Source organism: Paroedura picta, chromosome 1 (genome assembly GCF_049243985.1).
Source record: "Paroedura picta isolate Pp20150507F chromosome 1, Ppicta_v3.0, whole genome shotgun sequence".
Classification (NCBI taxonomy): Eukaryota; Metazoa; Chordata; class Lepidosauria; order Squamata; family Gekkonidae; genus Paroedura; species Paroedura picta.
The window spans coordinates 195434435-195577062 of record NC_135369.1 but is presented as its reverse complement, the minus strand read 5'-3'; the positions used below and the strand labels follow the sequence as shown (position 1 = coordinate 195577062).

Below are 142628 nucleotides of genomic sequence, written 5' to 3'. Positions count from 1 at the left end.
CCTTGATATTGCCTCCTGGATCTGGGATTCAGAGGATGAGTGCCTCTGAATGTGGAGTTTCCTCTCAGTTATCATGGCTAGCAGCTATTGATAGACATCCTCCATGTATCTATCTAACCCCATTCTCAAACTGTTTATTTCTGGGTCTTCCATTGTGAGGGAAGCATCAGGGATCACACCCAGGTTCCTGGCGCAGTGAGCCGTAGAGAGCTGCACACCATCCCGGGGAGGTAGGCACGCTTCCTCACATGGGCCCTTCCCACCCAGACACAGGAGGAAGGACTCTGTTTCAGACCACTCAGCTTGAGCCATCTTGCTGTGGCTTCCAGGCATCTGGCTAATGCTTCCGGGGGAGAGTCAGGGCAGTCATGGATTAGTTTTGAAAGAAATCTTTATTCGAAAGAAATGATCCATTTTCACTGCAACTCTTGCCAAAACTGAAGGACACTGGCTAACTTGCCCCTATATCTCTGTCTCCCCAGCAGGAGTGCCTAGAGTCTCTCTCCCACCTTCACATTCCCGTGTAGTTCCCACATTATCAGCTACATTATACACGCAGGGGGTAGTCAAGCATTCGCTGGCAGGGGCTCATGGGAATTGTAGTCCATTGTCATCTGGAGGGCCGCAGTTTGACTACCTCTGTTATACAGACAGCTCTAATTCTACCAAGACAATGAGAAGACCAGAGGCTGCAGTGTCTGCCTCTCACCTAAGGACAGAGTAATAAATCACAGGAAGGCATGGACAATTTGGTTCAGGTAAGCTGAGAAGTATTACTACTGATTCAGGTACTTTTTTGGCCACATCCAAGCTGAATCAAAAATCCCATCAGTTTAAATCAGCCGAATCATCATCATCAGCTTTATTTAGTCATGAACCATCCAATAAAAAAACATAAAAGTACAGATTAAAACCAATCAGTTATAAAATAGATTAAAAGTTAGATAAATAGAACAAATGTATATAAATATAATACAGAGGATCCAATATGTAGGATCACAGTTAATATGTAGGGTTGGACCAGTTCCTCCTTATTTTTTGTAGCTATCCAAGCTTAGCCCTTGTTTTTGATAGCTCCTTATTTGGGTCTGACAGGATTAATTTAAGGTTGTTTCCTCAGACCTCTTGGACATCCTGTAAGCATTGATGTCAGTAACTCAGTACGGATATGATGATAAAGGTTTACACTCAAAAAGACCTGCTCCATAATCTCTATTTGTCCTTCACAAATACACAATAGCCCTGAGGCCTAATCAGGGTCCTTTTGCCCAGCCAACACTCCCAATTACCACACTGAGAGGAAAATCTTTTTAAAGTTTTATTTTTTACTACTGCAGCAAGAGAAAATAGACACAGGGACTTCTTCCAAATCTTCATGCTTCACACAGGGTTACACAGTATTTTATACATCTACATCATGCCTATGTCATGGGGCCGCAAAGAAACTTAAGCCACTCTTTGAGACTCATTTCCAGGATCCCATCCCACAGCCCTGCCTAAAATACTTTGTTTACAGAAGGCTCATTGTTTACAGAACAAAAAGAGCATTCCTTTATCTGGGACCTCGATGCTGACCCAATCTTTAATATAAACAATCTTCCTAAACTCTCTAAATTATCTGAGTAATTTTCAAGGTAGGCAGTGGGGAGGGACAGACTGCCTACCTTTAGAAGATTCAACTTTCATTAGTTCATTAGTTCATTGGTTCGTTCGTTCGTTCGTTCGTTCGTTCGTTCGTTCATTCATTCATATTTAAATACCACCCTCCCTTGCAGCTCAGGTTGGTTTACAGAAAACGTTAGGTGGGTAACAGAGTACAGGTAAGTTTGGTAAATGTCAACCATTTAAACCAGGGGTAGTCAACCTGTGGTCCTCCAGATGTTCATGGGCTACAATTCCCATGAGCTCCTGCCAGCAAACGCTGAATGCTGATATTTAAACAACAATCACAATATAACAAAGCATGTTCAGTAACTATATCAACAACCTTAGCATCAACAAGAGTCATAGTATGACATAACATGCTTCAGGCAATATTCTTCTGCAATCCCATAGAGGGGTGCTCATCTGGTTGGGAGTGGGGTGGGCCCAATAGATGTCATCATTGGCCTTGATCAAATGCCTGGTGGAAGAGCTCTATCTTGCATGCCCTGCAGAACTATGACAGCTCAGACAGGGCTCCGATCTCCTCTGGGAGCTTGTTCCACCAAGTGGGGGGCAGGACAGAAGGCGATCTGGCCCTGGTTGAAGCCACCCGTGCTTCCTTGGGGCCAGGGATTACTTGCTGGTTGGGATTGGCTGTAGTACACTTTGGGGTGTATAGGCAAAGAGACGGTCTCTCAGGTACCCTGGACCCAAACAGCATATGGCCTTAAAGGTAATTACCAAAACCTTAAGCTTGATCTGGTATTCAACTGGTAATAATTGCAATTATTGGAGTATGAACCAGATGTGGACCCTCCAAGGTGTTCTTGTGAGAACCCTGGTTGCTGTATTCTGGACCAGTTCTAGTTTGCTTGAGGATGCTTTGGGCTGATCCTGCGTTGAGCAGGGGGTTGGACTAGATGGCCTGTAAGACCCCTTCCAACTCTATGATTCTATGATTCTATTATTCTAGTTTCTGGATCAGGGATAAGAGTAGATCTGCATAGAGCAAGTTGCAGAAATCTAGTCTAGAGATGACTGTCACATGGATCACTGTGGCTAGGTGTTCCAGGGCCAAGTAGGGCACCAGTAGTTTGGCTTGGTACAGGTGGAAGAATGCCAGCTGTACTATTTTTGTGACCTGTGGCTCCATAGTGATGGAGGCATCCAGGATCACACCCAGATTTCTGGTGGAGTAAACCACTGACAGCTACACCCCATCCAGGTTGGGCAATCACACTTCTTCACTTGGACCTTTCCTGCCCAGCCACAGGACTTCTGTCTTCGAAGGTTTGAGCTTCAGATCACTTTACTTGAGTCATCCCATCACTGCTTCCAGACATATGGTTAAAAACTTTGGGGGTGAATCCAGATGTCTATCCATCAGGATGAAGAGCTGGGTGTCACCTGCATATTATAGCACCCAAGCCCAAACCTCCACACCAGCTGGGCAAGAAGATGCATAAAGATGTTGAATAAGATTGGAGAGAGGACCACTTCTTGCGGAACTCCTCAAGTGAGTTGGCAGCAACCTGATTGTCTCCCTCTGCTCACAACCCCAGAGAAAATAGATCAGCCATTGAAGGGCTGTCCCTCGTATCCCGTTGTTGTCAAGGTGGCAAGTGAGGAACTCATGTCTGACTAGATCAAATGCTTCTGTAACATCAAGTAGTATGAGCAACGTTGACCTGCTAGTGACAGAGGTCAGGGCAACCAGCGCTGTTTCTACCTCATGGCCAGACCGGGATGAATCTAGGACTGAAGCTTCATTCAGGAATGCTGATATTTGGTCCATGGCAGCCTTTTCTACCATTTTCCCCAGAAATTCTAGATGCAAGATGGGTCAGTAGTTGGCAGTTCCTGTTTAATAAAATCAGAGTCCTGTGGCACCTTTAAGACCAACAAAGATTTATTCAAGGCATGAGCTTTTGAGTGCAAGCTCTTCCTCAGATTAAGAACTCCCTTCATGAGGGTTTGTTTATTTATACTAGGGGCAAAGAATACAACAGGCGCTAGAGCTTGGCAGTAGGAAGAGGAAGGGGAGGAGTTGTCCAGTCTGTAAGGGCATGGGATTGAATGTGTGTGTTGTGTGGGAGGTTGTGGTGGCATGGTGGCAAATGAGGGCATGGGTGTGGAGATATGGGTGTCAAGAACCTGTGGTGTGGAATGTTTGTTGAGTGTGGGAGAGGACTGACCTTTGGGAATTTTGGCATAGTGGTTACAGATGAGCTTTCCAGAGCCATGTCTTCAGATAAATGAAAGGAAAAATCAGACTGGAGACTCTTCTTAGGGGAAGATTACATGGCAACCAATTCCTCCCAGTTCTGCGTCATTTCCCTTCTTGTGTGAATTAGGCCACATTCACCGAAATGCCCCTCTGCCCTAATACACATGGGGTAGTCACAGTACTCAGGTGTCCACCCTGTTCCTTCTGTCTCCCATATTTTCACTGTTCACATGCTTCTTTCATGGTTGCTCCTTAGAAGAACGGATTTTTGTACCCCATTGCTTACTACCCAAAGGAGTCTCAAAGCGGTTTACAAACACCTTTTCCATTAGTCTCTCCACAATAGTCAACCTGTGAGGTATGTGGGGTTGTGAGAGATCTGAGAGAACTGGGAATGGGCTGCAGTGACCCAGCAGGCCTCAGGTGTCTCAAAGCATTTTCCAATCATCTTCCCTTTCTCTCCCCATAGCAGACTCCACATGAGGGAGGTGGGGTAGGGAGGTAGGGAAGCTGGCAACCCTAAGAGGAAGACTCTCTGTGCACAGCAGTGTTGACCTTAGTAAGGTTTTTTAGACTGTTTTTTTTTTTTGCCAGGCCAAGGTTATTTGCCAGGCCAATAAGTCATTCAGTCGCTATGTGTCTCCAGACATTTACTTGTTCTCTATTTACAGTTTCAGGCTGTAAATATTTATTTAGATCTTCCTGCACTTTCCAGACTCACAGGACTGATGCTGGTCTGCCTGTCTGCGCCCCAGAATACAAACAGTTGCTGGTAAGGGCTGGCCATAACCCATAGGCCAGGAGGGACACTCCTGCACCACTCCCTACCAACTGCAGGCAAAAATGGCTCATTTGAAGACTGGACTCTGAGGCATTGTATGATTTTGAAGTCCCACCTCCAAACCTCCAGGAATATTTCCAACCCAGGGGTAGCCAACCTACAGGTGTGGCCTGGAGAGCTCCTGGAATTACAGCTCACCTGCATAGTATAAAGATCAGCTCCCCAGGCAGAAAGGGCTACTTTGGACAGGGTTGTGGTAGAGAAGAAACATTTAAGGCTTCCCACACAGGTTGTTGTTGAATTGAAAGACTTGAGGCCTACTGCACAGGGTTGTTGTGCAGATGAAACAGGAGAAAAAAGAGCCAGTTTCCTCTGCAGAATAACGCTGTGCAGTGGCCTCAAATATGCAGAGAGTTGCAAAGAAGAAAGACACATGGCTTGGCTGTGTCTAACCTCCGGGCAGAGCAGTATTTTAAGTGAGAAGGGGCTTTTCTCTGGCCTCCCTGCCAGGCAACTGTTTGGCAGAAGGGGAAAGTCCCCCCCCCAAAAAGGAAGGCCCTCAGGCTCCCCTGCGTTGCTCTTGGAAAGGCCTCCTCCCCTCAGTCAGGGCCTGTCAGAGGCTCCTTCGCAGCAGGCCTGAAGGGAGGGGGGAGGGAGGGGGAGCACTCTGCAGCCTCCTGCCAGCTCTGTCAGGGTTCTGCGGCAATTTGCAGTTGGACGTGACAGTTAGGACAGCCTTGGGGTGAAAAGGGCTGGCGCAGCCTCTGTTCTCATCCCCCTTGGTAGCCCTACTGATCTCTTCTCCCTGCGGTGGTCAGGAGCAGACTGGCAGCCAGACTGGGCTGGGTGAATGGAATGTTGGTCTGTCCTGGTGAGGGGCCAATAGGAAGGCGTTTTGGCCCTGGATGGGCCCTCTGAGTTTTTATCCTGGGCAGGGCCTGCCCTAACTCCTCCCCAGGTGGCCTTACCCTTTTATTTAATAGGAGCGGTTAAAGATATCACCCTCCCCTGAGAGTCAGGTCACTATACATAGAACTTAGAGGAACAGGGAATAATCTAGATAACTCAGTAGTTATAAATGGTAACAGTACAGTAATAGCAATAGAACAATATGACAGAACAGTAGAACAATGGATCCAGTGATGGCTTCTTCAGCAATAGATGTTCTTATCCTCTTGTCAAATGTTCTGAGTAACTATGAGAGGCAGGGGTCTAGTGGGCATGTGGTTGGCCTGTCCACTTCAGTCAGCATGGGTCATCTGAAGTCATTCAATATTCTCTCCAAGGACAGTCAAGGAGCCTCTAGTTTATGTTCGGTGTTCAAGGTTGTTGGGAGATCATGTTGGAGTGTTAATATTTTATCTGTGAAGTAGCTTGCCAATGCCCCACAGCTGATTTCCAATTGTCTATTCTTTTGGTGCCCGTCCTCCAGAGCAGTGAGTGACCAGACTACCCTAAACAATTGTGCTGGGCACAAGTTCACTTTCGCAATGGTAATCGAGTAAAAGATGTGCTTCACTGAACATTCTATATTCAGAATTTTGATTCTGGCTTGATTCGGCTGATTCAATCCAGCATTGGCAAGGACCCCCCCCCCCCAAAAAAAAATGATCGGCTGTTTGTCAAGGCCTTTAAATGCCTCTTCGGAAGGGGGGCAAAGAGCCACTAAACAACTGATCTTCACACATCAGCTGCTTGAGAGCTCTTTAAATGCCTCCATTCCCACAGCCTCCCCATGAAGTGGAGAGTTGGTTTTCCGGTGGCTGGGGAGTCTCTGGGGGTGAGAGCATGCCAAAGAGCTGATCACCAGAGATCACCAGAGATCAGCCCTTTGGCCTGCCCTTTAAATGCCTCCCCTCTTCTGAGACCTTTCCCTTTGTGGGAAGGCTTAGGGGGGGAGAGCATGCCAAGTGTTTGATCAAGTGTTTGGCATGCGACATAAATGCCTCCCCCCAAGCTTTCTCAGGCAGTGGAGAGTCAGCTTTTCACTGCCTGGGAAGGGCGGGGGGAGAGCCACCAAACAGCAGATCTTCAGAGATCAGTTTTCTGGCCGCAGTTTGGGCACCAAATCGGCTTAATCCTAATAATCAAAATCCCTATACTGAAGCAGTGATTCGGATGATTCAGATTCAGCCAAAAAGATTCTGTAAAGTACTGAATTTTTTTTCTGTAAATATCACAGGGCAACAACATCTGGCTTAGAATTTACAACTCCTTCACACCCTACCTTGTGGAGGGAAGAAACAGACAAAATACCAGTCAAATGTCTGATGGAGGCATAACATATCACAACTAATTATTGAGTTCGATGATACATTTGGTTCAGGCTCATGGCAATGGGTGACAGCCCTTTGACAGCCGCACCATAAATCTATACAAAACCAACCATTTTCTTCTCCCTCCCTTTCCTAACAATCTCTAACACAGAGTCTGCCTTTTTCATTGCTATAGGATGCACGGCTGTAACTTCCACTGACCTCAAGATCTTTTCCCTTTCGGAGAGTTCAGACCCCATTCGCCCCCACTTGAAGTTGGGATTTTTTTCTCCCAATGCGCATCTCCTTACATGAAATCCATGCAATGCCGTTCAAAAGGACCAAACAACTTCAAATTCACCAGAACTCTGTCAGGTTGGATATTGTAAAAAGAAGGGCAGAGAGCAAATTAAAAACAACAACAAAGGCCTGCCATACTGTTCACTTTCATATATTGTCCTACTCAAATCAGAATAAACGTTTACTTTTCCTTGCAGTTAAGTCTAAAGCAACTCAAATGGCAGGAAAGGACTGCTAAAAAACCTGTTGTTGAAAGAGAGACAAAAGAGAGTCTGTAGAGAAGATAAATATTAAAAAGTCTTCGAAAGGCTCTGTGAATCGTGGCTTGGATCCAGCAGAACACTTCCACAAACTGAACCATTTCCACCCCTGGAACTTAACTTTCTTGCCCATCAGCCCATGCGACAGTCCAGACTGCCCCCTCCCCAAAGCGCTAGGGAAAGGGGACCCCCAGGAACAGCCTTCGAGGGGCACTGGCCACTGCGGGGGGGGGGAGGGGGAGGAGAGACAGTCCTGCTGGCCTGCTGGAAATGGTTCCTTCTATGGAAATGGCTGATGGCCAACCAGCAGACATTACAGTCTTTCCCTAGCCCCATTCTGAAAGGAAGCATTGCACGGGAAGCAATCCCACAGTGCTCTCCTGTTTCTTCCCTCCCTCTGAAGACAGAATTGGAATTGGAGTTTACAAAGGAACTCAAGCATAACTAAGGGGCTTGTGCAACTCCTGTGGCATATTTGAGACCAAGCGCCTGACCCCCCTGGAGGAAACAGCCCTGCCGCCATCAGCTGACCTTTTCCATGGCAAAAAGGGTTTCTCCTCTGAGTCAGAATCCAAACCATGACCCAAGCAAGGGGGAGGGGAAGCTGTCGAAGTGCAGTGACAAGGCTGAAAATGCTTTTTGCCGAGTCACAGTACACTGTTCATGATGACAGTGAAAGCGCATGTGATGCGGCCAAAAGTCCAGGGTTGATAGAGAAGTGAAGCTATCGCCACATCCTCTCCACCTACCTCATTGCGTAAGGAGGCTGCAAGCGCCTGTTTCTTCCTTTGGTTATTAACTAGTATAAATCATCACAATTTAACTGAGACATTAACCTGGAATCGGGAATCACAAAGGCCAATTGATCTCCATGATCAATTCATGCTTTGCTTCAGCCACAAATTGTTTCTGAATAGCCTTTACTCATCGGCATGGCTGCCCTAAAACACTGGAGCCCCACATGTGTGCATTGATAATTTGTGATATGCAATGGAGACGCTCTTTATGTAAGATGTGAACATTGCAGAATGTAGACTGAGACAGAAGTGCGGCTAGGCCTGGCCACACAGTATTGAGCATCAGGCCGTATTAGAGAGTTTGGCTTAAAACCAAACCTACTGGCTGATTCGCCATCAGACATAACTACATTATTACCTCCATCTTACAGGCCCTTCGAAACTGAGCCAGCTCTTGGAGGGTTCACAGCTCTTCTGGGAGCTCGTTCCAGCAGGTCAGGGCCAGGACTGAAAAGGCCCTGGCCCTGGTTGTGGCCACACTTACTTCTTTAGGACCAGAGATCTGTTGGAATTGGATGATCATAATGCCCTTTGGAAGAGCCTCTTGTGGCGCAGGGTGGTAAGGCAGCAGAAATGCTGTCTGAAAGCTCTGCCCATGAGGCTGGGAGTTCAATCCCAGCAGCCGGCTCAAGGTTGACTCAGCCTTCCATCCTTCTGAGGTTGGTAAAATGAGTACCCAGCTTGCTGGGGGGTAAATGGTAATGACTGGGGAAGGCACTGGCAAACCACCCCATATTGAGTCTGTCATGAAAACGCTAGAGGGCATCACCCCAAGGGTCAGACATGACTCGGTGCTTGCACAGGGGATACCTTTACCTTTAATACCCTTTGGGGGTATAGTTAGCTAAGTGGTCCCTCAGATATGCTGGGCCCAGATTGCATATGAGAATTTTGTTTCTGTAGTGAAAGGTTAGAGGAAGTATAAATAAAGTGAAGTGAGGGGAAAGAATGGTTTAATGTCTAAGCACTAATTTTATTGGAGGTGCCAATACAATTTAAAGTGTTTAATTTTATTGATAATTTATGCTTTCATTCCTGTGAGGGGTAGTGTAGGTAGGCCCCGTCACTGCCTTGCCCAGGGGCCCATAATGCTGTCAAGGTGGCCCTGCTTATAAGGGGCAATGACCTACATTCTATCAAGAAGTAGACAATGTTAATCCCCTTTCACAACACACACACGATTTGAAAGCAACGTTGGAGACCAGGGGCACCTTTGAGACCAACAAAGTTTAATCCTGAGTAAAAGCTTTCATGTGAACGTAGCTTTTACCCAGAATTAAATTTTCTTAGTCTGAAAGGGGCCCCTAGATTCAAAATCTGTTCTGTTGCTTCAGACCAACACAGTGACCACCTGAATCTAGCCTAGAGCATCATTCTTCCCTAAGGCTATGGGGCAGCTTTGGCTGAACGAGAGAAGCAGGAATTGGCCTTTGAACATGCACTGATTTTATGGTCACACATTAGAATTTTTTGGCAGTCTGAAAGAAGGGGACCATTATCTGATAAATGGGTATTTTCCAGCTGATCCATTTCAACTGATTTTGATACCCTAAAAAATAAGTTTGCATTATTTATTTTACTGGCTGCTTCATGTATTTTGTATTTTATCAATGTATGTGTATCCAAATAAGATTTCTAAGGACCCCCCAGTGAGGGTCGAAACGCATCAGGTCTAAGACCTAAGGTTGTACGGTGCATAGGATAATTATTCAGTCATGGCCTCTGGGCTTGGTGTGTTTTTTTCACCTTATAGAATTTTTAAAAAGCTGCACACAATAATTGCTTCCATATTTTTGCAACCTGTTGTCTAACATGCACAGGTATCCAACCCTTCAGTTCCCAGCTAATTCCAGTGAGGTGTTTTGTTTTCTCCAACCCCACATAATGCCGACTCTCATGCAGGGCGGCATCCTCAGCCACAGTTCGTCTGACAACGCAAGGCAAGTTTGGAAGAAGCGCTGAAATCTTGGAGATGGTGAAATCACAAGAGAGCTTTATGGAGGAGCATAATTAGAACACTCAAGAAGGCCTGATAGGATCAACACACACAATAATAACTAGAAGGCTTTTCCCAGACATAAACATCTAAGGCTTTGATCACTTCCTTGGATGCTGTGGTTACGATGCATTGTAGGTCCTTGGCCGCATTTTCATTGGACTGACGACTGAGTAGTGAGGTAGCAGAAGCCAATGACTATGCAGATGGTTGGAACAGCCTTAGATGATGAAGAGGAGGAGGATGCCTTGCTGCACGTTCCATGAATCGCATCAAAACTAACCAAACGTAGTCCAGGCTCTGGTTTCAAGTCAGGTTTACACGGGGCTCTTTCTGAAGTGAAAAACAGCCATGCTTTCAAATCCATACCAGGAGGCGAAGTCCACAATGGCAGCCTGCCTGGGGATCAGAACGGAGCCCATTGCCAATGCCTTTATCACACCATGGGGCCCATTTGTTAAAACACATTGCAGGTACCGCATTAGGGACATTGGTCTGCAGAGAGACAGCTCACAAACAGCCCTGCTGCAAGACCATGACTTGCAGGAGGGCATTTTGGGCTGGAATAAGACACGCCATGCCAGTGTTGGGTATAAACAAGGCCACGGCTTTATTCCCTCCCCACAGGAGGGCTGGCCCAGCATGGGAGAGGGAGCCTGACCTAGCAGTCAGTGGACTGCACCACAACCCACAGAGTCCAGAGGCGCCCTGGCGTCCTGCACCATTCCCAGCCGGGAGAGCAGATCCCCTTGCCTACTGGAGTCCACCACTAAGGGAAGCGACCTATGCAGAGGAACCAAGACACCCACCTCGTTTGGCTGCCCCCCAGGCCACCTGGCAATAAGCCCCTGGCCTCCCAGCTGGGTCAGCCTCACTCGTTTACATGCCACCTCTTATGGAGGACCTGCACCCCAGGGAATGCGAACGCACACTGTACTCCCTGCCAACAGGCAGTATTGAGATGTTGCCCAAGTGCTGCAATCAAACTGCTAGCGGATTGGATAATCATGTCACTGTCTTAGCCCTTTATGGTGCACCAATTCTGTTCTGTTTTTATGGATAAGAGCTCGTTTGGAAGAGTGGGATTTAGGTTTTTGTTTTCTGACACATTTCGGCTGTTACTGCAAATATCTGTTAAAGTGTCTTTATAGTAATTTGTTTTGTTTTAGGTGACTGGAGGACACCGCCTGGAATTTCACACTTGTTGAAGCTTTTGGGGGCAGGGAGCGGTGGGGACTGGCTTGACAACAGAGGCCGGAAGCCTGGAGTCTCAGTGTCAGCAAACACATGGAGCTGTTAGCATTGGTATCTTTTCAATATAGCGATTTCCTTCAAGAGGCCTCAGTTTATTGACGGCAACCAGGCCCATGAAGAGGCAGTTTCCCTTTCAGTTCCTCCAACATAGGAAAGGCTCAAGACTGGCCTAAGGAGAAACAACTGGGCTTGTTTTCCTAGCAGTTGCCAGCAGCTGGTTGTGCCATTTTAGGTGATCCGGCAGTGGAGCCTGGGGAGGGCAGGGGTCTCAGCAGAGTATCACACCATAGAGACCACCCCTACTCACCAGAGTTCTCATTTTCTCCAGGGGAACCAATCTTGGCCATCTGAAGATCCATTGTAATTCATTAGCTCCCCAGATTCTGCCTGGAGGTTGGCAACCCTGTCCCTGAGCCACCTTTGCAACTAATACTAAAGATCAGAGAAATCCTAAACCATTCCACCCTACTAAACCATGCTTAGTTGAAGATTTCTCTGGAATACATAAACAGGTTTCGCTTTGAAAAGGAAAAAAAATTGTATATATTTCCATTTTCCACATACGTTTGTTGTTTATCTTGTCTTTCCCCATTGTTCCAATGACAGTCCCCAGTTAACACCAAAAATAAAACAGCAAATTCCACTCCTCCCCCCACCCTGTCTCCCCACAAACAGTCAGAAATTATTACATAGAAACACACACTCCAAAAATGTTATCACACACCCTTTGAAATTTCACAGCTCTGTACCTGATTCGAACCACTGGAAGAGGATGTCCAGAAGCAGGGCTATCAAGGAGGCCTACAAGGGAAAATGCCGTTCAGAAACAAGCCCCAGGTTCCCAGCCACAGGCCTTGGGCTCCAAAGGAGCCAAACCCAGGCCTGGACAGATCTCCTTGCACATAACTTTGCACACATCTAGACCAATTATCTGGTCAAAAATGTACAGCAGCAATGCAGCTCCAAGCAGGAGAAGCACTTGACTCCTGGCAGGGGAACAATTTCTCAGGGGAACCGGGAGGGAAGTGGGGGAATGAGCAGATAATCCCAGTTTTATTAGAGTCTAGTTTAAAGCCTGCCCTCGGGAAGTGTGAAGAACCCAAACTTGTTTTGTGGGAGAGCAATTTCACATTTCATATTTTAATCATCGTTATCATTTTCATCAGAGATTGCAGGAGCACATTCATTTGTTAAGCAAGACTTTGTTTGTTTACAGAAGGGGGGGGTGGAACGTTCTCTCAGCTTATAAAGCCACAACAAGTCAAAACGGGAAGAAGAATGGGACCCACAAGGAAAAGGGAGAGCTGTGAGCAGAGTTGCTGAGAGACAAGGAGCATGTCATTTTGAGCATCCAGCAACATTGGGGAACTCAGGCGGCCATAGGGATACCAGCCGCCCCCCTGGAAACACAACTCATCTCTCAATGATGGAGACCAGTTCCCCTGGAGAAAATGGCTGCTTTGGAGGGTGGGCTCAAAATGGCATTGTACCACACAGAGGTCCCTGACCCCCTCCCCAGGCTGTGACCCCAAATCTCCCTGCCTGAATCTGGCACCCATATGTTGACATTCTCCAGGTGGCTCACGGCCCCAGAGAGGCACGCCTGGCCTCGACCAGGGCCAGGGCCTTTTTGGTCCTTGCCCCAACCTAGTGGAATGAGCTCCTGGGTGAGCGGCAGGCCCTGTGGGACCTTTCCGCTTTCTGCAGGTCCTGCAAAATGGAGCTCTTCCACTGAGGCTGGGTTAGTGCAGGAAGAGCAATTGGGGTCCCCCTGATGCCAACAACGAATACCATTCTGACCTGTCTCTCCTCTCTTCTCCCTCTTGTAGATGAGTGGGGGGGGGGGGTTAAGGATTTCCGCCATCTTTGTTTTCACTGTTTGATTTTTGTTCTTATGGATTTTGTGATAGTCCATTTTAATGGGGGTTTTAATGGGTTTTTTAGCTGGACTTTGTAAACCACTACGAGTCTCTGGGAGTGGCGGTTAATAATTCGAAGAAACAACAACAACAATCATAATAATAATAGGAAAACTGACAACTCCATGAAGTTTTAAAACTCCATGTTGTATTGTGAACCGCCGCGGGCCAGCTTGCTGGGATTGGCAGCATAGAGACCTAACTAATAAATAAATCAATAAAGGACTGACTGAAGAGAAGAGACGACTGCATAGCAGTAAAATAAAGTTCTATTATTACAAGTTCCAAAAAAGTCTTCTATGTGTGTTTTATTTCAATTCAGATTAAGTCAAACTGTAGGGATAAGAAGCAGAAGCCTCCCCCTCCCTCCCGAAAAAAATGGAGTTTTGCTGAATGGTATAGAATCATAGAATCATAGAGTTGGAAGGGGCCACACAGGCCATCTAGTCCAACCCCCTGCTCAACGCAGGATCAGCCCTAAGCATCCTAAAGCATCCAAGAAAAGTGTGTATCCAACCTTTGCTTGAAGACTGCCAGTGAAGGGGGGCTCACCACCTCCTTAGGCAGCCTATTCCACTGCTGAACTACTCTGACTGTGAAAAACTTTTTCCTGATATCTAGCCTATATCGTTGTACTTGAAGTTTAAACCCATTACTGCGTGTCCTTTCCTCTGCAGCCAATGGGAACAGCATCCTGCCTACCTCCAAATGACAACCTTTCAAATACTTAAAGAGATGTTTTGCTCCTGCCGAAAAGATGTCGTCCTGAGAGGGTGGCAGGGCATCTGCTCTGCTATCTCTGAAGCCTGACAGGGGTCAATTGTGCAAGCAATTGGCAGAAAAGAGGAGGGGTACGCAAACCCCACCTCACCTTTCTACCCAGGAAGTTCTTGGGGCCGTCTCCAATCCTTTAGGGAGTATATCTCCCTGGATTATAGGCTGTCAGCGTTCCAGGTCCAGAGGACGACTGCCATTTTCTACCTCGGACTTTCTTTTCTTTCTTTAATCTTAAAGTATCTGCTTCAACCCTACATGATGATTTACCACAAATGAACGCTTTGAACTGAGGGGAGGACATCGGCTGAGTTCCAAAACATCATTTACTGCAAGTATCTCTCGTTTTTTTTTTCTTCGTCTTTCTTCCTGCATCAAAGCCCTTTGTTTCCCCCCTCCTCTTACTCTGCTCTGCCTGAAGCCACCTCGTTAAGAGGCAGGCTAATTCTCCTAACTAAGCAGAAGAAGGACTCAAATCAACTCGAATTAATTGGCAAAAGCTCTTATTGTAATTGTTTTGGTTTTCGAAGATAAGAAGATAAGAGCTGTGAATGGGAAAATCTCACGAGAACTCTGTGCCTTAACTGACTTTAATACGTCACATGCCTGTGCCGGAACATTAGAGGATAAAACAGAGGACCTCTACTGGCCACTTGTAAAATTGTTTGAGGCCGGGTTTTTTTAAAGTCAAAATCATGTCTATGTTAAAAAGATTGGCTCATCTAATAGAGATACAAACCCAAGATTACAAAGTATTCTTAGATGGATTGATCAAAAATATCTCCAAGGAGATTCAAGATGGCAAGGAAGAAGTCTTCAATAGGAATGATGGATTAATAACAGTGACTGATGACAGCTTTAAACAAGGTGGAAAACCAACAGCAGAAGAGAAATCTGAAATTCATATCTTCAAGGAGATCCAAGATGCCAAGGAAGATGTCTTTAACAGGAATAATGGATCAATAACAGTGGCTGATGACAGCTCTAAACAAGGTGGAAAACCAACAGTAGAAGAGAAATCTGAAATTCTGGAGACGGAAAATGGGATGCCGGAGTTCTGCAGCCCAGATAAGGACACCCTTTTTAAAAAGACATACAGCCATCTCAAAGCAACAGTGTACAAAAATCAATCAAAAGAAATATGGATCTGCAGTGAAAGTAACCGATTTAAAGGATCTCTCTGGGGAAAAAATTGTATTGATACTGGAGTCCAGGAGGTGCAACGGCCTCAAGATTTATCGATGCATACTCTGCGGGAAAGAGTACAACTGCACTTTCTACGCCAAAGGCCTATGGGACAGAATATAATTTTACGGGAACGACAAGATGTAGCAAGCCTCGAGATGAGACCCCCTTAAGAAGACCGAAAGCTCATATTGTTTTATGTTTAATGTTATACTGTATTCTATATTTCCATTTTTATGAAAAAGGGGAAGCAGTGTCTCTTTCTCTCTTGTTTTTTTTGTCTCTTTTCTTTTGTAGGCATATAGGTAATATAATCATTAGTGCTGAAAATGTAAAATGGGGTTCTCCCCCCTTATTTTTTCTTTCTTCTATTAGTGTATTGTCCTAGGACTAAAGCCTACACTGACTTGTAGAAAATGTTTAATGTTAAGCTTTCAACTTAAATCTGAAAATATATCTGTTAGGATGGTTCTTAGAATGGGTCAAGCATAAATTGTTTTGTAGATGTATCAGAACCAAGGATAAGGAGAAGCTATAGAAGACTGAAAGCTTATATTGTTTTATGTTTAATGTTAAGCATTTAATCTAAACCTGGAAATCTTATTATTCTCTGTATTAACAACACATACTGTATTCTACATTGCTACTTTTATGAAAAAGGGGAAGCAGTGCCTTTTTTCTCTCTTGTTTCTTTTTCTTAGTAGGCATATAGGTAATATAATCGTTAGCGTTGGAAATATAAAATGGGGCTTTCCCCCCTTATTATTTTTTTTTATTATTGGTGTATTGTTATAGGGCCAAAGCCCATATTGATCTGTAGAAAATGCAAAGCTCTCAACTTATACCTGTCAGGATGGCTCTTAGAATGGGTCAAGTATAAATGGTTTGTAGATGTATCTGTATTAAGGATAAGGAGAAATTATGAAATCCTTTTGTAATTTTTTTTCTTTGTACATCTTTAAGGCAAAGCCCTACTTTCCTCTCCCTTCATCAGGGTATTGATACAGGGCCAAAACTCATACTGTGCTATAAGAAATGTTTAATGTTAAGCATCTAACTCAAACCTAGAAATATCTGCTAGGATAGCTCTTAGATTGTATCAAGCAGTTAATGTGAGGTCTACGATCTCTCAAGTAAGTTGACTAATAATAACTTTTCTTTTGTATATCTAAACAGGCCTTTTTTTTTTTTTTAATGTAGTGGAAATGTGGACGGCTCTTAGACTCATGGCTCTTAGAGTTTTGGGCAAAAGTTTATATCACTGTGGAGTCAATGTGGGGTCGTATATTCTCAAATGATGATTATATTTCTATCTTTATGAAAATAAAAAAAAATCATTATAAAAAAAAAAAAAAGAGATGGTTTGCCCAAACAAAGTCCTAGGTTTCTACTCTCCTTTCCAGAAAGCTGGTGCCTTCATCAGTGGCTAAGCAGTGGCTGACTCCCAATATCCTGCTTCTTATCTCTCTGTACCTGCTGAGGTATCCTGCTTTAATCTTAAGTGGAGTTGGTCATTTCCACGCCGGTGATCATCTCCCTTAGGTTCAACACTGTTTTTTTCCGTGGTTCCCCACAGAACCATTCGCACACCCCGCTTTGCTCTAAAGTTTTGGAAAATATGACAGTAAACCCTGAATGATTGCTGGGAGTTGGGGTTAGATTTTCCCACCCACGTGGCAGCCAGTTTCTCCCCTGAGCATTAGTTTTTATAGTTAAATTAAGCATTAGAACTAGGACATCATTGTATTGATATAGCACTGTGACAATATGTTTAACAGGCTCTCTGAATTCCAAGATTTGTGTTTTGTTTAAGCAAGTCTCCACAAGGGAATGAGTGGCCTGTAGACTTAAAAAAAAATGAAAGCTGGGAATTCAGAAAATACCAATATAATGATATCCTAGTACCAAATTTTGCCACCGACTCTGACCCAGAGGAAGGTTGAGGGCCTCAGTTTGGGGCCCTGGAGCAGTGAAACTGTGGGGACCTGCTGTGCCACACGGACCAATTATGCATGGGCCGGTAAAGGTGGGCTGCATGCCAGTGGGCTAATCCCCACTTATGCATGATGCCAGCACTGTCCAGACCCCCTCTCAGCCCTGGGCCTGATGGCCCGCAGTAAAGGAACACAGATTCTTCTGTGTTCCCTGTCTTCCACAGCAACCAGCAAAGGCCCGGCCTGGGCAGGCCTCCCCCCCTACCTACGGTATCCCTGCAGGAACATGAAATGGCCCATTGAATTTGCGGTGCTGCAGAGCTGAAAGAGGCATTTGTATACCCCCACAATTGTGGGATAGCGGCATGCCACTATTCCACCATTGTGCGGTCGGGCCCCCATGCCGCCCACCCACCTCCTGCAGCTGCCACCACAGCAAAACATGGTAGACTTATGTCACTCTGGAGTTGTGCTTGTGTGAGCACAACTCCAGGGCAGACCATGTGTGCTGGTGGATTTCTTCTCCCGTGCATGCACAGGAGGCAGCGGGGCATGCTGCTCCCATCACTAGGAATCAACAGGGCCCAGCACAGCCCTTTGGCAGTCTGCTTTCTCCGTAGCCACACGTGCCCATCCCCACATTACCAGCTTAAATCTGTTCAGATGGCACCACCATTGCCAGGTTTGACTCTGCACTCCCTGCAACCAGCTGGGTGACCTTGGGCTCCCCACAGCAGTGATAAGGCTGTTCTGACCCATCTCAGGCCTCCCTCCCCTCCCTCCCAGGGCGTCTGTTGTAGGGAGAGGAATGAAGGGGGTTGAAAGCTGCTTTGAGGCTCCTTCAGGGAGAGAAAGTGGCATGTTAGAACCAGCCCTTCTTCTTCCTTTACTTCTTCCATTAAAATGACCTAAAATGGATTTAAGGACTGGGGACATTCTGTCCTTGGCATGGGTGGGTTTGTATGTGGATCAGAAAGTTTCTCTTTGGCCTAAGATGAGTCAAATGTTAAAAAGATCCAGTTGTCGTTGGTATTATAAAGTATATTTAAAGATTCATTTTAACACCCTAAAGTTCTTGCGATGTCAGACTTTTTTCTCTCTTTTTGAATTGCTCCAGTTTTTAATTACACGTGTATTTGAATGACCGTAAAATAAAGATGGCTTCATCGGTATGGGTGGGTTCAGCCTGTCTCATTCCCATGTTGTTGTTTTTCCTAGTAATTTTTATTAATGCATAAGAAATACAGTGGTCTTGGGAGACTATGCGATTCCTTTTTCCTTTAAGCAGGACACTTTTTAAAAATAACACGATGGCTACAGCTGTCAGGAATAGACTGCAGTACCAAGAACACAGAGGCCACCTTTGAGTTGACATGCAATTCTGATTTTCAAATCAGCGGGGCTCACCAACAGCTTGAGAAAATTTCAGTACCGGTGGGCTCTGCTCATCTACTCACTGGAAAATATTAACCAGCACATTATGCACTGTGTTTGAGCAACAACTGAACGTCATATATTTAGAACAGGGGTGGGCAAACTGTAGCCCTCCAGATGTCCATGGACTACAATTCCCATGAGCCCCTGCCAGCATTTACCCACCTCTGATTTAGAACCTATCGTAAGACGGAATAAAAGAATTCTGATTTCAATTAAAGCTCCAACCCGTAGAGTTCAAATCTGAACTGACAACTCCCTCTACAGAAAGCATTTTGTTATTACATAGCCGGGAAAGGATTCTGAGCCCCTTTGGGAGTGCTCTAATACAGGGCTAGTCAAACTGCGGCCCTCCAGATGTCCATGGACTACAATTCCCTTGAGCCCCTGCCAGTGAATGCTGGCAGGGGCTCCTAGGAATTGTAGTCCATGGACATCTGGAGGGCCGCAGTTTGATTACCCCTGCTCTAATAAGAGACACATGTCCCAGAGAAGCAAAGCTATTAAGACTGTAGGTGTTCTACAATTCCTAAATTGCATTTGAAACCACCAAGACGTCAACAGATGAGCAGATGAATTTTCCAGTGTCTTCCTAGCAGCCCAGCAAAAATAGTTCTGAATTATCACAGGGTAGATAAAAGCAGTAGTGCACAAGAAGCTGAATGAATGAATGAATGAATGAATGAATGAATGAATGAGTCTATATTTCAGTTCGACACCAAACACATTTTCCATGCAAGCTGTGGAAGAAGGTAGCAGTTTTGAATGCTCCAATCCAGCAACAAATTAATAAAACCACCAGCAAAATCTACCTCAGTGAGTGAGGGAGACAGCTAGATATCAAACAATGAGGTGAATTCCGCAGAAAGGTGAGGATCAGAACCCGCCATTCTGCTAAATGACCCTATTGTCACTGGTACAACCCAGAGAGTGTCCACAAGACTGCTGGTTGGTGACCATCAACAGGAACAGCTGGGAGGGCCCATGTCCAGCCTGTGCTGAGGCCGCTGCATTGGTTGCTGGTTGCAGCCCAAATCAGGTTCAAGGTTTTGGTTGTGTCATTTAAGTCCCTTTGTGGTCTGGGACCCACATATCTGAGGGACCATCTACCTCTCCTTATGCCCCCCACAGGGCACTTTGCTCTGCAGCTGCTAATCTACCGTAGATCCCTGGCCTGAGGGACCCACACCGAGCCTTGATCAGGGCTACGGCCTTTGTGGTCCTGGACCCAACTTGTTGGAATGAGCTCCCAGGAGAGCTGAGGGCCCTGACAGGACTTTCCCAGTTCCACAGGGTCTGTAAGATGGAGCTCTCCCATCAGGTCTTCATTTGAGGCAAGGGTGAGTCAGATCTGGGCCTCTGCCTAAGCCAGCTAGGTCATGAGGGTGCCCCTGTGGCTCCCCCCTTAAGGCAGCTTTAGAAGTCTGTAGACCTGGGGGGGGGGAAGAGTTGGTCGCTGCCACGGGTGGGGATTTTCAATTGGGCTTTATGATTGTTTGGGGGGATTTTATTGTGGGGAATTGGTGTGACCCGCCACAAGCCACTGTGTGGGAGTGGTGGGATATATAAATAATAAATACCTTAATAACCGGTTTGTGAAAGGCCATAGCAATCACTTCCATTTTAGATGGAACTGTTGAAGTAGCCGAAAGAAGAGTTACTTTTGGAAACAGAAATTGTATTTTGATCCTGAGGTCCTCCTAACAGAAAGGTCTCAAGTCCCTCTGGGACATCCTGTGCTTTCTCATCATTTGGGTCCAAAGGGAGTCCAGCTCTGGCCTGAGAAATGCCTGGGGGATTGGGGGGAGGGGTGTAGAGCCTGAGGAAAGTGAGAGGAACCAAAAAGTCCACCAACCAAAGCCTCATTTTCTCAATCATTTTAGTCATCTGGAGATCTGCTGTGGTAGTGTGAAACCCACAAATACTACATGGAAGTGGACAAGCCTAACAGTGGTGTATCTTAAAGGTAAAGGTATCCCCTGTGCAAGCACCGAGCCATGTCTGACCCTTGGGGTGACGCCCTCTAGCATTTTCTTGGCAGACTCAATACGGGGTGGTTTGCCAGTGCCTTCCCCAGTCATTACCGTTTATAGAATCATAGAATCATAGAGTTGGAAGGGGCCATTCAGGCCATCTAGTCCAACCCCCTGCTCAACGCAGGATCAGCCCAAAGCATCCTAAAGCATCCAAGAAAAGTGTGTCTCCAACCTTTGCTTGAAGACTGCCAGTAAGGGGGAGCTCACCACCTCCTTAGGCAGCCTATTCCACTGCTGAACTACTCTGACTGTGAAAAAACTTTTCCTGATATCTAGCCTATATCGTTGTATTTGTAGTTTAAACCCATTACTACGCGTCCTCTCCTCTGCAGCCAACAGAAACAGCATCCTGCCCCAGCAAGGATTTTCCCCAGTTTACCCCCCAGCAAGCTGGGTGCTCGTTTTACCAACCTCAGAAGGATGGAAGGCTGAGTCAACCTTGAGCCGGCTGCTGGGATCGAACTCCCAGCCTCACGGACAGAGCTTCAGACAGCATGTCAATTGCTTTACCACCCTGCGCCACAAGAGGCTCTTGGTGTATCTTAAAGACACTTTATGAAATCCCCAGACGATTATGAGCATTTTGCCAATGTGATACTAAGACTGTGACAGTATAATGGAAGAGCAACCACTGATGAAGATAGAACAGAAAGCGGGTCACTTAACCTAGGATCCCGTTTTGGTTGACTCTTTATGTTTGACCATATGCTTGACCATTTAGACTTTATGTTATAACCTTTTCACCTATAAACATAGAGAAGACTACTACCTTATTGTGCCTCATGATTTCCTTTTTTCTTCTGAGTTCACATTGAGGAATCCACGGTTCTATATTTGATTGGTATCTTAAAGACCAGCAAAGTTTTATTCATGTATAAAGTTTTATGTGCATGCAGATTTCTTCTCCAGATGCATTAAAATGCAAATTTTACATAGAGCAGCAAATTATCACACAAACTAATGGAAATGCTTAACAGATGCAAGGACCAAACTGGAATATCCAACTTAGTTTTTATGGTTTGTATGGAGGATTCAAACTGTTCTACTGCTTCAGACCAACTCTGCTTCTACCCAATCTGAATCAACCAAAATTTATTCCAGCATAAGATTTCACAAGTGCAGCCTACTCCAGCAGAGACATTGACAGGGAAGATTAAAGCCGCACTGGCAATAATACGTAGATGAAACACTCTGCCTGGGGCAGTGGTGACTTGTGTTCTTGTTACTTGGGGGGCAAGAGTGGGAGGGCTTCTGGGGCAGTGATGCTTTGTCCTTGTGGGGCTTGAAGGACCTCAGTGGGAGAGGGGGGCTGCTGGAGTTCTGGCCCTGCTGGGGGCGGCACCTGGTGTGACACAGAATGTTACTTTTAGGCCACTGCCCTCACCAAAGCCTTTTTCTTCATTTTCAAAATATTGTTTCTAAATGCCCGATGTAGTTTCCATCCACTAAGCAAAGAACAGGAGGATAAAAATTGCCTTGGCAGAGGAGCAGCAGGAGAGACCCCGGAATCCTTCTTCAGCTGACATGCCTGTAGGATGGGGAAGCCAAGCCTGAGCTGTGCAGAGACAACCCCTCCCCCACATAAACAGCAGGTCTCAATTTGTACATCTGCCCATTTGCACTCTGGCATATGAATATGGTAAGCAGCCAGTGTGTGGGGGGGGGTTTGGGGGGAGGGGGGTGACCTCCAGTAAAGCAACCTATTGGAAATAAGGCTGTTCCAATCCCCCATGCTTCATATTATGCCACACAAGGGACTGAGCCTCCCATTGGGCTCCCTAAATGCTGCCCTGAAACATGCTGGGGGGGGGGGGGGGAGACACAGGGCATTCATGGGACAGACCCAAATGCTTTCAGCATTCCTCAAGCCCTGGGGGGGAAATGGAGCAGTTTCTTTTATTACTTCTCTTTGCACTTTAGGACTTAATAGTCTGACAGAAGAGCGAATACTGGGTAATTAAAAGCAAATGTTTTCTGAATTCAAAATAACTCTGGCTGGGATAGGAGCTTGTGGAGTAAAAACTAACCTTGGGAGCAAAGGAGGGGTTGGGGAGGCTCTTCGGTGGGCAGAGAACAAAGCAGGGCCTCAAGTGGAACGGCTAGGCAGGCAGAATGAGAGGGGGGCAAAATAGAACCATCTCCCCACAATAGAACAAGCTGCCCCAGTTTGTCTCAGACCCACCCAACCGCTTGCTGCTAAATTAGCAAATGGCCTGAGTTCAAATGCTTGGAACACAACAGCCCTCCTGATCAGGGCTGCCAACCTCAGGGTTGGAAAATACCTGGAGATTTGACCGTGGGACCTGGGAGAGGGAGCAGGCCCTAGACCTCAGCACGGTATCCTGCCCTGCGACCGCCCTTCCAAAGCAGCCTTTCTCTCCAGGAGAGGGGAACAAACAGTTCAAATAAACAAGCAACACATGTAGTGTGGAACACAGCTGTCTTTTGGAGAGATCTCCAGCCCCCACCTGGGAATTGGCAACCCAACTCCTGACACTGCCCTTTGCACCCTTACTAACTGTTCAAGAAACCCCTGGAGCTGCTGAATCAGACCTCCCGGTCCATCGAGGCCAGCGTGGCCGACTGGAAGGCACTCTCCAGGGTCTCAGGTCTTCTGCCTGGTACTTTCAATTGGAGAAGCTGCCGGGGATTGAACCTCGGACCTCCTGAATGCCAAGCAGAAGTTCAACCACTGAGCCACAGGGCTCTTTCCTGGATTCAACGGCAGCTGTGTCCTAGAGCCTGAGAGGACTTGGGAGGGGTGTCCATATACACTTTGGGGATTCTGTTGCTGGCTGATGCCCACCCAGGAACTGCCTCTTTCAGAAAGTTTGTATTTGAGCCTCTTGTCTGGTTCCTCAGTTTTGGCTTCGGCAGGAGATTTTCCGGTGGTCTTCTCTATCCCTGGAGCTTCTAAGTCGGCCGTGGGTCTGGCCTGGTGGAGTGCTCTGCCCACTGAGGGTTCAGACCGTTCTGCTCGGCCAGTGGCTGAGGACCAAAGCCCACAACAGGAGAGCAGGCAAGTGGTGAATATGTTTTAATAATATAATTTAATGTAGTTATTATATTTGTATTAATGTTATATGTATTACCTCTTACTCTAAATTGCTCCGAGTCTCATGGGAAGTCTGTTAATAAATATAATTAGTATAAATAAATAAATAAAACCTGTGAATAGCAGCAACTTAGCATTCAGGTCATAAAAGTTAAACAGATGCAAGAACGGAGTGACTGAGCATGTGCAGTGAGATAAGAACCCAATTTCCCTGTTAAGTCCCGCTCCTGGGATCCCACTGGCCTGAACATTGCAGGTCCTTTTAATTCAGCCACCTGCCATCCCGTTCTCTTTCTGAAATTCCTTTGCAGTAATACAGCTACTTGGAGGTCTCTCACTGAGTGTTCCGGGAGGTTGAAATGTTCTCCTAAATATAAGCAGACATTGTGATACGGCAGGAAAGAAGATGAATGCAGTCTTGGTCTGTGTCAAGAGAGGCCTCTCACCAAGATGCCTTAGTCCTGATGGGTGAGTATGGGTGAGACCCCACCCGGAGTCCTGGGTGCAGTTCTGGGGGCCTCACTTCAAAAAGGAAATTGGCAAAATGGAGAGGGGGCAGAGGAGAGCCAGGGGGAGGATCCGGGGCCTGGGGACCAAGCCCTAGGACAGGGGTAGTCAAACTGCGGCCCTCCAGATGTCCATGGACTACAATTCCCAGGAGCCCCTGCCAGCATTTGCTGGCAGGGGGCTCCTGGGAATTGTAGTCCATGGACATCTGGAGGGCCGCAGTTTGACTACCCCTGCCCTAGGAGGAGAGGCTGAGGGACTTGGGAATGTTCAGCCTGGAGAAGAGGAGGTAGAGACAGGGCAGGATTGCTCGCTTTAAGATTAAGAAAGGCTGGAACTCCAAGCAGGGAGTGCATCCTGTTTGCAGCAGAGGACAGAAGCTGCAGGAATGGGTTTAAACTATGTGTAAAACAGTACCAGCTAGATAGGGGGGGAGGGGGCTGCCTAAGGAGGTAATGGGCTCCCCTTACTGGCAGTCTTTAGTGGCACTTCTTAAAGTGTCTGGATAGATCTTTATCAGGGAATCTTTAGAGACGGATCCCGCTGATCAAGGGGTTGGACTAAGAAGTCTAAATGGCCCTTTCAACTTTATGATTCTATGATGATGATGATGATTCCTACAGGTTTCTCAGTTTTGCGATTCTGGGTATTTTTGCTCCTGAGCTGTCATCATGATGCAAGAGTGACCTCTAGTGTTTTGCAGCAAGACTCCGGCTGTGAGAAGAATCCGTGGGTAGCAGCAGGCAAAGACCACACGGCTGGAGCCTCAGAGTTTCTGTTTCGGGGGCGTCCTCCTCTGCTGCCAGCCCTGGAGACTCCTTCTGCAAAGCTCCTTCCTTTCAGAGGAGGGTCCTCCTTGGTTTTCCACCCCCAATTTCCTCTTGGGGGGAGGGGGCATCCGGAGTTTCCTCCAACTCTTCCCCAACCCCAACACTCCCTCTAAGGCCAACCACTCCCCGACCCAGACTAACCCTAAAATTAACCCCTGCACGAATGCCAAGGGATTGGGGGAAATCTCACTGGCTAGAGGTGCTAAACCAGGCGTGGCCAAACTCGGTCACTCCGTGGACTACAATTCCCATGAGCACTACAGCTGGGTTACTCCATGCTAGCAGGTGCTCATGGGAATTGTAGTCCATGGCCATCTGGAGTGAGCCATTTTGGCGACCCCTGTGCTAAAGACGTGCCCCAAGAGTGTAATTGCAGGTGTAATTGCAAAGAATTGACTTTGGGGGACGAATACTTACGTACAGTTATGATTTTTTTTTTCTTGTTTGGAGTAGTTTAGACCCACTAAAAAGGATTTTGCACCTTCCAATTGCGAGACATGTTGTGAGAACCTAGTGGCCAACCCAATTTAACTCCAGGTTGCAATGCGACAAAAACTAGGGTGTGTGTGTGGGGGGGGGGAATGCTTTTCCAACCCGCTGTGTTCATTTCTTCTCCACGTGGAACAAATGCGGCTGGCCTCTTAAAAGGGCGACTGGGCTGTCCCTTTGTCCTTGCGGGAACCCCAGTATTGCCACGCTCTCCATCAGCTTCACAAGCGACCGCGAAATCCGGGGAGCAAACAAAAGACCCGCTCCTCTCGCTACCGTCAGGCTGAGACTCTCTGCCCGACCCAACTATGTCGATCACAGCTACTTGCCCTGCTTGCGTTACCCAATCGAAGTTTTTCTTTATCGCCCACGTGAGTTGCAATAGCCAATCGCCACACCTGTCCCGGTCGCCTGATCCTTATGGCGCGGCCGTGAGCTGGCTCTCCCTGGAGGCGGGGAGAGAAACGCCCCCTCGGGACCGCCTCCCGGCATGCCTTGCGCCCGCGGGGAGGGCCGCATTGCCTTCTGGGGCCTGTAGTCTCGGCGCTTGCCCTCGTTCCCGGAAGGGTCAGCGGAAGGGCTCTGCGGCGACCAGCAGAGGTAAGCGGGGGATAAGTCTTTCGTCCTGGGAGGAGGGGGGGCTGGTGGAAGTCTTAGGCCAACGCCGGGGGGGGGGGCTTGTGGCGGGCAGAGCCTCCCTGGGGCAGCCGCTGGACCCCCGCCCCCGCCTGAAGGTTGGCACCCTCCTTTTAGAGGGGAGGGGCTGGTGCCCCCCCTCCTCCCCCTCCATTCCGCCCTCGGCGGGTGCCCGCTTGCCTCCCGGGCCCTCCTCTCGCGTCTCCCTGCTCCCGGGCTGGTCCTCCCGGCCAGGGCGGGAGAGGCTCAGCCAGGGGAACATCCGCAGCTTGGCCCCAACCCAGAGGTGGGCCCTCAGCAGCCCCTCGAGGCGGACGGCCCACTCTGCCGGGGTGGGGGGCGTGGGGTCTTTCCCACCCGGCCGGGAGTCGCCCTTGCCCTGGCTGGTCCTCCCGTCGGGAGAAGAGCTGCTGGTGGCAAGCGGGGAAGGTCCCGCAGCCAGGCTGAGCCGATCGAGGGCGAGTCCAGGGCCCAGAACGAGCCTGGGGGGGGGGGGGGCTGACCGACTCCAGCGTCGCCCACTGCGCTGCTGGGAGCACTTCGGACTGAATGGCGATCGGGGGTTTCCTGGGCCGCCTCCGGCGTTTCTCCGGTTGCGGGGCTGGAGCCTCGTGGGCAGGAGCCGAAAGGAAGGGTGGGGTGGGGGTGGGGGGTATATATTGCTTTATATTTGTAACCCGCGGCAAGACTTTCCAAGAGCGGCAATATAAAAATATAAATCTAAATATATATTTACATACCAAGAAGCCAGTGTCTGTCTATCTGTATAGGCAGACAGACCTTGGTTTTCCTGGCTTGACTGAATGATAGGGTTTTCCACACTCATTGGTCCTAAGAGGAGTTGCATGGGCCCACTTTGACATGTCACATGGCATCTTGCATGGTGGCCATCGCATGGTCTGAACTGGGCAGGATTGTAAATAATTGTTTTGCAGAGAGGCCCCCAGCTCAGTGGTAGAGCATCTGTTTGGCAAGCAGAAAGTCCCTGGTTCAATCCCAAGTATCTCCAATTTGATTAGTTGATTTTACTTAAATAAACTAAAACTGAAAGAAGCAGTCAAAGACAGGGGCGCATGGCGGATGACATCGTCATCACTTAAATACAGCTTAATGCCAGGTACTATAAATTAATACCAACAAATACAGGCTAAAAGGGGATCTCCAGTTTAAAATTTCTTATGGTGCGCAATGTGAAAGACCTGGACCTGGGACCATGGAAAGTTGCCACCCGTCAGAGAAGTCTATGTTGACCTTGGCAGGCTGATGGCCTGATTCAGTCCAAAGCGCCTTCCAAGTAGTCTGGTGTTCTTGTGGGCCATCAGCTAGCTGCAGTTCCTGCCATGCGGAGTAATATCTACCTAATAGTAGCATAAACCTTCAAAGCAGGAGTCCCTTCGCAATTTGCAGATGAATTGGACCTGATCTGCTGAATTCCTTGTAACTTTGAGGAAAAGTAATTAATTAAGGCTGATGTTGGTTGTCCAGTTGGGAGAAGCAGAATTCCATATCCTCAGTTCTTTGCACGTGACAAATCAGGAATGTCCGTGGATGTAAGTCCCTCTCCAGTGGCTGGGGCATGCCTCCCGAAAACCTGTGGGTGAGATCAGGATGTACAAATGCAGACATCCCAATTAGACTAAAGTCTGCTATTATGGGAAGGGGGTTATTCAGTGACATCTAACAGAACATATTTAAAATTCTCCACTGTCTTTTATGTAGGTAGGTTTCCAGAAAATTATGGGCCTCAAAACCATTTGGAGGAATAACCGAGTTCTGATTGTTATGGGAACTGGTCTTGTGCTCATACACTGGGGATGGTATAAAATCCAGTCCAATCCTATTTTTCACCCCAAGAGAGATGAGCTTCCAGAGCCTGGTGTTGTGACATACACGCCGGAACACAAGAACCGGGCTAAGGGAAAATGACTGTGCCCTGCTGGGGTATAACAGAAAGGTAAGTGGTTTGTAAGAGCCTCTTGTGGCACAGAGTGGTAAGGCAGCAGACATGCAGTCTGAAAGCTCTGCCCATGAGGCTGGGAGTTCAATCCCAGCAGCCGGCTCAAGGTTGACTCAGCCTTCCATCCTTCCGAGGTCGGTAAAATGAGTACCCAGCTTGCTTTCTGGGGGGTAACCGGTAATGACTGGGGAAGGCACTGGCAAACCACCCCGTATTGAGTCTGCCAAGAAAACGCTAGAGGGCGTCACCCCAAGGGTCAGACATGACTTGGTGCTTGCACAGGGGATACCTTTACCCTTAAGTGGTTTGTGCAGCAAGAACCAGAAGCCTTGATGATGCCATAGAATCTTGACATACTTAAGAATCTGCCATCCCCCTCCACCTTGAAAATGATGTCCTTTTACCTTGCATTTTCATGCATATGGCAAAACCAAGTTCAGGTACCGATGCACCTCTGTAGCGAATGCAGTTTGCTCATGATCTTTGTAAGAGCTGTAAATGCAGTCTTGGCACATAGTGTGCCCTTGGAGACTTCTTGCACATATAAACATAGATCATAACTCTTCGTTCCTTGTAGTAACTTGTTTTTAAACTGCCCATCTGTAAACTCTGTTTTTGTTATTTCTTCGTATCCCACCTTTCTCCCAGTGGGAGACCCAGAATGGCTTATCTCACTCTTGTTTTATCCTCCACCATTGCCACCCATCAAAGGTTTCCAAAATCCATTTCATGAGAGTAAAAAAAAAGTGAGTTGTCAACATTTTTCTAAATAAAAATAAAAGTAGCAGCCTCTTGAGCCAATTTACAGGAGCGGACCTGGAATCTTCCCTCCTGGACTTAGAGGAGAGACAATAAGTCTTGTGATCACATGCTTGGAACCCTCCGGCCTCACTTCTTGAGACTAAATAGGTGCTGCAGGCGCTGGCAGCAAATGCTGGCAGGGGCTCATGGGAATCGTAGTCCATGGACATGTGGAGGGCCGCAGTTTGACTACCCCTGAATAGACAGTGTGATACAACTCAGGCTTTTGATGAAAGCTCAGAGGCTAAAGCAGGTTCAGTTCTCAGTACTTTATTTCTAGTTCTCCAGATTCTGACAGGTTATCCGGATTGTAGTCCTTGTTTCAAATTACAGTGTTCTTCAGATTCTAACAATAATTATCCAATCTAACAAAAGTATCCAATGAGTACAAACACCAACCTTCATACAGACATCATTTGCAAACGCCATTGCCCATCAGCCAATCAGAAGCGTTGCTGGGCAAAATCCCTACCTGACCCCACTTCTAAAAATTAGCTGTAAGCTGTTCAAATGCAAGTGGTGACTTACTGTTAGGTGTAGCCCCAACAATCACTGGTATAATATTTCTTACACAGAAAATATATTAGACTTTTCCTTTTTAATATTTGCTCATTCTAACATGTTCCTACAGTTAGTGACCACTGAGGAAGACCCAGTAGGGTCGAAACGTGCTTGGTCTCTTCATGTGCAGTTAGATCTGTATAGTTTTTTAATATGGTTTTTACTTTGTTTTTAACCTAATATCGGTGCGCTTTAGTAAAGAATTGTTTAAGTTTTATATTGTTTTATACTCAACATTTGAGTTCCTGCATTTAAGAGTAAGCTATTGATGAAAGTAGCACATGTTGAAAACGGGTGAAACGTTTTAGCTGAGCTCCGAGATTTTGAAGAATTTGACTGGTTCAACATTCATTTATTAAAGAGGATTTATTGCACAGCCAGTTCTTTGTTCTTTTTCTTTGGCTTGCATTTGCGAAAAGGCTTATCAGAAGCCATGAATCTTGCACAAACAGAAGCACACGTAGCAGGGGAAGCACGACCTGCTGTCACCGATGCAAACTGTCTGCAGAGCGTAGTCGTGGGCTCCGGTCCTTTGCGGCCTGAGTTCTGCAGTAACGTTGTCTCTGTGTTTGAGGGGTGGGGAGGAGAAAGGCAGAAGGCACTTGAAAGTTTCCACATCATGTTTTGTTCTACGCCTGCTGTTGTTCATCAACCACTTATATAGCTTTATGCAATGTTCTTTTTCTTGTTGTTGTTGTTGTTGCTGCAGGTATATTTGTTGTAGGCTTTTTAAAGCAACTCTGTGAACAAAGAGATGAAGAAAATCAGCTGGATTAGAAAGAACTGGCTCTTGGTGGCCGGAGTGGCCTTTGTCAGTGTCCATATTGGGACCTATCTCCTCCAAAGGGTCGCCAAGAACTCTGCAAAATCAGGCCTGGAAATTAAACCAAGGGATCTCGACAAGTGAAGTGCATTTCACACTCACTCCCCAAGGGGGGCTGCTCCGTGGGCGTCAGCGACTGCAAAATACACGGACTCTGCTTGCACAGTACTTTGCTGCCCTTCATTAAATGTTTGTTCTTTTGAAAGTGGAGTAGAATTAACACAGGACTGGAGTCTTTCTGGGGAAGATGTCTCGTGTGGACGTCAAAAAGCTGTCCTTGTGTACTAGCGACCCCTTAAGTCAGGAGGCGGTTGGCCACGCTCTGCTGGTGTTCAGTGAAATAATGAAGTCTTGTTACGGCCCTGCCGGGAGGCTGAAGCAGCTTCACAACGGTCTGGGTGGCTCTGTCCGGACAACCTCCCATTCTTCGGCCTTGCTGGGTTCCCTTTGTGTTGCCCACCCTGTATTGAAGCTCCTGGCGGCCTCCGTGCAAAATCACATCTCCCGCTTTGGAGACGGGGGCCTGTTCACGGCCGTTCTGTGCTGCAGCCTGCTGGGGAGGCTGCGAGATCTAAGCGTTCCCTCTCACGCATGCGTCCAGATTTGCCAGCACCTTTTGAGCCAGTGTCTCGCTTATCTCACTTCCGAAGCGTGCAGCTGTAAAATACCCGTGGATTTTAGCAGTTCCAAGATTCTCCTTGACTTGGTCTGTAGCATATTAACCAGCAAGCGCGCATGCCTGCTGAGCAGAAAGGAAGTGGATCACCTCGGGATGCTGATCCTGAAGGCCTTTTTACTCACAGTTCCGCAGCATGCTGGAACCGGTGTCGCTGGCTTTGGGAAATGCCTTTATGTCCCTATAAAGGAGAAGCAAGTCATGGACTCCAGGGTCTGTCCTGGGCTCCTGATTGAAACGCCAGGATCCCCCCTGGCAAGAATGCTTCCTGGTAGAAGAACAATCAGAACAGCCCTTTTCTCCACGTCTCTCTCTGGAGACCTTTGTAAAACTGGGGAAGGAGCCATCACCATCCACCAAGGAGTTTCTGTAGAAGCAGCAGTCTTGGATCAGCTGCTTAATTTGGGCCAGCGGATAGTCAAGGATGGGGTGGGCCTGGTGATTTGCCAAAAGGTCATCCACCCAGCCTTGAAACAGTATCTGAGGGAGAACCAAGTGGTTGCTTTAGAAAGGGTTGGAGGAGCCATGATGGAGCCCCTGAAGGAGATGACAGGTAATGGACATGTTTGTAGCTCTGGGGGCCTCAAGACCCATTTCTCAAAGAAGGGCGGTGTTGCTTGGCTCCTTACTTGGCAGCTAGATTAGCGTCCAGGAGCACTTTGAAGTCCAGCAATGCCTTTTGGTCATCAGTTACAAAACGCACTTTCCCCTGATAATCTGGCAGTACAACTGACGAGCTTGGCTGGATCTCTGGCATTGGCACCATATTGGCAGGAAATCCGGCTTTCCACAAAGAGTGATTAAAAGATGGGATTCACTGCCAGAGGATGCGGTGATGGCCATTGTGATAGCTTGGGAAGGCAATTCGATAGATCGATAAGTCTCCTAGTGTCTAATAACCGTGGTGCCTGAGGGGAACCTCCATATTACAAGGCACTAAACCTCTGAATCTCCATGCCAGGAGGCAACATCAGGGGAAGGCCTCAGCCTCTCTGCCCTGCTGTTGGCCATCCAGAGGAACTGGCTGGCCCCTGTGCCACAGTGAATGAGAGCAACAGCAATAATATCCAGAGCTACAACCCAAGCCGAGAAAGAACAAATCATAAAAGTTTTTAAAGTCCAGGGTTGTCCATTATGTGAATCTTGACTTGTAGTCAAACTTTCCACAGGAGATTATTCTGTTAGCAGACCTCCGGTCCAGTCAGTTTCGTAAAAGACTTCATCAGCTGTCCATACTATGTAGCCTTGGGCCTACTGAGGACAGCAATTAAAACAGCATACATACACCAAAACAAAACGTCACTTTGAGCTCTCACAGCTTAGGAGCTACCATCGTTTCTGGTTCATTTTTCTGTCTATTAGGTGCTTTAAGTAAAATTGAATTAAAAGTAGAACCTAAATTTATGGGTTTACCACTGTGACCTAATTGGGAATTAGAGAAGGCAAAAGCAGTATAGAGTCTCCTTTCATATTGAGCTGACTTTGGCCGTGAAAGCTTCACTGCTGCAGTATCAAATGCAGAATCCACCACTGGCCATGAATGTCATAATATTCAGTCCAATGCAATATATCTTGATATCAGATTTACAAAACAGAATTAAATTCCAGGGGCGTGTCCCGTCCAGCTGGCATCACTGTATTAAGTCTATATGACTTTCTTCTTGTGCCCGTAGTCATCCGTCTGCCTTTTTCCGGTTTGTACTTCCATGGCTTGGGCAGGAGCCCTGGATACTATTGTTGGTCACTGTGTGAGGCAGGATGACGGACTAGATGACCTGGTCCGAGCCAGCAGGGCTCTTCTCGTCAGGGGAAGACCTCGGCCTCCATGCCCTGCTGCTGGCCCTCCAGAGGAGCTGGCTGGCCACTAAGGTTTTATGCAGGCTTTCCAGTCAGCGTCCACTGACTGTATCAGCTGAATGGAGAATGTGCGGGAAAAATTACCACAGTCCTAAAATGATGTTAAGATGAGGATGTATTAGAAGGGTTGCACTGACCAATCAGCAAGTATAAGTGATCCACCAGCGAATGTGTATTTCCTAACAGGTTGAAAAATACACTGCTTGGACAGGGTGTGAAATAATCTGTTGGATTGTCTGCCTATTCCCCCCCCCCCCCAAAAAAATATCATTGGTAGATTTTGCCTGTTGTTCAGTCCTTCTGCTGTGCCTATTTTATGCAACATCCAACGAGTGCCCAGTTATTGCACACTCTGCATTCAACTCCTAAACCTACATGTGACAATTTATTCATTCCAATCCTGTACCATGGTTTTATAATGTTTATAGCCGCAAAAGGAACATAAATCTCCGATACTCTTGTTTGCACTTCACAGTTCTTGAAAGCCAGGAGCCCCTTGACCATCCAGGAACTACTGCCCATCTATACCCATCCCTAGAATAGATGTATGTTCTGTATCTGCTTAGCATTCAGGCATGACTAAATACTAGAGGAAGGGTGTCACTTCCCCCTTCGATGTCTTGTCAAGGGTGTTTTTGTCCTTCGTGCACAGAAAAATTATCTCCCGAATGCTGAGGGCAAGACAAGCTGGGCATTTTTCAGGCACCTCTGCTCTGCTGAAGCCCAGAACTTGTACCCTCAGCCCTCTGCGCCCACCTCTTCTGTGGCTGGAGAGCCCGGCAGCACCCCCCGTAGAGGGGATCAGCCTTCCACATGCTCTGCAATCCATGGCCTTCCAAGGGCTGACCTCTGCAGCGGGAGAGCACCTTGAGATCGGCAGTAAAATTCAACCCCCCCCCCAAAAAAAAAACCCTTTCTCAACTTGTAACTCTTTATGGTGTTTTTAGATGCCCACCCAAAAAGAAAATATTTAATTTAAAAAATATTCATAAGCCCTCCTGTCTCCACAGCCCCTGTCTCCTCTGCTCATCTTAACATTTGTGTGTGTGTACAAGACACTGATCTGAAGCACATTTCAGCGAGTCATGCTTCTAATGCTCCTTTTCACGCTGCAGTTCAACAGAGCATGGCTGTCTGGGAGGTCCCCAGGTTTGAGTCCTCCCTCTGCCCTGGAAGCTCACTGGGTGAAGAAGGACTTCCTTTGACCGCTCCTAAGCTTAACGTTCATTCATTTCATTGAGTGCCCACAAGTTCTTGTATGGCAAGAAAGGGAGAAAAGGCCTTCTTTCTCGACCTCCTCTATCCCATGCATAATTTTGTCAGCCTCTACCATGTCTACCATGTCACCCCTCGTCGTCATTCCAAGAGCTTCTCCAGTCTTCTTTGCAACCAGATGCCTCCTGGAATCCAGGACCAGCCTGTGGTTTGCAGGAAGCAGGATGCTGGCGGGCAAATTGTGCTGCAGCACCCGAAAGGGTAGACAGTGAGGATCACCTTGTTCTGGTCCCCTGCAGAGAAGCTCCAGCAAATCCAATGTTGACATGCCAGGGAAACATGCTCCAAAGGAGGCCCTTCACGTGTTGTCCCGGTTTCCTTCTTACAAAGAGTATCTAATGCAGGGAAACATCGAAAGCTGTAACCCCTTACCTGCAGAGCCAGCCTGGTGTTGTGGTTAAAGAGCAACAGCCTCAAGTCTGAAGAACTGAGTTTGATTTCCCCACCTTCCACATTCATCCAGCTGGATGGCTCTGAGCCAGTCCCAGTTCTTTCAGAGCTCTTTCAACCCCACCTCCCTCACAGGGTGTCTGTTGTGGGGAGAGGAAGGCGATTGTAATCACACAGAGCTGGAGGAGACCACCAGGGGCCATCCAATCCAGCCCCCACCTTCTCAGGGACTTAAAAAGAACAGACTCCTGCCAGGGGCTCATCCAATCTCCTCCTAAAGCCTTCCAACGAAGGAGACTCCACAACCCTCCAAGGCAGCACATTCCACCTATGAGCAGCCCTCCCCTTCAGAAAATGCTCTCTCATATTTAAGTGGGACCTCCTTCCCTGTCCTTTGAGCTCATTGCTTGTAGCCACTGTCTCTAAAGCTGCAGTAAAGACATTAGCCCCCTCTTCCACATGCCTGCCTTTTACATAGATAAACACAGTTATCATACCCCCCCCCCACACACACACCACCACATGTGTCACTCAGTGTCAAGATGCCGCCTGGTTCTTGAGAACTGTCCAAAATCACCCATGGAAGCAAACCAAGATAGGCATTCTGAGGAGAAATGCTTTCTTCCATGGAATTGTTATCCCGATGAATTAAGCCCGTAGCCGGCCTTGATTATCATCATCATCATCTTATTTATATCCCGCCTCCCCCAGAGACTCGAGGCAGGTCACATAAAACCAATCCCCTAAAACCAATAAAGTTAAAAACACGGTGCCCTACAGAACACCTATCCTTAAACAGAGTTAATTATAACAAGAATGGTGGCAGGATTCATCGTAGACTAACCCAATCTCCACAAAAGGGAGGTGGAGGGGAGCTGATGACCCACGCTACCACCATTTTGTGAGGGGGGCCCTGATCTCCCTTGCTGCCTGGCCTCAACCAAAAGCCTGGCGGAAGAGCTCTGCCTTGCAGGCCCTGCAGAATTGTGGAAGCTCCTGCAGGGCCCGCAGCTGTTCCGGGAGCTCATTCCACCAGGTCGGGACCAGGACCAAGAAGACCCTGGCCCTGGTCGAGGTCAGGCGAGCTTCCTTGGGACCGGGAATGACCAATAGATTAGCCCCCGCAGAGTGTAAAGCCCTGTGGGGGGGCGGTATAGGGCGATAGGTGGTCCCTCATATATGCTGGGCCCAGACCATGGATGGCCTTAAAGGTCAGAACCAAAACCTTGAACCTGATCTGGAATATAACCCGTAGCCAATGCAGCTGCTTCAGCACTGGCTGGATGTGGGCCCTCCAAGGTGTAGCTGTAAGGACCCTAGCAGCCGCATTTTGGACCAGTTGCAGTTTCCGGATCAAGCCCAGAGGCAGGCCAGTGTAGAGCAAGTTACAGAAATCTATTCTGGAGGTGACCGTCGCATGGATCACTGTGTTGTGGATTTGCCTGTGTTGTGTGGAGTGCTAGTCTAAGTCAATAAAGCAAATTAAAACATATTTTGGGTCCCTGTAGCATGTCCATTTTAATAGTTTCAATGTGCCATGAGGTCTTTCCCATCTGTAACTGCTCCGTGGGAGCGGTATAAATAAAACGCTAAAGGGCATAGAGGGGGGCTCTGGCCATGATAGGCAAAGGGGCACATTGGCCCCTTGCCCACGGACTGACAAGCGGAGGTACCGATCGCCAGGTGCTTCACGCCTGGTGATTGGCACCTCTGCTTGTCAGTCGGGGCAAGGCGCCAATCGCCAGCTGCTCACAGCGCAGCTGGAGATTGGCACCTTGCCCTCGGACAGATGAGGGCAAAGCGCCTCCCAAGACACCCACCCCACTTACCTTTGCCCCACTCACCTTCGCCATTATGGCGCTGCCTGCCTGACAGGTCGGTCCCTGCCCTCCCCGCCGCCGCCCTGGAGGAACCCTCCCGTTCCGATGATCCCCCGCCCTACCTCCGCCCCAGGGAGCACGCCATGCACATTGCTGCTGCAGCACCCGGTGTTTCCCGGCCTGCCAAAACACTTTCCCGGGCCTCCCCCTCCCCCACGAGCCTGTGCCTGCCCTCTGCCCCCCCACCAGACACCCACCCAACCACCTATCTCTACTCCGACCCAGTCCCCTGCAGCCCACGCAAAACTTGCCCCACTCACCATCCCTTCCCCCATCCTTTTACTCCTTCCTTCCTTCCTTCCTTCCTTCCTTCCTTCCTTCCTTCCTTCCTTCCTTCCTTCCTTCCTTCCTTCCTTCCTTCCTGAATTCAAATGCTCCTTCCTTCCTTCCTTCCTTCCTTCCTTCCTTCCTTCCTTCCTTCCTTCCTTCCTTCCTTCCTTCCTTCCTTCCTTCCTGAATTCAAATGCTCCTTCCTTCCTTCCTTCCTTCCTTCCTTCCTTCCTTCCTTCCTTCCTTCCTTCCTTCCTTCCTTCCTTCCTTCCTTCCTTCCTTCCTTCCTTCCTTCCTTCCTTCCTCTTTCACCTTTCTGCCTCTTTCTCCCCCACTCTCACTTCCTCTCTTCCTGCCTTTCTTCCTTTTCCCCTTCTCTCCATCCATCCACCCACCCCTTAATCTCCTTTCTCCCTTCCATCCATCCGTTTCTCTTCTGCCTCTCTCCCCTCCTATCTCACATTGCTTGGTCTCCTTTCTCTCACTTTCCCTCTCTCTCTCCTTCTAACTTTCTTTATGCCTGCCAGCCTTCCTCCCCTGCCGCGAGGTGCCCTCCCACACCCACCCACTGCCCGCTAGCGCCCGCTGTACCTCTTATACAGCGGGCTTGATTTCTAGTTAGGATTATAATGTATCTAATGGTTTTCTCTTTCTGAACAGGGTCCCAGCCCATCCCATCTCTGCAGCTTCTCTCTCCAGCTTGCTACGGCAGTCTGAAGGACTTGCAGATTCAGCATATTGCTCCCAAGTGGTTCTTTCATCTCATTCCTGAAGACTCATCTGTCTGCAGTCTGGTCCTTTGTAACAGGAATGAAACTGCGTGGGATGAAACGAAGGTAAGAAGAATCGCTGGGCCTTAGCTGGAACACGCACTTGGTGCATGAGGAGAGCAGCTCTCTCTGCTAGGCCAGCAGAAAAGACACCGTAGAGGCCTTCCGTGTGAAGTCAGAGTGCTGCTGGAAGCCACGACATTTGCAGAACTGGGGGCGGAGTGGAGATAACCGTTTCCCCATCAAGGCCTCACTTCAAAAAGGACAAAGTGGAGAGGGGGCAGAGGGGAGCAATGAGAATGATCCGGGGCCTCCTGGGGACCAAGCCCGGAGAGGAAGGGCTGAGGGATGTGGGAATGTTCAGCCTGGAGAAGAGGAGGTTGAGGGGGGACGTGATTGTTTTCTTTAAGTATTTGAAAGGTTGTCACTTGGAGGAGGGCAGGATGCTGTTCCCATTGGCTGCAGAGGAAAGGACGCGCAGTAATGAGTTTAAGCTATGAGAAGAATGATTCCGGCTAGATACCAGGAGTGGAAATTCACAGTATGAGGTAGTTCAGCCACGGAATGGGCTGCTTAAGGAGGTGGGAGCTCCCCCTCACTGGCGGTCTTCAAGCAGCGGCTGGACAGATGCTTCTCCTGGATGCTTCAGACTGGTCCTGCCTTGAGCAGGGGGTGGGGACTACGTGGCCTGTGAACTGAAAAACATGATTTCCTTCCTTGCTTTATACTACATATATCTAGATCTACATATATTGTGTCTTTTTTAGCTTGCTTGTCAAACAGCAGAACGCGTTTTGCAACTAACAGTCCAGGATCCCTGGGTCTTATTGGGAGGCGGCTGCGTGGAAACTCACCTGTCCTCGTACCTCCGGCACAAGGTATGAAGAGACTCGGAGGAAGAGCCTCCTCGGGAGGTGGTGGGTTCTCCTTCTTTGGAAGTGTTTAAGCAAAGGCCAGAGAGCCATCAGACAGTGGCCGATTCCGTGACCTCAGGCAGCCTGCAAGTGGCCGGGCAGAAGGGATTGTGTCCGTGCTTGGCTCTTGTGGCCCTTCCTTGCCTGCCCAGGGAAAGGCTGATTGCCAGTTTGGGGTTGGGAGGCGGATTTCTTCCAGGACAGACTGGCCAGGGATCCTGTTTTCTGGAGGGAGCATCACTGTGGGTGGGCAGGTAGTGGTGTGGTTTTCTGCATTATTTAGGGGGTGGGACTCGATGACCCTGGAAGGCCCACCCAATTCTATGAAACCCTGAAGATTGAATGCATCTGTTGATTCAATGCATATCTCACTTCCTCCTTCTTCCTCTCCTCACAACAGACACCCTGTGGGGGAGGTGGGGCTGAGGGAGCTCTGACAAGACTGCTCTGTACAAAGAGCTCTATCAGGGCTGTGACGAGCCCAAGGTCACTGAGCTGGTGGCATGTGGAGGAGGAGCGGGGAATTAAACCTGGCTCAACAGATTAGAAGCCACCACTCTTAACTAGTACACCAAAATGTCAGAGGTGGTGGACCGGTTTTTGACATTCTGGGTTCCCCTCTCTGGAGCCCTCCCCTGAGGCCTCTGGGAAAGGTAGTGTATACCTTGGAAGACAAAGTCTTCTTTGGGTGACCATTGCAGAACTACTCTGCAGCCCTGGGGTGAATCTCTAGCTGGAGGGGTAGGTATTTGCCATTTCTCAACTCCCCCCCCCCCCCAAAAAAAAAAGAACAAATTCCAGGTGTCATGGGTTTAGAGTCTCAAATATTTTAGTTTGATTGTGGTTTAAAGAAACACATTAAAGAAGAAGAAAAAGTTGGTCACATAAAATAATAACATCTCCCCTTCCCCATCAATCATCGAATGCATCAAAACACTACGTATTTAAATACTTTAGATAAGTGGCCATAACATTCTTCTGGAGGTCTTTGGTTCGCCAAACTTGTCACTTTAGCCATTGTGGTGAGTTCTCCCATCTTAGTCAGGCCTAGACTCTCACCACGCAGATCTGGGTCCAGTTTGGGAGCTGCAGTGGGCAGGGGAAAGAGGGCAAACCTCTGCTGACAGAAGAGAGCGAAGAGGGCCTGTTTGCCCTGTTTTTCCTCCCCACTGCAGCCCCCAGCCCCACACAGGTATTAATCCATGCACAGGCCCTCCCTCCGGCCTTTCTGTATCTAGTTTCGGATGTCTGGAAAAGAACCTCTGGGACTTCAGCCCAGGGGCAGAGGTCAGGCTCTGGTGTCCATTCCACTCCCAGTGATTTGAAAGGGCGGGTTAGAAATTAAATTATTACCATTAATTTGCTCTCCATTCCCAGAGTAAACAGCAGGCAAAGGGTAGTCCTTTCTAGTGGAGGGAAGCAAACACTCCCCCCCCCCCCCACTTGTGAGGCTCAAGGACAATTAATTTCACCATTTGCCTAAGCCATGGAGTGTCTCTGATGGCTATTCTAGGCCTTTCCTACTGGTGGCTTTTGTAGAGATTATTCAAGTGTCAGCTTGGAGGGAAAATTTGAACCCACACTCCAAATTCTGACTAGCTCAAGAAAAGATCCTTGGAAAATAATCCTTTGAAACTGAGAGAGCCAGCCCCGTGAGACTGCGTCTCAACTCCGAAGGCAAGGCAGTGCTAAGGTGCTCTGTCGTGGACCTGTTCACGGGAATACAGCAAGGGGAATACAGGAGGGGATGGTACCGCTTTGCTCTGCTCTGGTTCTCCTCACTTGGGAGTCCTGTGTTCAGTTTTGGGCACCCCAGTTGAAGAGGGATGTTGACAAACTGGAGTGTGTCCAGAGGAGGGCAACAAAGATGGGGAGGGGTTTGGAGACCAAGACGTATGAAGAAAGGTTGGGGGAGCTTGGTCTGTTTAGCCCTAGAGAGGAGACGACTGAGAGGGGATCTGGTAATCATCTTCAAGTATTTAAAAGGCTGCCATATGGAGGATGGAGCAGAGTGGTTCTCTCTTGTCCCAGAGGGACAGACTGGAACCAATGGGATCAAATTAATTCAGAAGAAATTCCATCTAAACATCCGGAAGCAGTTCCTGACAGAGCAGTTTCTCAGTGGAACAGGCTCCCTCAGGAGGTGGTGGGTTCTCCATCTTTGGAATTTTTTTAACAGAGGCTGGAGAGCCATCTGACCAAGAGGCTGATACAGTGAAGGTTCAAGGGGGTGGCAGGTGACAGTGGATGAGTGAGAGGGATGTGAGTGTCTTGCATAGTGCAGGGAGTTGGTCTAGATCACCCAGGAAGTCTGTTCCAACTCTATTGTTCTTTGATTCTAGGTGCTTTTCATTTTTGCTTTGCTTCCTTTCTAGCCCCCTTTTCGTGGTGAGCTGTCCCTCCACCTTCCCTCCCTTCTCCTCGGATTCTGCTTACCTTCAGGGGGCTCCCAAGTGTCTGTGCTTTCCAGGATTTTTGTGCTGTTAATGAAGTTCTCTTGAACCCAGGATCCCGGAGTATTCAGTGACAGTTGCCCACAATGCTTGTAACCCTGGGAAATACAGAGAGAACTGCCGGAGGTGGTGGTGGAGAATGCCATCAAGCCATACTGAACCTGTGGCCACCTCCCTCGGGCCTTCAGGGCAGGAGATGCCCTGAACTTCCTTGGTGATCCCCCCTCCAAGGGCTGACCTGGCCAGCCCTTCTCAGCTTCCGAGATTTGAGGATGAGCTTTGTGGGTCATCCAGGCCAGGACAAGGCCAAGGGTGAGGAGGCTAAAAGATGCCAGCGTCATTTTCATGCTTACACGCCTCAGTCTGTAGGCAACTCAGTGCTCCTCTGTAGCATATTTTGTCTCCTTTCTTAATGCTTTATTTATATTATTTCAGATTTCTTCAACATTTAAATGATTATAGAAATTTCTTTACCATGCTATAAATTTCATTACCATGCTGAGTGCTAGCTTGCTATCATGGTTCTCAGTTCTTTCAGAGCTCCCCTAGCCCTACCCACCTCACAAGGTACTTGTTGAGGGGGGGAGGAAATAGGTGATAGTAAGCCACCCTGAGACCCTTCTGCCTAATAAAAAGCAGTGTCCGAAAACCCAGTTCTTCATCTAAATTGAAATTTTACAGATTCATTTTCTCTATGGGAGACTACATGTCTTTTTTCCGTCTTTAAATTTTACTTCTGATAGTCTTATTGCCCCCTGTTAGTTTCTTGAGCAATAAAATACAATATTTTTAAAGCAGCATAAGACCTCTGAATACAGTGCTTTAATATGAATTTATTTCCGAGTAAGGATGATTAGAATTGCAGTTTAAATTGCTTTCTAGCTGTAGGCTTCAGTTGTTGCAGTCCATTTATTTTCTAGGTTTCACCTGTTCATTTTGCACCTTCTGTCATAATGTGCAAGATTTCTGACGGCTATGATGTATTTTTTCCCCTTCTGTTTTAGAATGCTGATGTGCCTCATCACACCTTGGAAGATCTAGGCTGTTCTCGGTCTGAGTTCCACCTGGTAGCGGACTCCTTCTGCCACTCTCTGGAGTCTGTGGCTCGCTGTCTAGAGCACGACAACGGCGGCTTCCTCGTGGACCTGACTTGGGGCCACCTGTGGTCTCTGCCACCAGATGTTCCTCACGACTCTCCTTGGTCAGACTTTGCTTCAAAGTGTGGCTGTGGCCTTTGTGGCACCCGAGAAGGCCTCCAGTGGAGGGTGCTTCAAAGTCAGTCTTGTCCTTTTCCTCCTGAAAGTTGTGTTAGTGAATCTTCCGTAGCCTCCACTGTCAGTCCTGTTCTAGATTGCTTTGCTGCCAAATGCAACGCTCTGCAAGTGGCAGTGGAGACAGCCTGCCTGCTTTTTGGCCTCTCGTTCGTAGTTGAAGATCAAAATTAGTTTTGTTTGTATAATCCACCAGAGTTCTGCATTCACACAGTGGCATTTGGACCTTTGTTTTTGCACTGCAACCCTTCAAAAACACCTACCTACCTACCGCTACGCACACAAATGATTTATGCACAAACTTCTTTGGATTCCACCCCAGCAAACAAGATAAGTATTTTATGGGGAGACCAAATTTTGAGTCCAGGGGTATCTTCCAGACCAACAAATTTAATTCTGGGTATAAGTTTCACGTGCATGCGCACAAAAGCCCAGAATTAAACTTTATTGGTCTGAAAAGGGCCCCTGCACTCAAACTGTGTCCTGTTGCTTCAGACCACCATGGTGACCCACCTGAATCTATTTTATCAGGGCTTGCTTAGATCTGACCTTCTCTCCCGGTGCATTTTTGCCTGAGATAAGGACGTGATAAATACCTTGAGTAAAGCCTCTCCACCACCCTTTTTCAACTTTTTTACTCTTGAGAAACTCCTGAAAACATTCTTCAAGCTTCAAGAAACCCCAGAAGTGGAAGGATCATGCAGAAGATGGTTGGAAAGCAAAGCTGTGCTCATGGCCCCCCGGGGGCCCTCCCCTCCCCACACCCTCCAGGCCCATCATTGGCCATTTCGGGAGGGGGTGGGTGGGGTCGGCATGACCATATATGGCCATATTTCCCAATAAATGTTTAACCAATTTTTAAAATATCTAAAAAATGAATTAACTCACACCCATTCAGGAAACCCTTCCAGGGCCACCAAGAAGCTGCTATACACACATGCACAAAAACCTGGACTGGGCAATATTCTAAGCTAGTAGTCCCCGGCTGCATTGAGACATGAGGATAATCAGTGGAAGCTGTTTGGCAATCACAAAAGTGACAGAGAATAACTGGGGAAGAGAGCAGTGCCCGTCATCTCCCCTTTCTTCCATGTCCTCCTCAGCCTCCCGCAGGACTGGTGCTCCCTAGTCCTCGCGGCTGGGTCACCCGTGTCTGGCAGGGGCCCTTCCCTCACAGCCGCGGAAGGCACTTTAGGGCAGGCCTTGTTTTACTCTAGCTCTGTTTTTTGTTTTCAGGCAGGGATTCAACAGATACGGGGTGAGGTGGGCAGAGCTCAAACGGGCACTGCAACCCTGTGCAGAGTTCCAGGGGCAAGACTTTGTGTGGGATTCCCATGAGAAGTTCCCGTAATTCCCCCTGTAGGCTGCCTTGCCACTGTTGAAGTCATAGGAGATTGTCGGAAGTCTGGAAAGACATTAGGAGGGCAACTCTGTGCCTGCTGTGCCCAGGGGCTTCCGATGACTTCTTGATGCAGCAAAACAAGAGAAAAATGAACTGCAGGTCAAAAACAACATGGGTCACTTCCCATTCGGTGGAAGGTATAGGAGGACGTCATTGCAACAATAAAATCAAATGTCAAATATTGATTTATTTTAATGCTGCTAAAATGGCTGAAAGAAATGTCTAGAATCTTTGCTAGGCAAAATTCACAATGTAGATTCACCTCCCGAAATAATTTATTAGGTGATTCTGCTGTGTCAGAGCAAACATGTCCATTGTGGTATGCTCTGCTCCTTTCCCTAATTTCTTTAGTGCTTGTGTGTGTGTGTTTGTGTGTGGGGGAGGAATTCGTGTTCATTTTTGGTACTGAAAAGGGTCTTACAGAAGCAAAAGAAGGGATCTCAAATAGGTTTTTGAAATAAGAAGAGTAGTTTTTTATCCCCTGCTTCACCTTAAGAAGAGCGGCTTCCAATCACCTTTCTCTCCCTTTCCCCACAACAGACACCTTCCACGGTGGGTGTGGCTGAGATGGCTCTGAGCGAACTGGGACTGGCCCAAGGTCACCCAGCAGGCTTGGTGGGGAATCAAGCCCCGTTCTCCTGATTAAAAAGTCTGCCACTCTTAACCCATGCTGACCCTTGTTAGGATTTCATTATGGTTATGTGGATGAGGGTAGGTCTCCCAAGGCAGTAATCCTATAAATTTCCTTGCATGATTGGAGACCAAAACATATGAAGAAAGGTTGGGGAAGCTTGGTCTGTTTAGCCTAGAGAGGAGACGACTGAGAGGGGATCTGATAATTATCTTCAAGTATTGAAAAGGCTGCCATATGGAGGATGGAGCAGAATTGTTCTCTCTTGTCCCGGAGGGACAGACCAGAATTAATGGGATGAAATTGATTCAAAAGAAATTCCATCTAAAACATCCGGAAGAAGTTCCTAACAGTTCGAGCGGTTTCTCAGTGGAACAGGCTTCCTCGGGAGGTGGTGGGTTCTCCACCTTTGGAGATTTCTAAAAGAGGCTGGAGAGCCATCTGACGGAGAGGCTGATTCTGTGAAGGCAAAAGGGTGGCAGGTTACAGTAGATGAGCGATTGGGATGTGAGTGTCCTGCACAGTGCAGGGGGTTGGACTAGATGACCCTTCCAACTCCATTATTCTATGATTCTATACACATAATATCAATCCATAATTTTCGTGTGCTCGCTTCTGGATTACTTGACAGGAACAATCAGAATTGTTTCCAGCCACTAAGTCGACATGCATGGCTTGAATCAAATACACCTCCTCCTCTGCTTAATAATGAAGTGTTTTTCCCTGGCAAGGTACTCAAATAGTTTCTCATTGCCAAACACACATTTCATTACTTGGGTGGAGTTCTCTCTTTATTCGTCATCCACAAAAAACCCTCCATTCTAATGGTTGGATTCAGACACTGTGTCTGGTGCCCCTGTGTTTATGGACCTCTTGAAGCAATTCCATAAAGGAAAAACTTACACCAGAGCAGGTGAGCCAAAGAGCTTCCAGAACTAGGAACATGGTATGACATAGGCATGGCTTGAGAAATTCTTCCTGGGTCCTAGTCCTGGATACATCAGGACTAGTTAAAGAACACTTTAAGTCTGAAAACCTCAACCTGCGGGTTCTCTGGGAAGTAATCAACTCCTGCTGTGGGGTCTCCGCCCTTAAGGCTGGGGCTCTCAGGAAAGAAGACCATGACGGAGGGTACCACAGGGTGCATGTAGAAGAAGAAGAATTTGTTCTTATATGCCGCTTTTCTCTACCAGAAGGAGGCTCAAAGCAGCTTACAGTCGCCTTCCCTTTCCTCTCCCCACAACAGACACCCTGTGAGGGAGGGGAGGCTGAGAAAGCCCTGAGATTACTGAAGAAGAAGAGTTGGTTCTTATATGCCGCTTTTCTCTACCCGAAGGAGACTCAAAGCGGCTTACAATCACCTTTCCTCTCCCCACAACAGACCCTGTGGGGTGGGTGAGGCTGAGAGAGCCCTGATATCACTGCTTGGTCAGAACAGTTTTATCAGTGCCCCCAGCTGGCTGCATGTGGGGGAGCACAGAATTGAACCTGGCTTGCCAGATTAGAAGTCCGCACTCCTAACCACTACACCAAGGTCAATTTGTCAGCTCCCAGATGCCCACCGCTGGACTTGGAGGCTGAGTGAGGTGGGCACAGCGTTGCTGTGTCTGTCTGTGGTGGCTAGTTGGGGCTTCTTCAGATCCGTTAACTGAAGCTTGGTGCATTAGACTTGGCTCATCTCCTCCTGTTCAACTGCAGGACCTTCCCAAAAGAATCCAGAAGAATCTATAAATAACGTCACTGTGCCGCACTTATCTTTCCTTTGGTCAAACTGGTGAGCCATTGCAGTACTGGGCTAGGAAAGAGGCAGCCAGGCTGGAAGCAGACCTGAGTCCCACAAGATAGTTCAGATAGCTAAGTGAGGTTTCTGTAGTTGGGATCACAGAGACAGTAAGACAGTGAGCTGCTTAGGGTGAATGTGTGTGGCTGGATTTTCTGCCTCCCCTCCTCCCCCCCCCAGTTTAAATGAGGCGCATGCCAGAAGGTGTGCATGCCGTGTTCTGCACATGCTTATGCATCAGGTCGTTTTTGGTGCTGGCTCCAAAATGTTGGAATGAGTTATGTGTTGAAATCCAGGTCCTGATAGTCCTCCAAGTTCTGCAGGGCACTTCGGCCAGGCTTAGGGTTGAAGCCAGGGCTACCTGGAATTTTATGGGCCTCCTTCCTTCGCCTTGGCTCCCCTCTTATTTTAGACCATCTCCAGTCTGGTTAGCCAAGTGGAGGGAGAGAGAACGGAGGGAGGGGATCTGGTTTAAATTGTGTCATTATTACTGTAAACCACTCCAAGTCCACTGGCAGGGAGGGGTGATGCAGAAATTAAATATTGGTTCATTATTTCATAGTTCAGCCACCAACCAGGAACTGAAGAAAATAAATGCAGCTCGTTAGACTTTCTCACTGAGGTGCTGCTTGGGCAGGTAGAGAGAGGATGGGGGCAGTTCTGTGTGCATCAGGACTCGTGTCCTGTGGGCAGGAGTTCTTCCAGCTGTGGAAACGCTCTAAGGTCTCCTGTTGTTGTTCCAATCAAATCTGGAGCTCCTATCAACGACAGGCCTATTTAGAACTCTTCTTGCCTCTGGCAAGCTTGTCATTCTAGAGAAATAACCAAGTGCAAGTGACCAAACAGAATGGGTTAAAAGAAAGCCATCAAAAGCCTGAGGTGTATACTTTTTAATATTTTTAAACTAGCTACAAAATGTCAATCACGTCACAAACTGACAGGAGACAGAAGGAATTCCATATTACATGCGGCAACTACACTTAATCTCACAATTTAATCTAGATTTCATTCATGTAAGGTTATTTTTTCTTTGTTTTTTGTTTAAATTAATAACTCAGCTACTAAACATCGCAGTGATTTTGGTGTGCATAACTCTAGGTAAGCAACAGATAATTCTATCAATAACAAACCACATAGGGAGAAAGAGAGAGAGAGAGAGAGAGAGAAGCTAGAAAGATAAGAGAACCTTATAAAAATTACATTTCTCTGCAACATTTCATATGATAGCCATTCCCCCCCGAAAAAAGACCGCCTTTGAAAGCAGCAGACAAACTCTATATATATATTACACCTATTTCTTATTTGTTGTTGCTTTTAAATTTTGTGTGTGTGTGTGTGTGCATGTGTTGTTGTGGTTGTCCTTTCAGCCAAACGTTTAATTTGCTGGCAATGATTAAATAATAAGAGCCAAATCCATATCTGAATCCAAAATTAGGAAAAGGGGGAAAAGGAGGGAAGAAATAAGAAATGAACATGGCTGATAATAACCATATGTCACTGGAGAAGAAGAACTAGAGTGGCAGAACTGGAAACTTGCTGGTATAAGGTAGTCTGACAGTGTCCCAAGAGGAAGCATGCGCATTCGAAGTACATTTCCTTTATCATCAAGGATGTCGGTACTGCCATGGAAAGGTCTCGCTTAAGTTAGAGCCTAAAAAGTCTATTTTCTCATGCAATAACTGCATAAATCACATCACTTGTAAAAAAAAAAGTTGTTGTTTTAGTGCAATGCTTGTTATAAGTTATATAATTCCACATTGTCTAATCATGAACTCATAAGAACAGATGGCAGCAATGGAAAGGAACGGAGGGAACACCAAACTCTTAAAAGTGCTTTTTAAACAAGGTGATGCCCAAGAAAGGGCTTCTGGGAGTAGCTCTGTGGAATGTTAACAGTTTTACAAGAACAATACTGTAGAGTTCAAAGTTTAACAGCACGTTAAGCATTCCTACATTTTTTGTCATTCAGCAAAACATCATGAATTTTTATTTTTTTAAAAAATAACTCATCAACCAATAAACAGAAGAGGGAAGGGAAAACCTGGACAGACAGAAAGGAAGAAAGAAAACAGAACACATAAATCCCAACAAACAAACATCTTCATGAGTGATAAGCCATCCAATCAGTTACTATATACAACCTTTGGAAAGAAAAGAGATCTGGAAAAATAAAAATAATTTACAAGTATCATTTTTGGAAAGCTGACAACCGACACCGGACAACATTGACGACATGGGGGCAGAAGAAGGGCTGGTATGTGCCAGTGTGCAAACCTAGTTGGTAAATACCATGATGAAAGCAGGCGGGAGCTGCCCAGCGGGGCGCGGGTCCGGAGAAGCGGTCCCTGGGAGGGTTTAACCGCTGCCCAGCATCTTTGTGGCACGTTGGTTGGCCTCATCAATCCTGTTTTTGTTGGAAACAGCCTGAAGAGAAAGAAAAGGGAGGGCAGAGAATCCTTTTCAGCCTCAGTAGAGCCAGAGCTCTCCGAAAGTCCATTCTCGGGCCCCTGGTATTTGTCAGGTTGTTTCAGTTGCCCAGAAACCATAGGTCCATTTCGCACGACTTCAATGTTGCAAAAGGCTTGCAAATTGTAAACGCTACTAATTTGCAGTTATGCACGACATCGCACACAATCTGCCACACTCCTGAAACAGTCCCGCAAAAAGCGATTAGTTGTAGCGCTTAAAGGGAAATCGGGAAAAGTGGATTCACCCTCCGAAAAGCGCAACACTCTGGCAAACAATCTGCAACACTAGCGAAAAAGACCTGTGCGTTCCCATTGTTGCGGTTCCAGCCAATTCCCTCCCCCTGGCTCTCTCCTCCGAACTTCCGGCGAAGCGATCACCATTTTTCTTTTCTCGGAGCGAGTAGAAAGCAATGAACCGGCGAGCCTTCATTCACCCAGTGAGGCTTCTCCGGCTACAGTCCCTCCACAGAAGTGCTTTACAACTCCCCTAAGTCCCCAAGCTCAACACAGCCCCATTTGCAAGTTCCCTTTATTTTCAGCCGAAAAGCGCGCCTGTTCGGAGGGGGGATTTTTTTTTACTCGGGGGAGCGTGGCAACGATGACTCACCAGCTCACACGCCAGGTAGATGGATCTCTACGTTAGGAGGAATCAAGGCATATTTTCTTTTTTTTTAAACCCTGTTCTTAAGGGAAAGGGGCTTTTCGGGAGCATGATAACAGCCGCCCATTGGCTGTTCGTTTGATTGACGGCCAGGGGCGGGACAAAGCACAGAAAAAATCACTTCCTTTCTAGCAATTTTCGCGAGACCGGAAACCTGTGGGGAACGATTGAAGCGCTACTGGATTCCACTACAAAGGCAGGTATGCGTAACGCCGAGATAGCACTATTAAAAATAGCGTTTCTGCTTCAGGGACCAATTGGCAACATTGGTCCTTGTGCGGAAAGGGCCACAGTCTTTGACTTGGCGCTAAAGCAAGAAAGCGAACTCAACATATACTTTGTGGGAACTGGGGTTCAGAAAATTAAACACAGCCTATATCCCTTTTTTAAGAGCCTCTTATGGCTCAGAGTGGTAAGCGGCAGAAATGCTGTCTGTCCATGAAGTTGGGAGTTCAATCCCAGCAGCCGGTTCAAGGTTGACTCAGCCTTCCATCCTTCCAAGGTCGGTAAAATGAGGTCGGTAAAATGAGTACCCAGGTTGCTGCTGAGGGGGTAAACAGTAATGACTGGGGAAGGGAATGGCAAACCACCCCGTATTGAGTCTGCCATGAAAACGCTAGAGGGCGTCACCCCAAGGATCAGACATGACTCGGTGCTTGCACAGGGGATACTTTTACCTTTATATCCCTTTTTACTCCCAGCCCACCCATGAGAACCCAAATAATGTGGGAAAATAAAGCAGGCAGCTGGGAGGTAACAGGGGAGCCCAAGGACAGGGAGGGCAGGGAAGAGTGAGTCGGCGGGGGGGGGGTACGAATAAAGGAGGAAGGGAAAGAGCAATACATTTCCTAGAGTCAATCTACACATCTAACAATAATCTGAAAAGCATAGGCTTTCTGAGGAAAAAGAACAAACATTCCAAAGAGTTTGTGACAGTGCCCAGACTCGAGAATCTCCAGGCAAGAACTGGAGATTTCAAAGCTCTTAGAGTCCAATGCATGAATGAATCCCAACAAGATTTACAACACAAAAGCAGTTCTCCACAGAAAGGCAATGCAATTAGCACATCAGTTGGTTACTCTTTAAAGTCATATAGTAGTAACTATCTGCAGAATAAGGTAGTGTGGGGTGGAATGATACACTTTGGGGCCACAACCATTGGACAGAACCCAACTGGTTCTGACAGTATTCCAGCTGAGATTTTCCACCAAGCATCAGAAGCCCAGTGTTGGATTAGGAATGGGAGGTGCTTTTGTTTTCCTCCCCAGACATCTATCTGGTTGTATTTCCTTCTGTTCTCTGTCTGTCTCTTGCGCCCTCCTATCTTGATGCTCAGCAGCAGTAGAGGCCATTAAGACAGAAGTTAAACACAGTCTCTACTCTGCCTCTCTGCACACGTAATAGCCACAGTTAGGATCATTTGCTCATTTATTGATTGACTCCATTTATACCCTGGCTTTCTCTCTAAAGGGGAGCCAAACTAGCTGGCCATTCCTCCATTATATCTTTACAACATCCCTGTGAGGTAAGCCAGTCACCCAGTAAGCTTCCATGGCAGAGCAGGGATTGGAACGTGGGTCTTCCTATAACTGCTTTGCCACTTTGGCTCTCAGGTATGCCCTTCATCATCTGCAGCACAGGATGAACGAGAAAAGATAGAAAACAACGTGATGAAAATGCAGACCAAAGCCAATGATGCAGGTCCTGACAGCGGTTAAGACTGTCAGAGTAGCACTGGAGAGACCCAGCTTCAAAACCCCACTTGTGTCATGGGAGCTTTCTGGTTAACCTGGAGCCAGTCGCCTTCCCTAGCCTACCCTGCAGAGTCATTGTGAGGGTAAAATGGAGAATGATATAAGCCACTTTTGGGGACAAGGGCCGGGTATCAAGGAATTAAATCAATCAGGAGGAAGGCAGCATGAAACAAGTCACAGGACTGACTGGGCCAGCCCCAGCCGGCCCCCTCTCACCCCAGGAAAGCAACGGGCAGAAGTTGACCCCCCCCCAGCTTCCAATGTGACCAGAACCCCAGTCTGTAGCTTCGGCCGCCCTGTGGAAGGGATCCCTAGAACCCTCCCCTCCTCCCTAGCAACAGCAGCCCATGGACAGAGAACCCTCCCCTCCTCCTTAGCAACAGCAGCCCATGGACAGAGAACCCTCCCCTCCTCCCTAGCAACAGCAGCCCATGGACAGAGAACCCTCCCCTCCTCCCTAGCAACAGCAGCCCATGGACAGAGAACCCTCCCCTCCTCCCTAGCAACAGCAGCCCATGGACAGAGAACCCTCCCCTCCTCCCTAGCAACAGCAGCCCATGGACAGAGAACCCTCCCCTCCTCCCTAGCAACAGCAGCCCATGGACAGAGAACCCTCCCCTCCTCCCTAGCAACAGCAGCCCATGAACAGAGAACCCTCCCCTCCTCCCTAGCAACAGCAGCCCATGGACAGAGAACCCTCCCCTCCTCCCTAGCAACAGCAGCCCATGGACAGAGAACCTTCCCCTCCTCCCTAGCAACAGCAGCCCATGGACAGAGAACCCTCCCCTCCTCCCTAGCAACAGCAGCCCATGGACAGAGAACCCTCCCCTCCTCCCTAGCAACAGCAGCCCATGGACAGAGAACCCTCCCCTCCTCCCTAGCAACAGCAGCCCATGGACAGAGAACCTTCCCCTCCTCCCTAGCAACAGCAGCCCAAGGACAGAGAACCCTCCCCTCCTCCCTAGCAACAGCAGCCCATGGACAGAGAACCCTCCCCTCCTCCCTAGCAACAGCAGCCCATGGACAGAGAACCCTCCCCTCCTCCCTAGCAACAGCAGCCCATGGACAGAGAACCCTCCCCTCCTCCCTAGCAACAGCAGCCCATGGACAGAGAACCCTCCCCTCCTCCCTAGCAACAGCAGCCCATGGACAGAGAACCCTCCCCTCCTCCCTAGCAACAGCAGCCCATGAACAGAGAACCCTCCCCTCCTCCCTAGCAACAGCAGCCCATGAACAGAGAACCCTCCCCTCCTCCCTAGCAACAGCAGCCCATGGACAGAGAACCCTCCCCTCCTCCCTAGCAACAGCAGCCCATGGACAGAGAACCCTCCCCTCCTCCCTAGCAACAGCAGCCCATGAACAGAGAGCCCTCCCCTCCTCCCTAGCAACAGCAGCCCATGGACAGAGAACCCTCCCCTCCTCCCTAGCAACAGCAGCCCATGGACAGAGAACCCTCCCCTTCTCCCTAGCAACAGCAGCCCATGGACAGAGAATGAGACAGTCTTGGTGACAACCGGGCAACCTCCCTTTCCCCTGGTGCGTGAGCATCAGATATGGCAAGTAGGAATTCTCACCCACAACCTGAACTGGGACAGCCCAGACATCAGCTGACCACTTCATTCACGGCCGACATTATGGCTGCCGGCCTACGGGAAAGGTGCTGGGGGTCATCTTGGCACCCACAGGCCCCACGTGGAGGACCCCAGTATATAAGTAAGAGATCAAGACAATGCAGATTTCAGAGTCTGAACTGTAGTAACCAAGCATGGGGAGCCGAGAGTCAACTGCAAAGATTTCTTCAAGCTCAGAGCTGAGTCAAGCACATGAGTGTCTGAGGAAAGGGGGCATTCTGGTATACCGATATATCATAAACCTGAACAAAATCTTTTCTCCCCAACCCCCTTTTATTTGCTGACACAACTTAGAAGTTTCATTTCCAGTGGAGTCAAGGGCCATTGTCAAGCAGTGAGGGGCCGCCTCAAAGACTATGCCCCCCGAAGAGTGCTTCACTCACCCAGTTTGAACGGGCTGGTTATCCCTGGCCCTGGAGAGGTTGTCTGGCCTCAGCTTCTCAGTCCTCGTCGCTACCTGGTGGAACGAGCTCCCACAAGAGCTCTCAGTGCCAAGGGGCTGGCTGCAAAACGGAGCTCTTCCCGCAGGCTTTTGTAAATGGCTTCTTATACCCTCCAATGGGCCTCCCCAAGACTAACCCACCCCTGCTTTTGCTTTTTAAATTCTTAAATGTGTCATGTATGACGTAAACTGCCATGAGCAGGTACATACCAGGAGGGGTGGTAATAATAATAATAATAATACTAATAATAATAATAATAATAATAATAATAAATTAAATTAAAGTCCTTACCTTCTCCATAATCCTATCAATTTGGCGGTTCTGTGTGTCGATCTCATTGCCCATATCCAGGGCCATGTGACGGAGATTTCCAATCATACCACTGACTTGTTCCAGGTTTTCATCCATCTCACCTTCCCGGGCATCATTTGTTACCCTGTAGGTGAATAAAGAGCGAAGGTAAGACCATCCTTGTCACTTCTTGCGGATCCTATGAGCAGAATGATGGGACCAGGCAGTGGGCCATAACAGAGCGGCTGCCTCAGGGGCTGGGTCCAGTCACAAATCACTGGGTGCCTGAACAAGGCGTTAGGAAATTGCAAGCCGGGTGGGGGCTCCCTGAAGACTCAAAGGACCCCAGTGCTCACAGCCGCCAGGCTGGGTTTCAGTCTGCAACAGTAAGTCCTGAGCCAATACTTCTCTCCCCCCCTCCCTTTACATGGGGAGAGCAGATTTCTGCTTGCCCAAGGAGACTTATGGATCTCATAGGTCACCAGAATGCTCTGTGGGATCCAGTGTGCCCTGGCCACCCTGTGGATGTGTTGGTGGCACAGCCATCTAGCCAAAACCCAATGCCCTCTCTTCCCATCCTCAGCCAGTCCTTGAAGCTGGGAACTGGGATGGTGAGGGTGAGTTTGGTGGGAAATTTGTGGCGAAACCTCAAGAACATCTTGCAAGATGCTCTCGAGGGTTTATGAGACGGCAGTAAAGGTGATAGAGAATACTTTGCAGCCTCTGTTACTTCCACTTGCTCACACCCTGCTCAGTTATCTGTTCGATCCTTGATGTCCTTAGTTACAGGACCATCTGAAGAGAAACAATTGGACATTGCTGGGACATTTCCTGTCGTCCTGCCGTGATCTGTTGACTTTGCTATCTCATCCCATTTTGGGCTGCTTCCGTCAGCTCCCCTTAGCCAATGTGAACAGGATCCTGGCAGCTATTGGATCTGCCACATGCCCTCCCGCTCCCTGTGCAGGAGATTGTTAATCTGTCCCCAACTTCAGGGACCTTCCTGGAGAGATTGAAGGAGGCCATGCTTTGACTGCCTTTGAGAAAAGAAAAGAAAAAAAAAACAGACTAGTTCCATCTGATCCAGCCAACAAGCACCCAGTTTCACAGCTGCCTTGGACTGGTACCTCACAGAACAGCTACAAGGTTTCCTGGGGTAGAGGGACAAACATTGGCCTTTGCTCTCTTCCAATCTAGCTTCCAGCCTGGCTATGAGGTACAGGTGGCTCTGGGCATCTTCACAGATGAGCCCCATAGGCCGCTGGATCATCAGGATCGGCTGTTACCCCACAGAATCTGGAGGGAGGCCTTTAAAGGCCCCACCAAACAGCTGATCCTCGCCCCCCCCCCCCAAGGCCCCAGGCTGCAGGCCATGATTGGCCCCGAGTGGAGATAATTCACCAATTGGGGAAAAAGCAGTCCAGTTTTGCTATCAGCTGCTGGGCAGACCCCTCAGACTGCCTTTTTCCTATCCCGAAGCCCTATGGCCTCCTTCTTTAAGAAGTGAGTCGTCAGCCCCACAGCTTGTATCCTATATATACGGAACAATGATGTTTTAGGATCTCGGGGTTCTCATTAAAATGTGATGCTGAGGCTGATGCAGGTAGAAACTACCAAATACCCAAATCTTGTTAACTTCATGCAGGGAAGCTACTAGAGATATGCGGATAAGCTACTAGCCGTTTGTTAACTTCATGTGGATAAGCTACTAGCTGTTTGGCAGCAGCAGCAAAACCTCATCCCTGAGGTCAGGTCTTGGCTATGTCTCCACCACCAACATCCTGGAGTTCCTCTTGTTCCATAAAATAAATGCTCTGCTAGGAATTCCTGCAAATGCTTTGCTTGCACTGTGCTTCCAAGGGGGCACCTCACAAATATGGAGAAATGTGCCCTGAGCATCAGGTCAGGATAGAATAGTCTCCTGCGCTGCCACCGAGGGGGCAGGAGGGGCTCTGTTTTCCCACATGCAAGCAGCACGTCTTGGGCCTGCAATGTGACTTCTTGCTCCAAGGAGCCCCAAGGAACTAGAGGTGGGGAGAAAGCAGAAACGGAAGGAGGAAAGGGGTTGGAGCTGGAGTCAGGAAAATAGGTACCTGGCCTCCCTCCAGTTTCCTTCGTTTTGTCCGGAGGAATGGATTAACAGCAGATCTTTTCACAAGTGCTCAACTAGGCATGGAGCAGGGATTACTTGGGGGAGTGGGGGGGCCTATGAATTTCCGGCATTGGGCAGGGGGTTGGACTAGATGACCCTTGAGGTACCTTCCAGCTCTGCATTTCTCCACTGCAGCCCTGAAGGTCCATGCCCACGTTGGCGTGGAACATCCCTGGACATTTTTACAACAGTTGGACCCTGGCCACCAAGCAACAGACATGCACAGCGGGGACCATATGGGAATCTTCTAAATATGTCAGCGACAGGAAAGAAGGAGGGAGCCCTCACCTGCGGATAAATCCACCGCTGATGGCCATCTGTTCTCGCTCGTCCACCACGCGGGCAGGCTGGCTGGCTACCACGCCATCTTGGTTATTGCCCCAGGCTTTTTTATAAGCATCACTTGACTTAAGCCTATACAAGAACAGAAGGTGAGTAACCAAGCATGGGGAGCCAAGAGTCAACTGCAAAGATTTCTTCAAGCTCAGAGCTGAGTCAAGCACATGAGTGTCTGAGGAAAGGGGGCATTCTGGTATACCGATATATCATAAACCTGAACAAAATATTTTCTCCCCTACCCCCTTTTATTTGCTGCCACAACTTAGAAGTTTCATTTCCAGTGGAGTCAAGGGCCATTGTCAAGTTAGCAAAATAATTTTTTCCATGGCTGGCTTTTAGGAAAAAATAAAAAGAATGGGAAACACAACTAGCCAGGACAGTCACCTGCATCTCATGACACAGAACAGAGAGGACAGACTGCCAAGACAGACACGAAAATGAAGTTGCCAAGGGTAGTACGTACATCACGTCACAGCCACACACTCGCCTTAGATTCCAAGAACAAAAGGCACAGAAAGATCTGGACCCATTTCCACTCCCGGGCCATGCCCTGGGCTCTTGGCATGGCACAAGGCAACATTCAACTCCTGGCTGGTTAGAAGTCAGAGCAATTGGGCAGGAAACGGGATTAATATATCGGTACCTCACAACAGTTAGCCATACATCCAGAGTTGATGTACAAACCTCTGTCCACAGAGACAAAAAGTAAAACTGGGCCATAGTGGGATGAGCGCAGGAAAAAGAACAGGGAAACCAAAAGGAAACACAAGCTTGTGTAGCAGATTAGCATCAGAAAGGGAAATCCCTCTAAATGTTCTTCATGCGCCAGCTACAGGCATGAAAAAGAAGTTAAGCATTCTCAGGAAGCATAGCTGCTCTAGTGCTGTGGCATTCTTTTAATGCGCTAGCGGAAACAGCCTCTACGGGTGAGCAAGGCGCAGGCAAAAATGGATCATCGGAAACCTTGACCACCTCCAGCATTAGGCTGGGGGAAGAGCCTCAAAGAGAGGCTGTCTCAACGGCGGGGGGCGGGGGGCGGGGGGCGGGGGGGGAGCCACCTTTGACGGAGCCACCACAGAGAAATTAAAACCCAGGCATACCAGCAGTGACCGGCCGTGTTGTGCAGCAGACGAGAGGGTTGTTTGAGAACGGCAACTATCTGAGATTACAAAAGGGACAGAAGCTCATTTAGGGATGCCAACCTCCAGGTGGGGCCTGGGGACCTCATGGAATTACAGGGAAATCGGTTCTGCTGGAGAAAATGGCTGCTTTGGAGGGGGGACCCTGTACTATCCCACACTGAGGTCCCTGCCTCCCCCAGCTCCACCCCCCCAAAAAAAAATCTCCAGGGGTTTCCCAGTCTTGATCGGCCAACCTACCCCCCCCCCCATCCTCTACCCTACCCTACCCATGGACTTGTTTTTGGAAAGGCTCTTGTGATAGACTACTGTCGACCAGGTTTCTTTGGTTTGCACAGACTTGTAAATAAAAACCACCTTGCTAGACTGAGGCAGATGTGAATTCTTCAGGAGAACGAGAGAACTCTGAAATGTTACCATTTCTCTCCTTTCCTAAAGGCTCTGGAACTGGACAGGGCCTGTCTTGACTGTTATCAAAGGCCACTTGACCAAAGATATTAAACAGACGTCGTTGAGAACATGGTTTTAGACATGCTGTTACCTCCCCTGAACTCGGCAACACGAAGCAATAATGGCTCATTTGTTGCTGTTTGAAGTTGGCAGTGAGCTCAATTAAGCAGAATGGGGATTATTTTTGAGTCATAGGCTTGGGATTTACATTCTGTAGCTGCCATTTTGAGCCTGCTGGTTTGGAAGGGAGGCCCCAAAAACCAAACATGGCATCCAGGAGGGTTTATTATGCAGTAAACAAACAAGTGTCAAGTTGAACGTGGGATTAATCAGATAAGTAACTCTGGATTTTATTGCTAGCTGGACTTTTGCACAAAGTGTGGAAGCAGCTGGCATGTTTTAACTTGTTCTGTCTGCACAGCAGTCAGATATTTGAAGCTTTCTTTAGACATTGGGTTGGGTACTGTGGAAGAATTGTTGACTTTAACTGAAGAGATCTGAGTTCAAATCCACCATGGAGCTCTTCCGCCAGGCATTTGGCTGAGGCCGGGGGGAGGGGAGTAACCAGAGTTATCAACCGTGGGTCCCACCCTAGTTATGTGTTGAGATTAACCCCTGGGTTTACACCATGTAGGGACACTGTATTGATCCCTAGGCCAGAATAGCAGAGCTGGGACTCAGAGATTTATTGTTATTTTAATCTTTATTGGTGGATTCATAGGGTTTTATTGTGATTGTATTGGTTTTATATTGTAAACCGCCACGAGATGGCAATTGCCATGAGTGGCAGCATATACATTGAAGTATATATATATATATATATATATATATATATATATATATATATATATACAGAGAGAGAGAGAGAGAGAGAGAGAGAGAGAGAGAGAGAGAGAGAGTGGTAAGAGTGGTAAGGCAGCAGACATGCAGTCTGAAAGCTCTGCCCATGAGGCTGGGAGTTTAATCCCAGCAGCCAGCTCAAGGTCAACTCAGCCTTCCATCCTTCCGAGGTCGGTAAAATGAGTACCCAGCTTGCTGGGGGGTAAACGGTAATGACTGGGGAAGGCACTGGCAAACCACCCTGTATTGAGTCTGCCATGAAAACGCTAGAGGGCGTCACCCCAAGGGCCAGACATGACTCGGTGCTTGCACAGGGGATACCTTTACCTTTGTTGTTGTTACGTGCAAAGTGGTGTCCGACCCATCACGACCCCATGGACAATGATCCTCCAGGCCTTCCTGTCCTACATTTACCCTTACCATATGTATGTATGTATGTATGTATGTATGTATGTATGTATGTATGTATATGAATGAATGAATGAATGAATGAATGAATGAATGAATCTTTAACCAAGATTAAATTGTGTGAGAATGACTCACACCCTACCTGACTGGCTTCCTGGGGTCATAGGACCCTAATAGGAAGTGGCCACTCTCTCATGGAGGGCCAATGGGAGGCCCGCCCTGCCCCCAGCCTCTGGAAGAAGAGCTGGTCTGTTCTGTTGGCCCATTTCCCAAGGAAAGCCTGGCCAGACAGCAGGGTGGCTGTGAGGGAGGGAGGCTAGCCTTTGGGAGGTCCTCCACACAACCTTCTTGGGGGGTGGGGGGACATGGGAGATCCAGCAAAGGCTGTCTGCCATCCCCGTAGGAACCAGGGTGGCCTTTGGGCACTCCTTTGTGCACCTGGTTGAGTGGGTATGTGTGCAAGAGATGGGAGGGGGAGTCTTTTTCCTTCCTTCCTTCCTTCCTTCCTCCCTCCCTCCCTCCCTCCCTCCCTCCCTCCCTCCCTCCCTCCCTTCTGTCTGTCATCCTGCCTCCCTCTTTTCCTTCCTTCCTTCCTTCCTTCCTTCCTTCCTTCCTTCCTTCCTTCCTTCCTCCCTCCCTCCCTCCCTCCCTCCCTCCCTCCCTCTCTCCCTCCCTTCTGTCTGCCATCCTGTCTCCCTCCCTCTTTTCCTTCCTTCCTCCCTCCCTCCCTCCCTCCCTCCCTCCCTTCTGTCATCCTGCCTCCTTCTCTCTTTTCCTTCCTTCCTTCCTTCCTTCCTTCCTTCCTTCCTTCCTTCCTTCCTTCCTTCCTTCCTTCCTTCCTTCCTTCCTTCCTTCCTTTTCTTTCCCTCTGTGGTTGGGAATTAGTTCTTTCCTTCCTTTTTTCTTTTGTTCTCCCTCCCTGCATCTTTCTTTTTTTCTTCTTTCCTTCCTCTTCCTTTCTTTCTTGTTTCTTTTCGTCTCCCTCCCAGCTCCTTTATCCAAGAGAACTGATGCCTGGAGATCAATTGTTACTCCTGAAGATCTCCAGGCCCCCACCTGCAGGTTGGCAACCCAGCTTCCTGCTCATGGAGAAGGAGAGGGGATCAGACCTGGCCCTTGAGATTAGAGTCTGCTACTCTTTAACCATTTTCCTGTGCTGGGTCCCAAGTTTGTGCAGGGAGCAAGGGGAGGAGGACCAGCCCCCAGGAAGGACACGGTGCAGGCAGAATAGGACCCACGTATGTCTCGGTGCAACGGGCTTTACTCCTGGTTCAGCCCCACAATACTCTGGCTAACTTTCAGCTACTAACTGTCTTTCAACCTACTTAACCAGAATGTTCTAGTGGGGGAGGGAACTGAACAATTCTATATGATGTGCTGAGCTTCAGGGAAAGTATGAGACTGAAAATATGGGAGAATACAATTTTTCTTTCTTTATGCTGCTAAAGAGTGTAATCTCATTTTTAATTTCATTGGTTGGATTGAGTGACTCAGCAGGCCTGGACAAGGGTACTACATCACAGAGTGTGTCCAGGTGGCATTGAATGGGATCCTTCTACCATTTTCCTACTGCAGGCTTCATGCCAGGCTGCAGGCTAGAGTTTGAGCCAGGGCAGGCTGCCCTGCCTCTTCCTGCTCCCGCATGGGGGAGCATTTGGCCCGGCGCACCTCGTCCGCCCTGAATTCGTGCTCCCACACAGGAGCCGGACCAACGAAGTTCCCAGTGTGGAAATGGTCTCTGTGCCCTCTGTGTTGCCTTTCTTCAGATGAATTTCCATAGAGATGTGTGCCTCTGCCAGTCTATATTGTAGGTATGATAACCTCATTCCCCCCCCCCCCAATATGCTGGATGAGCTGGCCACCTGTGACATGGTAGATCAGGCTTTCCTTTTGACTGCAACCTGAACATGAACTGGATCTACTTCAATAAATATAAATGTACATGTTTTGCAATATCCTTCTTGGAGGATTTATTTACTGCACTCAGGATCACCCTTCCATGACCGCACCTAACTCTGCTTTCTTAATAGTTTCCCGGTGCATTTATCTCTGTTCAACTGCAACAGAGAGCCCCAGTTTCAAGTGTTATGATGATGAATGCCAGTGAAAACAGGAATAGCCGGAGCCAGACTGGAGCAGCCTCCCTCTTCCTCAGCTGCTGGGCACTCAGCAAACTCCCGGCTGCTCGTTTTGGAAAGAGGGATTTTTTAAAGCTTCTTTCTGAAACTATCTGGCTAGATTGATGTTAGGGGTCTCCACAATGAATCCATGGGAAAAGTCTCAGGGGGGTGCATTTCCCATCAGGAGGTGTCAGGCCAGTACTCTGTGACGGGTGCCTCTGGAAAGGCAGATTGTGGCACCAGGACACGCGGAAGCCACGTCACAATCATACGGACTGTCTTGTCCGCACAGAGAAATTCCGGAAGGTGAATGTGACGTGAGGAAATGGCAACATCCACTTGTCAACAATCTTTATTGACCAGAGATCACCTAGAATTGCAGGAAATCTCCTGCACTAGCTGCAGGTCAGCAGCCCTAATTTAGCAGCTTTCCAAATAGCTTACACTGTAAGAAAATTTATTTTAAAGCTTGTTCCCCCCCCCTTTTTATTTGATTGTGGGAAGTTGGAGATTATAAAAAATCGAGAGCCTAGGGATTCCCAGCCAGGGGTCCACAGATTCCCAGGGGTCCGCAGCAGTTCCGGGGGGGGGGGCACAGCCTTTCCCCTCCTGCCTTAATCAACTTGGCCCCAAGCTAAGGAACTGGCTGCCTATGTTCAGAGGGCTTGGTGGGCCGGCTGTGGCTATGAACATCAAAGGGGGGGGGAGTCGTGCCATAGTATGGGGTCTCTGGACTGTCTGATCAGCTTCTCCCTTTCTTTCCGGTCTACGTGAGGTGGAGCTGCCATAGTGGCAGTAAACATGGGGAGAGGGAGCAAAAGGAAGGTCACTTCTGGTGACATGTCATGTTGAAGGTGTGGCCAGTGAAAATCACTTCTGGGGGTCCTCAAAGCCTGAGCATTTATTTCAGGGTCTCCTTCCCAGTCAAAAGGTTAAGAAAGGTTGGCCTCGAGGGAGGGGTCTAGTAGTTGCCTCAAAGCCGCCATTAGGGTTGTGTGCTTTGGTGTGGTTCGGCCGCCAGCACCGTGGCGTGCCAGCTGGGGGCCACAGAGCTCTGCGCCTGCATGCAGCTGCTGCTGCCGCCACCCCTCCCCTTCCCTCCCCGCCGCAGTGCTGGCCTCCTCCGAGGTGGCCGAACCGTGCCAAAGCGCAGAACCCTAGCCGCCGTAGCTTCCTCCAATTTCAGAGCTTCTTCCACTTTGTGAGATGAAGGGGTTCTTTGGCCAGGGTTCTGTGTGGGCCACCATTCAGAAGTATTCTTTTAAGGAATGGCTTCCCCATTATGGACCATGAAGCCAAGGCCGAATTGCCTCCCCCCAGGACGGGTTTCAGTGTGAGTGGAAGTCAGAGTGCCCTCAGCCCGACACCCTTTGGCACTTCGTCCCCAGCACAGATTGCACTTGGTCCTGGGCAAATGCCCTTTGGCCTTGGCTTCACGGTGTTGCGTGGAGGGCGTTACAACCAGGGATGCTGCCCAGATTCAGAACCACCTCCCGGTTTGGTGATGGGGTTCCTTTAGAGGACCCTTTCAGGGTGAGAGTAATTCAACCATCCAAGATCTGTGTGAAAGGGCAGCCTGGGAGTTTGACACGCGAGCTACTCCGCCAGAGGGCCCGGCTGACTCAATGAAACCTGAATGGGAAGGCTGTAATAAACCAACTGTAACATATGCTGTGGATTTGTACACATACATATATATAGATGCCATTTTGGGTTGCGTCCTTTCAAGTGCATTTCAAGTCATTCTTCCATGCAGTTACTTAATGCATGCTGAAAGCTGCTGTCCGTCAAAAAGCCTCTTCCTTCAAGGGCACATTCTCACTTTGAAGTCTGCACATCACATTATGCTGCATTTTCGTTTTAAGGCAATTGCATGCAACCAAAGCCGGCACATTTCAACATTTCTACGTGGTGTACGCTCTGTCTGTCTGGGACACGGCTAGCGACATGTGTCCAGTTTTTTGCACCGTTTTATACAAATTTCCTAGAGCAAAATTTCGGTTTCCTCAACCAAGAAGCCACAGCCTCTCTCCACGTCTTTGGAAGAACCATGTCTATGGAGAGAGGCAGTGGCGCTTCTCCCCAATCAATTTCTGCTCCAAATGATCTCTTGGTGAAATTTTAAGCCATTAAGTTATGGCTAACAAAGTCGCTCCCTTTAAGGCTCTCCAGGAACATGTTTTCTGATAGCACTGTGATTTTTAAAGGTCAAGCGATCATGTAGTACACGCTCTGTAAAATGTTGAAATTCTCATCATTCCAGTGCTCACTGTGGTATGCCTGATTTTAATGCATCTACGGGAATCCCGCTGAGTTGTCTACACCAGCAGTTCCCAAACAATTAACCCACAAGCCACTGTTGATCTTGGGGGCGACAGCAAGTGCTTCACAACGTCTCCGTGGAACCACCTCGGCCCAGCCGAACGTGGTTCACAAGAGGGCCACTTTCCCCTTCGCCGCTGAACTGAGGCCCCACCCGTTCCGCTGTCAGCGTTCACATTTCCAAGCGACATCAGTTCTGGCCGAGACGCCAATCACGAGATGGGTGGCGGTCACCAAAGCGGGTCCTCTGTGGTTGAGAATCTGAAAGCTGACAGTTGGGAGCGGAGGAATTTGAGAGGCCAGACACGAGTGGTTTGTTGGTCCTTGGGAACCGCTGGTCTACACTTATGAGATGAAGGCATCGGAACCGGAGCTGTTCTCTCTGCATGCCACATGCTCATCCTGCCCAGGTGCCTGGAGCAAGGATGAGCGTCACAAGGCTCTGAGCTTCCGGTCAGCCTTGGGTGCTCCAGAGATCAGGCAGGCAGGCAAGCACCTACTTGTTACAAGGACAGGCACAAAGGCCACAGAATTTTCCTAGGTCCGTCAAATTCTTTTCTGCTTCCTTCATGTCCTTATTGATTTGGTCCATTCCCTCTTCGATGCGCTCCAGTTGTTCTGATTAAACACCAAGTATAATATCCCCACAGTATGAAGCAGATGGAAAGGGACAAAGGAAAAAAAAGACAAAAAAAATAAAACTTGAGACATTCACTCATGACAAAGAACTGGACATCATAGAGCACAGGGCGGTACCCAGTACCTACTTGTTACAAGGACATATGAAGAGGCCGCAGCATTTCCCTAAATCTTTTAAATTTTTCTCGGCCTCCTTCATGTCTTGGTTGATATGGTTCATGCCTTCTTCAACACGGTCGAGTTGTTCTGGTCAGGACAAAGGGATGACAGGATGGAATGAATTGCATTTTTGTTCGTAGCTGTTGGCTTGTCTTTGATAGGATGCGAAAGGAGAAGATGGATGAAGAAACAGAATTATGACAGCATTTCAATGCAATAATCGAAGCCAAAGCATTGAAGCAAGAGTGGAAGCAAACCTAGAGGAGGTTCTTGATCAGTGTGATAAAACATAGACATGTTCACAGAGGAGCCGTGGAATGAGCTGGACTCTATGAATTAGAAAGAAAAGGTGACGGAAGAGTTGCCACCAACCCCTCCAAGCTGAGAAAATATAATTCAACATCTCCAGCTACTAAAACATCAAAGAAAAGATATATTACATTATGTTTATGTACATTGCTAAAAAAATTTCAATGGATTCTTTCCATGGGAAAATCTTGACAGAACTACCACAAATGCCTTTGATGGTGATGAAAAATGGAATTGGATAGATCTGAGAGTTGGTGGAAAAGTTTATTGTTAACAATGGTGTTAAGAATGGATATGAGTTGTTGAGTTAAGATCCATGTCCAGATACAAACTTTTTTCAAAGACCGAGGCTCTTCAGATCTGAATTTTTGGCCATGGTCCATCTCTAAAGGAGAGAAGACTGTGGGTCTTATATCTCAGTCACTGACATCGGTGTAGGCCAGGAATAACCCCAGGGGAGTTACCCAGAAATCACATTCAACGGCCAATGAAGGGGACAGAGACAAACTTTAGAGGATTTTAGCACCTACGAAACTGGAGGCTACATGCTGTTTTGTTGATGAATCACTAACCACATGGTGACTCCCAGGACATCATGGGTTCAATGTAATTCCTTTGAACTTTAATGGAGTTATACCTGACCTGCATCATTACAGACAGAAAGATTAACAGGGGGGTTGGATGTAGACAACAAGTGACCCTCAGGAACAAATAGTCTCACTTGCTCCGACTTGGGGTTATATATAAAATATGTATATCCCTCCAATTTGGGCATATATTTTCATAAGTGATTGTGAGAAATGTCTTGTTGGTTTTTTTTTTCTTCCAAAAGTTGTGTTCAGAAGCCCAATGCTGCAGCCAGCTTGCGTATGCAATCCAGCTGCCGGCATCGAGGGGCTTCACGTTCCTTTCGTCCCAGTCTTTTCATTGTCATGGGCAAGGTCACCAACAGCTTCCCCTAAGCTCCACTCTGCAGGAACAGCTACAGAATTGGTGGCCAAGTAGGAAAGAAACATTTGGACCAAATCCCAGCCCCACAGGAGAGAGGAAAAAGAAAGAAGGAATATTAGTCTCAAGCACAGTCTGCCCTTATTTTCTGCACAGGAACCTAAAGAAGACAGATCCACTTCCCTGGGAATGGGGAGAAAACAGCACAAGTCACAAACATGAAAGGTGTGCAGTCCTTGACATTAGAGGGTTTGGAAAGAAGGGGAATCGTGACAGCCCTGTGGCTTCAGGAAGGGCTGCTTCTTTTCGTTTTTTCCAAATCTCTGTATGGAAAGTGATGGACTACAAAAACATATTTTTCATACAGAGAGTTAAAAGAGTTAAAAGAGGAAGAAAGCAGGTGCTGGTGTTGTGACAGGGAGAGAGCTGACTTTGTACACATGTGGTGGGAATGTCCTAGAGCACTTTTATACGGGTACAAAGTGGTTTAAATTATATCAAATAGCCTTAAAATAAAGTTACCATCTAATCCAGAAAATATATTAGTGAATTATTTTCCATAAATACAATCAGAGCAATTCTCTATAGTACTTCGTATACTAACATTAGCAAGACTTAATTTTGCCAGATATTGGAACAAAAAGAAATCTCAAGTCTTAGTCACTTGGTTTAATAACGTCAATGAGGCTTACTTATTAATCTAATTAACATATATTCAGAATAATAAAGATATGGGAAAGTTAGGTCTAATGTGGAACCAGGCACTCTCCAGAAAGAGGGGTTTACTTGGGAAGATCAGTCATGATAAAGTTCCTGAATGCGTTGATGGGGAGGGAGGGGGGAGACCATAAACAATGTCCTGGTTGTTGAGAGGTTGTCATTGTGAAGGGTACATTAATGTTGGGAAAGTTTCCTTTTTAAAAAAATGCTTTTTTGAAGGGGGGATTAGGTGCATGTTTTATAATTAGGACTTAGGTTGTGAGGTATTAGAAGAAGAAGAAGAAGAAGAAGAAGAAGAAGAAGAAGAAGAAGAAGAAGAAGAAGAAGAAGAAGAAGAAGAAGAAGAAGAAGAAGAGTTGGTTCTTATATGCTGCTTTTCCCTACCCGAAGGAGGCTCAAAGCGGCTTACAGTCGCCTTCCCGTTCCTCTCCCCACAACAGACACCCTGTGGGGTGGGTGAGGCTGAGAGAGCCCTGATATCACTGCTCGGTCAGAACAGTTTTATCAGTTCTGTGGCAAGCGCAAGGTCACCCAGCTGGCTACATGTGGAGGAGTGGGGGAATCAGAAGAAGAAGAGTTGGTTCTTATATGCTGCTTTTCTCTACCCAAAGGTGGCTTACATTCACCTTCCCTTTCCTTTCCCCACATGCCCCAAGGTCACCCAGCTAGTTGCATGTGAGGAAGCGTGGAATCAAACCCAGCTTGCCAAATTAGAAGTCTGCACTCCTAACCACTACATCAAGGAGGAACAAAAGACCCAAGACCCTGGAGAGTGGCTGACAGGCAGAACAGACAATGTTGGTGAGTGGTGTCATCAAGACCCTTTTGGATCCTGGCAGAAACATTTTAGCTAAGAAATTCATAAATGTAATCAGGACAATGTTAAAATCAGTGAGGTGGGGGAGAAAAGCAATATCTTTGAGAGCGGTAGCTTTATTAGTATTCCAGTATAGAGGTCAGTATCAGAAATTTAGGCACCCCATAGTGAAAGGGGAAGAAATTTTAAAAAGCAGGTGGGGGAAGCCCCCATGGAGTGAGTTATTTATATATTAGGCACAGAGCAAGGGCAATAAACAAGACAAATTAGAACTAATATTGCAGCAGAGCAGACCCAACATAATAGGCAACACTGAGGCTCAGTGGGACAAGTCTCATGGCTGGAATGCTACCAGTTGTGGGGAATAATTTATATGGGAGGAAGAGGCCAAGTAAGAAAGGGGGAAGAGAGGCACGGGATGTCAGGAATGACTATTGTGAGAAGACCCATGATTTTTATCTTGGAAATTAAGCTGAAAACAGTTGGGTGAAAACTGGAAATGGAAAAAATAGCAGAGATGTCTTGGTAGGAGGCTATTGTAGACTAACATGTCAGGCGGAATATTCGGATGATCTTTTTCTACTACAAATGGTTAAACTTTCAAGGAGATCTAGTAATGTGGTGGGGGGATTTCAACCTCGGCAAAGGCTGCTTGGTGGCAACTCCCATGTAGTCAGTTTTATTGTTCAAAAGATAGATGATACAACAAGGGAGTCAGCTATATTAGATCTAATTGTAACCAGTAAAGAAGTTTTGGTTTATGGCATGAAACAGGTAGGTTTCTCTCGGTCGCAGTGACCGTGTTCTCTTGGCGTCCGAGAGTCTGACATTTAATCAGAAACAAAAAACTAGCTGATTTTATTACATCAATTATTCAATTATTTAATTAGCTTAGTGATTTTGAGTAAATTAGTACAATTTAGTAAATTTTAGTAAAGTACTTGGTCAGATACACTAAACGACAAGAAAGATGGCTAGGAAATAATTTTAAAATGGGATACTCTGAAGGCACATTATAAATAGTTCCAATGAAGTGGAGGAATGGAAGATGTCAAAAGAAGCCCGTTTGGTGTAGTGGTTAGGAGTGCAGACTTCTAATCTGGCAAGCCAGGTTTAATTCTGCACTCCTCCACATGCAGCCAGCTGGGTGATCTTGGACTTGCCATGGCGCTGATAAAGCTGTTCTGACCGAGCAGTGATATCAGAGCTCTCTCAGCCTCACTCACCTCACAGGGTGTCTGTTGTGGGGAGAGGAAAGGGAAGGCGACTGTAAGCTGCTTTGAGACTCCTTCGGGTAGAGAAAAGTGGCATATAAGAACCAACTCTTCTTCTGTTAAAGAAATCCTAAGTAAGATTTTAAAGGGATCTGTTCACAAAACAGAAAAAAAGAAAAAATAGCCAAGAAGTGGATGGAGAAAATTTTAAAAATCTAACTTCTAGAAAGAGCTCATGCTTGCCAAGGGAGTTAAAATAGTAATAAGGGTTTTGGGGAGAACCCCACCCACCACCCCCAAAAAAGGAAAAATAAGCAAGTGTTAGGTTCATTTTGAAGAAGAAGAAGAAGAAGAAGAAGAAGAGTTGGTTCTTATATGCCGCTTTTCTCTACCCGAAGGAGGCTCAAAGCAGCTTAAAGTCACCTTCCCATTCCTCTCCCCACAACAGACACCCTGTGAGGTGGGTGAGGCTGAGAGAGCCCTGATATCACTGCCCGGTCAGAACAGTTTTATCAGTGCCGTGGCGAGCCCAAGGTCACCTAGCTGGTTGCATGTGGGGGAGCGCAGAATCAAACCCGGCTCACCAGATTAGAAGTCTGTACTCCTAACCACTAAACCAAACTGGCTCTCTTGTGGATCATTAAACAGGCAGTGTGTAAGCTTATTTAAAGCCAATCTTATCTTATCTTTTGTTTTGATAGAAACATTTGATAGATGACTAGTTTAGTAGATGTAAGAAATGAGGTGAAAATAGTATATCTTGATTTTAGGAAGGCCTTTGATAACGTCCCCCACAATATGCAAAAAGGGCAGTTAATAAAAACTGGGATGGATAAGGTCACGATCAAATGGATTTGCAGTTGGTTGGCTGATAGAACCTAGATGTTCATCTTGGTTCATCTGGGGATGGGGGGACACCAGTGGTCTCCCGCAGGCTTCAGCACTGGAGCTAGTAGTGCTGAACATTTCCATTAAGGATTTGGTACTTTGATCAAATTGCCAAATACTAAATTGGGTGGGGTAGCTAGAGGGTACTACTAGGCATGGAGATCTGGATAGACTGGGAAACTGGGCATAGCCAATTAATTAGGCAGAAGTGTAAAGTATTACTTTTGGTTAATAAAAATTTAATAAAAATGTGACTTTTCCAGTAATTTCTTCTACGATAAAAAGATTTCTTTATTCACAAAAATGGGATTTTTGTCTTCAAAAACATAATATAAACTACTGATAAATCTAACTTTCATCTTTGCAAGAAGTTTTTTTTTCTGATTCTTATGAAAGGTCACTATTTTTAACTCATGGAAAAGAGCTCTAATCTGCTGCTGTTGTCAGCCATTCAGTCGAGTCCAACTCTTGGCGATCCCATGGTACAGCCAATACCATATTCCCCAATCCTGCACCGCCTCCCTCAGCCATGCAATGTTCTGGCCAGTGTCCATTTTGCTCGCATCCAACCACCACACTCTGGTATGGCTCTCAAAATGAAATCTGCTGTATTTCCTTTCAATTTAGAATTTGAGCTCATTTCATTTGTGATATAGCAATGTGAAAGCTGGACCCTGAAGAAAGAAGACAGGAGGAAAATAGATGTTTTTGAATTATGGTAGATTCAAATGAGTAGCTGTGTTGGTCTGAATGAATGAATGGTCAGTCTGATGAAGAGTGCTTGCACTCGAAAGCTCACGCCTTGAATAAATCTTTGTTGGTCTTAAAGGTGCTACTGGACTCTGATTTTATTTTGAATTATGGTGTTGGAAATGAATGCTGTGAATACCATGGACAGCCAAAATTACCAACAAGATCGCTTTAGAGAGGAGCAAACCAACTATGTCATTAGAAGGGAAGATATTATGGCTAAAGCTCACTTACTTTGGACACATCATGCAAACAAGCTTGTTAGAAAAATCATTAATGCTCAGCATGGTCAACGGCAAAAGGAAACATGGTCACCAAAGGATAGGCTGGCTTAACACAATCAAAGCTGATACAGGGATGACCATGAACCAACTAACAGAATTAGTCATTGGCAGAAACGTATGGCAAAAACTTTGCTATAGAATTGCCGAGGGTCGGACACGAACGGACCAGATAACATCATCAATGACACCCAGTGGCAAATGGAAGAAATTGCAGCCATATTTAATATTTTGTATTACAAATTCTAGTTTTCACAAGCAATTTAAGTGGAACATAAAAAATTAAAGGGCTACAAGAAAATGAATCAGATCTGTAGATCAGCATCCTGTAAAGAAAAACTCCAGCAAAACCTAATCCAAAATTGCTACAGGAACTGTCTTATCCACCCAATAAGAAATTGGATTCCACACTTCAGGATGTAGAACAGGGATTTTAAAATATGCAACAAGAAGTCAAAGTGGGAATTAAAACTTCTGAAATCCAATCAAATACCAGAAGAAGTTCAATCTATCACTAACAAAGTATAAACAGGATGTAAAAATTGGCAATAAGAAAAATGGAAGTAAAATTGAACTATGCAAAACAGAGACTTCAAACATGCAAACAAGATATTAAGATATATTAAGATATTGGAAAGTATGAATATCAGAGAAAACCTCTTGAAATAGGTGAAATCTGTTTTTCCACACAGATAATACAGTCAAGTACGGGCAATGGAGATTTAACCGGACAGTGTGAGATTCAAAAAGAACCAGAGAAGGTTGCACACTGTCATTCTCTGGAAATTCTAAAGAGGAGAGTATTAAAGGAGCAAACATGAGGAAAAAATGTATCAACTGAGTGCTCATGCAAAACTGCCAAAAGGGATAGAGATTTTAATGGCAAAGTTGAAAGAAGAAATCCTGCATTGGCAAGATTTAGATTAAAAAAATGAATATGCAGTTCCAAATAAAATTGATGCCTAAAGCAGGTTTCAGGGTGAAATATCTGCGTATTTTGTTGACAAATAAGAATTATATGTTATTTCAGACTCACTAAATCAAACTATGGAATGAAATTTTTAAAAGACGTCTGATTGAATCTGTTCCTATGGGGGAGAATTGTGGTTAAAATTAATGTCTTACTGAAAATGTTTTATTTTTCAGACAATACCTGTAATGATTTCAGTTGTTCAATTTAAACAATGGTAAAATTCATCTTGTGGGGTGGGAACCGTGTTTTACACATAAACTTTTACAAGATGCAAGCTGGTTAAAAGAGTGAATAGCACTGAGAAGCAATAGGATGCATCTCTGTGGGTGTTAAAAGCATTAGGTCAGGCATGCTTTAGTGATGTCTTGGAATAGGTATAAGAGCAGGAAAAGAAACTAATGTGAATTTCAATAACAAGAAGCTTTTTATAGAAGAAAAGTGTAACGTAACGTCATGATATTCTAGAACTTTCCAAAGAGGAGTATAAAATTAAATCTAGAGGATACATATTTAAATCATTTTTCTGTGCACAGCTTTTAGAAAGAGATAAAATGGATAAGTAAATGTATGGTTTTGAAGAATCTAAAGCTAAGTTTGAGACAGACATATGTACATCTTAGAGCAATTCTGTGTAAACTTTTTGAAATGCGATATAGAGGGGGAACAAGGGACCAAGCCCTATGAAGATAGGTTGATGAGGGACTTGGGAATGTTCAGCCTGGAGAAAAGGAGGTTGAGAGGGGACATGATAGCCCTCTTTAAGTATTTGAAAGGTTGTCACTTGGAGGAGGGCAGGATGCTGTTTCTGCTGGCTGCAGAGGAAAGGACACGCAGTAATGGGTTTAAACTTCAAGTACAACGATATAGGCTAGATATCAGGAAAAACTTTTTCTCAGTCAGAGTAGTTCAGCAGTGGAATAGGCTGCCTAAGGAGGTGGTGAGCTCCCCCTCACTGGCAGTCTTCAAGCAAAGGTTGGATACACACTTTTCTTGGATGCTTTAGGATGCTTAGGGCTAATCCTGCGTTGAGCAGGGGGTTGGACTAGATGGCCTGTATGGCCCCTTCCAACTCTATGATTCTATGATTCTATGATTCTATGATTCTAACAGGTAAATGTCTGATAGTGGTACAGGGTCTTTGGCTATAATGTAGAAATTGAACACAGGGAAAGAATGTGGTTGAAAGGGATTAAATTCACACTCTGCTGAAATTTTACAAGAAATTTTGTGATGCTGTATAGGTGGTATATGACACCAAATAGACAGGGTAAAATATATTAAAATATTCTAAATAAATGTTGGAAATGTGGGCAACTACCAGGGACGTATCATATGTGGTAAACTTGCTCAAAAGCAAAAAAAAAAAAAAAGGATACAAATTCATGTCTGCCTACAAAAGATTTTAAATGATTTTGTTAGATTTTTGTTAGATTTGGTTAATAGAGACATAAAAAACAAACATGGAACTTTGTTCTTATATAAGATGACAACAGCACAAGTTTAGAACAGGAAAATATTCCTACTTTGGAAGACTGGCTGACAAAAATTAGAGAACTTTCAGAAATGGCTAAACTTTCCTCAGAGAAAAATCAACAAGTTCCTTATTACTAATTGGAAGCCTCTTATGGACTTCCTGCAACACAGAGATTAAAATGATTTGATGATTTGTGCTTTTCAAGATTAAGAATAGTTGCTGTAGGGCTCATCAAGCTACTTAGATATAAAGGATTTATCCGAAGCAATGATGTTCTAAGAAACGGCAGGGTAGAAACTCAACAGTTACTGAAATGGTTTTTTGTTCACTTTTGTGCTTTTTGTTTTTTCTATTTGCTTTTTTCTCTGTATTATAATTATTAAAATAGTTCCCTACTGCAAAAATAAATTATTGCAAGTTATTTGTGCTTATGTTAATTCCATTAAAACACAAGAATTCAGTTTGTGCTGCTGTAATGTATTTGTTGAGAACTGCAGAAAAGGATGCATAGAAATACTGATCCAGTATAATGATTTATTGTAAAATATAATATCTTGAAACGTATATTTCCTCCCTCACTGCCACCCTCTGTGTCCTGTTCTGGAGGAAGGCTGCCCCCCTAATCTTCATCCCGGTGAGGCAGTGAGCTAAAAACCCCTGATCGACCACATCAAATGCAGCTGACAGGTCTAAAAGCACAAGGATAGCCAAACTGCCCTGATCCAGCTGGTGCCAGAGATCATCCATCAAGGCGACCAGCACTGTCTCCACCCCGTGGCCAGGATGGAAGCCTGACTGGTATGAGTCCAGGGCTGAAGCTTCCACCAAGAATGTCAGGAGCTGGTCTGCAGCGGCCCTCTCGACCACCCTGCCCAGAAATGCTTAATGCGAGACCGGGCAGTAGCTGGCGGGGAACCGCAGATCCAGCAGTGTTTTCTTTTTTCCAGAAGAGGGTGAACCACTGCCCCCTTAAGCCCCTCAGGAAACTCTCCAGATGACAAGGAAAGATTGAGAATATCCCTCAAAGGGCTTCCTATCCATTGGTCGCCTGATTTGAGCAACCATCATGGGCAGGGGTCCACTGGATGGGTCATTGCCCTCATCAGCACCTTGTCCACATCAGTTAACGAATGCTGCCTGAAGCTATCAAACGTTATCCCCCATGATGGCTACAGAGCTTCTAGTTCATGTTCTGTATCAATCGTGGTAGAAAGATCATGGTGGAGTGACAAAACTTTGTCCTCAAAAAAGCCAGCTTGGTGTAGTGGTTAGGAGTGCGGACTTCTAATCTGGCGAGCTGGGTTCGATTCTGCACTCCCCCACATGCAGGCAGCTGGGTGACCTTGGGCTCGCCACAGCACTGATAAAACTGTTCTGACCGAGCAGGAATATCAGGGCTCTCTCAACCTCACCCACCCCACAGGGTGTCTGCTGTGAGGAGAGGAAAGGGAAGGCGACTGTAAGCAACTTTGAGACTCCTTTGGGTAGAGAAAAGCGGCATATAAGGACCAATTCTTCTTCTTCAGTAATATCAGGTCTCTCTCAGCCCCACCTTCCTCATAGGGTGTCTGTTGTGGGGAGAGGAAAGGGAAGGCGACTGGAAGCCACTTTGAGATTCCTTTGGGTAGAGAAAAGCAACATATAAGAACCAACTCCTTCTTCTTCTTCTTCTTCTTCTTCTTCTTCTTCTTCTTCTTCTTCTTCTTCTTCTTCTACCTCACAACCTAAGTCCAATTTGCTACTATTCTGGTGCCCTTCCTCGAGGACGGTGAGAGTCCAAATTGCCTTAAATAATTGTGCCAGGTGAGAGTTGGCGGATGCCATTTCAGTGGCATAAAACTCATTTTGCTACCTTCACTGCCATCTCATAGGCCTTCATAAACCTGCAGAAGGATGTTCTTGCTGCTTCATCATGAGTTTTCTGCCGCATGAGTCTCTTGTAAAAAAGGAGACTTGTAAAGAAGGAGATACATATAAGAACCAACTCTTCTTCTTCTTCTTCTTCTTCTTCTTCTTCTTCTTCTTCTTCTTCTTCTTCTTCTTCTGTCAACAGTTATTTGAAATCCTTCAAAGAGAGGTGCTAAGGACAGAAACTAGGATCTTACCCATGCAAGGTGAGTGATGATTTGAGGGAGTAAGCTTGAATTTCAGGCATCTGACTAGGTCAGATTCGAGTGAAATATTCACCCTGGTAAACTCATACGTTCTTCTACAATTATTGGCAGCGGGATGAAGGGATGCCCAGGGCCTGAATTCTGTTGCTAGGAGGGCTAATGTAGATCTGCCCTGGAGCCAGCCACTGGAAGACAACGTCAGCTCAGGGAAAGCCCCGGGAGGCTGTGGTGCCATTCCAGCCGCTTCTATTTCGACTGCTCGTGCTGCTGAGGGACCATTGACAGGACAGAAGCACAGAAGTGTCAGGCCAGAATGCTTGATGCAGCTAATAATTCTAAAACAGGAAAAGAGTCTTCAGTGTGGGTTCCCTTGTCTGGTCCAAGCCCTTCTGAATGAATGGATGCTTTTATTCCCCCGATCATTTACCCTGCATCTGAAACTGGCATTGTCCCTCTTATGACCATGAGCAAGTCTGGAAGAAAAACTTATTGTGGATCCACATCTTGGTCATTGCTGCACCTTTATCGGTGATCTCCCAAACATCTGTACTTTTTGTCCCAGAATAAACTCTGTTCCATGCTACAGGAGATGGATTTTATCTTGCCTTTGCCTCGTAAATTATATGTGAAGGCATCCCGGCCAGGTAAGGGAAACCTAAAAACAGAGGGGGAAACCTAAAGGGATGTGATGTCCTTTGTGATTAAATGAAGATTGCTTAAATGGGCCATGCCACCATCTTGATCTACATCACACCTAATACTGCTCAATAACTTTGGTTCTCAGGGATCATCTGAAAAAAGATCACACAGCACGGTTAACACAACCAGAACTTTGGCAGAAACATTTGTGAGTGTGACACATGGCACAAACACCAGGCAGGTCTGAGAAGCATTGTGGGCTCACTGGATGCAAGCAAGAAATAACAATTCTTCTGTTTTTAAAAATTGAGAAGTTATTTAAAAAAAAAAAGTTATTGATTCAGCTAAAGGACATTTAACACAGTGCAGTGACCACAGCATTCCTAGGAGCAGCCTTGGACTTGAGAAAAGCTTGTCCCTTGAAGGGCAACCATCCAAGATGCCCTCAAGAGCAACTCAAGTTGTTTTCCACGAGTTCCATCTTTCCTCCTATGTGCCATGTCCCTATTAGACAGTAGGTTGACCCACAAGCCTTTGGGCCTTGCTGGGCCACAGAAGGGACCTTCACCTACTGAGCTACTCTCAGTCCTTGGAATGAATCCCTGATTGACCTCAGTTCATGTGTCATAGCGGAGGATTCCAGGGACAGCCTGCCTCTTCCCACAGCTAAGTCCAGTTCCTCCCTGCTCTTAAGCCTCCCCTTCCCCTCGGGAGCAGTATTTCAGGGGGTACTTTGGGCTTTAGTTGAAGGAAGTGTGGGAAGGAATCCCTCCTGTCTGCAGGAATTCCCAAGCCTCCGCTTCATCCATGATTAGAATGATTCATTAGGGGATTCATGGAATGCTACTGCAGAACAGTTAAGGAGGGGAAAATACATTTTTGAGTCAACAGAGCAGCAAAATGGAAATCGAATTCTCGGAATTTAAAAACCTGAAGGTTAAGAAGATCCAAAGTTGTAGTCAAATCAAAAGCTTCATTGACTGATATACAAATTGCAGCAAATCCAAAGTATCCATCTGGCATAATATTAATACATCCGAGAGGGATTTTTAAACCTGCAGTTAAGGGGGTTGTGGGGTAGGAAAGATTGCATTAAGGAAGCATACAGACAAATGAATAGCAGCTCCCACTACAGAGAAATCTCTGAGGATCTTATTATTAAGGTTAAGAGAGAAGTAGATGCAGACCTATGAGAAGGCTCTGTGCTTCTCCAGGACAATGGAAACAGAATCCCACAATTTTATCTCTTGCCAGGAGTTCATCAGGGTGCAGCTAGTATTCCTCGGAGACCTATTGTCTCACGATGGAGTTCCATTCTTGAACTCGCCATGTACATGGATGGATTTTTGAAACCATTTCTTTAAAAATTAACCTATTGCTTTCCAAAATTAATTCATATTTTAAGGTCCCTAGGTCACATTAATAAGTGACAATAAGAACCGGAGAATATAATTGTTGTTATATTTGTGTTTTTTAAATTTGTCTAACAGAATCATTGGACCTACATATTCAGATCTCCTTAACCTTTAGCTTCTTAATTGAATTCAATGAATGAGTTCCTAATTTAATTGAATAAGTGAAGGGGCACCTTTAAGACAAACAAAGTTTATTACCCAGAACTCTGTTCTACTGCTTCGGGCCAGCACAGCTACCCACCTGAATCTAAATTCAATTCCGTTTGGGTTCAATTCCCCCTTTTTCCCATTGCTGGAGGAAATGCCATTCTTCGACTAGGTAAAGAGTATGGCACAGCCTCTACTTGCAGAGAGTGCGGCATAGTAAGAGGGCATGCCACATTTGCTCTTTCCTGTTTTGGACAAGCAGAAAGAGAGTCTTGGGCGTAGGAACATCCATGCATGACCGTAGTAGTAGCCGCCCCCAAGCTGGACCTCATCTATGTCCTGGGTAGACTCTGGCCATTTACTCTTTATCTGCTTAGGGCTTGAATGTGTGATGCCTAAGTGTTATACGGCAACTTTTATAAATGGCTTGCATAGTGAACAAGATGCAAGAAGATGCAGTTTTTGCTTCTCATTTAGTAAAAGATTAAAAGAAGGCTGCCTGACCTTCCCCTTTTCTGTATCTTAAGGAGTCTCAAAGCCACTTCCCTTCCTCTCCCCACCACAGGTGGTGGGGTAGGTGAGGCTGAGAGAGTTCTGGGAGAGCAGTCACTGGTCCAAGGCCTTTTTGCAGAGGAGGAGCAGGGAATCTAACCTGGTTCTCTAGAAGCTCTAAACAGAAGCAGCCTTTGGTTGTGAAAAGAACCTCACAGTATTTCTTTGCATTTTAATTCTAAACACTTCAAAGTATAAACCACTTCATATGTTACATACATTGTGCATGGAATACAATAGCATGTATAAAAAACATCCAAGCTGCATGTATCTAGTCGGATCACTGCTCATTTTGGTGCACAGAAATGTACCATTAGTGATTGACCATCCAAGAAAACATTGGTCAGGTATCCCAACATACCAGCTGCAATCACAAAAATATTAATTCTGCCTTTGATCTACAGTTGAAGAATTTGGTTCATAGTCCACTAAATAATTACCATTCATTTCACGACACTGTTGGTTTGTTTTGGGTTTTTTTAGGTTTCCATAATCTAACCCATACAAATATTCTGCCACATGTGTGTCAGTCTCTTTCAACAGATCATCAATTTAGAAATTATTCTTTTTAACGTTTTAGGCAAAATATCTGAACTTACCTCCTTGCTCATCCAACATAACCAAAGTCCTGATACCAGCATCTTTGCTCTACGTTCCAGAAAGAGATGCAAAATGAGACAAAGAGACAGAGACAGAGAAAGAAAGAAATTAGTGAGGGAACAAGATGTCCTCAATACAGAAACAAAAATCAAGAAGACCAAAGATCAACAGTGAAAGGGATAAGGAAGCGGTCACATAAACAAACAGTGTGAAAGAAATTTGTTTCTCATTGCAGTGATAACATTAGGCATGCACCATGAAGATGGAAGGTGTGTGGGGGAGGGAGTGTTTTCATTTGGAATTTTTAGTGTAGCCTCATGGCATGAGAAGTTGCATTTTGAAATCAATGAAAGAGGTGCACAGGAAGAAGAGGAATAGGAAGGGCTAGCAGGCATAGACAGGTGAAAGAAAGGAAATAAAGCAAAATGGGTGGACAGAATCAGGAAGAAAGGCCATTCGACCACCATTCAAGCAGTGGACACACACTCAAGACAGAAGCTGTCCATGCTCCACCTTCTGGGATGAGATCAGGGTCAAGGCTGGGTAGGTGGGCAGGCCATTGGCTCCAAAGGTGTCCCCTCACCCCCCATGTGCAGAATGGGTAGGTGCTGCAAGCAGAAATGAACCACACCAGCAGAGGTGAGTCATAGCAGCCAGAACAGGGCAGCTGGCAGTACGTGCTGGTGACTCTTGTGAGACACCTGGATGACACCCCAGAGTTGCAGGTGGAGGGGCTAAGGGAGTTAACCCAACTCCAACACTGCTGTTGTATAACGCCAGGTCTATTAATAATAATACCATTGTTCCGCAAGCATATTTTGCAGAACACAAGATAGACCTGGCATGTGAGAGGGTGAAAGTGTCACCCTAGATCCCCCAGGTTACTTGGTCCATCATCAGTCCTGGACCTTGGGTCGGTGGGGGGCAGTTTGCAATGCTGGTCCGGGAGGCTTACTCCTACAGGGCACTCCCAGTGCCAACAAACCAGGACTTGAATCCATTGGTCTGGAGTGGAGTAGGGTGGAGGACTTGGCAATCTGGCTAGTGTACCGCCTGCCTTCTTCACTAGCAGATATCCAGCCGGGCCTTCTGGAAGTGGGCACTCTGTCACCCCGGGATCCTTGTCCTGGGAAACCTTCGTGTTCATGTGGCAGAACCAGACTCTAGTCAGAACCCAGACCTAGTGCTGCTCATGGTATGTTTCCATGCCCTGGATCCGATCTTTGTCGCAGGAGTGGGTGTGGATCTGATGGCAGTGAACTCTGTCCTTCCAGGCCCAGCTCCATATCCCATCCCCTTCCTGTGCAGGCGGAAGGCTGATTTATGCGCTCCTGTGAAGACTAACAAATGCAAATGGAGTCTGGAATGCTTTGTGTGACCACCAGTGATTCACTCAATGACCTGGTCAATAACCAGCTATTGGCAGCCATCGATGAAATCATGCCCAGTGCCCTCTCTGACCCCACCTCAAGCCAGCCCCCTGGTACACAGAGGAGCTGAAAGGTAGGAAGCAGGAGCTGAGACAGCTAGAGTAAGTTTGGAAGAAAACTTGCAATGAAGTAACAAGAACATCTCATAGGTCATGTATGAAATCTTAGAGATGGCAGTGAAGGTAGCAAAAGGTTACTTCTACATGACCTCCATTGCATCTGCAGGCTCTCACCCAGCACAATTATTTAGGGTGATTTCATCTCTTACCACCCTCAAAGTGGGGTGCTTAAATGGTATACAATTGACACTTAGCTGTGAGGCCTTGGCAAGCTTCTTTGCAGATAAAATCTTATCATACCGCTACGATCATACAGTACAAGAACTGGAAGCCCCTTAGCCACATTTGGAGGAGCTTTTTGAATGCTTCAGGGAGCTCAAGCAGACCAAAGTAGACAGGTTCTACAGCCTCTGTTGAAGAAACCAACTCTAAATTTCAGGACCCCACAAACTATCACCCTGTTTCACACATAGCATATCTGAGGAAGGTGGTGGAGCGGGCAGCTGCTGTCCAGTTAATGAAGCACTTTGAGAAAGCTTCAGTACTGGACCCATTCCAGTCTGGCTTCCAGCCTGGCCATGAAATGGAAAGATGACAACTGAGGTGGATCGGCACTGCTGGTATTGTTAGATCATACCATAGTGTTTGACTTAGCAGATCATAAGCTTCAAGGTTACCACCCCACCAATGCGGGGATACAAGGTAAGCTTTTCAATGGCTGGTCTCCTTCCTCCAAGGTCAGGGTCAGAGGGCTGCAATCGGGGAAGAGCAGTTGCACTTCACTGTGGGGTTCCACAGGTTGCAGTTCTCTTCCTGATCCTATTTAACACCTTTATGCGCCCCCTAGGCCAGCTTGTTAGGAGGTATGGGCTGGGTTGTCACCAATATGTGGATGACACCCAGCTCTATCTGCTCAAGAATGGTTGGCCAGGTACACCTCCTGATTCTTTGGCCAAATGCCTGGAGGCCATGACAGACTGGTGTCAGTGGAGCCACCTGAAGCTCAATCCTCTGAAGACAGAGGTCCTGTGACTGGGAAGGAAACAACCAGACGAGGAAGCACAGTTTCCTTGTCTTGACAGAGTGCAGCTTCAGACTGCACAGATAGTCAGAAACTTTGGTGTGACCTTCAACTTTGGTGTGACCTTACTCGGGAGGCGCAGGTCAGCAAAGTAGCACGCCAGGCTTTTTGATGTGGAACAAATCTTCTGGCATGCCTCCTGGTATGGAAATGGGTACAGACATGACATCCATAGTCCCGCCCCAGGGAGGGTGCCAGTAGAGGCAGGGAGGCAGAAAGGGAGGTGGCCAGAGGAGGCAGAGTCCAGGGTACCAGCCACACGAGCGGGAGGAAGAGAGGTGGCTGATGGAGGTGTAGGCCCCTGGGGACTTGGGCAGAGGCCACACAGCAGGCCAAAGTTGAGGCACCACCTTGGAGGTCTCTGGGGGCCAGGGCAAAGGCCACATGGCTTGCTGAAGCCACATCACTACCCCAAAGGTCTCGGGTGGAGCCAGAGAAAAGGCTGCACAGCTCCTGGCAGCCAGGCCACTGCCCTCCAGACCTCTGAGGACTAGGCCGCATGCTGCAACACAGGCTGAGGCCCTCCTGGGAGAACAGGGAAGGAGGGAGGGAGAAAGACTCTATGTGTGCCTGTTTGTGTGTGTGTGTGTGCATGTGTGCATGTGCATGCATGTGTTTGAGGGGGGGAGGCATGGATCAGAGCTCGAGCAGGTATTTGTTCCACTGGGTGTCACTACTGTATGTCCACCTATCCCAGGAAAAGCTACTAGCAACCTACATGGCCCCGGAACACCTAGCCACAGTGATCCATGCAACTGTCACTTCCAGGCTAGACTACTGTAACTCACTCTGTGTGGCACAACAAAACAAAATCAGAGTCTAGTAGAACCTTTAAGACCAACAAAGATTTATTCAAGGCGTGAGCTTTTGAGTGCGAGCACTCTTCCACAAACTATGAACTGACCATCATACGCGGTTTGGGCTCAGTGTATTTGAGAGACCGCCTCCCTCCCAAAAGAGCCTTACGCTCTGCCACCTCCAACTGCCTGAAGATCCCTGGCCCCAGAGAAGCGCGTCAGACCTCAACAAGGGCCAGAGCCTTCTCAGTCCCGGCCCCTACCTGGTGGAATGAGCTACCTGAGGAGATCAGAGCCCTGCCCGAACGTCCTCAATTCCGCAGGGCCTGCAAACGGGAGCTCCTCCACCAGGCATTCGCTTGAGGCTGACCGATTTGGAACATCTGCCACCCCCCCCCAGACACCCTTCTATGACTGAATAATTTGATCTCCCCAGTGTTGTTGTTATTCATATTGTGTTGTAAACTGTTACTTGATAGATTGTTGTGATGTTCTATTGAAACTTGTATATTGTTATAGATTATTATGATGTCTCATGTAAATTTATGCAATGTTCAATGTAAACTGCCCACAGCTGTAAAGAATAGGCAGTATAAAAATGCAAATAAATAAATAAATGAATGAATGAATGAATGAATGAATGAATGAATGAATAAATAAATAAATAAATAAATAAATAAATAAATAATGACAGTTCATGTCAGTTGAATAATTCTTTTTTGGTCTTAAACGTGCTTTTGGACTCTGATTTTGTTGTGCTACTTCAGACCATTACGGCTACCCACTTGAATCATGTTCTCTTGAGGAATTGACCTATGTATTCTGGAGCTGAACTGTAATTCTGGGGGATCCTCAGGTCCTACCTGGAGGCTGGCATCCTGCAGGATGAACCCTGTGGTATATGTAGTGTTGCAAACTTGCAGAGTGGGAACGGCGATTGGGACTTGGGATAGCAATGGTCAACACACAGGATCCATCTTGCTACTGGATCGTTTGAATGGTTCAATCAGTTTAAACCTGAGGATCTCATACGGAACCTAGATTGACACAGAGCTGGACCACTTGAACAAGCTAGGAGCCATTCTCATTCCGCTCAAGCCCAATGGAGACATACGGATTTGTGCAGACTACAAATGCACAATCAACAAGGCTCTCCAGCAGAATTCGTAACCTGTCCTGGTAGTCAGCCACCTATTAGCATCCCTCACCGGCAGCAAAATCTTCACAAAGCTTAGCCTTGCAGAACAGAAGCCTGACAACACCATTGTGACACACTGAAGAGCATTAAAGGTCTGGCAATTGCTGTTCAGTGTAAGTGTGGCCCTGAGCATCTTCCATCATGGAAGATGTCCTCAAGGGGTTATCGGGCATCACCCCCTACTTTGGTGATGTTCTGGTTTCAAGAAGCTCCACACCTGAACTCACTACTTGTCTCTATGAGGTCCTGTGCAGATTCCACACCACTGGACTCTAGGTGAAGAGGAAGTGCCACCTCAGCATGGCCTTCATGGAGTTCCTTGGATTCCGCACCTACGTAGACGGTATCCACCCCACCTCTGCCAAGGTCAAAGACCTCCAGCAGGCGCTGCCACCAAAGTCCAAGCGAGACAATCTTTTCTTGGGCTCCTCAACTTCTAACACCCCTTCCTGCCCAACAAGACTTCCACTGCTGAGCTGCTCCACTGCTTGTTCAACAAGAAGGCACAGTGGAAGTAGAGCAAAAAGCACCAAGCCTCAATCACAGGGGTCTACCATCATCTTCAAGCATCCTGAATCACTTCTATTAGAGACCGCCCATCATCCTTGCTTACAATGCCTCCCCACACAGCCTCGGGGCCATCCTCAGCCACCTGATCCTGATGGCAGAGAGGTCCCTGTCACCTCCTGCTCATGGATTCTGTTGTGGATAGAGCACAACTATATGCAAAACTAAAAAGGGACAGTCACCATCATCACTAGGGTCAAGAAATTCCATGACTACATATACGGTTGGAAGATTACAATTTACATGGACCACAAGCCACTCTTTGGCATCCACTCCCCAGATCCTGTCTCCCCAGATGCTGTGGTGGTCCATTTTTCTCAATAGCAAAGACTACCATATGCTGCATTGGCCTGGTCGGGGCATGGGGAATGCTGAAGCCCTCAGCCACCTGCCTCTGCCTGCAGTTTATGTGGATCCGTCACCAGCCTGTGGCATCCTCCTCAATGAGTCCCTGCCTCAGCCTCCGCACCATGCCTCAGACATAGTGGCCATCTCCACCCAGGATCTCTTTCCCACATCCTCAACTGAGCATGGAGTGGGTGGCTGGAAGGGTGCCAGGGCTCTATCTTCACACCTGTCAGTCCACACCTGTCAGTCCACACCTGTCAGCCTGTCTACTGTGGAGGAACCGAGTCATAATCCCCCAAAAGCAGAAGGCACAAGTGCCACCCAGGCTTCATGCAAAGGAAGGCCCTTGTGTGCAGCTATGTTTGGTGGCCAGGTATGGACAAGGAAATTGAGGACTGGGTCACTTGCTGTGAGAGCTGTCAGCCATGGAGACCTGAGATGCCCCAAGCCTTGGTGCAGTCTCTGTGGTTTTGCGTTCACTTGGACTTTGTTGGGGGGCAAACCTTTTCCTGTGCACAGACAACCCCCAAGCTCAAACAACACCTCACCCACAACGATGCAACATCTAATTTGAATATGGACACTGGTACCTGAGCTTGCACAAACCCAGATGCCAACTTTGCTGCTACAGACACTCCAAGGACTCAATCACTTGGCCTAACAACATCACCTACACCATCAAAGGCTTATTCACTTGCTCATCTTCTAACATTGTAAATGCCATCAAATGCCAACAGTGCCCCTCTGACCTCTACATAGGGCAAACAGGTCAAACTATCCACCAAAGAATTAATGGCCACAAATCTGTCATAAAAAATCACAGGACTGAAAAACCTATAGGAGAACACTTCAGCCTTACAAGACCTCAAAGTAGCTGTTTTACTGCAAAGGAACTTAAAGAACAGACTAGAAAGGGTGATTCAAAAAAATCAAAATTTATTTAATACAGCACTACGGCCAGATAAAACAGATAGCACAGAACACTGGGAGATTGCAGAAATGCAAGTTGTTACAATACTCAAAACAATAGAATACCCTGAACTCAACAAGGACATAGGTTTCTTATCTCACTACTTATGTTAACTTTGTTAAACTCTTATATCCACATTACTTACAATCCCCTCTTCTTTTATTTTATTTGGAACAATGTGACTGTAATGTGATATAAGGAGTATGTCATGTAGTTCAGAATCTAACTCTCTGGTCTCAGGACAAAAGAACAAACTGAGCACCTTGTCACTTAGGGGAGGCGTCCATGCTTGGGTGGAGACGGATGGGGCAAGCATCTAGTCTCTTTTCATGATTTCTTTTCACAATTGGGAAAGTGTCTGCAAGGAATTACTAACCTTTTTTTTATTTCTCCAATGTTTTTGTGAACTACAACTGAACCCAAAGGACTGATTACCCTTTTTAGCAAAGAATGATCATGCTGCATAATTTGGATGTTATGACAGGAGTTTACTAATTTGTTACTAATTTACAGGGAGGAGCTGTTGGCCCCCAGAGTGCTTAAGGGAACGTGGAAATATCCATGTTCCGTCAAAATGGGGCAACAGCAGCCTAATGCGTACCAGGCCCGGGAGGGAGGTGGCCCAGTGTCAACGTCATGCAGAAGGAGGGATGAGCCCCACTCCCATATGAGCCCATGTGGAATCAGCCTTAGTAGTATACAAATTCTCTGAATGTTCCTGCAGAAAAATCAACCCCATTAATATATGTATTTCATTTCTAGGCCACCCCTCCCTGTACAGCAGGCTTGAGGCAGCTTACATCACGAAATTGTACAAAAATTGAAACCATAAAACATTACCATAAAAACAATACACAGACTAGTAGTTGTTATTAATAATGTATGGACAGGGGTAGAGCTCCAGCAATTAGATTTATGGGGTTACACAACTGCTTCCCATTCTGATTTCTTCTGGTGGGGAAGGGGGAAGGAGAGGTGGGGGAGCCATTTTGATATTCTGTCCCTCATTTGGCCCCAGCCACTTGCCCCATGGAAGAGCATCTCCTTGCATTTCCTTTGGAACTTTGATCGTTCCAGCAGTAATTATTTACTTAGTAATCTGGAGATTGGGAAATATTGGTGGTTACAAGACTTCGCAGAGAAGGTGGTTATCTCTGTTGGAAATTGTTTATTGTTCAGCAGATTCAGGTGAGTTGCTACATTGGAGGGAAGCAGCAGAAGAAAAGTTTGAGTCCTGTCAGGCACCTTGAAAACCAAGCACATTTCACTGTGGGTATAAAACTCTGTTTGCCTTAGAGTTGGTCATCTCTCGCATGCACAGGATCCATCCGACCAGGTTGCAAAGCAAGCCAGTTGGTTGGGCTGCTAAAAGTTGTTGACAGTTTGTGGTTCCTGGACTGAGCCCACCATGAACCAGGAACCAAACCACATTTTCCCATTTCTTGCCCAGTCCTAGTTTCATCAGCACCGCAACAAAAACAATATTGTCCTACCTGACAACACTGCAGTGAGCAAGTACACACGAAATGTGTGACGCTTTCTGACCACTTCAAAGGGCTTTTCAAAGGCCACAAAAGATTGCTGCTCGCTGCTGGTCTTAACATTTCAACTGTGCTAATGTGAAGATATGAGGCCTGCCATCCTTGTGAAGTGGGGATGTCTTGCCGTTAGAGCTGGAGTCCCCAGCACAGAGCACATGGCTGCTCTTAGGAAGTGAGTGGGGCCAGGCAGGACTTTTTCCCAATGAGATTTCTGATGGACTTTTGGGGATTTAGTCGGCTGTGCAGATTTTTTTTTAATGTTGCTTTGGCACTAGTTGCCAGGGGCACTACAACCCATGGATCTCCACGGCACTATTGAAGTTAAACTGCAGCCATCAATTTTATTTATTTATTTGTTTCTTTATTTGATTTCTATATTACCCTTCCATATGGCTCAGGGCAGTTTGCATACGACATTGGAGGGGGGGGGGATACATGAAACGAATTAATATATAACATAGATAATATATAACATAAATATAGTATATAACATAAATTTGTGGATGATCCCACCTCCTGTGGCAGCCAAGTTACTGCTGCGCCCACCATGCCAGGATTTCAGATGTGCCTGCAGGCTCAGAAGGGCTGGCCCTAGTCCAGAGCACACAGCACTGGCATCGGTCTAGCTCAGTAGAAGGCAGCTTATGTGTGTTCAGGTCTGCTTCTTGCACACAAGGGTAAAGCAGCAGCTACAGGAAGCATTTCACTGCAATAAGCAGGGCTCCCAAAACCATCACTTGTATGCATTGTGAGGGCTCAAAACAAGCTTAAAAGTTGTGATTGGAAAAGCTCAGTAAGTTCTTTGCCAAACCAACGGGCCGTGGCTCAGGAAGGTCCCCGCCTAGATCCAAGAACCTTGAGGGATGCTGAGATGAAACCAGGTTTGCTTCCGGCAGAACTTGAGAAAGCATTAACCTTGGCAAGCCAGGAAGCCTAGCTTGTTTACATTCGCAAAGAGCATGAAATCCTTACCTCTTCAACAAGCTGCAGCATACGACGGGTGCTTTCGAGTGACTGCAAGGGAGAAGGAAGAAGAGGGGGAAACAAAACACAGGTGTTGGAAGACAGATTTCAGCAATAAATATGCAAAGTTTAAGCATGTGGAAAGATAGAGAAGTCTGCTTCTTTCCCCAATCTAGCAGGATATCATTTATTTTAAACACTTTTTTCCAATTTATTTAAAACACTTTGATATCATCTTTCCCCCTGATCAGGGTCCCCCTAGGAACAAATGAGACCCCAGAGCGAATGCAGCAGGACCCTGGCATATCTGGAAATGTTACTGATCACTCCCAGCAGGATGTAATAACGAGGCATACAACTGTCCCCAAGTTCCTCACCTCATCGGTCATCTGATCAGCACGCTGCTGCATTTCTTCCAGCTCATTGCGCATGTCGGCATCTTCGGCCATTTTGGCTGTGCGGGTGTGGGCAGAGGCCTCGAGTCAAGCGTCTGCCTTCGGCCGGCTCCCAAGTCTGCGATAAAGAACAAAGAACAAACTTAGCAGGAATGAAGTCAAACACCTCACCCTCTGCACTGTGGTGCATCACGGCACATAACAGCAGCTGCCAAACTAGGCCAATATTCAGATCAGGAGCTCAACAAAGAACCGACATGATGGGATACAAACCCATCCCTTCTACCTACACTCCTCTATTTTCTGCTTACACAGATAATTTATGCTAGAAAGATTAATGACAGAATTCACACCAAACCTTTTTGTCCCAGCAGCCCCCCTCTCTCATAAGAATTCCCAGAATGATCTGAAGAAGAGAGCAGTGATTCACAAAAGCTTGGTCTTTGAGATGCCACTGAGATTGCAAGACCCTCCCCCCAGTGGAGGCACTGCTAGGCCCCTCCTCCCTGCCACCAGTCAGCTGGCCAGTGGGCGTGGGGAGAAACCAACCCTGAAAAAGAGGGAGATCCATCCAGCATGCAGTCACATGTCTACGATACTGCCCACGTGACCCGGAAGGGACCTAGTCACACTGGGGCCATCAGAGTCATGCTCTAATGTTTGGTAGAAGCCAGATTCACCATAGAGCTTTTGCCCAAATACCAGAGCGTCACCCTGATGGTCCAGACATGGTGATGTCCCTTCTGGCTCATCTGGGCAGTGACATAGACATGTCAGCTAGGTCTCCCTGCTACTCCCGATGTGTCCTCCTCCCTCAGGAGGAACCTGCCAGCCTTAGATGACGCTGAATTTTTTGACCAGTATTATAACATTTCCATCACTGAAAATTAGTGTTGCCAACCTGCTGGAGTTAAAATAACTGAAGACTATGGAGGTCAAGTCTCCTGGAGAAAACAGCAGCTAGGGTGGGCAGGCTCTAAAGCAAGACCCCCCCAGAGCTCCCGCCCCAATTCCACCATCCCCCATCCCTGCTGCCCAACCTCCAGGAGTCCCCCATCCCGGAATGGCAGACCTGCTGACAATATGCAAGTAAACATTAGCGATCGTTGTCATATTGATCAACAATCTCAAAAGGTTCTGCACCTGAAACCTTGGCGGTTGTAAGGCTTTGATTAGGAAGGGGGACACACAAGTTCCCACAATAAGTAGCACACCACATGTTTATTTTAGGCAAAAAATTGCACATGGTTCACACTTGGATTGCTTCCAGCTAGGGATGTGTGGCTTGGCTGCCTCGGCGATCACTGAAGCCCAAGGCGCACCAGCCGCCTCTCCTCTCCGCACCGTGGTGCTGGCCTCCTAAGCGCCACCTTGGGCTTTGGTGATCACCGAGGAGGCCAAGCCAAGCCATGCATCCCTACTTCCAGCTGTTCATCCCTCTCCCTTCACTTCCTGCAAAGTGTTTAAGAAGTCCCTTAGAGCAGTGGTCACCAACCCCCGGTCCGGGGACCGGAACTGGGACCGGTCCGTGGATCAGTCGGTACCAGGCTGCGGCTCCTCCTCGTCCTCCTCCTTGGCTGCTGCCTCGGGGGCTGCCCGCCGGCTCACCTTTGGTGCTCTCCGGCGGCTGCCATGGCTGGGGCTCCCCCTCGGAGTGGCACTGTGCAGCTGCTGCTGGCAGCGCCCCCCAGCGGGCGGCAGGAAGTCAGGGGTGCCGGCAGGAAAGCAAGTGGCTCAGGTGGCTGTGACATCCCTCGGCAAAAGACTACCCCCCCCCCCGGGTCTCAGTAAAATTGTCATGCATTGACTGGTCCCCGGTGATAAAAAGGTTGGGGACCACTCCCCTAGAGCCATCAAAATCTTTGCCTGACATTCTCTTGACGTTATGATAACAGGAGCCTCTCGCCTGACCCTCCAATATATGCCTTCAGTATGGCCGTTTAAAATAAGCATATAAATTCTTTCAGTTTTAATTTTCTTTTCTTAGGTCAGGGCCAGATTCAGTTCTGATCTGACCCACATTTCGCTCTAAAGCCAGTGCTGCCAAAGCAATGTTTGCTTTTCTAAATTTAAAAACCTGCAGAGCCCAACAAATCTCCAGTGGCCAATAGGGGCACCCTGGGCCTGCAGGCACCCTGTTGGGGACCCTTGCTAGAGGCTGCTGAAGTGCCACTGATGCCCAAGTCATCCGGAAATATGTGCTCAGGAGTCCACTAAGCTAGAAGTTGTCTTCAAAAATGTCTTCTGCTTGTGCTAAGCAGAATAAAGAGAGTCCAGAACAGATGTCTTTGCTGTAGTAGCTGACCTGCTTTAGTTAATTAAAATATCCACACCTGCCTGATTAAGAGCTCAGGGGTTTTAAAGATGCCCTTGGAAGGCAACCTCTGGCTTAGTGAACTCCTCAACAGATCTTTTCTGATGGGCTTTTCTGCATGCCATAAATTTAGCGTCATGCTTACCATCTGAAGACTCTATATTCCAGCCGTTCCACATGACGTTGCCAATCTCCCATGTCTGGCCAGCAAACTGCTCACTACATCCGCCATTTTAAAATGTGAGTTGGTGAATCCCAAAAAGTGAATTCACCAACCTAACAAGCGCTATGCCCCGGTGGACAACCAGCAGGCCACCAGCATAAGAAAGGTATGGAGGCAAAGAAGCATGCCAGGAGCAACAAATAGGCAGACACGCGCCTTGGCTGTGGTTGTCTGTGCCTCTATGAAGATTTGGATAGGCATTTAAATGAATAAGTCTATTTTTAAAAAATAATAATTTTCGGCAGTCACCAGAAGTTCACGTGTCAATCAGCCATGCTCTCTCTTCTCACATTTCCGGCAGTGAGTCAAAGACTCATGAAAAGAGCCCAGAAACATCCGAGACAGCTCGAGAGGTGTGGAGTGCTGGTGAGTGGTGATTATTTCTTGCACTTTGCCATACAGACCAATGTGCGGGAAAGCCCTGATGACTTGGACGTCAATGCTGGTTCCTTTCGAAATGCTTTTTGATGAGTGACCACCAGCAAATTGTTTTAACTGTGGCCTCGGTACGCTCACAGCTTGTTCAAGGTGATGCTGATCTATCTGGGGGCGATTAGTCACCCGCCTTGATAGGCACACAGATGCCAGCTTCCTGCAATCATGAAGAAGAAAGCTGATTCCCTTCTCTTTCCCAAGGGGGCCGTTTTAACCTTGGTGGAGTACCGAATCCAATGAAAAACAGGCACGTGCCCGATCCTGAACACCCAGAACTTCTCCTCCAAAGCTGGCCACAGCACAGAAACACCCGACGGCCTGATACACAACAGAGCCCTGAATATTCCCAAACTTCAGCCCTTGAGTCAGGATTACCTGATACAAAAGAAGAAGAGAATGGCCTAATTGAGCAGACAGCTGGAAGGACGAGTGAGAAGAACAGACGTCTAACAAAGCTTGTGCTAGAATAAAGGGAGTTTAGAACAGGTTTCTCTGAGGGAGAAGCTAGTCTGCTTTATCAGCCAGTTGGTAAATCTTTATCAGCATATAGAACTGTTGCTACATGAAATTAGAATACAAGATATATAACACAAAGTAAAAGTAAAAAAAAATTGGTTTTAAAACTCAACAAAATTTCCTCTAGGAAAAACTCAGTACCCACAACTGCCGAGCAACGGTGAACGTTTTGTGAATCCTCTCACTTGCCGTATTTTGGGTTTGTGCTCTTTCTGGGAGCACAAGGGGCCACCACAGGTTCTGCTACACCTGCCGTTCGTTCAGGAGATAATCCCCTAATGCCTTCTGGGTGCCATGAGCAGGGGATTTATTCATCTGCAAAAGGTGACCTAACAAGAAAGAACGTTGTTTAGGAAATAATGGGCAAGAAGAAAGTATTGTATGTAAAACAGATTCAGGTTGGTCAAGGAGACAATCACAAAGCCCTTGATCATAAGAGATAGTCTAAGGACTCCTAAACAGGACCTGATACTCTTCAGATGGGTGGTTCTCAAACTTCCTCATGCCACTATCTTTAATCCAGTTCCTTCTGTTGTGGTGACCCCCAGTCATAAAACGATGCATAGAAATTTCATAGAAATTAAATTTCATAGAAATTAAACCGAAAACGACCAGTGGTGTGAAGGCCCCTTGTTCATGATTGTATATAAATTGGGTTTTTCCCCCAGGGTTTCTCAGTTCAGCTCTGTCTCTTGTCCCATTATGCCAATCTTGCTCTTTTCTGCCACTCCAGACAGACGAACGCTCTATCTCAATCTACCCCGCAAGGCTGTTGTGTGGATGGTGCCCCCCCCCCCTGGCCACCTGAAGCTTAACTGCTCAAACACAAAGATTCTGGGAAGGAAAGGACCAGACAGGAAGTGTGTCTTGACAGGATGCACCTGAAGGCTGCATCTACCATCAGAAACTTGGGGGTGATCCTCAATGTCTCCCTTATTATGGAGGTACAGGTCACAAGGGTAGCTCAGCAGGTGTTTTTCCATCCATGCCAAGTGAAGCTACCAGCATCCCCATCTGACCCTGCAACCCCTGGTCACAGTGATCCATATGACGGTCACCTCTAGACTAACATGACCAGATTTCCGGGGCCACAAGGTGAGACCTAGCAAGATTGGCAGGCATAGGATAATGCATGGAGATTTTGGCTGATAAGAAAAGTAACAGGTAAACCAAAACACCAGGTGTCTGCTGCTTCATCGGCCAAAGAGGAAATGGGATTTGCCTGTCGATCCAATGGTGCCATCCTAAACAGAGAAAGGCCCTTCTGTGTCTTCAGAGGTCACGGGGCTTAATTCTTCTTAGGATGCCACTGAAATTGTTTAGACCTGCAACTGTTCTTGCCACGCTTCTTCTTCCAAGTCAAGGCCTGTCCTTCCTAGCCAAGAGGTAATACACGCATCAATCAGTGAAAGAGGATCTCCCAAGCCAGAGATAGAGGGGCAGAAATCTCTATACCAATGAACCAGTTCAGTAGGAAGTAGGGTGGTCGGGGTGGAATATGGGGAGGGCAGGAGCCACAGTGGGGTAAAATGCCAGGAACTCTGCCCTCTAAAGCTTCCTCTCTGTAACCTGGAGATGAGCTGTCATTCTGGGGGACCCCCAGTTCTTCCCTGGAGGCTGGCATCCCCTGTGGGGGAGAGGAGACGGAGCACAACCCAGTTCCGGGTGAAAACCAGCCTCTCCTCCCATTGCTACAGGTGGCCAAACAGCCATGACCCTCCAAAGCAGGGTTCCCCAACCCTGGAGCCCTCAGGACTGGCCCACGGCGGGGGGCAGGGAGGCGCGGGCACCAGCGTGTCAGTGGGCATGCCTCCCTCTCCACTGCAGTGTGGTGCTTGCTGCGCCGGGAGCAATCTGCCGCTTTGGCCTCGCTCCCTCCCCCAGTCCCTGCCCCCCCCCAAAAGGTTGGGGACCACTGCTCCAAAGATCCACTGCAGACAGTTTAGTGTAGTGGTTAGGAGTGAAGACTTCTCATCTGGCATGCCGGGTTCAATTCTGCGCTCCCCCACATGCAGGCAGCTGGGTGACCTTGGGCTCGCCACAGCACTGATAAAACTGTTCTGACCAAGCAGTAATCTCAGGGCTCTCTCAGCCTCACCCACCTCGCAGGGTGTCTGTTGTGTGGAGAGGAAAGGGAAGGCAACTGTAAGCCACTTTGAGACTCCTTTGGGTAGAGAAAGAGGGTATATAAGAACCAACGCTTATTATTATTATTATTATTATTATTATTATTATTATTATTATTATTATTATTATTATTATTAAGAAACGTATGACTCACTTTACTGTTCTCCCTCCTTTCATTTTATCCTCACAATAAAGCTGTGAGATAGATTACAATCATAGAATCATAGAATCATAGTTGGAAGGCCATCTAGTCCAACCTCCTTTAGGATCAGCCCAAAGCATCCTAAAGCATCCAAGAAAAGGGTGTAACCAACCTTTGCTTGAAGACTGCCAGTGAGGGGGAGCTCACCACCTCTTTAGGCAGCCTATGCCACTGCTGAACTACTCTGACTGTGAAAAAATTTTCCTGATATCTAGCCTATATCGTTGTACTTGAAGTTTAAACCAATTACTGCGTCCTCTCCTCTGCAGCCAGCAGAAACAGCATCCTGCCCTCCTCCAAGTGACAACCTTTCAAATACTTAAAGAGGGCTATCATGTCCCCTCTCAACCTCCTTTTCTCCAGGCTGAACATTCCCAAGTCCCTCAGCCTATCTTCATAGGGCTTGGTCCCTTGGCCCCAGATCATCTTCGTTGCTCTCCTCTGTACCCTTTCAATTTTATCTACATCCTTCTTGAAGTGAGGCCTCCAGAACTGCACACAGTACTCCAGGTGTGGTCTGACCAGTGCCGTATACAAGGGGACTATGACATCTTGTGATTTTGATGTGATGCCCCTGTTGATACAGCCCAAAATGGCATTTGCCATTTTTACCGCTGTATCACACTGCCTGCTCATGTTTAGCTTACAATCTACAAGTACCCCAAGGTCTCGTTCACACACAGTGTTACCTAGAAGCATATCCCCCATCCAGTAGGCATGCTTTACATTTTTCTGACCCAGATGCAGAATTTACACTTATCTTTATTAAATTGCATCTTGTTCTCATTTGCCCATTTTTCGATTGTGTTCAGATCTCGTTGAACTCTGTCTCTGTCTTCCGGAGTAAGATATCCAATATCTGGCTACAAGCTTCCTTGGCTCCCCATCTCAAAAGGAATTCCATGAGGACATGGTCACTTCCCCCTAGGGTCCCCACCTCCTTCACCTCATCCACCAACTCTTGCCTGTTGGTCAGTATTAAGTCCTGTTTGGCTGAACCTCTTGTGGGTTCATCTATCATTTGATAAATCTCTCAGTCACTCCCTGTAGGGAGTGGTAATCCAGGACTGACCCACTATGCATAATGTGTTCTCTTTCAGGGTAGGATCCCCCATGTGAGAGCGCCCAAGATGGTGACACATTCACACTCTGCGCGGTGTGTCGGCCCCCGTAGGCTGCACGGAGCATTATTTCTCTTTGTCTTTGGCCGGACTGTCCATCAGGGACAGAGGCTCAGAGAGAGGCCCCCCTGGTAAGCTACGGCCAATCAGCTGCTGCTGCTGCTCCCACACTGCCCAAAGCTGCCAGGAGGTACCCTGCACGCAATGCAGAATCGACCTGAAGCATCCTTGGCAGATGTTTGTCCAGCCGCTGCTCGAAGGCTCATGCCCAGATTTAAATTGGGTCGGTCTCAGAGGTGCCACCGGTCTGAGACAGGCATAGTGACATCCTCTGAGTTCAGTGCAGCCTCCTCCTCGGTACGCATTCAAGGGGGCACAACCTGCACCTTCACCTTGTAGCCTGATTTGCATTTGCAGTTCCCAACAGCCACTGTGACTAGAGGCCACTGATAGACTTATCGTCCAGGAATCCTATCTAATCCCGTTTTAAAGTTGCTTATTCCTGTGGCCATCACTACATCCTCTGGCAGCAATTTTCACATTTTAATCATTCTCTGTGTTAAGTAGTATTTCCTTTGTCTGCCTTGAACCTACTGCCCGTCACCTTCCTTGGGTGCTGTCGAGTTCTAGTCTTTTCAGGGAGGGAGAAAAATTTCTCTTTGTTAACTGTCTCTATCTCATGCATAATTTGATAAACTTCTATCTAGTCCCCATCTCTTTTCTCCATGGAACGTTCCCAGGCTCTTCAGACTTTCCTCCTAGGGAAGGTGCTTCAACCCCCTTATCAATTCTGCCTCGCAGACATCCTGCTGAACATTAAAATCCATGGTGATAGCAGAGAAAGCAACTTAGGCATGGATAATGTGTGTCCCAAGTAGAGCAGAGAAAAGGAAGTCCTTCTTCACACAAAGAGACGTTCACACGTGGAATTCACTGCTGCAGGAAGCGGTGGCAGCTCCAGGCATAGACGCCTTCAAGAGGGGACTGGATGAACATATGCAGCAGAGGTCCCCCAGTGGCAATTAATCAGAAGGCACAGGTAGAACACTCTCTGGGGCAGGGATGCTCTCTGTTCCTGGTGCTTGGGGGGGGGGGGGGCACAGTGGGAGGGCTTCTGGAGTTCTGGCCCTGCTGGGGGATCTCCTGATGGCACCTGGGTTGAAACCACTGTGTGAGTCAGAGTGTTGGACTGGATGGTTCAATTCAACATGATATCTCTTATGTTCTTCTGTCTGGAGCAGTGATGTTCTATATTCTGGGTGCTTGGAGGGCATCAGTGGGATGGCTTCTGGAGTTCTGGCCCCACTGGTGGAATTCCTGGTGGCCCCTGGGTTTGGGCCACTGTGTGACACAGAGAACTGGACTGGATGGGCCACTGGCTTGATCCAACATGACTTCTCTGATGTTCTTATGTTCATATATAGAGCAGTGATGCTCTGTATTCTTGGTGCCTGGAGGGCATCAGTGGGAGGGCTTCTGGCCACACTGATGGTATTTGGGTTTTGGCCACTGTTCGATACAGAGCGTTGGACTGGATGGGCCCTTGGTGTGGCCCAACAGGGCTTCTCTTACGTTCTTCTGTTGCACATAACATGTGTGGCCTGAGACGTGCGCAGCATTCAAGAGAAACCGGTTCCCTCATGACTGCCGCACCATTTGCTACTCCAACGGAGAGTTCAAGCACTGCTGTAAGAGGGAGCCAGCTAACTCTGCAGCATCCTGCCATGACTAATAAGACCGCAGCCTAACTGTGACAAGCCCAGAGGGAGATGTGTGCACAGAAGAGGAAAGAGGGCGTGAGCGAGTCATCTCTACCCCCTCGTTCTGCCTACACAGGGACTTGTCACGTGGACTCTCCATGCGTTGTGGCAAGCAGAGGCATTGCTCTTCCCTGTGTGCATCCCCCAGAGAGTGCGCTGTTTTACGGAGAGCAAGCACTGAGCCAAACCCTTCCCCAGAACAAATGTGTGCATCAGATGAAAACAGTGGCTTGCACGGCCTCGTCCCCCGTTTCTCTGGAAGGCCAGTGGGGGGGAATCGGTGGATTAGAAACTGTCACCACGGGCTGTTTATCGTCAAGTGTGGGTTTTACTGGACTTTAACATTTTATTCTGTTAAGAACCGCCGCAGGGTCTTAGGAAAACTGGCGGTATATAGATCGATATAAATAAATAAATAAACTTCAGAGGGCCTCCTCGGAGGGATTTAGCCTCCACTGTCTGTGTTCGGGCTCAGAGGAGGCAAAGGAAACAGGCGCCCTTAACATGCCAGTCGTGCCGCCTCCGCTGGCACAGGAGACGGAGTTGACCTTTTCACTCCTTTACGTTTCGCTGTTTTAAACCAAGATCCCAGCTTTGTCCTTAGTACTTCAAAGGCCGGGCCTGTGTGTTAAAGGAACTACCTCTTCAAAACCAGATCAAGAGTTTCCAAAGATTTTAGCCAGAAAGCAAATACGGTGATGATTTTTCCTTGGTAATGCCTCCTCTCAACTGTTAGAATCTCTTTGCCCCCCCCCCCTTTTTTTTGTTTGGACGCATATGGGAAAAGAAGCACATTGATTTATTGATTTATTGATTTATTGATTTATTGATTTATTGATTTATTGATTTATTGATTTATTGATTTATTGATTTAGAACAATTTTTACTCCATGAGACCAACTTGGTCAGTGGTTAGAGGAGGGGCTCCTATCTCACTGCCTGTTGAGTGACCAACGTTGAAGCTCAACCCTTCAGATCCGGAAGTTCATGCAATGAAACTTGTGAAGTTGTCTCTTTTTTGTTTCTCGTTAGACAGCCTCTGGACTAAAGGTCTGTTTCGTGTTCTTCCTCAGATCAGCTCTTGCATGTTCCAGTGCTCCACACAGGGAATCGCTTCCAGGAAAACGAGGAGTCTAACTGGCCGCAGCATACAACTGGGCTCCAGGCCTCATGGGAAATAAGAGGTTTCTGCTTGGGCAGGGGAGATTTGGTTGGCTCTGCAGATTTTTTAAAATGTTGCTTTGGCAGCAGCTCCCAGGTGGAGGCAGCCATTTTGTGGCCTGCTCTGTCTCCTACAGTAGCCATTTTTGTGGCGGCCATTTTGTCAGAATTCCAAAGGTGCCTCCAAGGGTAAGATTTGGAGACCCCAGGCTAGAGTGTCAGGCAGGGACTGGGGAGACCAAGTTCACCATTCTCATGGGGGTTGTCAGGTATCTCCCAGGGAGGACCCAGGCTTTCTTGCCAGCGTTGCATCGGAAGTGATGGCCCTGTGTAGTAAGCTCTGGTATTTGGACAAAAACGGACTTCTACCGTAGAGTTTCCTGGTGGTCGCTGGCGTGCGGCTGTGACTCGCTGTGCCATGCTTCTCCCTCTCCCAGTAAGTCCCCCTGCCTGCCAGCTGAGCAGTGTTTGGGGGCCAGGGCCTGGCAGTGGAGCCCCTCCTCCTAGAGGTCTGGAACCCTAATCTCCGTTCTGCTATGGATGACCTTGGGCCAGCCGCTCCTTCCCTCTCAGCCTAGCTTACCTCACAGGGTTGCTATTGTCAGATAAAATAGAGGGAGGGAGAGGGAAAAGGTGTATAAATATCGACATAAAACATCAAAAATCTTCTTGACCATCAGCAGAGACTGGGAATGGGGGTGGGGGATCGTTCCATGAGCAAAAAGCCCCCCAGGAGTCTAAGCAACTGGGGCAGCCCCCAAATGCGGACATTCTACCAGCTTCCAGCACAGATTAAGCAAGCCGAATGCCAACAGTCCCAAGTGCCACTATTAAATTATAACTGCTTCTTGTTTGAAATAAATCCTGTTTTTTCAGGGACAACTCATGAAACAGGTCCAAATGATTTCTCCCCACCAGTGAATGCAGCTAGAACTGCAAGACTGGGTGAGCATTCATACCCGGCAGTTTATTGAAGGTAAAATGGCTCCTGCCGTGTTATAAGAGCCCAGACTGACAGCCCCGCCACTAAACAGAGCTTTCCTGCTTACATGCGCTGACATTTGTAGGCCGAGTCCCAAATTATATTAGCCAGAGCCACGTTCAGCAGAATGGACCCCACAGAATGCGCCAATGCTGACTTGCTCTTTTCCAAAGCAGACCGCGGTTTCTCCACCATGACTTCTAGTTCTTGGCCTTAGCTTGTTTTCTATTCTGGGATATAAATATGAAAAAGTCCCAAGAACACACAACATGCACACTGCCGTGAGCCAGCTGGCCCGAGACCAGTGGTCAACAAGAGAAATAAATGAAAATACATAAAATAAAAACACCGCACAAAGGATAGTAGAATTTGTGATTGCCAAACGCCATGTCCGGCCTCCAGGGCCTGTGCCACTTGCCAAAGATTAAATCGCAGACTAGCAGGGAAGGATTGATCCTGTCCTAATCCAGAAGCCAATCACTGTCCCCTTTGGTGACCAACAAATGATGCAAATGTGAGGGCATTTGTTGTCGTCTTCTCACTTGACCAAGAGATTACTGGGAAAATCCTGGCAGCTGGACATGGGGATGCCAGCCTCCAGACGACACAGATCAGTTCCTCTGGAGAAAAGAGATGCCGTGGGGAGTGGACTCTGTGGTCCCACTTGAGGCTCCTGTCCTCCCCAAATTCCATCTCTAGGTCTCCTGGATCTGGCACCCGTGGCAAGGGGGAACCAAGCAACCCTACATGATTGTCTACAAGACGACCATTTGGTGGCTTTTGCTGCTGGGCTCCCATCCCCTGCTGGCAGTCCCAACTGAAAATTCCTCTTCTCCTGAAGAGGTGGGAGCTGGTCTCCCTTCTTGTCACTCCACGCCATCGAGCCTCAAATGCACTCTTCTGATGCACTCATAGCAACGTCAACAGATCCTGCAAAGGGCCCCATTCTTAAAATCTGACAGTACATCACCTGAGCCTCCTAGCGCACCAGATCCATGATGTGCCACCCCTTTGTAGACAGGCCTTCTGTTTGTCCAAACGTATTGTGCAAACACTTTGAATGAGCAAAGTCAGCACAATGGCTACTATGTAATATTTACTTAGTACCATCTTCCTGCTACATGACGTGCAGAACTGGTCCATGTCCAAAAAAATAGAAACTTAATTAGAGCAAGTTTTATAGAGTGCGGTTTCCATCTCTCATCCCAGCTGATTGCATTTCTAGGAATCAGTGGCAACCTTTGAAATGGAAACTAAAGTGAAAATTTACTGTGTATCTGGCTGCCTAGGGAAGTTACAATGCCCACAGAAGCTCAGGCACCATTATTGATTCTCTCATTGATTGGCCAAAAAGGTGATTGGAAGCCACTTTGAGACTCCTTCGGGTAGAGAAAAGCGGCATCTCAGAACCAACTCTTCTTCTTCTTCAGTAATCTCGGGGCTCTCTCAGCCTCCCCTCCCTCCCATTGGTATCACCTTTCCCACATACTCCATTGGACCATGGGACTAAGAACTAATCCCAAGAGTCCCTACAGTAGTGGGGCAATCAGAGAAATGGCCCTTTGATTTAAGCGAGTTATCAAGAGATTATTTTGCGGCCTCTACTGTAAACTCTAACCCAGCACAATAATTGGGTCTAACTTACCCACAATAACACTCACTTCCTTATGCCCCCTGCAGGGCACTTAGCTCTGCAGGTATGAATCTGCTGATGGTCTGGGGCCCCGGGAAGCGTGCCTAGCCTCAACCAGGGCCAGCGCCTTTTCAGCCCTGGCCCCTGCCTGCTGGAATGAGCTCCCTGAAGACCTGCGGGCCCTGTCAGAGCTCTCCAGGTTCTGCAGGGCCTGCAAAATGGAGCTCTTCCGCCAGGCGTTTGGTTGAGGTTGGGCGCAATGAGTACCGGGGAATTTCAACCCCCCCCCTTCCCGGTTCTTGGGTATTAGAGCCACAGAATTCCCCTGCTGTACTCCATGCCCCTAGTGGCCACTCCAGCCCACCGAATCAACAGTACAGGAGGTTGGGAAGATCTTTCAGTTGTACCGCCATCTTGTTCTATTGTATTTTATTGTTCATTTGTATTTTATTCTATTGGGGTAAGATTTGGGGATTTTATTGTTATAAAAGTTTTATGGAATTATGTTTTTACTAGGAATAAAGCCCATTTTATCATTGAATAAAATGGGCTCTAGGGGACAACCCCCAGGGAAGGCTTTCCAGGGGTGTGAGATGCAGGGGCAACAGGGTGGAGGACGCAAAGAGATGCAAAAGTCCCTGAAGTCCCCGAAGATGCAAAAAGTGTTATCTCGGCCCCAGGAGCTGCCTCGCCGCAGCGGCTCCCAGGGCCGAGAGAAGGCCGGCTCGGCCCCCCCCCCCAACCTCCCCAAAGACGCGAAAGGCATTCTCTCAGCCCCGGGAGGCGCCTCGCCACCGCGAGCCGGCTCCCGGGGCCGAGAGATGGCCTGAGGCAGCCCCCCCACCCTCCCTGAAAACGGATGAAGGATTCTCTGGGCCCCGGGAGCCAGCTCGCCGTGGCGAGGTGGCTCCCAGGGCCGAGAGAAGGGCGGCGGGAGGTGCCCCCCAGGCAGAAGGCTTTGGGAGCGGGGACGTGGGGTGGGAAAGGAGCAGGGACGCCGCGTCTGCGATGCAGCATCCCTGCTCCTTTCCCAAGGTCCTTTCCCATGCTTCGCGCGGCTCCGCATTGGCTGCTTCGCCCTGTATGGACACTCGGAGGGCCCAATCAGGAGCCACTTTGCAGCTCCTGATTGGGCCCTCCGAGTTCTTATCCCAGACAGGGTCTGCCCTAACTCCTCCCCAACAGCCCTTACCCTTTTATTTAATCCGTTCCCGCCACGAGCCAGTTCACTGGGAGAAATCAAATTATAAATAAATAATTTAAAACAGTTCTATGTTTGATCTCCTTGGCTACAGGATCGTCCCAATTGTCCAGGTCAGCTGGGAGGCTTTTGCAAACTGTTTTGCAGAGAACGTCTTGTTGCCCCACCATGACCTCTCTGCCAACTTTGATGCACTGGGAACTGAAGGCCCTTTGGTCATCTCAGAGTCCAAATTGGATAGCTTCAGCCCTCTCTGCTTGGCCAGTGTGGAGAGGACTCTGGTAGTTGTCTGGCCCACCACAAGTCCCCTGGATCTGTGTCCCTCAGGACTGGCAAAAGCCAGTGGAGAGAAGATCTGTTTTTCCTCTCCAAGAGATGATCAACCTATCCAAAGCTTCAGGGTCTTTCCTAGAGCGACTAAAGGAGTCTGTGGTTAGGCCAGTTTTGGATTAAATCAGAATTTGCATTTCTGGCTATCCAGCCTCTGATTAAAAACTTTCAAAGAAGGAGAACCACCACCTCCTGAGGAAATCCATTGCACCAAGGAACTGCTCTGTCAGGAACTTCTTCCAGATATTTAGCCAAAATATCTTAGAATTAATTTCATCCTATTGGATCTGGTCCTACCCTATGGGGTAACAGAAAACAACTCTGCTCCATCCTCTATATTAGCGGTCCCCAACCTTTTTAGGGTTGAGGACCGCCTCCGGGGGTGGGAAAGAGCCGGCAGTCCAGATGCTGCGCATGTGTGTTAGCGCCCCTGTTGGTGAAAACTTGCATGCGCAGAGCTGCAGCGCACACACGTTTTCACCACCAGAGGGCGCTAACACGCATGCGTGGCAGCTCCGTGCATGGGCGTTTGTGTCCGCCGGCGTGCTGGTGGCCGCGCCTGCCTCTTCCCCCTCTTGCAGCAAAAAGCTAGCTGGGCTGCAAGCGAAGCAGCCACTTTGGCGGTCACTTTTCCCGTGGCCTGGTGAGCTTCTCGCTGCTGGGGGGGAGAGGTAGGCATGGCAACCCGTTACTAAGGTCTTTGCAGCCCGGTAGCGGGCCACTGACTGGGGGTTGATGGCCCCCACTCTATATGGCACCCTTTTAAATGGCTACCAGATCCCCTCTCAGTCGTCTCCTCTCCAGGCTAAACAGACCAAGCTCCCCCAACCTTTCTTCATATGTCTTGGTCTCCAAACCCCTCACCATCTTTGTTGCCCTCCTCTGGACACGCTCCAGTTTGTCAACATCCCTTTTCAACTGGGGTGCTGAACACAGTACTCCAAGTGAGATCTAACCAGAGTGGAGAAAAATGGTAACATCACCTACCTCTTTTAATACAGCCCCAAATCTAGTTTGCCTTTTTAGCTATCGAGTCACACTGCTGACGCATGTTCAGTGTATGGTCTACTAAGACCCCCCCCCATATCTTTTGCACACTTACTACTACCAAGACAAGTCTCCCTCATCCTATAACGATGCATTTGATTTTCCTACCTAAATGCAGAAGTTTACATTTTTCACTATTGAAATTCATTTTATTTATTTTAGCCCAGTATTCCAGCCTGTCAAGATTATCCTGTATCCTGATTCTATCTTCTGCTGTGTTTGCTACCCCTCCCAGTTTAGTATCAACTGCAAATTTAATAACCACCCCCCTCTGTTCTTTCATCCAAATAATTTACGAATATATAAAGCAACACATGGCCCTGGACAGATCCCTGAAGCACTCCACACGTCACTTCTCTCCAAGAGGATGACGAACCATTAACAAGCATCCTTTAGGTGCAATTTGTCAACCAGTTATTGATCCATCTAATAGGATCCTTATTGCATTTTACCACCTTGTTAACAAGAATATCATGTGAAATCTTATCAAAAGCCTTACTGAAATCAAGATTAACTATGTCCACAGCCTTCTCCTGATCCAGCAAGGTAGTGACTTTCTCAAAAAAGTGATAAGGTTAGTCTGACATGACTTGTTCTTGAGAAAGCCATGCTGACTCTTAGTAATTACAGCCATCTGCTCTAGCTGCTCAAGGACAGACAGTTTGATGATTTGTTCTAAAATTTTACCAGCAATAGATAGCAAACTGATGAGTCAGTAGTAACCTGGATCCTCTTTTTTCTCCTTCTTGAAGATGGGGATGACATTTGCCCACTTCCAATCTTCTGGCACTTCACCCATTTGCCAAGAATTGTCAAAAATAATGGACAGAGGTTCAGAGATGACATCTGCAAGTTCTTTTAGTACCCTTGGATGCAATTCATCTGGCCCAGAAGATTTGGTTTCATTTAAATAAATTAGATGTTTGTGGACTACTGGAAAAGAGCAAACGTTATTCCGATCTTCAAAAAAGGGAGGAAGGATGACCCAGGAAACTACAGACCAGTGAGTCTGGCTTCTGTTGTGGGGAAGATAATGGAGCAGATATTAAAGGGAGCAATCTGCAAACATCTGGAGGACAATTTGGTGATCCAAGGAAGTCAGCATGGATTTGTCTCCAACAGGTCCTGCCAGACCAACCTAGTTTCCTTTTTTGACCAAGTAACAGGTTTGCTGGATCGGGGAAATTCGGTTGATGTCATTTACTTGGATTTTAGTAAAGCTTTTGACAAGGTCCCCCATGATGTTCTGATGGATAAGTTGAAGGACTGCAATCTGGATTTTCAGATAGTTAGGTGGATAGGGAATTGGTTAGAGAACCGCACTCAAAGAGTTGTTGTCAATGGTGTTTCATCAGACTGGAGAGAGGTGAGTAGCGGGGTACCTCAGGGCTCGGTGCTCGACCCGGTACTTTTTAACATATTTATTAATGATCTAGATGAGGGGGTGCAGGGACTACTCATCAAGTTTGCAGATGACACCAAATTGGGAGGACTGGCAAATACTCCGGAAGATAGAGACAGAGTTCAACGAGATCTGAACACAATGGAAAAATGGGCAAATGAGAACAAGATGCAATTTAATAAAGATAAGTGTAAAGTTCTGCATCTGGGTCAGAAAAACGAAAAGCATGCCTACTGGATGGGGGATACGCTTCTAGGTAGCACTGTGTGTGAACGAGACCTTGAGGTACTTGTGGATTGTAAACTAAACATGAGTGTGATGCAGCGGTAAAAAAGGCAAATGCCATTTTGGGCTGTATCAACAGGGGCATCACATCAAAATCACAAGATGTCATAGTCCCATTGTATACGGCACTGGTCAGACCACACCTGGAGTACTGTGTGCAGTTCTGGAGGCCTCACTTCAAGAAGGACGTCGATAAAATTGAAAGGGTACAGAGGAGAGTGACGAAGATGATCTGGGGCCAAGGGACCAAGCCCTATGAAGGTAGGTTGAGGGACTTGGGAATGTTCAGCCTGGAGAAAAGGAGGTTGAGAGGGGACATGATAGCCCTCTTTAAGTATTTGAAAGGTTGTCACTTGGAGGAGGGCAGGATGCTGTTTCTGCTGGCTGCAGAGAAGAGGACACGCAGTAATTGGTTTAAACTTCAAGTACAACGATATAGGCTAGATATCAGGAAAAAGTTTTTCACAGTCAGAGTAGTTCAGCAGTGGAATAGGCTGCCTAAGGAGGTGGTGAGCTCCCCCTCACTGGCAGTCTTCAAGCAAAGGTTGGATACACGCTTTTCTTGGATGCTTTAGGATGCTTAGGGCTAATCCTGCGTTGAGCAGGGGGTTGGACTAGATGGCCTATATGGCCCCTTCCAACTCTATGATTCTATGATTCTATGATTCTACCCCTACAGTGATCCTGGGCCACAACTCCCCTCCCTCATCACATGCAATTATTTTGCCATGTTGAGCAGGATCCCCCTCACAAGGGAAGACAGAGGAGAAGTAGGAATTGAGCAGTTCAGCCATTTCTTCATGACCTGTTACAATTTGACTTTCATGCCCCTATTCTTTTTCTTACTTTGAATATAGCTAAAGAACCCTTTTTTTGTGTGTTTAGCATATCTCGCTAGCCTAAGCTCATACTGAGCTTTCACTTTTCTAACTCTCTCCCTACAATCCATTGAGCCCTCATAAATCTTTCCTGTCTACCATCCTCGGCCACATGTATCATCTGTTGCTAGCTACTTGAATTGTTGGAGGCAAAATTCTATAAATTTGTATTGCCATTTCATCATTATTATTGTAATATTGTTAGTCTTTTAGGGGAACTATTAACTTAGGATGTTTTATTGTTGAGATATTGTTTATATAATATGTTTGTGGACCGCTGCACACCAGTAAATGCTGAGAATGACAATACAGAAATATAATTATTTAGATTAGCTGATGACAGTGCAGGATTGTGATCCTGCCCCAGCCCTCATGCTCGGTCCTCAGCAGCTCTACAGACACAACAGTGAAGGCAGCGAGTCCCACATTTTGACCACTCTCAGCACAAATGCACCCCCTCATTGAGAACAAGACCCTTGAGAGGAAAGATAGAATGCATCTTCATGCAGGTAAAAAGTTTCTTCTTTTTAAAGAAGATCAACATTGCCTCAGTATCCTGAAGAGAAACTCGTTTTATCCTGGGAGGCATCAGGAGCCAGCTTCAGCACAGACCCGTTAGTCTTTTGCCATTAAGAAACTGAGGCGTATTTGTCCCAAAGGCAACAGAGGTTGCTCCGCAGCGACTTACTGGGGGAAAGGATGACTCAGCAGCCCTGCAAATTTCAAAAGGGCATCTTTAGTCATCAGTAATGAAGGCACGGATCAGAGGCATCCTGCTGTATCCCCGTGACCAGCTGGCAGAAACCCCTGAGGGAAGCACACTCACCGTGCAAGAAGCCTGTTTGGCCTCCAATGCAGGCGATGCAAGAGGGAGCCAGACACCCCTGCTGACGGTGGGCCAGTGGTGCAAAGTGGGTCTCCCAGGTGTGTGATGCCACACGTCTGCTGCACTCAGCACCTGGTCTGAGAGCTCTGAGCTCCAGAAGGCTCGTGATGAATCGTTGAGAGCTCTCGGGCACAGCATCCTCCGCTAAATTGTCCAGCTGTGTCTCTCACCCACAATGCTCCATGGTGCAGTGCTTGACAGCCACGTGCTCTTTCAGGGGACGGGTCGAGCGCCAGCACCTTGCTGCAATGCAGGTTCACAGGGAATGCTTTGAGCAGGCGCACGCCCACCAGCTATGCTGCTTGCCAACTCGTCTTGCTATGATGTCTAAGAACAGAATTTGAGACGGCAATGACAGGGCCTTCAGCGATGAGATGCATCGCTCTCTTTGGGGACCAACAGACTGTAAGACAGCCAGGCCCATGATGCTCATGACATGTTTGAGCAAGTGAGGCTGGTGGCTGCACATTCCACAGACCTGGCCAACCCCTCTCACCCCACCATAACAAGCCCATGCCTTTAGCCAGGATAGCAAATGGAACACTGAGGGACCGCCCCGCCCCCCCAGAGCCCTGCACTCTGCAAACACCAACAAGCGGGTGTTTCCTGGCCCCAGGGAGGCTCGTCAGGCCTCGGCCAGAGCCAGGGCCTTCTCAGTCCTGGCCCCCACCTCCCCGAAGAGATCAGGGCCCTGCCGGAACTAAGACAATTCCGCAGGGCCTGTAAAATGGAGCTCTTCTGCCAGGCATTCAGTCAAGGACGACTAAACACCAACAACAACTAGATCCCGCAAAGGCCCCTCCCACCACCAAACTGCCAACACTCCTAGAAAACTAAATCTGTAGCTATACAGAAAAATTACTCCGTTGCAGAGTTGCAAACTTTAAAGGTTCTACAGTTGAAAATGTTACAAGTTCCACTGTTTGATACGTTATAAGGTTTGTGATGCTTTCTTTGTACTGTACTACACCTCATTCATTGTGAACGGCCCTGAGCCACAAGGGTGAGAAGTATATCAGTATAGTAAAATAAAATAAAATATCCATATCCAGAGTCAGTATATCTCTGAATTGGAAAGCAAAACAAATCTCTACCATATAAATAAAACGGTAAGGGAGTGGTGGGAAGAGTTGAACCTCACAGTTTACTGGCCAATCAGGTTACCTGTACGGCTCCTGGCTGTGTCCTCCTCTGGCCTGATTGGCCATCCACCCAGGGCAGTCTGTGGGTATTGGGCATGCATCCATTTGGAGTTGGGAAAGCTTTCCCCTTCTGCCTAATAGTTGGCTGACAGTGAGACCACAGAAAAGCCCCTTCTCACTTAAGATACTGCTCTGTCTTAGCTCACTGCAGGAGGGAAGACGCAGACAAGCCATGTGTATTTCTTCTCCATGACTCTGTAATTTAGAGGCCTACCATACAGGGTTGTTGTGCAGATGAAAATGGATGCTGTTGCAGGGGTTCTTTTGTCTCTTGTTTCATCTTCACAATAACCTTGTGCAGTAGGTACAGGGATCCGGTTCAAGGTTTTCCAGTAGGCAAAGGGATCTGGTTCAAGGCTGCCCGGATCTGGTTCAAGGTTCTGGTTTTAACCACTTACTTTTTCCACCCACCCCCTCCTCTAGCACCCGTTGTATTCCTGGATACGATGGGCTTTGCCCTAGTAAGTAAATAAAAAGCTTCAGTTTGGAAAAGAAGCAAGCAGGATAAACCAGGCAGAGGTAAGCCAACCACTCAGTAGAGATGAGCCTGAAAGGCACTTTTGTGGTTTGGTTCATGGTTCGTGGCTGAGCCTCATAAACTATTGGAGAAAGCGACTCAGCCTGCCGGGACACTGGAGGGCGCTGCATCCCTCTAAGTGTGTCCAGGGGATATCTCCTTGAATGGGATGCCTCTTTTTGTCTTAACCCAGGAGTTGCCTTCTGACCCCTCCTCTCTCCTTCATCGTCTCCCTTTCTGCACGTGGCCTTCCATGGAGACACACCTCTCCACAGGTCTCTTCTGTCTAGGGCTGGGCGCTTCGGCCTCCAAAGCCTCCAACCCTATTAGAAGCAATGCCTCCCCCCCCCCACATGTGACGCCAATCATGCTGACCAATTGGGACAGGGAAAGTCCTCCTTTGATCAGGCTTCTCTCGCCTTCTGTCGGCCACTGGAGTGTGAACTGGATCTACGTGAATAAATATAAGCTTGCCATTTTTGGCAATATACTTCTTGGGAGTCTTATTTAGCGCACTCACTATTGCACTTCGATGACGGAGCACAACTCTGCTCCATTAACCAAATTTCCCAGTCTGTCTAGACATGCCTCTGAATAGGACGAAGTGTACCTAGAAAACTACCATGCCATGCTCTGACACTGACATGCGACTTCTCTATGCAAAGGGACCGAGCCAACTTTCAGGGGTGCAATCCACACTGGGACTAACTCTAGTACCTTTTTATCCTACCTGCCTCCAAGGAAATAACCTCTTTCCCTTTGCCATTCCGTCCTCATAGCAATCCTGGCAAGGTAGATTTGGACAAGAGGGAAGCAGAATCACACAGAGCTGGAAGAGGCCACCGAGGGCCATTCAGTTCACCCCCCCCCTTCTCAGGGACTTACAAATCACAAACTCCTGCCAGGGGATCATCCCACCTCTTCCTAAAAATGTCCAACAAAAGAGACTCCACAACCCTCCGGGGCAGCATATTCCATCTACAAACAGCCCCCAGAAAATGCTCTCTCATATTTAAGTGGGACCTCCTTTCCCATAATTTGAATCCAGTTCTCCTAGTCTTTGCTCTAAAGCAAAATCAACAAGCTGTTCCCCTCTTCAACATGTCTGCCTTCTGCATAGTTAGACAGAGCTATCATATTATTCTGTTCTCCCTTCTCTTCTCCAAGCTACACATCCCCAACTCTCTGCCTCTCCTCTTAAGGGGCGGACTCCAACTTCTCAACCATCTTCTCTGAACACGCCTAGTCAATCTCCTTCTTGAACTGGACACAGTATTCCAAATGAGGTCTAACCAATGCGGAATAGAGTACTATTGTAAGTCCCCTTGCTCTAGATTCTACTTTCCTAGCAGTGGACCCTAATATTGCATTCGCCTTCTTAGCTGCCTAAACGCTTGGCAATAGAGGATGAAGCAGTCTTCGGGCTTCGAGAAACCCCAGAAGGAGAGCGATGGTGAAGAATATGGTTGGGAACCACCCAGGGCCCCTCCCCTTCCCACCCACCCCCAGGCCTATCATTGGCCATTGGGGGATGGGGTGTAGTTGGACATATATGGTCATATCACCCAATAAATATTTAACACATTTTAAAAAATACATACAAATTAATTAACTCACACACATTTGGGAAGCCCTTCTGGGGCCATTGTGAAATTGCAGGCTTGGAAGGGAGAGCAGAGTCGGCTTTGCTGAACATCCTGATCCGATTCCTGCTCTCCATCCTCCTCCTTGGACCAGGAATGAAGGCCTTGCTTGGCCTTCTGCACACGTTGGGTAATGCACCTCCAATGGGCACATGCAGAGGAACAGGAAAATCCGCTTCTAAAGCTCATTGGAAGTGCATTACCTTTCGTGTGTGGAGTAGAAGAAGAAGAGTTGGTTCTTATATGCCGCCTTTCCCTACCCGAAGGAGTTTCAAAGTGGCTTCCAGTCACCTTCCCTTTCCTCTCCCCACAACAGACACCCTGTGAGGGAGGTGGGGTTGAGAGAGTCCTAAGATTACTGAAGAAGAGTTGGTTCTTATATGCCGCTTTTCTCTACCCGAAGGAGTCTCAAAGCAGCTTCCAATCACCTTCCCTTTCCTCTTCCTACAACAGACCCCCTGTGAGGGAGGGGAGGCTGAGAGAGCCCTGAGATTACTGAAGAAGAAGAAGAGTTGGTTCTTATATGCCGCTTTTCTCTACCCGAAGGAGTCTCAAAGCAGCTTCCAGTCACCTTCCCTTTCCTCTTCCTACAACAGACCCCCTGTGAGGGAGGGGAGGCTGAGAGAGCCCTGAGATTACTGAAGAAGAAGAAGAGTTGGTTCTTATATGCCGCTTTTCTCTACCCGAAGGAGTCTCAAAGCAGCTTCCAGTCACCTTCCCTTTCCTCTTCCTACAACAGACACCCTGTGAGGGAGGGGAGGCTGAGAGAGCCCTGAGATTGCTGCTTGGTCAGAACACCTTTATCAGTGTTGTGACTAGCCCAAGTTTACCCAGCTGGCTGCCTGTGGAGGAGGAGCATGGATCAAACCTGGCTTGCCAGATTAGAAGTCCGTACTTCTAACCACTACACCAAGCTGTCTGGTCGGCCCACTCCTCCCTCTTATGAAGGATCTGCTACCACGTCTGAGGCCAGCAGAAAGGTTTATTGGGAATGCCCCCCCCCAAATTCCCAACAAGATCTCCTTAGCATCCTACTCCTCACTGTGGGAAACCACCAGCATAATCATCCACAGCGACTGTTAGAGAGGGCACCCGTAAAAATTCCTGTCGCCTTTTGTATAAAAACAGAAACATTTGCTCTCAAAGGGCAGTCCTGGCTAATTAGTGGGTTTCAAAGCTGGAACTGAACACTGGCATTAATGTCAGAAATCCCATGCAAGGACGCCCCGTTAGTCCTCATGGCTCAGCAAACGTTTCGTGGTCCTCATTAGCAATTAGGCTCAGCTGCTATCCACTTAACGTCTCCCGCATTTTCTACTCATAAACACTGGACAAAAGTATTTTGCAAATTTAATATGAAACAGTAAACTATAATTATTCATAAATTAGTATACTCTAAATGGCAAAAAAATCCCACTGAATTCACATTCTTAATGCAGTCATTCTGCTGATGGATATAACTGACAACAGACATTCCAAAATGCATTTCCAACGTGAAATTCCAATCAGCATTTGATTTATATCATTAATAGGAGCCCCTGTATTGGGGACTGTTCTTTATTACCAAACCAAGACTGCCAGGGGCTCATGGGAATTGTAGTCCATGCAGTTCTGGAGGGCCACAGTTTGACTACCCCTGCCCTAAGTGATTAAATACCCTAGCAAAGCCAGAACTACACAGAGATTCCTCTTGAGCCACATCTGCGTCTCAGCGGAAGAGCCTCTGCTTGGCCCACAGAAGGTTCAGTCCCCTCTTCTCCAGTTAGAAGGCTCAGGAAACAGATGAAGTGGAAGACCTCCTCCTGAGACCAGGGAGAGGCACCTGCCAGTCAGAGCAGAAGATGCTGGCCTTGCTGAGGACCTTGGTCTGACTCAGCAGAAGGCAGCTTCGTGCACTTATCCTGTACATCCTTAGCACCACTTGGAGGAGCACATGAGAACAGCCCGTTTCACACTGCTGTGGAAGATGCTCCAGTGTTTCAAGATACATGAAAGAGAAGGCAGGAGTTGTCCCCCTGTGATTAAAGCACCAGGGACTGTGGCTGCCTTGCCGATCCTGTGTCCAAAGGAACCGGGCACTTGATGGGAGTAAGCGTGCCGCTCGTGTAGGGGTGAAACAGTTGGCTTTGGGGACTGGCCTGGATCATTTCGAACACGGCTCTTCATGACAAGAGGGGAAAGCACATACAGGAGGGGCGTGTCCCTTCCAAAGCATCCGTCCTTCAATGGCTGCCACCGGCATTCATTCATTGCAGCAGGATGTTCTGGACAGACCTCCTCTCTTCTTTCCCTTTGGATGAAAAATCAGCCGCTGCAACTGTGGAAGGCGCCAAACTGTCTCTGCCGGGCCCAGAGAAGGGAAGCAGCACAGCTGGCTGAACACGGCCCGTTTCGGAAGCCTGGCCCTCGACCAATAGCCACAGTCCAAATTTGACAGGGACTGACTCTGAGCCACTCATGATACTGTTGGCTTTGGGGGGATTTATTTCGTCTGTGCCCTGTTCTTCTTCCCCAAGTGGCTTATATTCTTCTATTGCAAATGATGCTCACAACATATCTGTTTGTTTGATTTCTACCCCACCACTCTCAGACAAGCTGGCTCATGGTGGCTTACAAAAGAGTAAAAACATAAAACCCTACAAAATACAATCTAACAGATAAAACCAGCCGAAAACAGCAAGATGGTGATCACAGAATCCCTCATTAGGCCCGTTTCTTCCTCCTTGCATCTGTTCCCGGCTATGTCAATCAGCTGTCAACTGGGGGCAATGATGGGGGGGGTCACAATTTTTCAAGGGCAGGGAAGGCCCTGCTCTTACTCCGTTTGTCTGCAGCAACTTCAAGACTGACAGAATTGGAGGCAGGAGAGGCGTCTCATGAGTCACCACCTGCTCCTTCAGTTAGAACAAGATGGGTGGCTGAGTTAGCAGCCAAAAAGAGCAAGAGTCTGGGAGCACCCTAAAGATGAACACAACATTTCTGGCCTGGGCTAAGCTTCCAAAATCCAGGGGCTAAGCTCCCTTCTTCAGATACGGTCCCATTTGCTCCATTTCTCCTCCCCCTCCCTCTCCAAAAAAACAAGATGCCCAGTTTTGCAGGGATTGGTGTTAGCGTAGCACAGTCATTGGAGTATTAGACTGGGTCTAGGAGAGCCAGAATCAAATCTCCATTCTGCCATGGAAGTGTGCCAAACCTTGCCAAACCTTGGGGCAGACACACACTCTCAGCCTAGCCTACCTCACTAGGTTGTTGTTCTGAAGGCAGAGGAGAGGAGAAGGACTGCTCTGGGTAAGCTGCTTGGGGTCCCTGTCAGGGAACCCCAATGAAACAAAGCCATAAATGCAAACATGCCCCTTCCTGAAAGGGGTCGTGGAAAGGAATTGCAATTTGGCTGCAGCGGAGGACAGATGGGCAGGTATTTCAATAGTAGGACTGATATTGTAACCCTCACTTTCTGATCTAGCCACAAATTGGGATGCAAAGAGCCTAGTGCCTGGATGTACGCACACACGCGCGCACACACACACACCCCTCTTCCATTAATCCAAGGAAAATTCAGTCGAGGCAGAAGGACTGCTCTGGCAAAGGTCCACAATTAAGGTGAGAGCTAAGGAGCCACAACGAAATCTGTGCTCCTTGACCCAAAACCTTTCCTTCCCATAGTGGCATTTCGAGACAATGGAGCTCTAAAGTCCACATTGTGTGAAGAGGTTAAGAACTCCTCTGGCAGCTGAGGTGTTCTGGGGCTGTTTTGTTTGATGTGAACCGCCTTGGGAAAGCTGGCTGGGAATGGCAGGTTATGAATTTAACAAACATAAACAAAGATGTGCTTCTTCAGTCCCCACTTGGCCTACAACAATGGAATCCCTAGAAAACCACATTCCATCTTTTCAAGAGGGGTCTAATTCGGAGCTGAGCAATGCAGAAATGCATGCAATCAAGGCTTTTCCCTGCACCTGCCATTTTGAGACATTTGGAAATGCCCCTTTCTTGATAACCATCCACCCTCTTCCCTTCCTTCCTCTCCCTCTGTTCCAAAAACTATCTATTTTTTTAAAAAAGGGGTGATCATGTTACTTTTTAAAGGCTTAAAAAAAAGCAGACAAGTACAGCAGTATTATAATGTTATGACATTATAACATAATAACCCAGGGTTTAAAAAAATTACATTGAGAACACTTTGGGGAGGGGGGAGAGGATCAAGGGTGTGGAATGGTGGGATAAAGGGGTGTGATGAAAACAGATGTGCAAAAACACATTTTTGGAAAAGGGGAAGGGAGAAAAGCATGATGGGGGGCTGCCTCCATTGGACTCAGTATGGAAAGAATGTTGCGAGTTTCTATCTGGAAATAAAGGGAGGAAAGCTCAGATGTGGAACTGCTAAAGTCCTTGCCCAGCATCCAAAGGAAATCCAAAGCAAGGCTAAAAGAAAGTATGTGGAACTTTTTCACAGAGCAGGAGGTGCATGTGGCATGCGTGACCGAGACCTAGGTGTGTGAGAGTGAATCAGTTGCCCTGCAAGATCTTGTGCCGCCTGGGTTCTCAGTTCTTCACCAGACATATGGAGGGGAGGTTGGGGATCGTGATCAAGGATACCCATCCCTACAGGGCTCTCCCAGCCCCGTTGATCCTTGGAGTGGAATGTGTCAGCCCACGATCAGACTTGTTGAGGGTTTGGCCATGCGGTTGGTGTACTGCCTGCCAAATGCACCTTGTCAGGCCTGCTAGAGGAGGAGTCCCCCTGGGCATTGCAGTTCCCCAGATGGTTAATTCTGGAACACTGTCCATGGGGACTCACCATCTCCTCGGAACACCGGGCCACAGTGATCCATGCAACAGTGATCCAACCTCCAGGTTGGGCTTCTGTAACTCCCTCTACCATTGTCCTTGACCCAGAAGTTACAACTGGTGCAGAATGTGGCTGCTAGGGCGAACACTGGAACATCTTGGAGGGCCCATATTCAGCCAGTGCTGAAGCAGCTGCAGTGATTACCAATGGCATTCTGGATCAAGTTCAAGGTACTGATACTTACCTTTAAGGCTATCCACAGTCTGGGGCCTGCATATCTGAGGGGCTGTCTGTCTCATGCCCCCTGAAGAGTCCTTCACTCTGTGAGTATAAATAGGCTGGTGGTTCCTGGCCCATGGGAGGTGCACCTGTCCCCTGGATGAGCTGAGGACCCTGTTGGAGCTGTAATAGTTCCACAGGGCCTGCTAGGTGGAGTTCTTCCACCAGGCTTTTGGTCCCCCCTCATCGCCTCCCTCTCAGGGGGTGAAGGTTTTATGAACATCAACCACTGACTGCAGGCATGGGCTTCACAGACGGAGGGAATGAGGGAGGAGGACTTAAGCTGCAACTGTTGGACCTGTTATTTATATTGCATATTTTAATCTATATCTGGGGTTTTATTGTAATTGGGGCTTTTAACTTGTAATCTGCCTTGAGCCAGCATTGCCGAGAGTAGTGGGAAACAAACAAGCAAGCAAGCAGGCAAATGTCTCTTAATGCGGAAATGGTCTTGGAGGTTCCTCTTCCTCTCCTGGCTCTCATGATAAGGATGGTGCCATGCACAGACCTTGCGCTCCGCCGGCAACACTTCAGATTCTGGTGGGGGGTATGATTCAGCATTCCTCCATGCATTCCCCACTGCAGAGAAAACTGTGCCAGGGCTGAAAGGTCTCGTTTTTATCCTTCTGTCTGGGCTAACCAGGTCAGCCCTACCCTCGTTGGTCTTCAGCAGACCCATTTAAGACCTCAGAAAGGACTGGTTGTCATTACTGAATAAAACACAGTTGCCTTGTTTTAGATGGTAAAAATAAAGGAAAGTGCCAGCAGCCTATGAACATAATCTAAACCCCAGTCATGTTATGGGGAAACTGTAAAAATGGAATTACAGCCAAAAAATGTTTAAAATTCTTAATTCTGGATGCAGAAAAGATCAAAAGCCCAGTAACACCTTATCTGAAGAAGTGAGCAGCGACTCACAAAAGCTCCTCCCCCACCATGAATTGCGGTAGTCTTTCAGGGGCTCCAGGACTCTTTTATGCTGCTGCAGACAGACTCACACACACACACACACACCATCTCCGTCTCATCCCAGATGGACAGCTGCACTAGCCTGAAGCCACAAAACACTGAAGGAGTCCAGCGGGACTTTAAACTGGCCCAGCTGATTCACAGGACTTCACAGACCTTTGATGATGGAGCACTGTACTCCAGGCTTGGTGCATCCTGTTTATGGTCTTGCTCGTTCGCCTGGCTGAACATTTTAATGCCATGGTTTTGGTATTACTGCAGTTCTCTGCCGGAAGGCTTCATGGTTTAAGTCTACCGTGAGATCCTGAAACTGATTTCTAAGAACTTGTGTTCAGATTGAGGCTCAGGAAAGAGAGATTAGATCTGGGTGCTCAGCTGTCCCAAATGTTACCTCCAGTGAGACCCTTTTCCACAGTACAGACTTCCTTCCTTCTTTCTCGTGTTGGCTCCAAATTAGATCTAGTCCTTCTGCAGCTGTGCCTTTTTCTGGGAGTTCTCCTGCCTTCCAAAATGCATTTCACTATCTGCTCTCTATATTTTCCTGGGAACTCTATAAGAGCTCCCATCATGCCTTTCGTCATGTTTCCTTTTTGTTGTTGTTGTTTTGTGAACATGTGGTAATGCTGCTGAGTGATAATGCAGTGAAACTGGCAAACCCATAAACATCCAGCAGTTTTATGATGTGACACATCTCCCGCTATCTGCCTGCATGCTTTGCAAGCAGTTTTTGCTTTCATAGAATCCCAGAGTGGGAAGGGGCCATGCAGGCCACCCAGTCCCACCCCCTGCTCAATGCAGGATCAGCCTCAAGCACCCAGGAGAAGGATCTGTCCATCCTTTGCTTGAAGACTGCCAGTGAGGGGGGGCTCCACACCTCCTCAGGCAGCCCATCCCCCTGCTGAACTAGACTCCTAGAATCCCAGAGTGGGAAGGGGCCATGCAGGCCATCCAGTCCCACCCCCTGCTCAGTGCAGGATCAGCCTCAAGCATCCAGGAGAAGGATCTGTCCAGCCACTGCTTGGAGACGGCCAGTGAGGGGGAGCTCCCCACCTCCTGAGGCAGCCCATCCCACTGCTGAACTAGACTCCTAGAATCCTAGAGTGGGAAGGGGTCATGCAGGCCATCCAGTCCCACCCCCTGCTCAATGCAGGATCAGCCTCCAGCATCCAGGAGAAGGATCTGTCCAGCCGCTGCTTGAAGACGGCCAGTGAGGGGGAGCTCCCCACCTCCTGAGGCAACCCAATCCACTGCTGAACTAGACTCCTAGAATCCCGGAGTGGGAAGGGGCCATGCAGGCCATCCAGTCCCACCCCCTGCTCAGTCCAGGATCAGCCTCAAGCATCCAGGAGAAGGATCGGTCCAGTTGCTACTTGAAGACCGCCAGTGAGGAGGAGCTCCCCACCTACTCAGGCAGCCCATCCCACTGCTGAACTAGACTCACAGAATCCTAGAGTGGGAAGGGGCCATGCAGGCTATCTAGTCCCACCCCCTGCTCAATGCAGGATCAGTACTGAAAAGTACTGACTTTTCCTTCTCAATCTCAAAGATGCCGGCATTTGATGCAGCTGTTTTAGCTCAGTGCTCTGAAGGTTACTCCCCATTTTTTGCAGCTGCGTTGTGCTCCCTGACGTTCCCCGTGACGTTCCCCACATGCAAGTATCATAAACTTGGAGTCCAGTGTCACCTTGAAGACCAGCGATGCTTATGAACAGTACAAGCCTTTGTGGGCACACATACCTCTACCAAAACTAATCTCTCTTTATTTTGCTGCTTTGGATCAAAATGGCTACCCAGCTGAACCTATCAACTAAATGTAACTGAACATCAGTATTCTGGTCCAAAGCTGATATCACCCACCCCAGAAATTAGAATGGTAGCCAATCAAAGCTTACCCACTGCTTCACCCCCCCCCATTAAAATGGTGTTTTGTTCATTCAAAGTTCACAGTTTGCTGCCTCCAGTAATACATCCCTACACATTTCTGAATGGCATGTAAGCATCACCAAAACACAGAAAGGTTTTTATTCTCCAACAGCCCCAACCAGTGATCCTGAGCTTGAAAATCATAGCGGAGGGGAGGGAGAGGTCTATGGGAGGGGTGAAAGCACACATGGACAATGGGCAACATTCAAAACTATTCGAAGCCTAGTTGCCCTCATTAATATGCCTCGCGATGATATGGAAAGAAAATTTAAAATTGTAGCATCTGAGGATCCAGAAGGTAGGGGAGCCTGGGATTGGATTTTACTCCCAATCGTAAGGATTTTAGTGGGGAAATTGCAGGCTTTTTTGGATATTTACTGGCCAAACGGTAGACGGTAATGCAGCACTGTGGAAATAGCACGAGGGGCTCGTTAGGCACAGAAAGCCCGGCATAACAGAGCAGGAGTCCAGTGGCTTCTGAAAGGTTCCCAAAGTTTATTGTTTGGAGAATCTGAGCTCACTTCATCAGCTGCACTGAGTGTCTATCCATCAAGCCCATGTAGGCAGTCTCTTTGCTAAGACCCGATGCTAGCTGATTACTCTTCTTCTGAGCCAGACTGTCCCTCTCTACACCCACACACGCTTCTGTTGTGCATAAAAACCAGCTGGACGGATTGACACTCCTGCGCATCACACCAAGAGAGCCCCGATTCACAAAAACTGATGCTGGGATTTAATTCCCCCAGACGCCTGTTTTTTTCTGCCGCTCCAGAATGCCACAGCTACCCACCTGGACTGGGAGCTCTGCAGAGTGGGGGCTCTTGTTGTTTTACAAATCAGAGACCTCGCTGTTTCTGTTATGCCAGAGGGATGTTTCCGTGGACCAAGAATCCTGGCATTCTAGCCGTGTCCTTCTCCCCCCACCCCCAAGTCTTTTGGAGCCGAGAGTCCTGAGTCATTGCCCTGACTGCACTCTTGGAATACCTGCTGGCTGAATGATGCTTGAGTTTCCAATTCCCACTGCCTGCAGCTTTTGGCAAGCAAACGGGATCATTGTGCCATTCTGCAGGGGCACAAGGACTTCTTCAAGTGCTCCCCATTTCTCCCCTTGGGCCGGCTGTTTGTCTTCCTGGCCCCTCTCTGCCCTGCATCTTCCCAAGCACAAGGAGCCTGAAATGCACCTCAGCACCATGCCAGGAAATGCTCTGCTGTAATCCCAAATAGGCTTGAGCTGGCTGCAAGGGCTCATCGCAGAAAGATGGCCATGTGAAAAATCCAGGTTGTGCTGCTGGTCAAAAGGGACTCTCTTCTTCACTGGACCCTGGGGGGGGGGGATTTAAAGCCACAATACACCCTCTTGAGGCAAACCCATCAGAACAACACAGCCCGCAAGTGCTGGAATTCTCCAGACCTCATTGTTAGCTAGATGGGAAGAAGAATCTTGAAAAATCTGACACAGAGAAACTTGGCTGTGTCTGGTTGATGCCTCTCTCAGTGGGCTCTGGGAGGGGGGGGAGTTCCTGGAGATTTGGGGCAGGGCTGAGCCCTCAGTCCCACTCTCCAAAACCACCCTGTTCTCTAGAAAAGAGCAAGAGTCCAGGGGCACCTTAAAGACCAGGTTTTCGCAACCAGGGTTTTGTGAAATCTTGTGGGTTTTCGGCAACCCTGGAAGGATTTTCTGAATGACTGGGAGTTAATCTTTTATGAAACTTGTCAAACACTTATTAGGTGATATGACCATGTACGGTCATGTCAATCCTCCCCCTCAAATGGCCAGTGATGGGCCTGGAGGGGGCGGGAAGGAGAAGGACTCTGGGTGGGGGCGTGTCCGCAGCTCTGCTTCCCAACCATCTTCTGCACTTCTGGGGTTTCTTGGAGCCTGAAAAATGTTTCAGGGTTTTCCCAGTGGTGAAAAGGTTGAGGAAGGCTTTCCAAGACTCACAGAATTTGCGGCAGGGAAGGGGCTCCCATGAGTCACTGCTCATGTCTTCAGAGGTGCTAGAACGTGAATCAATCATCCAACAGTGATAAGCGTCATTGGCCGGCTACTCTCATGTGGCATCTGGATGGGTGGAGTCCTCTCCTGCCTGTATCTGAAGAGGGGCAGCGACTCTCCAAAGCACGTCCCCTGACCTCTCCTTTGGCGGGTCCCCTGCAGGCACACTAGCCCCGATCTGCCTAAAGCAGGGGTAGTCCGACTGCGGGCCCCCCAGATGCCCATGGTCTACAATTCCCATGAGCCCCTGGCAGCAAACAGGGGCTCATGGGAATTGTAATCCACGGACCTCTGGAGGGCTGCCGTTGCACTACCCCTGGCCTAAAGACCTGAGCAGTGACAGAGGCAGCCTCCTCCCCTGCCAGAAATCCTGCTGGTCTTTCAGGTGCGGCTGGACTCTTGTCCTTTTCCCCTGCTGCAGACAGACTAACCGGCCACCCATCTGGTTCGTTTCTCCAAGGGAACTGATCCTTGTCCTCTGGAGAACCATCTCCAGCCCCCACCGGGTGGTTGGCAACCCCAAGAGTTCCCCCTCTCTGGCTGCCTGTCGGATGCTCCCTAGCCGCCAGGTAGTCCTCCCGAAGACCGGAGCAGGGGGGCCGGCTGGGGGGGGGGGGCTGCGGAAGCCGCGGAGGCCGTGGCCCGGCCGGGGAGCGCAGTCCTGAGAGACACCCCCCCGGCAGGGAAGTGGCCCCGGCTGGGCAGGCCCGGCTCCGCAGCGGGAAAGCGGCGGCAGGACTGGGGGGAAGGGAGGCACGCTGCCTGGCATCCCCCGCCCTGGGCGGGAGAAAAACAAGTCGGCCTCCCTCCTCCCCTCCAGGGCGGGGCGGGGGGCTCAGCTCTCTCGGGGCGCAGACAGATCGCCCCTCTGGACGCCCCCCGGCCCGGCAAGGAGCGCGGCGGCTGCGGGAGGGGGGGCAGCGGCCAGGCCAGGCCGGCCCCGCCGGTTACGTAAGAGGAGGCGAAGCGCGGCGGCGGCGGCAGGCCAGGAGCGGGCGGGGGCTCTGCGGGGGGGGGAGCCCCTCGCCCCCCCCCCGCCCCCGTGTTGCCAGCCCCCCACTCGCCCCCCCCGGCCCCGAGGAGCTGGGCGGCGCGGAGGCAAGAGGGTGTGGGGGGGGGAGCGGCCAAGGCGGACCCCCCTCCCCTCTCCGGGAAAGGGCTGCGGGAAAGGCCGGCGCCGCAGGGCAGCGCCATCTTAACGACGCCGCTCCCGCCGCCCCGGCCACAGGCAGCCGCCGCAGAGCCCGGCGGGGAGGGGGTCCGCAGGGCGGGGGGGGGAGGGGGCGGCCGGGAAGAGCCCGGAGCCCGCCTCGCCCCAGCCGCCGCCCGAGGGGAGGGGAGGGGAGGGAGGGAGGGAAGGGCCGGGCTCTCCGCGGGAGCCTCGTGGGCGGCCCGAGCTGCTGTCCGAGGTGCTGAACGCCGCCGCCGCCGCAGAGCCCGCCGCCCCCCCCCCCCGCGTCCCTGGGGTGTCCTGGGCTGTGCTGCGCGGCGCTGGGCGGCGGGCGGCGAGCGTGTCTTTGGGGCAGGGGCGAGGGTGCCTTACCTGCTCGGGAGGCGTCTGCGGCGGGCTGCGCTGGGCTGCTCTGCGCTGGGCTGGGCTGGGCTGGGCTGCTGTGCGGGGCCGGAGGCGGGAGAGGCAGGAGAGGCGCCCGGACCGCGCTGCGTCGCCTGCTCCGCGGGACTGGGAGCTGTGCCCTCATCAAAGATGGCCGTCGCGGCCCACGTCAGCAGCTTTTAATAGCCCTCCGCCGAGGGGGGCGGGGGAAGGGAGGGGGGAGGGAGGGGGCGGCGGGGCGCGCGGGCCCTTGACTCATCGCGGCGGCGGCGGCGGCGGCGCTCTTGGTGCAGTGCAGCGCAGGGCCTGGCCGGGCTGGCTGGCGAGAGGCGCCTTCGGGCCACGGGGGGCAAAAGGATCCAAGCCCAAGGCCGGCCCCGAGTCTCTCAGCCCCGCGCATTTCTCCGCGCACTGCTCGGTCCCTTCCCCCCAGAAGAGTGTTGTCAGGGTGGTCACACTAGCAGCAGAAGTCCCCTTCGGCGCCTAACATCTCGCCCCCCCCCAGGGGCTGCAGGAGGGGACCCCCCTCCCCCGAGGAGGAGGCAGAGACCGCGGCCCCCGCACTGCTCCGCGAGGCCCCCGCTGCTGCTGCTGACGACGGAGAGGAGCGGGCGCCGGGCTCCCCGGGCCGCCCCCCCATGGACGTGGCCTCGCTTGAAGGTTGGACCCGAAATGTGGGGCCTTTCCGGCCTCCGGAGGCAAAGAAGCGGCAGAACCCTTTCGGGCCACCTGCACGGGCCGTGCCAAGGAGCCAGAATGCGGCCCGAACCCCCGAGAATCCATCTTAAACCCCGGAAGCAGCAGAAGCCTCCCGGCCTTTTTAGCACGCCAGAGCCTCGATCCAGCTGCCTGCAGGAGGCCCGAGCCCGAGTCAGGGAGCACCGTGGACACCGAGGCCATTGGTGGCGGGGGAGGAGCTTGCCTGGCTCAGCCCTCGGAAGAAGGGAGCTGCCTGCACCGGATTCCCCTAGTCTTGGCTCTTGCGGCCCTCCCTTGCATGCCCGGGGAAAGCCCGACCACCACTTTGGGGTCAGAAGGTGAATGTCCTCCAGGCCAGACTGACCAGGAACTCTGGTTGGGGGGGGCATCATCTGGGCATGGAATTGGGGCCACTGTGTGTGGGCAGGTAGTGGTGAATTTCCTGTATTCTGCAGGGGGTTGGACTAGATGACCCTGGAGGTCCCTTCCAATTCTAGGATTCTCTGAAGGTCCTGGTGGACTCTTGCTTTTTTCTGCTGCTGCCAACAGACAAACACAGCCGCCCATCTTGATCCAAACCCCAGACCAAATGTGAGAGCGCCTGTGTCTTCCCCACTCACAGCCATAGCTGGCCTAGTCCTCATTCTTGGGGCCACCTGGGAAAGAGCACAAATTCTGCACAGGTGGGTTCAGAAAGCCCCGTGCCCAGGTGGACTCCCAGGGAGGCACAAACACAGCTGATTCTGCCCTCTCGGCCCGCAGGCTGCCTCTTCCGACCAGTGAGCATCACTTGAGCCTCTGAGCCTCCTTCCCCTGCGGTGCTCTTGGCCTGCCCTTGTTCACCCAAAGGGGAAGGGGAAGAACGGAGTAGTCAACCACTGCAGTTCCTCCCCTGCCACAAATTGTGCTCGTCATTAAGTTGTTTGTGAGCTCTTGCTCTTTCCTGCTCTCCAAGGGAAATCCTTCACCCAAGGGACACATGGGAAGTGGTGGTGGCTACAGCCACAGAGCCCTGCAAGAGGGGATCGGGGAGACATCTGGGGCAGGGGCCCATCGGTGACCATCAGCCACAAGGGACAGAGGGGACAGCGATGCTCCGTCTTCTTGGTGCTTGGAGGGAGGGACAGTGGGAGGGCTTCTGGCGTTCTGGCTCCAGCAGTGGACCTCCTGAGGGCACCTGTGATTCGGCCACTGCATGCCAAAGAGTTTTGGACTGGGTGGGCCACTGGCCTGATCCAGCAAGGCTTCTCTTATGTTCATATATACATCTCTTGTCTTGAAAGGACCTGGGCCGTTGGAGGAGGAAGATTGAGGAAGAACCCAGGGGTCTGGAGGAATTCTGGGAGGGAGTTCTGTGCACCCTTCTCCTTTGCCTCCTGTACCAAGGCAGAAAGGGTTGTCATGACGTTACCCCCGACTTCCTTTGAGGCTGGTATTCTGGATGTGGCTGGGGATGCTGAGCAGATGTCTGTGGGAGGTCCAGGAACCGGGGAGGGGAATGCTAGTCCTGTTGCCAAGTGATGGAGACACGTTCCCTGGTCTCGTGAGAGTGTGCTGTCATCTGCTGATCTGAAAAACTGGGACCCCACTCCCACTTTTAGGCAAGGCCCCTTATAGAATCAATAGTGAATTACTGGGTTAATCGTGCACCATTTTACCCAGTCAGAGAAGCCCGAGACGGAGTGCATTCAATAAATCCCCCAAGAGGTATATAGTTAAAAGCACTAAACTCAGATTTTTAGAAGTAGATCCAGTTTACATTCCAGTTGCAGTCAAAAGGAGAGAAAGAGAAACTGAAGATAAAAAGTATTTTCCCTGTCACAAATGGCCAGCTTGTCTGCTATTGAGAGGGGGGTTGTAGGAAGGGCACTGTCCCCACAGGAGAGACCTGCCGAGAGGTGTGTTTCCATGGAAGGTCATGTGAAGCCAGTGAAGGGACAAAGGAGGGGTTAGAGGACAGCCCCCAGGTTAAGACCAAGAGAGGCACCCCATTCAAGAAGATCAGGCTTTCTCAACCAGGGTTTCATGAAACCCTGGAAGGGTTTCCTAAATAGATGAGAGTTACTTAATTTACTATATATATTTTAAACGTGTTAAACATTTATTGGGTGACATGACCAGCCCCCTCCTCCCCAAATGGCCACTGATGGGCCTGGAGGGGGTGGGAAAGGGAGGGGACCCGGGTGGGCGTGTCCACAGCTCTGCTCCCCCCCCCCCATATTCTGCAGCATCCCATCACTTCTGGGATTTCTCAAAGCCTGAAGAATGTTTCTGGGGTTTCTCAAGGGTACCCAAGGGTAAAAAAGTTGAGACAGGTGGCCTTAGAGTGATGCAGCACCCAACACCCAATGCCCAGGCCTGCTGGATCTCTCACTCCAAGAATCAAAAGGGTGCAAAGGCACCCCAAAGGAGAGGCTCTCCAAAAACCAAGCCCGGAACATTCCCAGTGCCCACAGAGAAATCCTTCACACAGTCAGCCCAAAGGGACTTCCGAGAACAAGCCCCTGGAAGGGGAGGCCAGCAGTGGTGACTCCCGGCCTCCTTCTGGCAGCCCCCCACCTCTAACCGAGGCCAGGGTGCAGATGGCCGCCTAAGGAGTGTGATGCTGGCAGGCAGGAGGCTGGAGGGAGGCTCTCAGGCAGTGGCCCCAGGGCCACCCACGTCCCTTGTGATGCCTCTGATGCAAAATGCTTCTTCCCCAAAGGACTGGCTTCTCTCACCCCCTCAGGATCAGGAGGCGCATCTGAGGATCCCGAAGCTACAGAGAACGGCACTGTGGAAACTGCTTCCTCGTGACCAGAGAGGGACCTCTCTGGTCCTGGGACCTCCCATCATTTTGTGAACTGCCCTCCGTCCCACCTCAGCCGTTTTGTGGCAGTCTTCAGTTACCCTTCTTCAAAAACCCCAAAGGGTCCACAGACTGAGGACTAAAGCAGTTCTTATGTTTCTGCGTCAGCCTCATCTTCCCCCATAGAGATCCTGATGGGGGTCTTACATTGCTGTCGCTATTTTATCTTCACAACAACCTTGCGAGGTAGGTTCGGCTGAAAGAGTGTGACTGGCCTGAGGGCGCTGTGGAAACTTCCTTGGCAAAAGCAGCATGAACCTAGATCTCCTGGAGTTGGGTGTTGCCTGGCAACGAAGCAAGATGTGGTTTGGACGAAGAAGCTGGCCTCAGGTTCTTGAGACAGCCCAAGCAGAGCAGGTTCCTTCCGAGGCAGCTGGTCGCTGGACGATGAATCAGGGAGGCAGAGAAAGGGAAGGGGCACTCTCAACACTCCGGCCTGAGAGGCAGAGCTGGATCGAGAACTGCATTTCCTCCTGCTCAGCTCTGCCACCATCCTCCGGGCAGAAGAACAAGGCACATGGCTACCAAATCAAATTGAGCGAGAGAATATGCTGAGGCCAAAATCCTGGGAGTCCTGGGGCCAGGCTGCCGGCATTCCCCAAGGGGCAAAAGCCAAGGGAAGCGGCCCATGACAGAAAACATGTGAAGGGGGGTGTGGGAGGGAATGTGGGGGGGGGGGGGTCATTACAACCAGGAGGGCAAATGGGACCCTACAGTTGGGGCTAGGGACGTGCAAATCAGCCAAATCCCGTCCAAATTGCCATTTTCCTAAAAGTTTAAATGGCCGAATCAACCCTGTTTGAATCACGATTTGGTGATTTGAACAAGTGAAGGGGGGGTGCAGTTTGAGGTAGCAGCAGAATCTCTTTGTTTTTCTTCTCATCAGAGGAAATAATGGAGATCAGATGGGGGCAACCTCTTGGGTGCCCCTAGAATTTGACCCCCTGGTCCCATCTTTTTGGAAATTGAAGATTCTTTTGAGGAGAGGCTCTTGCAGCCCCCCCCCCCCCCCGTAGTCATGCGCTGTGTATCTTTGGCCCAGAAAGGAAAGTGGTTTGGGTCCAGTGGCACTTTTAAGACCCACGAGGTTCAATTCTGCACGGGAGCTTTTGTGTGCAAGCACACTCCTTCCGAAACGGGCCAGACCCCCACTCCCCCCTATCACAGCCTCGTTGCTGGGAGGGAAAAATGGAGGCTCTGGAGTGAATACATAACCAGAGAGCTCGACTGGCCCCAGGCAGCTCCAGGGTAACAGCCCCACCCCCCAGGATGTGCCCCAAGAGATCGGAGCAGCTTGTGGCCCTTCCTTGGGGCTGGATTCCTCTGCCGCTGCCCCTCTGCAGTCTGGAAAACTGGCCTTTCCTCTGGGATCGGGAGGGGGGGTGGATGGGGGGGACACCAGTTCTGCTTTAAGTTTACACCCCCACTCTGGAAAGGACAGTGGACAGGATAGGAAGGAGCCTGTTCCCCCCTATGGCTCTGGCCCGGACCCTCCCATGCACAATCCTGCAGGAGCCGCCCTGAGGGCTGGGCCATTACATAAGTGGCACAGAGGTCTTTGCATCCAGCGTAGAGCCTCGCACCAGACAGGCCAAAAGTTCTGGGAACCGAAACCCCAGAATCAATCTGCAGCACCCTGAGACCTCGCTGCTTTCCTCACCTCTCCCATTCCTTTCTGTCAGCGACGGCCTGCCCTGCTTCTGGCCAGCCGCTCGCTGCCTTCCCTTGAAGGAGCCACTGCAATGCAGCATTTAGGTCTGTCTTCACAGACACTGGGGAGGCGACAGGAGGGTGTGAGTCCTTGTGGAACCGGGCAAACGTTGTTGCCATTTCTTTGCAAGCCCAGGAAAGTCACAGGGTCCTTTAAAACTGCGCTTCCAGGGTTGCACGTGTCGACTATTTTATCGCCCCACCGTGGGCTGAGTGACACACTGTCACACGCGCCCGTGGGGGGGGGGAAGTGCTGCTTGTGGGTATTTGTGGAGAACCAAACGCTCCCCCCCCACACCACCACATGTCCTCAAGCCAGATATAGAAAAGGATTGGCGTCCAAGAACAAGGCATGGCGGGCAGGATTTCTCTCCTCGCTTTCCTGCTCCTTTTTAATGGCACAGCTCTCAAAGTTGCGTGACCACAACTTCTCGGTTAAGATGCGGAACCACACAAGCCCAACCCTGCGCTCTGGAGAGAAAATAACAGTCTCCTCTTTGGCAGGTGAAAAGTTAACTTCAGGATAGAAGCTTTCAGAAGAATGACATGTGGCTGGACTCTGCTTTTGTCCTGCCACTTTCAGACCTTCACAGCTGCCCTCCTGGATGTCGATGAAGTGCCTGGCTCTCTTCAGGATTCCCACAGCAACCCTGTAACACCCTAACAAAACAAAATCAGAGTCCAGCCAGGCACCTTTAAATCCAACAAAGCTTTATTCAAGGCGGGAGCTTTCGAGGGCAAGCACTCTTCCTCAGACTAATTTAACAGGATTAACTTTTGCTTATATATTCCCACTGTCATGATGGTCAGTTCATAGTCTGAGGAAGAGTGCTTGCCCTCGAAAGCTCCCGCCTTGAATGAATCTTTGTTGATCTTAAAGGTGCCTGGCTGGACTCTGATTTTGTTTTGTTGTGCTGCTTCAGATCAACACGGCTACCCACTTGAGCCTATAACACCCTGTTAAACTGTTGCTGAATTAGTCATAAGGAGGGGCTTTCAGGTGCAGCCTTGGGGAGCAAACCCCACTGAGGAGAGCAGATTAGCATGGCCCGGTCTGAAGCTCTTGCCCAGAGTCGTGCAGCTGGCCATCCCTTTAAGAGAGGCTTTGCATGCGGCCATGGCATGAGGGTAAATCCTATCACCTGATTAACAGCATCCATTCAGCTACCACTAAAAGGACAGTCAGCCAGATGGGGTAGTTAAGAGCTATTATCTGGGAGACCTGGATTCGAATCCTCCCTGGTGACGACCTTGGGCCAATCCCTCTCTCTCTCTCTCTCTCTCTCTCTCTCTCTCTCTCTCTCTCTCTCTCTCTCTCTCTCTCTCTCTCTGTTTCACCTGGCTTCCAGGTTTGTTGCGAGGGTGACATGGAGGCAAGAAGAGCCCTGCGAGCTGCTTTGGCTGGGGAGGAAGGCAAAGTAGGAATGAATCAAACAATCAAAAATTTTCTCCAAGCGATTTGGCAATCCTGCTTCCAGTCCAGGCACTGGTTCATTTCTCTGTGATCCTTTCCACCCTTCTCTGTATCAAATGCACCTAACTAAACAATAGAAAACACTTTCCAAATATCAGCCTAAAATAATCGCATATCAAAATAGCAAATGCAAACCAGAAATCTGTTGCACAAAAAGAGCAGCTGGAGTAGCAAATTTCTTAGCAACTTCCAAACAATTGCAGTCGTAAAATAAACTAAATATAAGAGCAATTATTTTAACAACATTAGCAATGGGAATTAAGCGAGGCTTAAAAATACTCAGCAGCCATGATTTACAAGAGAAACCAAATGGTTAAAGGCAGAGAAAAAGACATTTAAGGGGCACAATAAAATCAGAGTCCAGTCGCACCTTTAAGACCAACAAGGCTTTCTTCAGGGCTTCAGCTGATGAAGGGTGCTCCCACTTGAAAGCTCACGCCTTGAATAAATCTTTGTTGGTCTTAAAGGTGCTCCTGGACTCTCATTTTATTGTGCTCCTTCAGACCAACACAGCTACTCACTTGAATCTATACTTAAGGGGCAGACATTCAGAGGGGGCAGCCCTTGACCTGCAAAGACTATTTGTTGATCAGTCTTGAATCCATGTCTTGACTTTTGTTCATTTGTTAATTTTGAAATTTTCTGTCACTTACTCAGGGTAGCTTGTAGTAGTAGTAGAATTTATTTGTATATTCGGCAGGGGTGGCCAAACTGTGACTCTCCAGATGTCCATGGACTACAATTCATAGAATCATAGAGTTGGAAGGGGCCATACAGGCCATCTAGTCCAAAGCAGGATCAGCCCTAAGCATCGTAAAGCACCCAAGAAAAGTGTGTATCCAACCTTTGCCACTCCTCCATGTCTTCGATCTATTCTGTTTTTTCTGAACAGTTCATATCTATCCACTATTACATTCCAGTCATGAGAATCATTCCACCAAGTTTCTGTGATGCCTACTAGATCATACCTTTCTATCAGCATGAGTTCCAGCTCTTCCTTTTTTTGCCCATGCTTCGGGCGTTAGTATAAAGACATCTGAATCCTTTTACTTTTGGTTCCCTATGAGCTGGCCTTGCCGGTTGGGCTGCCCCCGATCGGTCTCCTCCTTACACTCCCTATGTTGATCGTCTCCTTCCCCTAGTGGCTTCAGTTTAAAGCTCCCCTGATGAATCTCCCCAGGTTCCTGCCAAACACATTCTTCCTCAACTTCGATAAGTGCAGTCCATCAGGTGCTAGTAGGCCTTCCTCAAGAAAGCCTATCCCATGGTCCCAGAAACCAAATCTCTCCTGCCGGCACCAACTACGCAGCCACTGATTCACCTCCATTATCTTCCTCTACCAACACATTCCTCTTCCCTTGACAGGCAAGATTGAAGAGAATACCACTTGTGCCCCCATTTGCTTGAGCTTCCTCCCCAGATCTTGATAGTCTGTTTTAATAGGAGCGATGGTGTTCACGGACATGTCATTCGTTCCCACATGGACCATCACAAATGGGTAGCGATCTGTAGATTTGAGGAGTTTGGGCAGCTGTTCTGAAACGTCTTTAATTTTTGCTCCTGGCAAGCAACACACCTCTCGGGTTAGGGGGTTGGGCCCAGCCACATGGCGATCCCTTCCTCTTAGCAGGGAGTCTCCAATTACCAGTACTCTCCTTTTTCTTTTCTTCTCAACACCATTTCTTTCTATCTCCATGGCCTCTTCATTTTGTCTTAGACTTTGTTTTGGGACCTCTTCCCTCGTTGACACTTGCGCCTCCTTTGCAAGGGCCTGAAATCTATTTTGGAGCTCCAAAGGTCCCGAGAACCGTCTCGCTCTACGCCGTTGAGTCTTTTTCCTGTCTGCAGAGGTTCCGTAATGAGGTCAATCCCCTTATCCTCTTCAAGACTGGTTGCATCCTCTTTATTCTGAGTTGCACAGCTACGGTCTATGAACACCTCCCCTTTCTTAATTTGGGTCAGGGTAATAATCCTCTCTTCTAATCCCCTAATCCTTTCCTCCAAAAGTCTTACCAGTTTACACTTGGGGCAGATGTAATCCATCTTGTCTTCAGGGAGGAAGGCCATCATGTCACACTCACTGCAGATGATGGGATGGGTGTCCTGGATTCCCATGAGCCCCAGTTTGGGTACCCCTAGTATAAGGCCATAGACCTTTACAAAATCTAAGGGACAAGTTTATAAACAATAAATAGAATAAAACCATAGAAAGCATCAAATTTATATCCGTAGAACTATGAAACAGCATGTAAAACTACAGAAATAGGAGAGTGTTAAGAGCCTTCCTTCATGAAACTCGGATGGTTCTGCAGGGCCTGCAAAAGGACATTTGGTTGAGGTCAGCCTGTGCCATCCCTTCCCACGGGCCCTGCCCTTGAGCCCCCCTCCTAGGGCACCCACTGCAGATCCATCCAACGCACTGGACCATCAGTATGCGTTGATCTAGTGCGTTCCCCATTGTTCTATCATTCTATGGAATGGTATCTCATTCCCTTTATTCTAATCTTCTATCCTTCAACTTTGCTGTTTGCTGTTATCACTGTATTACTGTTATAAATATAAAAATAAAAATAATATATAAAATAATAAAATAATATATAAATAATGATTGGGGAAGGCACTGGCAAACCACCCCATATTGAGTCTGCCATGAAAATGCTAGAGGGCGTCACCCCAAGGGTCAGACATGACCCAGTGCTTTGCACAGGGGAATCCTTTACCTTTATCTGTATCGTTCCTGATTTGTGTAAACTGACCTGAGCCTTCAGGGAGGGTGGTATATAAATATAACAAATAAATAAACAAGCAAACAGTGACAGAGCTGCCCCTTATGTTGTGGGGAGAGGAAAGGGAAGGTGATTGGAAGCTGCCTTGAGACTCTTCTTCTTCTAGCTTGGCAGGAATGCTGAAAAGATGACTTTGCAAACTAGCTAGAAGAAGAACACATCCCTCCCTGCCCTTGCCCCTCCCCATGCAAATAAACAAACTGAGGACTGAGCATGCCCACAGGGGACCAAATGTTAAGAGTAATTCATTTATTCACTAACAATTCATTTTTATCCCACTATTCAAGGGCAGTCTTCAAGCAAAGGTTGGATACACACTTTTCTTGGCTGCTTTAGGATGCTTTGGGCTGATCCTGCGTTGAGCAGGGGGTTGGACTAGATGGCCTGAATGGCCCCTTCAACTTTAGGATTCTATGATTCTTCCCCATAGAGACCTGAGTGGATGAAATCATTCTCCTCGCCTCTGTTTTGCTGTCACAACAACCCTGTGAGGCAAGTTAGGCTGCGAGAGTGTGACTGGTACAAGTGGGGATTCAGAGCCAGGTCTCCAAGATACTGCTCTGGCACTCTTAAGCACCCTGCCCCCATTGGCTCCCACGATGCCATTAAAACAAGGGGGGAGCAAAATGTGGCCACCCACAGTCAACGTGACCACTTGGACTAGGCTGGGGGATTCCTGGCAATGCCATGAACTATTGATGTGCAACTTTATTAAAAGGAAGGGGCGGAGGCATGTATCGCCTAACCTCATCTGCTCTAGGGAGGGAGATCCCCAAGGAAGGCTCTGTGGAGGAAGACAATGGCAGATCCCCTCTGCTCCCCAGTTGCCTTGAAGGCCCCTTGCTGGAGCGGCCACTAAGTCACTACTCCAATGGGGGACCCCCAAGGAAAGCAAAGGTCAGCCAGCAGAGTTGAACCAGGTTTGTCTGGCACCCTTCAGTAGAGAAATATGGAGAGGACAAGAAAGCAGGATGTGCTCAGGGAAAGCAGGACCAAATCAAAGAGGTTCTGGATGTGATTCATGGTGAGAAGATTTGGCAGTAAGAGAATGAGCTGAGGAAGGTGTTTGCTGTTGGAAAGCACCCGCAGGAATTTGAAGCTGCATTCCATTTTGGCAGATTACACGTGCTCCAGCGGTGTCTGTCGGGTCTTTCCCTTTGCCCCATTCAAAAGCTCTGCTAAATAATGGGGGGGGGAGGGATTCACATGGCTACCCCCTGGGGAGCGGGAAACATGCCGCTCTTTTATGGTGGCAAATCTTGTCCGTGTTGTCGCCTCTTTCTGCTGGCTGCTTCCCTTAGCAAGAGCGGATGATCGCTGCTGTTCCTTTTTTTTTTTTTTTTTTTTAGAGAGAGAATTATTTTCAGTTTGCTGAGTCACCCAGTGAGATCCAGAATTTTAACTCATTCAGCAGAGAGCAAAACTGCTTTCCTGACACAGGAACAGACAAAAGGAGGCAAGCAAGAGACGCTGGCCTGAAATGTCACCCTGGCACAGCCGCAAACCAAAGAACACATTCCTGAAAAAAAAAGTGACTTCCTCCTGAGTAGATCTGCCTAAAATTATCCCTGGACTCCCCCACTCTAAATACCTCTTGGGCTTTTCCAGTGCCCCTCCTGGGTGGGTTAATCAACTGTGCTCTCTTTGGGGGGAGGAAGCCCTCTTTCTTATGCAGTTATGCATTACGGCCAGTGTCGCAATGCCAGCAAGGGCCTCAGATACGATGTGAGAATGGGCACATGAAACCCCTGGGCAGGGAGTGCCCGGCAGGGGGATCCCATCTCATCAGAAATCACAAAGTGTGACAACGGACACCATTTGTTCATTGGATAAGTAGATGGAGCAGAGGTCATTCAGAGGCTCTTAGCCAAAAGGTAGAAGTGGGAATCTCTGTCTGAGGAAGAGGGCTTGCACTCGAAAGCTCATGCCCTGAATAAATCTTTGTTGGTCTTAAAGGTGGACTCTGATTTTATTGTATCAGGAGCAGTGATGCTCTGTATGGGGGTGGGGGGTGGGCTTCCATAGTTCCAGCCCTGGAGGAGGACCTCCTGATGGCATCTGGGTTTTGGCCACTGTGTTGTTATGATTCCCCAAAGAAATCTCCAAAACCTCTTTGGATGGTGTTTTTTAATTTGCAAAATGGAATCTTTTGTTCAGCACAGCTTTGCTTGGGTTTCGCATTCTTGATTTCTGATCATGCCTTCCTCTAGCCTAAGGGCCTCCCTCTGTCTTCAGTGGCCCTTCCCTCCAAGCCAGGGGAGTTGAGGAAGACCCAGTCCCCTCATGGCCACCAGGAAGCCATTCCAAAAGGCCAACTCAAGATGCCTGTCGGCTACACAGGAACAGCTCTTCCAAGAAACCAACAATCAGATTTCTCTTTCACTGGTTTGTAAGTAGGAATAATTCTGCACATTATTTTCTGGCTAGGGTTGTGCTCTTCAGCTTGGTTCGGCCACCTTGGCAATCACTGAAGGCCAAAGTGGCCCATAGGAGGCCAGCTTAGCGGCATGGAGAGGAGGGGCGGTGGCATGCCAGCCAGGGGCCACATGCAGGCGTAGAGCTCTGTGTGGCCGCCGGCTGGCATGCTGCCACTGCCGTCCCTCCTCTCTGTGCTATGGTGCTGGCCTCCTACGTACCACTTTGGGCTTCAGGGATCGCCAAGGCATCTGAACCGAGCCGATTGCACAACCCTAGTTCTGGCGGTGCCGGAAAGTGCTGCCAAGTCACAATTTCTATTGGAATATGCAAGATATGTATGATTCAAAAGGCCATGGAGAATGTCCCACGGGGGCACTGGGGGAGATGTCTCTTCAGCACAGTTAGATGAGAAACTTTCTCATATTTTTCAAATAGGCTCTTCTTATCTTTGGATTGGCTCATTGATTGCTGGGAGAGAGAGCCATTGACCCATATGCTGAACCGGGGAGAGGTTTGGCATTTATTGTTCATCATCTTGTTATGCTATAATATATTATTTCTATTAAGGGGTATTTTAGGGGATTTTACTGTATTTTTACTGATTTTGTAAACCTCTGCAAGACATCTGAAAGTGGAGGTATATAAATATAAATACCAATCAATCAATCAATAACATGTACCCCACAGGTCCATCTTGGAGGGCTCACATCCAATCCATGCTTCAGGCAGCTGCATTAGTTGCCAGTTGCAACTCGGATCAGTTTCAAAGTTTTGGTACTTCCCTTTAGGGCCATCTACAGTCAGGGCCCCACCTATCTGAGGGACCGCCTGCCTGCTTACGCCCCCCACAGGGTGCTTTGGTCTCGGGACTGTCATTTGCACAGATAACGGAGGAGAATGGCAGGTGATATGGCATGAACTACTTGGATAAACAGCTCACTATTCTGTACACTCCGGAATAGAACAGAATCGGATTCCTAGAAGCCTGAACAATTCTGAGAAGGAGTGATGAACACTGCTGCCTACCAACAAAACAGGTTAACAACCAAATGTGCCAGGAAAATGTCATATGATAAACTAGAGGTGGTCAGGATGTACCATCAAGAGACTTTCCTATTTAAGTAAATCATAGAATCATGGAAGGAGCCACACAGGTCAGCTTGTCTAATCCCTGCTCAGGGCTGGGTCAGAGACTGTGGCAGAGCCTTCCACATGGGAAGACTTCGGGAAGATGCCCAACAGCCAAGCAGAAGAATGGAAAACTTCAGAGGAAAAAACTGAAGCTCTGATTGAGGACCAAACATGGACATTCACAGGCCTACCTCCAGGGAAGAGAGCAACAAGAGGCATATGAGTTTTCTAACCCTGGAAGACTTTACAGAAGAAGATGAACCTAGATCTTGAGAAGGGGTATTATAATATGCACAATCTGTATGTATGTTTGCATGATTCAAAGATTTATATAGGATTGTACTTTTAAAGAGAGAGTTTTGTGAGTTTTCTGTGGGTTTTTTTTTAAATGAATGAATATTTTCATGAATATTTTCATTTCCTGGCGAATAATAGGCCCCACCCGACCATCTGCTTCCACGGTATCCCGTTTTCTCAGCTGTGGCCAGCCCCTTGAACCAAGGAAGTCTGTAATTTGGACTTGAGTCTTCACTCACTTGCTGGTTAGGTCACTCTCCCTTTTCTTCTCTCCTTCTCATCCAAGCACTGGGAGGTTTGATTAATGGAGCAGAGTTTTGCTCAGTCTGTGATCCTGAGTGCAGGAAATAAATCTCCCTAGAAGCCCATTCCCAAGAAGGGAAAGTTACATTTATGCAGACAGATCCAGTTCACATGTAGGCTGCAGTCAAAGGAGGGAAGGAAGCCTAATCAAAAGAGTCTTTTTTCTGCCACAAGCGGCCAGCTTGTCCAGGATCACCTGTGCATGGGGGCATGGAGAGGCCTGCAGAGTCAGAGTCTCCATGGAAGGCCGATAGAGGAAGGTCTTAAAGGTGCCACTAGACTCAGACTTGATCAGTCAGATGATGTATATTTTTTCTGCAAAAATTATTCTCCTCCCAAAGCCAAGGTTTGGCACTCTAAGCCATTCTAGCTGGGAAGACTGCCTAGGGAAGTCCACAGCTCGAAGGAGCCTCCCCCCCCCCCACGCTGCAGTAACAAAAATAACTTTGGCACTTACATAACAACTGTTGGTTCCAAGCATGTAATTTGGCATGCATTTTACAGGAACAATCTACTCCTGTGTCATGTTTTATTCCACTGTCACCTTCACAACATCATTAAGGCTGGAGGGGACTGTGGTTGTTATATAATGGAGCACAATCTATACCAAACACCTCTCTCTCTCTCTCCCTCTCTCTCTCTCTCTCTCTCTCTCTCTCTCTCTCTCTCCCTCTTTCTCTCTGTGCTCTCTGCATCCCTGTATGTGGGATGCCTGGAGGAGATGTCAAAAGGCTGCCACTTCTCTTTCTGAGATAGGGAGGAGTGAGGAGGTGGGGAAGGATCACTTTCCATTTTTACGTTCTGTGTTGGGTCTCAGCTGCTTCCCAATACAAAGAATGCCTCACCAACCCAAGTACTGCAAGTCAGAGATTTCCAGTCTATGAGAACAACTATGAGGTGCTGGCTAGAATGCTAGATGAGAACCCAGGCCGACAGAAGGTTCAGTCCCCGCTCCTGGAGGGGTCTTGCTCACTCTGCCTGAGCTTGGTTGCATGGTCACTTCAAAGAGCTTGGGGGGGCAGGTAAAAAGAGAGAGACAGATTCAGTCTTCCAGAATACGGACTCCTCTAAGAAAAGTTCCCCACCACTCTTGATGTTCTCCTGAAACACTTGGGTGCACATGGTGACAGTAAGGCTGAATGTGAATGAGACAAGCACGGACTTCAAGAAGGATGTGGATAAAATTGAAAGGGTACAGAGGAGAGTGACGAGGATGACCTGGGGCCAAGGGACCAAGCCCTATGAAGATAGGTTGGGGGACTTGGGAATGTTCAGCCTGGAGAAAAGGAGGTTGAGAGGGGACATGATAGCCCTCAAAGTATTTGAAAGGTTGTCACTTGGAGGAGGGCAGGATGCTGTTTCTGTAATGGGTTTAAACTACAAGTACAACGATATAGGCTAGATATCAGGAAAAAGTTTTTCACAGTCAGAGTAGTTCAGCAGTGGAATAGGCTGCCTAAGGAGGTGGTGAGCTCCCCCTCACTGGAAGTCTTCAAGCAAAGGTTGGATACACACTTTTCTTGGATGTTTTGGGCTGATCCTGTGTTGAGCAGGGGGTTGGACTAGATGGCCTCTATGGCCCCTTCCAACTCTATGATTGTGTGACATGCAGACTTTCATCTTGCCCAGCCCAGTGGAATGTCCACAGTTCACAGCTGTGCCTTCCATTTACTAAGGAGAGCCTCATCCTCCCATGGGGATGGCAGCCTCCTGATAGGACCTGGGAGTTCCCCTCATGGGTTCCCTGTAGAAAATGGAAGCTTTGGAGGGTGAAGTCCATGGCATTGTAACCCACTAAGGTCCTTGTCCTCAGAGTCCATCTCCAAATCTCCAGGGGTTTCCCAAGTTGGACGTGGCAACTCCCTCATCCCTGATGGTGGCCACAGGGGGATCTGGCCTCCCTCCCTCCCTGTTCTTTGAGCAATTATAGCTCAAGTAGAATGATTTGAGCAATGATCTGCAGCTTCTGATCAAAGCCCTACCCGGTCCAGAATGCTTTAAACCAATAGAAATTAGCTGGTATTTTCTTCTTATTTCTTTTCTGCACTCATAGAACTCCTTTCTTAAGGTGCTGGGTGGGTGCTGGAAAGGGTCATCAGGGTGCAGTTAGATGGGACCTCCAGGGTCATCTAGTCTAACCCCCTGCAGAATGCAGGAAATCGACAACTACCTGTCTACCCACAGTGACCTCAATTCCATGCCCAGATGATGCCCCACCCCCCAAGAATCCCTGGTCAGTCTGGCCTGGAGGAAATTTGCCTCCCAACCCCAAAACAGCAATTGGTATTTCCCTGGGCAGGCAAGAAAGAGCCACAGGAGCCCAGCATGGCCACAATCCATTCTGGCCACCCACTCACAATCTGCCTAAATTCACAGAATCAGCCCTTCTGTCAGATGACTACCTAACCTCTGCTTAAAAGCTTCCAAAGAAGGAGAACTTGCCACCTCCCGAGGAAGCCTGTTCCACTGAGGATGTGCTCTAACTGTAGGAACTTCTTCCGGATGTTTAGCCAAAAATCATTTTGAATTAACTTAAGCCCATTGGTTCTGGTCCTACCCAATCGGAGAAGTTGCAGATTGGCAGACTTGCAGTCCCAGACCATGTTACAGAAATCCACAGTGAAGGCTGCCACAGATTCTTTCTTTCCCTGCCTGAACATGACTGTAGAACATGTGCCGTTAGGTGATCTCCCCAGGCAGCTTGTTGAAATACGCCTGCAGGCAGCAGATGGTCTCATCCAACTCCATCGTCCCTATTTTGGCCAGAGCAAGCCAGTCTGGCGCAAGGCTGAACGTGGTGGCTCTGCAGATGCTCAGGAAGATGGCTCTCTTCTTACAGCTGCCTGCGACATGGTTGGCCTCCAAGTAGCATCGGAGTCACTTGACGTATGAGGCCCATTTGGCTGGGCGGCTGGGGTCAAAAGGCAGGCTCCTTGACCTCTTAGTATGTTGCCTGCCATTTAGCGACAGGCCGGGTATAGCAAGGGCCAGGGAACCCTGGACTTTTGTCCCCTTTGGCCTGAGTCCCTCTGCCCTTTTAGCGCCTCTTTTTGATAATCTAACCCTCCTCCACTAGCCACAAAATGCCTCGACAACTCCCACCCACCACAAAAGAAGACTCTTGCAATCCGCTGCCATGTGAGCAGGAACAGACTCAAGACATCTGATTACTGTATTTCAATGAAACATTTATTTACCAAAAATAGGCAGGCATTAAGGGGGCACTGAAACCGTTTGTCTACGAGAGGGAAAGTGTAAAAGGAGGATTTTGAATAGCAGGACAATCGGGACTCAGTGAAGCCAAATCTCCAGCACAACATTTGCAAGGAGAGATGCCCCAAAGTCTTTTATCGCAGAGAAAGAGCCAGCGCTGGCCGGGGCGACTGAGAAGGACCAGAGCAACGCCGCTCAGTGGGAGAGACTGAGATGGGAGCTAAAAATAAAAGCCACAGCAGTGATGATGGCCACAGTGAGGAAAGCTTCTCCCACATTTCCAAATGTGCTTGAGGGAGGGGGTGGGGGGAGGAATGAAAGAGACGGGGCTCTCGCTCGGTGCATCTGAAACAGGAGCGGTGATGCTGGATGGCTGGGAAAGCAAGAAGCACCCAGCTTGTTCCCTTCCTGCTGCCGAAATGAGACAGACAATGACCACAGTCATTTTGACAACCCTGAAGGGAAATCGGAGGGAAGACTTTTTCAGCCCCGGCCCCTGCCTGGTGGAATGAGCCCCTGGAAGAGCTGCAGGCCCAGTCGGAGCTCTCCAGGTTCTGCAGGGCATTTGTTTGAGGCTGGGGGCACAATGAGGACCGGGGAATTTCAAACCCCCCCCCCGCGCCCCCCACCTGTTCTTGGGAATTAGACCTACAGGAATCCCCTGCTGTACTCCATGCCCCTAGTGGCCACTCCAGCCCACCAAATCAACAGTATTGGAGGCTGGGGAAATCTTTCAGTTATATCACTTAGAATCATAGAATCATAGAGTTGGAAGGGGCCATACAGGCCATCTAGTCCAACCCCCTGCTCAACGCAGGATTAGCCCTAAGCATCCTAAAGCATCCAAGAAAAGTGTGTATCCAACCTTTGCTTGGAGATGGCCAGTGAGGGGGAGCTCACCACCTCCTTAGGCAGCCTATTCCACTGCTGAACTACTCTGACTGTGAAAAAAGTTTTCCTGATATCTAGCCTATATCGTTGTACTTGTAGTTTAAACCCATTACTGTGTGTCCTTTCCTCTGCAGCCAATGGGAACAGCATCCTGCCCTCCTCCAAATGACAACCTTTCAAATACTTAAAGAGGTCTATCATGTCCCCTATCAACCTCCTTTTCTCCAGTCTGAACATTCCCGTCCCTCAACCTATCTTCATAGGGCTTGGTCCCTTGGCCCCAGATCATCCTCGTTGCTCTCCTCTGTACCCTTTCAATTTTGTCTACATCCTTCTTGAAGTGAGGCCTCCAGAACTGCACACAGTACTCCAGGTGTGGTCTGACCAGTGCCGTATACAATGGGACTATGACATCTTGTGATTTTGATGTGATGCCTCTGTTGATACAGCCCAAAATGGCATTTTCCTTTTTTACTGCTGCATCACACTGCCTGCTCATGTTTAGTTTACAATCCACAAGTACCCCAAGATCTTGTTCATACACAGTGTTACCTAGAAGCGTATCCCCCGTCTAGTAGGCATGCTTTTCATTTTTCTGACCCAGATGCAGAACTTTACACTTATCTTTATTAAATTTCATCTTGTTCTCATTTGCCCATTTTTCCATTGTGTTCAGATCTCGTTGAACTCTGTCTCTATCTTCTGGAGTATTTGCCAGTCCTCCCAATTTGGTGTCATCTGCAAACTTGATGAGTAGTCCTTCCACCCCCTCATCTAGATCATTAATAAATATGTTAAATAGTACCGGGCCGAGCACCAAGCCCTGAGGTACCCCGCTACTCACCTCCCTCCAGTCTGATGAAACACCATTGACAACAACTCTTTGAGTGTGGTTCTCTAACCAATTCCCTATCCACCTAACTATCTGAAAATCCAGATTGTAGTCCTTCAATTTATCCATCAGAACATCATGGGAACCTTATCAAAAGCTTAAATAAATCCAAGTAAACGACATCAACTGAATTTCCACGATCCAGCAAACCTGTCACTTGGTCAAAAAAGGAAACCAGGTTGGTCTGACAGGACCTGTTGGAGACAAATCCATGCTGACTTCCTTCGATCACCAAATTGTCCTCCAGATGTTTGCAGATCGCTCCCTTTAATATCTGCTCCATTATCTTACCCACAACAGTGGTCAGACTCACTGGTCTGTAGTTTCCCGGGTCATCCTTCCTCCCTTTTTTGAAGATCGGAATAATGTTTGCTCTCTTCCAGTCCTCCGGGACATCTCCAGTCCTTAAAGAGGTCCCGAAGATGATGGACAAGGGCTGTGCAAGTTCTCTGGAAAGTTCTTTGAGCAATCTCGGGTGCATTTCATCTGACCCAGGGGATTTGAACTCATCCAATGCAGCTAAATGCCTCTCTGTCCATGTCAACCTGCCACCCAGACACTATCTCTTGGCTACTGCCATGTCTAGATGTGCCTAAACCCTTTGACCTGTGGGAAAAAACAGATGTAAAATAGGCGCTGAGCCTTTCTGCTTTCTCTGCATCCTCCATTAGAGTTTGTCCATCTTCACCCAACAGTGGGCCTATTGCCTCCTTTACTTTACATTTGCTCCTCAAATAACTGAAAAATCTTTTCTTGTGACAATGGGCTTCCCTGGACAATCTTAGCTCACTCTCAGCTTTGGCCTTTCTGATGATTGATCTACAGTGCCTAATAACCTGTAGGTACTCTTCTTTAGAGCTCTGTACTTCCCTCCATTTCCTGAACATTTTCCTTTTCTTTCTTAGTTCCTCTTGAAGTTCTCTGTTCACCTAAATAGGCTTCTTAGAGCTCCTGCAGTGTTTTCGTCTTTCTGGGATAGCCATTGATTGAGCATGCAATAGCTCTTGTTTGAGTAGCGCCCACCCTTCACATGCTCCCTTCCCTTCCAGCATTCTCATCCATGGTATGACACTCATCATGTCTCTGAGTTTATTAAAGTTTGCCCTACGAAAATCCAACATCCACATCTGGCTACAAGCTTCCTTGGCTCCCCATCTCAAAAGGAATTCTATGAGGACATGGTCAGTTCCCCCTAGGGTCCCCACCTCCTTCACCTCATCCACCAACTCTTGCCTGTTGGTCAGTATTAAGTCCAGTATGGCTGAACCTCTTGTGGGTTCATCTACCATTTGATAAATGAAATTGTCAGCCAGGCAGGTCAGAAACTTGCATGACTGAGGATGCTTTGCAGAGTTTGTTTCCCAGCACACATCTGGGAAATTGAAGTCACCCATGATGACAAGGTCCTGACGCTTGGATATTTTCTCAAGCTGCTCACAAAGTGCAGCATCCACATCCTCTCGTTGGTCAGGCGGTCGGTAGCAGACACCAACCGCCACACTGTTTGTTTTCCCCTCGCTTATTTTCACCCAGATGCTTTCCACTGTAGATATGCTCTCCTTCACTAGAATTTCCTGACAGGTAAGCCCTTTCCTCACATACAGTGCCACTCCTCCACCTCTTCGATCTATTCTGTTTTTTCTGAACAGTTCATATCCATCCACCATTACATTCCAGTCATGAGAATCATTCCACCAAGTTTCTGTGATGCCTACTAGATCATACCTTTCCATCAGCATGAGAAGTTCCAGCTCTTCCTTTTTATTGCCCATGCTTTGGGCGTTAGTATAAAGGCATCTGAATCCTTTTACTTTTGGTTCCCTATGAGCTGGCCTTGCCGGTTGGGCTGCCCCTGATCGTTCTCCTTCCTTACACTCCCTATGTTGATCGTCTCCTTCCCCTAGTGGCTTTAGTTTAAAGCTCTCCTGATGAATCTCCCCAGGTTCCTGCCAAACACATTCTTCCCCAGCTTCGATAAGTGCAGTCCATCAGGTGCTAGTAGGCCTTCTTCAAGAAAGCCTATCCCATGGTCCCAGAAACCAAATCTCTCCTGCCGGCACCAACTACGCAGCCAGTGATTCACCTCCATTATCTTCCTCTCCCAACGCATTCCTCTTCCCTTGACAGGCAAGACTGAAGAGAAGACCACTTGTGCCCCCATTTGCTTGAGACACCACCTTGTCTTATTTATGTATTATATTTATATGCCGCCCTCCCCAGAGGCTCGGGGTGGTTTACATAAAACATAGAAAACAATACAAGAACCAATCCATAACATATAGATAACGAGAACAGTAATACTATTAACACTGATAATTGGAATAATGCTAACAGGACAACCTGTCCAGGACCAGAGCGCATTGATGGATTTCTGGGCGGGAGGGAGCTGCAAGCCAGTTTGCTGGGAGCAACAGTCTAGAAATCAAATTATAAACAAACAAGCAAACCAGTGGGGGACAGAGGACAGAAATAGGGCTGTGGGGAAAAAGAGGCCTCTGCAGGGTATAATGTTAGCGACTCTGCCTTCCAAATCTGCCATTTCCTCCGAGGGAAGTCTTCAGCCATCACTTAGCGGTTGGCAACGTGACCCAAGACTGCTCTGAAACCTGAAAAGCAGGTGGGAAAGGCTAGAAGCTAGGCTGAGGTACATTTATTCTTTTCTCCCCTGAGGGGACCTGAAATGACTTACATTGTTCTTCCTGTCTCTGTTTTATCTTCACAACCACCCTGTGAGGTAGGCTCAACTGAGAGTTTGTGATTGACCCATCAAGCTTCCATGGCATAGTGGGGATTCAATCCCGGATCTCCCAAATCCTCATCTGACACTCTAACCCTTACACTGCACTGTCCCACTACTCCACAGCACTCTGGCTAATGCTGAGTCACTACATTACACCTCTGGTATCAGAAGAGCATCGATGGGCCATTGCAAAGGAAAATGGAACATTCTCCTTGTACAAACATAGAATATAAAGCTCTGCTAGATCAGACCATCTACTCCAGCATCTCATCACACAGGGGCCAACCAGTTCTTCTGGAGGGCCAACGACAGGGCATTGAGGCCGAGGCCTTCCCCTGCACTTGCCTCCTGGCTCTGCCTCAGATTGCGGAGGCTCCCCTCAGTCCCCAGGGCTAGCAGCCAGACTTATCCTCCATGAATCTATAACATATAAAGGAGCACGCATACTTCTAACAATAGGCTGAACATTCCAAAACCTCCAGGCAAAACCCACACGTAGAGACTTTTAGATGTTCAGCACATCGGCAGAAACATGTTTCCCCACCAGCACCTTCTCAGGCAAAGCTGCCTGGCTCTTCGGGCTTCTTGTCTAGTGAAGGTGCTTCAACCCCTTCATCATCTGAGTTACCCTCCTCTGCACATTTCTAGCTCTGCAGTGTTCTTTTACATGAAGGGGGGATATCCATTTAATAGAATTTAGATACCTTCACTAGTGAAATCCCAGAAATATCTATCCCTTCTAAAGACTGCCTTCCCTGCCATCTGGAATTACACAAATTAGTCATACTGTCTGAATGTATTCTTGAGCAAAATTTAAATT

The 142628-nt window shown here is 48.2% G+C and overlaps 4 protein-coding genes across 5 annotated transcripts; 3 read left to right on the top strand and 1 right to left on the bottom strand.

Annotated features, from left to right (window-relative positions):
• The first annotated feature begins 28038 nt into the window (after positions 1-28038).
• Positions 28039-30675, top strand: LOC143826818 (uncharacterized). Its single transcript, XM_077315886.1, has 2 exons — positions 28039-28267; positions 30342-30675. The coding sequence occupies exon 1, from the start codon at positions 28051-28053 to the stop codon at positions 28237-28239; it is 189 nt and encodes a 62-aa protein (XP_077172001.1). The 5' UTR covers positions 28039-28050; the 3' UTR covers positions 28240-28267; positions 30342-30675.
• Positions 30387-30675, top strand: LOC143826825 (uncharacterized). Its single transcript, XM_077315899.1, has one exon. The coding sequence runs from the start codon at positions 30387-30389 to the stop codon at positions 30537-30539; it is 153 nt and encodes a 50-aa protein (XP_077172014.1). The 3' UTR covers positions 30540-30675.
• Positions 30676-30702: 27 nt separating this feature from the next.
• Positions 30703-43794, top strand: MKKS (MKKS centrosomal shuttling protein). The gene is made up of 4 exons (XM_077315849.1): positions 30703-31684; positions 37464-37639; positions 38341-38451; positions 41945-43794. The coding sequence occupies exons 1-4, from the start codon at positions 30703-30705 to the stop codon at positions 42383-42385; spliced, it is 1710 nt and encodes a 569-aa protein (XP_077171964.1). The 3' UTR covers positions 42386-43794.
• Positions 43795-46899: 3105 nt separating this feature from the next.
• On the bottom strand, positions 46900-120568 carry SNAP25 (synaptosome associated protein 25). Of its 2 annotated transcripts, none has more exons than XM_077315872.1 (8): positions 120395-120568; positions 87013-87148; positions 86645-86686; positions 77681-77729; positions 63810-63927; positions 55713-55838; positions 53273-53417; positions 46900-48448 (listed from the first exon to the last, which is right to left on the bottom strand). In XM_077315872.1, exons 2-8 carry the CDS (start codon positions 87082-87084, stop codon positions 48380-48382), a joined length of 621 nt encoding a protein of 206 aa, XP_077171987.1. In that variant the 5' UTR covers positions 87085-87148; positions 120395-120568; the 3' UTR covers positions 46900-48379. The 2 variants fall into 2 exon arrangements, with proteins under 2 accessions (XP_077171987.1, XP_077171978.1); XM_077315863.1 differs by lacking the exon at positions 63810-63927 and adding an exon at positions 63543-63660 and having other exon boundaries at positions 120395-120565.
• Positions 120569-142628: the final 22060 nt, after the last annotated feature.

Excerpts from the sequence above, each read along its gene's own strand:
- MKKS (XM_077315849.1), top strand. The coding sequence starts at position 30,703 with ATGTCTCGTGTGGACGTCAAAAAGCTGTCCTTGTGTACTAGCGACCCC. Across the intron at positions 31,685-37,463 it reads GCCCCTGAAGGAGATGACAG|GGTCCCAGCCCATCCCATCT; the intron begins GTAATGGACATG and ends CTTTCTGAACAG. Across the intron at positions 38,452-41,944 it reads CCTCGTACCTCCGGCACAAG|AATGCTGATGTGCCTCATCA; the intron begins GTATGAAGAGAC and ends CTTCTGTTTTAG.
- LOC143826818 (XM_077315886.1), top strand. The coding sequence starts at position 28,051 with ATGGGCCTCAAAACCATTTGGAGGAATAACCGAGTTCTGATTGTTATG.
- LOC143826825 (XM_077315899.1), top strand. The coding sequence starts at position 30,387 with ATGAAGAAAATCAGCTGGATTAGAAAGAACTGGCTCTTGGTGGCCGGA.
- SNAP25 (XM_077315872.1), bottom strand. The coding sequence starts at position 87,084 with ATGGCCGAAGATGCCGACATGCGCAATGAGCTGGAAGAAATGCAGCAG. Across the intron at positions 77,730-86,644 it reads TGCTGCAGCTTGTTGAAGAG|AGCAAAGATGCTGGTATCAG; the intron begins GTAAGGATTTCA and ends TCTGGAACGTAG. Across the intron at positions 53,418-55,712 it reads AGCGGTGGATTTATCCGCAG|GGTAACAAATGATGCCCGGG; the intron begins GTGAGGGCTCCC and ends ATTCACCTACAG.